Genomic DNA, 116,801 nt, shown 5'->3' on the forward strand with positions numbered 1-116,801 from the left:
TCAACGTCTAGAGTGAAGAGGCCCTGGTCTTCAGGGCAGAGTGTCAAAGAAAAAGCCATATCTGAGACTGGCTAATAAAAGGAAAAGATTAATATGGGCAAAAGAACACAAACATTGGACAGAGGAAGATTAGTAAAAAGTGTTATGGACAGACGAATCCAAGTTTGAGGTGTTTGGATCACACAGAAGAACATTTATGAGATGCAGAACAGCTGAAAAGATGCTGGAAGAGTGCCTGACATCATCTGTCAAGCATGGTGGAGGTAATGTGATGGTATGGGGTTGCTTTGGTGCTGGTAAAGTGGGTGATTGGTACAAGGTAAAAGGGATTTTGAATAAGGAAGGCTATCACTCCATTTTGCAAAGCCATGCCATACCCTGTGGACAGCGCTTGATAGGAGCCAGTTTCATCCTACAACAGGACAATGACCCTAAGCACACCTCCAAATTATGCAAGAACTATTTAGGGAAGGCAGCTGGTATTCTATCTATAATGGAGTGGCCAGCGCAGTCACCAGATTTCAACCCCATTGAGTTCTTGTGGGAGCAGCTTGACCGTATGGTACGCAAAAAGTGCCCATCAAGCCAAACCAACTTGTGGGAGGGGCTTCTGGAAGCATGGGGTGGAATTTCTCCAGATTACCTCAGCAAATTAACTGCTAGAATGCCAAAGGCCTGCAATGCTGTAAGTGCTGCAAAGGGAGCATTCTTTACCGAAAGCAAAGCTTGAAGGAGAAAATTATTATTTCAAATAAAAATCTTTTTTTCGAACCTTGTCAGTGTCTGGACTAGATTTTAAACTAATTTGGCAACTCATTTGATTAATAAAAGTATGAGTTTTCATGGAAAACACAAAATTGTCTGGGTGACCCCAAACTTTTGAATGGTAGTGCATATATACAGTGGGGCAAAAAAGTATTTAGTCAGTCAGCAATAGTGCAAGTTCCACCACTTAAAAAGATGAGAGGCGTCTGTAATTTACATCATAGGTAGACCTCAACTATGGGAGACAAACTGAGAAAAAAAAATCCAGAAAATCACATTGTCTGTTTTTTTTTCATTTTATTTGCATATTATGGTGGAAAATAAGTATTTGGCCAGAAACAAAATTTCATCTCAATACTTTGTGATATATCCTTTGTTGGCAATGACAGAGGTCAAACGTTTTCTGTAAGTCTTTACAAGGTTGCCACACACTGTTGTTGGTATGTTGGCCCATTCCTCCATGCAGATCTCCTCTAGAGCAGTGATGTTTTTGGCTTTTCGTTTGGCAACACGGACTTTCAACTCCCTCCAAAGGTTTTCTATAGGGTTGAGATCTGGAGACTGGCTAGGCCACTCCAGGACCTTGAAATGCTTCTTACGAAGCCACTCCTTCGTTGCCCTGGCGGTGTGCTTTGGATCATTGTCATGTTGAAAGACCCAGCCACGTTTCATCATCAATGCCCTTGCTGATGGAAGGAGGTTTGCACTCAAAATCTCACGATACATGGCCCCATTCATTCTTTCATGTACCCGGATCAGTCGTCCTGGCCCCTTTGCAGAGAAACAGCCCCAAGGCATGATGTTTCCACCACCATGCTTTACAGTAGGTATGGTGTTTGATGGATGCAACTCAGTATTCTTTTTCCTCCAAACACGACAAGTTGTGTTTCTACCAAACAGTTCCAGTTTGGTTTCATCAGACCATAGGACATTCTCCCAAAACTCCTCTGGATCATCCAAATGCTCTCTAGCAAACTTCAGACGGGCCCGGACATGTACAGGCTTAAGCAGTGGGACACGTCTGGCACTGCAGGATCTGAGTCCATGGTGGCGTAGTGTGTTACTTATGGTAGGCCTTGTTACATTGGTCCCAGCTCTCTGCAGTTCATTCACTAGGTCCCCCCGCGTGGTTCTGGGATTTTTGCTCACCGTTCTTGTGATCATTCTGACCCCACGGGGTGGGATTTTGCGTGGAGCACCAGATCGAGGGAGATTATCAGTGGTCTTGTATGTCTTCCATTTTCTAATTATTGCTCCCACAGTTGATTTCTTCACTCCAAGCTGGTTGGCTATTGCAGATTCTGTCTTCCCAGCCTGGTGCAGGGCTACAATTTTGTTTCTGGTGTCCTTTGACAGCTCTTTGGTCTTCACCATAGTGGAGTTTGGAGTCAGACTGTTTGAGGGTGTGCACAGGTGTCTTTTATACTGATAACAAGTTTAAACAGGTGCCATTACTACAGGTAATGAGTGGAGGAAAGAGGAGACTCTTAAAGAAGAAGTTACAGGTCTGTGAGAGCCAGAAATCTTGATTGCTTGTTTCTGACCAAATACTTATTTTCCACCATAATATGCAAATAAAATGAAAAAAAAACAGACAATGTGATTTTCTGGATTTTTTTTTCTCAGTTTGTCTCCCATAGTTGAGGTCTACCTATGATGTAAATTACAGACGCCTCATCTTTTTAAGTGGTGGAACTTGCACTATTGCTGACTGACTAAATACTTTTTTGCCCCACTGTATAGATAGATAGATAGATAGATAGATATAGATACTTTAGGGTTTATGTGTACATATACAGTATATGTATATTTTGTAGGGCGTATGTGTACATATATATGAACATACTGTAGGGTTTATATGTATATACTGTATCTATATATGTAGATTCTGTAAGGTTTTTGTGTGTGTATATGAACTGTAGGGTTTATGTGTACATATACTGTATATGTACATACTGTAGAGTTTATGGGTTTATGTATATATATATATATATATATATGTATATACAGACACATAAACCCTAAAAGTATCTAAGTAGCTACTTTATGGTTAATGTGTGTGTGTATATATGCACATACTTTATGGCTTAAGGGTATGTGCACACATTGCAGATTTGCAGTTTTAACAACTTTGAACAGGTGTGAGTGTACAACTTTGAGTAACAAAATGTGGTTTGGCTGGTTTTAGTCAGAAAATAACAGCTAGCTGCCGCCTTAGCTTCAGTTGAGAGCTTATTTCTGTCAGGAGTGGTTTAGTGTACTTTTTCTCTTGCATGCGAGTCGTTTTGCCTTCATTGGAGATGTCAGAAGTTGTTTCTTTACTGGCTTTGTTGGAGGTCATTTTGCAGGGCTCTGGCAGTGCTCCTCCTGTTCCTCCTTGCACAAAGACAGAGGTAGCGGTCATGCTGCAGGGTAGTTGCCCTCCTACGGCCCCCTCAGCGTCTCCTAGTGTACTGGCCTGTCTCCTGGTAGTGCCTCCAGCCTCTGGACACTACGCTGACAGACACAGCAAACCTTCTTGCCACAGCTCACATTGATGTGCCATCCTGGATGAGCTGCACTACCTGAGCCACTTGTGTGGGTTGTAGAGTCTGTCTCATGCTACCACGAGTGTGAAAGCATAACCAACATTCAAAAGTGACCAAAACATCAGCCAGAAAGCATTGGTACTGAGATGTGGTCTGTGGTCCCCACCTGCAGAACAACTCCTTTATTGAGGGTGTCTTGATAACTGCCAATAATTTCCATCTGTTGTCTATTCCATTTGCACAACAGCATGTGAAATTGTCAGTCAGTGCTGCTTCCTAAGTGGACAGTTTGATTTCACAGAAGTTTGATCCACTTGGAGTTATATTCTGTTGTTTATGTGTTCCCTTTATTTTTTTGAGCAGTGTATATCTATCTATGTATAGATATATCTATCTACAGATTATCTATAGATATATTTATAGATGTATCTATAGATAGATATATCTATACATATATATCTATAGATAGATGTATAATAGCAAGGCCAATGTTTATTAATGAACAATGTTTAATTTGGAAAAAAAAAATGGCATGGGCTTCCGTGCAATTTTCTGTGCCAGAGGAAAATCCGACAACTGGGTGCAGGTATTCATAGTCTAGGACGGTACCATGGTTGTTGGCCGCCCCGGCTACAAACATCTTCCTCCAGCAGCCCCAGAAATGGCGCATCTCTAAGATGCACCAATTACGGCACTTAGCCTCTCTCTTCCCATTGCCCTGTAGCGGTGGCATATGGGGTAACAAGGGGTTAATGTCACCTTTGAATTGTAAGGTGACAATAAGGCTAAGTGCACACGTAGCAGAAAATTTCTGCTTAAAAACCTGACTCCCTTCCCAGAAATCGCGCGTTTTTTTCTGCGCGTTTTCCACGCATTTTTTTTTCCGCGCGTTATCAAAACACATAGAACTAGCCAGAAACACTGAAAAATCTGCGAAATTAATGAGCATGCTGCGTTTTTTTCGCAATAAAAAACGCATCAATATGCGCAAAAAGTGCAAAATGCATAGAAATGAATGGGAAGCTTATGTTTAGCGGTTTTATAGAGGTTTTACTGGAAAAACCGCTAAAAATACCGCTAAAAATACTGCTAAAAAACGCTGTGTGTGAACACAGCCTAAGCCTGGTTAGTAATGGAGCGGTATCAATAAGACACCTATCCATTACTAATCTTATAGTTGTTAAGGATTAAAAAAAAAGACACAGCCAGAAAAAGCCTTTTAATTAAATAAAACACTACACAGTTTTGCCATCTTTATTATACGCCTAATCCATGCGACGCCCTCGATCTCCTGAAAAAAACAAAAAACAACAACAAATACTCCCTGTTCCGATGTAGTCCATTTAATAACGAGTGTCCCTTGACAATCTCCCCTGCAGAACAATGACATCGGGTGTTGTCACTGCTCTACAGGGCCTCCCACGATGTACTGACAGGAGACGATGGCTCCTGCAGTGCATCACTGAGGTTACTTGAGTTTAGGCTCTCACTTTACAGCAATGCTGCATGAGAATTAGGGTTACGGGACCTTTTTCCCGGCAGAGGAGGGATACATCGCTAAGGATTACCTCCACCTGTCAGTTGATCGCGGGAGCCCCTGTAGAGCACTGACATCACCCGATGTCAGTGTTCTATATGGGAGATCGTCATGGACACATGTTTTTAACTGGACGATGGCGGAAAGGTAAGTATAGCTTGGTTTATTATTTTATTTTTGGTTACAGGAGAACAAGGGCTTCAGGGACTAGGTGATTGGTGAGTATGTACTCTATGTTATATTTACCATCTGTAATGTATGTGTATATGTTCTGTATGGTTTTTTTTTGTTTTTACACTTGACATGCATTATTACACCAAAAGACATGAGTCTAAATTGCCAAATGTACAAGTTTTATTAAATGCAAAAGCATAATATACAATACTCAATACAAAATACAGATAAAATAAGGACACTGCTATCCAAAAAGGGGAGCCTATATTGCACAAATGCCAAAAGCTGTATATACCGATAGATTCAGTGCATAAAGATCTCATACATATGTTAGATGGAGGTTACATCCATGAAAAATACATCTAGTCTAAAAAAGACCTTTCACAGCGAAAGCAGACATTACCAATCACCAAATTCATATGGATTCCTAGGTATACATATTGTACCACTCGGCTAACCAAGTACCTTGACCATATGACATAAGGGTATAAGTCCAATCAATATTTGAGCAAATAAAGAGATGTTTGCACCAAAGTACTTACATAAAGTATGGCACTTGCTTCCCTATCGCCCCAACGCGCGTTTCGCTTCTTCGTCAGAGCCTTAGGCTAAGTGCACACGTTGCAGAAAATTTCAGCACAAAAACCTGAATCCCTTCCCAGAAACCGCACCTATTTTTCCGCGGCGGTTTTTGTGCGTTTTTGATGCGTTTTTTACCGCAGCGGTTTCTAAACGCATGGGAGAAGCCAAAACCGCGGAAAAATCCGCAAAATTAATGAGCATGCTGCGTTTTTTACCGCGATACGTTTTTTTCGCGGTAAAAAACGCATCAATGTGCACAAAAAGTGGAAAATGCATAGAAATGACTGTGCAGCTTATTTTTAGCGGTTTTATAGTGAAAACCGCGGTAAAAACCGCTAAAAAAACGCTGTGTGTGAACACAGCCTAAGTGTGTGTGTATATACAGATAGATATTGCAGGTTTCTGTGTCTGTAGCTACTTTATGGCTGATGTCTGTATATGTAGATACTTTAGGGCTTATGTGTCTGTCTATATGTAGCGTTGGTTGCTGTGTGCCCGGGCGTCCTCCTCCCCTCAGCGCCTTGCTGGTAGCGCTCTTCTCGCAGACAGGAAGGAGGCCGCCCTCAGGCGGAGCAGCGGTGGGTGTACGCCGGCCCCTCCACAAGTGGCCGCAGCATCCCGCCGTCATCCCCACTGCCCCGTCTCTCCCGCCCGCCCTCCGCTGTCCGGTCTGCACCCCGGGGAGCGACAGCACGATGTCCCAGCACAATGTGACGGTGATCCGGACCACGGCCAGCAGCAGTAACGTGCAGCCCTCCAGCCCGGGGCTGATAGACCGAGGCTACCCCCGCTCCAGCGGCGCCACCCTCAAGCTGTGCCAAGCGGTAAGGCTCTCACCACCATGGTCCGGCCACTCGGACTCTGGAACAAGTGTGTGCAGTGGAGGATGTCTGGAGTTCTCAGCATAAACATTTGTAACTTCACTCAAAGTTTGAGAGCCGGAAAGCCCCCCTGCTGTGCCCGTGCTGAGGGTCGGCACCCTGATAGTGATTGCTATCTTCCCGTGCGGTGGTTGGCACATGCTGTGGAGGCTTGTGTGGCTGGCATTGGCGTACTGTTATCAGACATTACTATGGGGGTGAGCGCTAGTGTTATGGGGGCACAGGAGTGTGCTCCCTAAGCTGTTGGACCTTGTTTATGTCTCTGTTCATATGGATATTCCGTCTGATTTCACTATTATACTAGGCCAGGACTGACTGGCAAAACTGCAAAAAATGCTTTTATTGGATAGAAACCGCCCCTCTGTGAGCTCCTATGGGAAGTGGCCGGGGTCCCAAAACTTAAGAAGTTTCCTACTTTCATGATATCTTTGCCCCTGGAGGTCCCAGGAGTGAGATATTAATGTCCTGTTTCCTGTTATGATTTTGGCTTTCCATAGATACAATATATATACCATGACTCACATCTATCTGCCAGCTTTTATTTGGGACTGATCGGCAGGCTTTACAGTGATATAAAGTAAATGTGTTCTGTTTGTGACTTTGCCACAATGCCAGAACTATATCTGCCATAACTATAAGATCTATGCCGTTCATTAAAAAAAAAACAATATTCATAACTTGAGAAGGAAACAAAGCAGTTCTCTGTTAGCAGTTCTCTGTTAGCAGTCTGTTAGCAGTTCTCTGTTAGTAGTTCTCTGTTAGTAGGGAGACGAGGTCCATGGGTTATCTCCACAGGTCATAAATCTGTCGCCTTCCATATTCTTTTGCAAGCTGTGCCTGGAATTCGTGTCTGCAATCCATCAGATGACCAACTTCAATTACCTGGTTTCAGCAGGGTGGGTCCCTGCTGAATAAGGGTCATGTGGAGGTCGGCGTGCTACATTTTGTTCTGTTTAATTCATGATGAAGCCAAGCCTCAGGCTGAGTTCACACGTGGCGTTTTTTTTCACATTTCCGCGGCGGTTTTGACCGCGAAAACTAAGCATCCCATGCATTCCTATGGGATTCCGCAATGCTGTGCTAATGCTGCGGTTTTTACCATGGCGGAATTGCTTCACGGTAAAAACGCAGCATGCTCATTAATTTCGTGGAATCGCAACGATCCCGCACACATAGGAATGCATTGTTCTGCTTACTTTCCGCGTGTGGCTGTACCCAGCATGCGAAAAGTAAGCAGAACATTTGCGGATGGTACCCACGGGGTCCGGAGGAGAGGAGACTGTCCTCCGGGCTTTGGGTACCATATCCCAGTAAAAATTGAACTTAAAATAAAAAATATTGTTATTCTCACCTTCCGGCATCCCGCGCAGCCTTCCCGCCTCTCTCCACGCTCCCGGTCCCAGTAAGCCTTTGCGAGCGATGACGTCCGTTCTCGCGGTCATTCGCGCGACGTCATCGCAAATGACCGCGAGACGTCGCAATCCCGCGAGAACGGACGTCATCGCCGTAATTGTTGCAAAGGACTACTGGGACCGGGAGTGTGGAGAGAGGCGGGAAGGCTGCGCGGGACGCCGGAAGGTAAGAATAACAATATATATATATTTTTATTATTTTTTACATTCTATCTTTTACTACTGATGCTGCATAGGCGGCCTCAATAGTAAAAAGTTGGTCACACTCGTCAAACACTATGTTTGACGGGTGTGACCAACCTGTCAATCAGTTCTCCAAGCAATGCTCCAGATCGCTTGGAAAACGCTAGCAATTCTGCAAGCTAATTACGCTTGCAAAATGCTAGTTTTTCCACGGGAAAATCGCGGGAATTTAAAATGCGATTTTCCCGCGGAATGGAATTCCGGAATTCTCACGGTAATTTCCGCGAGAGTTCCGCTACGTGTGAACCCTGCCTCAGTGTTCCCTATGAGAACTATGAGGTGGCTTTATAGACTTTACAATTACATCTATGAAGGGGATATTCATCATCGCTTCCTCTTTTTTTCCCCTTCCAATTTTAAACTGTTTAAAAATGATTGTCTATTGTAGTCGTTCTGCACCTGGTATATGGAAGAAGTGCCGTCTCCCACCCCTGTTGTGTTGTAGACCCTTTACTAGTTGTGCCTAGTGCTCCTCCTTCAGATGCAATAATATACCATTTCCTCTGTGACCTCATGTGAAGTCTGCACCTGTTTTATGTTACGGGTGATGGTTCTTAACATTGATGTTGGAGATATTTTTGTTAGGACATAAAATGTGAAGGGAAAAAAAACCCCATGCATTGCAAAGGTGATATCTGTGATAAAAATCATAACTATAAGGCTAAGTGCACACGTACCGGAACTCTCGCGGAAATTACAGCGAGAATTCCGGAATTCCAGTCCGCGGGAAAATCGCATTTTAAATTCCTGCGATTTTCCCGCGGAAAAACTAGCATTTTGCAAGCGTATTTAGCTTGCAAAATGCTAGCGTTCTCCAAGCGATCTGTAGCATCGCTTGGAGAACTGATTGACAGGTTGGTCACACTCGTCAAACATAGTGTTTGATGAGTGTGACCAACTTTTTACTACTGAGGCCGCCTATGCGGCATCAATAGTAAAAGATAGAATGTAAAAAAAAAAAAAAATAGTGTTATTCTCACCCTCCGGCGTCCCGCGCATCCGTTCCCAGTAATCCTTTGCGAAAATGCCCGCGATGACGTCAGTTCTCGCGGGATCGCGACGTCTCGCGGTAATTCGCGATGACCGCGAGAACGGACGCCATCGCAGGCATTTTCGCAAAGGATTACTGGGACCGGAGCGTGAAGAGAAGCAGGAAGACTGCGCGGGACGTCGGAGGGTGAGAATAACAATATTTTTTTATTTTTAAATTCTATTTTTTGTAGGGATATGGTACCCAAAGCCCGGAGGACAGTCTCCTCTCCTCCGGACCGTGGGCACCATCCGCAAATGTTCTGCTTACTTTCCGCATGGTGGGCACAGCCACATGCGGAAAGTAAGCGGAACAATGCATTCCTATGGGTGCGGGATCGCCGCGATTCCGCAAATTAATGAGCATGCTGCGGTTTTTACCGCGAAGCGATTCCGCCGCGGTAAAAACCGCAGCATTAGTACAGCATTGCGGAATCCCATAAGAATGCATGGGATGCTTATTTTTCGCGTTTTTGCGGCAAAATCGCGCGGTTAAAACCGCCGCGGAAACGCGAAAAAAATGCCACGTGTGAACTCAGCCTAAATGAACGTGCTTCTGAATTGAGATGACCTATTGACAGAAGACACGGTGGTCATTTTATCTGAAATGTGAAGAATTTTTTTAACCCCTTAATGACCGGAGTTTTTCCGGTTTTGCGTTTTCATTTTTAGCTCCCCTTCTTCCCAGAGTCGTAACTTTTTTTATCAATATGGCCATGTGAGGGCTTATTTTTTGCGGGACGAGTTGTACTTTTGAACAACATCGTTGGTTTTACCATATCGTGTACTCAAAAATGGGGAAAAAAAATTCCAAGTGCGGTGAAATTGCAAAAAAAAGTGCAATCCCACACTTTTTTTTTTGCTAGGTTCACTAAACGCTAAAACTGACCTGCCGTTATGATTCTCCAGGTCATTACAAGTTCATAGACACCAAACATGTCTAGGTTATTTTTTTATCTAAGTGGTGAAAGAAAATTCCAAAGTTTGCTTAAAAAAAAAAATTGCCCCATTTTCCAAGATCCGTAGCGTCTCCATTTTTCGTGATCTGGGGTCGGGTGAAGGCTTATTTTTTCCGTGCCGGGCTGACGTTTTTAATGATACCACTTTAGTGCAGATACGTTCTTTTGATCGCCCGTTATTGCATTTTAATGCAATGTCGCGGCGACCAAAAAAACGTAATTCTGGCATTTCGATTTTTCTCTAGCTACGCCATTTAGCGATCAGGTTAAACTTTTTTTTGATCAGGATATTCTGAACGTGGTGATACCTAATATGTGTATGTGTTTGTTTTTTTATTTTGAATGGGGCGAAAAGGGGGTGATATGAGCTTTTATTTTTTTTCATATTTTTAAAAACTTTTTTTTAACTTTTGGCATGCTTCAGTAGCCTCCATGGGAGACTAGAAGCTGCCATAGCTTGATCGGCTCTGCTACATATAGGCGATGAGCAGATCACCTGTATGTAGCAGAATGACAGCATTGCTATGAGCACCGACCACAGGGTGGCGCTCATAGCAATCCGGCATCAACAGCCATAGAGGTCTTAAGGAAACCTCTGGTTGTTATGCCAACACATCGATGACCCCCTGATCACGTGACGGGGGTCAGCAATGCGTATATTTCCGGCCGATGGCCGGAAGCACGCGTTAAGTGCCGCTGTCAGTTTGACAGCGGCATTTAATTAGTTAATAGGTGCGGGTGAATCGCGATTCCACCTGCGCCTATTGCGGGCACATGTCAGCTGTTCAAAACAGCTGACATGTCCCAGCTTTGATGCGGGTTCACCGCCGGAGCCCACCTCAAAGCGGGGGTACTGCCATTGGACGTGCTATAACGTCCAATGGCAATAAGGGGTCAAATATGACTTATTAAAAAAATAAAAATACCCTTACTGATACCAATAAGTAAGGGTATGAAGAGTTATTTGAAATTTTTGTTAATAAACCCCTAAAATAGCTTAAAAAAATCTTTGAAAGATCTTTTTTTGGGGGGCGTGGAGGAGGGGATATTAAAAAAAAAAAAAGAAAAAAATCAAAATATTTGCCAGAGTCAAACTTGTGCAAAAAGCTTTATTACTCTGACCTATTTACTATAAGGACATGTTCACATGTCTAGTATTTGGTGACTTTTTTACCACCAGTATTTGTAAGCCAAAATCAGGAGTGGAACAATCAGCAGAAAAGTAGAATAGAAACACGTCACCACTTCTGGATTTATCACCCACTCCTGGTTTTGACTTACAAATACTGAGGTAAAAAAAAAAATCACCAATACTTGTGTGCATGTGGCCTTACTTATGCCAATAATAGGCATTAATTATACTACAGACAAAAAATATGCCAAAATTATTAGAGAGAACCTATCATCACGATTTGATTTGTTAAAATAAAGGTACAAACGCGGCCCCTTTGCATTTGTGCAAGCCTTCTATTTTACAGTTCTCACCAGCGCCACCCTTGCTGCTGGCGGCGCTTGCTCATATTCATCTCCCAGTGGTCTTCAGCAAAATGGCGCCGGGGGCGGTACATGCACAGATTTAGACCTCTGCTCATCATTGAGGGGCCACGGCAGAGTTAAAAACCCTACCCACAGTCCCGCTCCAATGCACTAAGAAGATATTGCTCAAAAACCTCTAACGTGAATTAAGCAAGAACCAGGATGCGGATTTCTTCCCTAGAGGTATTTATTAAATCAGTATAAAAGCGCCACTATGACCGTAACTTTATTTTAACATATTAGTTATTATTTTAAGAAGTATGCACCTCTGGGTATCTGACACAAATCGGAGTACAAATTTAGCTTATAGTGTTAAGCCCCCATTACACATAAAGATGTCCCAAGCGATCCGACATGGATGGGATCGCTGGGACATCGTTAGGCTGATCTCTGGTGAGCTGTCACATAGACAGGACCAGCGAGCAAGCTGGTTTCTAATGTAAACATCGGGTATCCAGGAGCCGCGGCTCTTAGATACCCGATGTTTACCTTGGAAACCGGCGTACACACTGGTTTCCAAGGTAAACATCGGTATCTAAGAGGCGCGCGGCTCCTGGATACCCGCTGTTTACCTTGGAAACCAGTTTGCTCGCTGGTCCTGATCACTGGAGGGGCTGTCTGAGGACTTTAGAATCAAAATTGTTGAAAAATATCAACAATCTCAAGGTTACAAGTCCATCTCCAGAGATCTTGATGTTCGTTTATCCACAGTGTGCAACCTAATCAACAAGTTTAGAACCCATGGCACTGTAGCTAATCTTCCTAGATATGAACAGCAGAGAAAATTGATAAAAGGTTGCAGCGCAGGATGGTTTGAATGGTGGATAAGCAGCCCCAATCAAGTTCTAAAGAAATTCAAGCTGTCCTGCAGACTCAGGATGCATCAATGTAAGCACAAATTATCCGTTGACATTTGAATGAAATGAAACACTGTGGCAGTAGACCCAGGAGGACCCCACTGTTGACACAGACGTAAAAACGCTAGACTGGAGATATACAGGGTGGGCCATTTATATGGATACACCTAAATAAAATGGGATTGGTTGGTGATATCAACTTCCTGTTTGTGGCACATTAGTATATGGGAGGGAGGAAACTTTTCAAGATGGGTGGTGACCATGGCGGCCATTTTGGAGTTGGCCATTTTGGATCCAACATTATTTTTCTAATGGGAAGAAGGTCATGTGACACATCAAACTTATTGAGAATTTCACAAGAAAAACAATGGTGTGCTTGGTTTCAACATAACTTCATTCTTTCATTAGTTATTTACAAGTTTATGACCACTTATAAAATGTGTTCAAAGTGCTGCCCATTGTGTTGGATTGTCAATGCAACCCTCTTCTCCCACTCTTGACACACTGATAACAACACCGCAGAAGAAATGCTAGTCTAAGGGGGTCAGATTCCTTGTAGGAATGTTCGGACCTGACACCCATAATGTGGTGGTGCACCATCTTGATGGAAAAACTCAGGGAACGTGCCATCTTCAGTGCATAAAGAGGGCAACACATCATCATGTTGCAAATTCAGATATCCAGTGGCATTGAGGTTTCCATTGATGAAGAATGGCCCCACTATCTTTGTACCCCATATACCACACCATGCCATTAATTATGGGTGTCAGGTCTGAGCATGCCTACATTAAAAGTTTCCTGGAAAGTAAATTGGTCGTCGTGGGCCAGTTGAATGGCCACCAAGGTCTCCCGATCTGACCCCCTTAGACTTTTATCTTTGGGGTCATCTGAAGGCAAATGTCTATGCTGTGAAGATACGAGATGTGCAGCATCTGAAACAACGGATACTTGAAGCCTGTGCTAGCAGCATCTCTTCTGTGTTGCTGTCAGTGTGTCAAGAGTGGGAGAAGAGGGTTGCATTGACAATCCAACACAATGGGCAGCACTTTGAACACCTTTTATAAGTGGTCATAAACTTATAAATAACTCATGCAAGAATAAAGTTACGTTAAAACCAAACACACCATTGTTTTTCTGGTGAAATTCCCAATATGTTTGATGTGTCATATGACCCTGACCCTCTTCCCATTAAAATATAAAGTTGGATCCAAAATGGCTGACTTCAAAATGGCCGCCATGGTCACCATCCATGTTGAAAAGTTTCCCCCCTCCCACATACTAATGTGCCACAAACAGGAAGTTGATATCACCAACCATTCCCATTTTATTTAGGTGTATCCATATGAATGGCCCACCCTGTATACCTTCCCTTCAGAGGATGACCAACCAATTCATATGGACTAGTAAGCCCAGAGTGGCCAGTAAAACAATTTAATATCCTTATGATTTGGGGGAATGGGAGTTCCGAATATATTAACATATCATAGAGCAGCCATTCTAGGGGGGATCCGGAGTTGGTGGCTAGTCTACCATACCAACAAATGGTTTCAAATAGAATCTTTCTTTGCTAAAGGGGGCTCAACCAGATCAGTATTGGAAACTGAGACAATTAAACATAGCTTCTATACTCTGTGCCGCCCAACAATGGAGGTTACCTTTAAATATTGGAGAACACTGGCCCCAAAATTGTTAAAAATTCCTCTAACGAATATCTCACTAAGAGCCCTTGAATCTCACATTCCTGTTCTTAATCTTCAAAAATGGGTAGAGGCGAGAGTTAAAAATGTACTAGACTTAAAGGACAATTTCTCGGTCATCCCCTTCGATTGATTGACAGCAAAATTTCCAGGGATTTGGCATAATTTTTACCAATACCTACAACTTCGACACCTCATCCAGACCTCCCCACAATCTGTATTTTTCACTCTCCCCATTGAACACCGGGCTAAGGCTGGAGTCACCCTGCCATAATTCTCGTGCAATAATCGCATCTCGCACTTCACTGACTGGCCGGCACCTCTCCTGACCTGAGCATGACGGCATAATGGATTACTATGCAGCTGTCAAGCTCAGGTCAGGAGAGGTGCCAGCCAGGGCAAGTTTTACATTGCGATTCTCGCACGAGAATTATGGCAGTGTGACTCCAGTCTAATAGTTATATTCTACGACCGGAACCTAATTCTGAAGGTGTTTCAATTTTATATAAAGCTCTGAATGAGATAGATTTAGCTGATAAACCACCCTATATGAAGCACTGGGAATCGGAATTAGATATATCCCTGGAACCGGACGAGTGGAGGGTGGGTTTGGGAGAGGTACAACGTGTATCCTCGCGTATAAACCATCTTCAACACTTGAAAAAGATACACCTACGATGATATCAGGGACCAGCGAAACTAGCTCATTTTGTTCCAAATCAGTCCTCACTATGTTTGGAAAGGATGTGGGGAGAAAGATACATTGGGTCATCTGTGGTGGTTTTGTCCCACAGTCACTAAATTTTGGGAGGGGGTAGGTGATCTTATTAACGGGTTCTCAAGATGCAGATATTATTGGACCTCAGCTTAATGGTAATTCACATTGGAACGGATAAGGTTCCTTTTGACCTTAGAGGTTCCCCAACTCCAATCTTCAAGGCCTCCACCAACAGGTCATGTTTTCAGGATTTTCTTCGTATTGCCCAGGTGATAATTGCATCACCTGTACAATCCAAGGGAAATCCTGAAAACATGACCTGTTGGTGGGCCTTGAGGACTGGAGTTGGGGAACCCAGCCTAACTCACATTTTAATTGCAGCTAGATTAACTCTCGAGGCTAAATGGAAAGATCAGAATGTACCTATTATTGAAGTGGTTGAAAGAATTAATGTAAATTGACAACATGAATTATCTTTGGCTCAGTCCTTAGCAGCTAAGAATAGAATATCCCTCATACGGGATCCCTGGTTAGACACTCCTATGTCCACCCCACTTCATTGAGACAGGACTAAATTTAGAAAAGTAATGGTGGAACCTGGAGCTCCTATGTGACCATGCACATGTTAAGCTTGGGTGTAATTATGGAGTAACAGTTGATATTACCTCCTTGTCCAATACATTAAATGTACTGCTTAATATTCAAAAGTTAATATACAATACGAGATTACTTGATGGAAAAGCTGAGATCAGTGTTATTGATAACTAACAGAGGATATCTGTGCTATATATGTGGTTCCACCAGCCATGTTGGCATGTGGCTGTATTGAATTTTGAAAACTTAATAAAATTTATTGGATTAAAAAAAAACCCCGCTAGACTGCAGTTTGCCAAAATGTACGTAAGCCAAAAACCTTCAGCATAAGACGAGGATTTCTGCACTGCAGTGTGTTTGTGTGTGTGTGTGTGTGTGTGTGTGTGTGTGTGTGTATATATATATATATACACACTAAGCTACATCAGACAACACTTCATACTCCTCATTTGATAATCAAATAACATCACAAGGTAATATCTAGTTTCAAATTATTCCAAGCACAAAGATGATGTTGTCTTTCACTCTTCAAAAAAACGGAAGAGGCACAGGAGCAGGGGAAGCAGGAAACTTAACAAGATATTACCAAAGAATGAAAAGAACAATGAAGATACAGTAATCAATCTCTCTAGCAATATTGTTACAGAAACACAAATGAGTGCCCCTTCTAGAGGTCTTACACTCTCTCCTACCAATGAGTTTGATGTCTATACAACTTTATTAGATGGTAATAAATTTTTGGGAATTTGACTTTACGCTGTAGTTATCAAACTTGAATATCCAACTTCTTTTTTCCAAGATAAAATGTTCCAGTTATACTTTGGGAGCTATAGATCAGAAACTTTCGGAAGATTTATTTGTAACACACCCTGTGACTCCTATTTTTCATTCTTTACCTAAGATGCACAAGGAACCCCCCACCCCACCCATTCAGACTGATAGTTGCGGCAATATGGAGTTTGGGAGAAAACTAGAAGTCAACGGCTGCAGTTTAACATGCTTAGTATCCCTAATGTAACCAGGTAATTTCCTCCTTAGATCGCACATTATGGCCTAACAACTGCATATGGATGACGTGATCTGTAGCATTATATCCATCTTTACCACATAATTTAGCCATTGATATTTTGAAGAGGCATCTTCTTGATTACACTAATTATTCCAAAGGTGCATGAATGTTTAATTATGCCGGTTGACCTACTATTGAAACATAACAGTTTTTCTTTTAAAGGGAATCTGTCACCCTTTTTTACTGTAATGCTGTAGATAAGCCCCTGATGTAACCTGAAAGATAAGAAAAACACATTAGATTATACTCACCGGAGGGGGCGGCCCGGTCCGATGGGTGTCGCGGTCCGGTCCGACGCCTCCTATCTTCATACGATGCCGTCCTCTTCTTCCCTTCCTGTAGTGGCTCCGGCGCAGGCGCACTGCTTTGCCCTGTTGAGGGCAGAGCAGAGTCCTGCAGTGCGCAGGCGTCGGGAGACGTCTGGCGCCTGCGCACTGCAGTATTCTGCTCTGCCCTCGACAGGGCAAAGCAGTGCGCCTGCGCCGGAGCCACTACAGGAAGGGAAGAAGAGGACGGCATCGTATGAAGATGGGAGGCACCGGACTGGAATGCGACACCCATCGGAGTGGAACGTCCCCCCCCCCCCCCCCGTGAGTATAATCTAACGTGTTTTTCTTATCTTTCAGGTTACATCGGGGGCTTATCTACAGCATTACAGAATGCTGTAGATAAGACCCTGATGTCAATGCCGGCAGCTCATAGTCCAAAAAAAGGGTGACAGATCCCCTTTAATGGTCAGCTTTTCATCCAAAAACGCAGAGTGCCAATGTGAACAGGTTTTTCTCCATCCAGATTGCAATGGGGAAACTTTTTTTTCTTCTTTCACATGCAAATTCCTTCTTCTCCCATATCAGGTGGTATGCTCGCTTTATAGATGATCTGCACCTGATGTGGAGTGGACCTAGGGAAATGGCATTGACATTTTCTTGGCTACATAAACAATAACGATATGAATCTAAGAATCGCCCATTACATACAGGGAAAAAAAAGCATCCATTTTTTTTAGATATTACATTAACTCTGGATTTATAGGAGGGACTCATTATTTCTCCCTGAAGGAAGAACACTGCTACCAATTCCATTTTACATGTAAGATCATGCCAGCCCCAAATGCTGTTAAAAATATTCCATTGGGAAAATTTTATAAATCAGGGGAGAACTCTACCCTGGAAATATCTTCTAATCTTTCTTTAATATAAATTTGCCTATTTGTTATAACAATCCATTTCAAATGAATGGTTTATTAAGCTGATAGCATTGTCAGGAGTGAAAAGCGCAGTACATTAGTAGTTAATTCAAGTAATGAGAACTAACAGGACAAAATGGAGTTACATTTATAAGTACTTTCAGTCCACAATTGAATGCCATTAGTAACGTCCTATCAGATGCATATTCCAATGCTGAATCAGGATAGGAAGTTGAAAAATATTCTTTCTCAAGCAATTAATTTTATAGCCAAATGGTCAACGACTTTGGTTGATATGTTGTCTCCTAGTCTTTTCCTGAAAGTCCCTGCCTCCAAAACCTGGCTTTCCACTAAAGGGTCAGAAATACGGCCACACGATATGCACTTGCTGCAAACTTAAAAAATTTGAAAACATTCTCTTCATTTCTCCTGTTCTGTGTTGGTTACTTGTCTCACACTGGGAACAGCTTCTCCTAAAATAAGCTCTGGGGGCAGAGTTATCTCCAGGCACCATCCACCCCGGAGTCTGGAAGAGGTCATTTAGCAACAACACAGCTGATGGCAGATAGGTAGGACTTCTTTCAGCAGTCTATAATCTGTATGCCCATATTAATAGTTTAGATAGGTCAAATGTGGTGACAGATTTCCTTTATGTTGTCCAGATTGCTTGATCTGACCACCTTTAGCCGCCCCCCCCCACCCCACCCCCGCGCTTCTCCATCTACATTTTCAAGAATGTTTCTTTTCACTTTCAATATCACAATTTATTTAGTGTTTGGCTGCAGTAGTTTTTAGAATTTTCGATTAACACAAATATACTGTGTATGATGTGCTTACAGATTGTTACAACTAAAGACGTAGAGTTGGTGGTTTGGCTTACCAACACACAGGACTGTTTTCAGCAGTCTATAACCTGTATGCCCATATTAATAGTTTAGATAGATCAAATGTGGTGACAGATTCCCTTTGAGTGGCATGAGCAGGCAGTAAATCAGTGGCCTCCAACCTGTGGCTTGCAGTCTATGATCTGTGGCTCGCTGTTTCTAATGCACCAAGCTGGCAGACATCAGGTCTAGCAAACTGCAGATTCCTAGATGGTGACTTTTGTGAGTATCCCTGCACAGAAAAGCCGATCAGAATATGCACATACTGTTGGGGAAGGAGCAGGCAGGGCTATTGGTAAGCCAAACCTCCGACTCCTCAATTTTCCTGACTCCCGACTCGAACTTCACTGCACTGCCTGTATATAACGTGCAGCACAGATTAATCTCAACTAAAAGCAGATTTTCTTAGATCAGGAACAGAACAGACATTTATAGGACATTTTGTAACTTTCCCAAATTATTGTGAAAACATTTGCACCACATCCTGCACTGAAGTTCTGAACCCAATCTACTCTATTATTTCTAAACACTGCTTTTCGGTTATCACTTTGTATCCCCGTTCACTGCCCCCACACACAAATGATACACCATTTGAAAGGTAAACTTGCCCCCTTCAGAAAGAAAATAGACAAACCACACATCCACGATTTGATCACAAAATACAGTTTAAACATTAATTTTTATAAACCTGCAGTAAGGAAAAATGACCTGTAGGTGGCACCACAGTACCCCAAAGCACACTACCAACACATTTGCAAACTTGCACTGCTTTTTCGCTGATTACTTCATCCCACACACACACACACACACACACACACACACACAATACACCATTTGAAAGGTAATCTTGCTCCCTTCAGCAAAAAACAGCCAAACAAACCACACATTCACGATTTTATCACTAAATACAGTTTAAACATTAATTTTCATAAACCTGCAGAAAGACACATTGACCTGCAGGTGGTACTTCAAGCGGAAAACATTTTTTTGGCCTCTACTTATCAAAACAATTTATTGCATTACCAATCTACATATATAAATATCGGTCTGTGTTCATCAGCTCATGAAATACATTTACATTTGACCAGCTTGCTTTTTCTGAAATTGCCTGCTCCCCCGACGACCAGTGTGCGAAATTTTCTCAAGGGCCAAGCTAGTTTATTACATATTTTAGGAGTCGGTTCATTTTATTCTGACTCCACCAAAATGGACACCAACTACGACTCCACAGCCCTGCTCCATAATCTGGTGTTTCACAGGAAATTGTATAATATGCTAAGTTGCATTTTATGACCGAAACACGTTTGCTAGCTTTTTTAAACTTACTTCTGGGTGTGAAGCAGTGACTTCTCCTTTTATGTGAATTTTGTCATGACGCCTCCGCCTAGTGCGTCTTGGATGTGGTGACTGACAGCTCAGTCGTCCAATATAGTGCAGGGGCATGCTGCTTTGATGGACAGCTCAGCCGACCAATTGGAGTCTGGGAGTTTCTGCACTTGTGACAAGTGTTTCCTGTTCCAGTTGATTACCCAGCTACTTAGCTGAGATATTGGTCCCAGATCTCTGCTAGACTTGGCATCTGCTCATTGTCTTGCCTTGTATTTCCATTTGCTCTGTTTATTGATCTATTGCTGCCTGACCTTAGACTTCATTCTGACCATCCATTTGCCTAGCCCCTTTGCGCTGATCCACTATTCCTGGTATTCTGACTTGATTGTGACTTGACTTGACCTTTGTCGTTCTCCTTTAGTTTACTATGTGCTCTTTTGGTATCTGACCCCGGAACACTTTACTACCCTGCCACACAACTTGTCTGTGAGTAGTCACTAGCATCGCAAATTTGCTGAATGAAACAAAGGCTTTTAAAGGGAACCTGTCACCATAAAAATGCAGTGCAATCTGCAGACATCATTTTATAGAGCTTGGGGGAACTGAGCGAATTGATATATCGTTTTGTGAGAAAAGATTATGGATACCTTGTGATTTATTCATTTAAACCTTTGCTCTTTCTGGGATTTTCGGCCCAGTGGGCGGTCCAATCAGTGATCGACTGCTATCCCTGTATGATCATTTATGCAAAAAATGCTGTCATTCACTGATGGGACCATCCACTTGACCGAAAATCCGAGAAAGAGCATAGGTTTAAATGAAAAAAAATACATATTATACTGAATCTTTTCTGACAACTGTATATCAATCCGCTCAGCTCCCACTGCTCTATAACACGATGACTGCAGATTGCACTGCAATTTTTTGATGACAGGTTCCCTTCAACTCCTTTACCTCCTAGATGGTTTGCATGTTAATGACAAGGCCAATTTTTACAATTATGACCACTGTCACTTTGAGGTGATGACTCTGGAAAGTTTCAACAGATCCCACTGATTCTGAGATTTGTTTTTTCATCACATATTGTATTTCATGTTAATGGTAAAATTTCTTGTATATAACGTGTTTATTTGGGGAAAAAAATGAAATTTGATGAAAATTTAGAAACTATTTCCATTTTCAAATTTTAAATTCTTATTCCCTTAAATCAGAGATATGTCACACAAAATAGTTAATAAATAGCATTTCCACACATGCATACACATCAGCACAATATTTGAAACAAAAAGTGACACCATTCTAAAAACTGCACCCCTCAAGGTGCTCAAAACCACATTCAAGAAGTTTATTAACCCTTCAGCTGCTTCACAAAAAGTTAACTTTAGACCCAATTTTTTTATTTTCACAAGGGTAACAGGAAAACATGGACACCAAAATATGGTGTGCAATTTCTTCTTAGCATGCCAATACACCGTATGTGGGGGGCACACCACTGTTTGGGCACACGGCAGAGCTCGGAAGGGAAAGAGCACCATTTGACTTTTTCAATGCAAAATTTGCTGGAACAAAAGGCGGACGCCATGTCACGTTTAGAGAGCCCCTGATGTGCCTAAACAATGGAAACCCCCCACAAGTCACCTCTTTGTAAACTAGACCCATCAGGGCACTTATCTAGATGTTTGGTGTGCACATTCGACCCCCAGATGCTTCACAGAAGTTTATAACATTGAGCCGTGAAAATAAAAAAATCACATTTTACCCACAAATTTATTTTTTTTTAGCCAAAATTTGCTTTTTCATAACAGAAACCCCCTACATGTGACCTGATTTTACAAACTGCTCTCCCCCATTAATTCATCTATTGGTGTAGTGATCTTATTGACACCACATGTGCCTCACAGAATTTTATACCATTGAGCGGTGAAGAAAGAATACATTGAATTTTTACCACAAAATCGTTGTTTTACCCCAAGTTTTTAATTTTTCTAAAGGCTTATAAGAAATTTTTTTTACAACAAGCTGAGTTCCATTTTTTCCTTAGGGTGCCAATACCCTACATGTAATCGGGAAATATCTTTCAGGCGCAGTGCAAAGCTCACAAGGGAAGAAGCACCATACTATAGTGCAGTTTTTACTGTTATGGTTTGCGGGTGCCATAACCCACTGGGAGAGCCCCTGAGTTGCCAGAACAGCAGAAACCTCCTGTAAGTGATCCCATTTTACAAACTGCACCTCTAAGTGAATTCATCTAGGGGTGCAGTTATCATATTGACACCAGGGGCGTGTCACAGAACTTTATACCATTGAGCAGTGAAGAAAAAATAACTTCAGGAGGGACAGAGCGCTGTTTGCCTCCTGGAGCACAGATTTTCCTAGAATAGCTTGCGGACTCCATATACAGGGCCTCTAATTGCTAGAAAAGCACATTCCCTCCCTCAGGTGGACCCATTTTGGAAAGTCCCATAGGGTGTTTGGGTGTTTTCCAGAAACAAGCTGAGTGAAAAGTGTAAACTGCCATTGTAGTGATCAGTACGTTGTAGTGACCAGTACGTTATACCCAGCTCATGCTTCTGGAGACATACACTCGTAAGTTAGGTGGATTTTCATCGCTTCAAAAATGCCAAATATGTGGACTCCAAATGTGATTTAGGCACACTGTGGGGCTCAGAATGGAGGGGGGACATTTGGATTTGGGAGCATAGAATTTGCTGAATTTCTTTTGAGGGTCGAGGAGCCATTTTGCTCTTCCAAAGCCTTCCTGCTACTAGTAACGTGGAAACCCCCTATATTTCCATTAACAGATAACAGACACGAGTGGGGACTTGCTTTTTTTGTGGCTTGAGTTGAAGCTTTTGTTAAGAACATTTTACAAAAATTTAGGATCACATTTATTCGGCACACTATGCTGAGCACTTACTTTAGGGTTTCCATCAAAATCTCTGAGTGAAGTGATTCAGATGAAACCCCCCAAGGGATCCATTCACTTTAATGAGGCAGCAGAATTACTTTGGACTCTGTCTGGTCTCTGAGCGGTGTCCGTCTTTTCAGAAGATTCCAAAGCTGTGGCTGACAGCACTTTTATGCAATCTTAAAAAGACAGGACACGTCAGAACACAGGTCCCATGGCATCCACAGTTCCTCCATTTTTCTCATTATAGGGAATCTTCTGATGGGAGCTCTGTCTCAATTACGTATTTCAGAGATTTACACAGAAACCATGCTGTAAGTACTCCGATAAATGTGCGCTGAGCCTTACTGCGATCTTTGAGAGGCAGAATGAAAAAATCAACAGCAGGTGAAGAATTGGTTTTATTTTTTACGCTGACTCTTGTATGGTATAAGTGATATGGCGACTTTATTCTTTGGGTCGGTGTGTTTACAGCATGGCTGTGGAGTCGGAGTTTGAGTTAGTTTTGTACCGACTCCAGCTTTTAAAAAAAATGTATTAATATTTCATAATTGAACTTTCATATGAATTTTATAAATGTTACTCAAATATATATGTTCTATCAAACTATGAACAACAGTGATAAGCAGTTCTGCTGGAGATAGAGACATTTCTTACTTCTTGTGTGTCACTGTTCTCCACTGCCCTTATCTAATCTTATACTTGGTTAACCTCATGCTGCCCCAACCCCCCTACTTACAATGTATGAAACTGAAAGTGAAAATGTGTTGCAAATTCTTAGTAGTAAAGCTCCTCCTCTAGACTAGATCATACTAGGTGTGCGTCTTCCAAGCATCTCACAGCTGCCTGCTACTCAGAAGAGGAAGACTGTAAGAAGTATTATCCTTTCAACAAACTTTACATCAGTTAACTGTGAGTACATGAGGAATAATAACAGTATTACTGACCACTATATCAGTTGTACAACCTGGCAATAATTTTGTACAATTGTTTTTAAGAAAAACAATTGTCATTTGGATTGTGAATGCAGAATTAAAAACCTGAGAATGTCAAAGAAGCATCACATTAAATCAGCTGTATTTGAACATTTCACCATCACTCAAGATAGAAAACATTATGTCTGTCAGTGTATGACAAATGATCCAGACGAAAATAAATGCTGTGAAGCCAAGATGAGTGCATATTCAGGCAAAGATAAAAATGCTCCTACCAGAGCTTCTAATCTAAAGAGACATTTACAGCACTTTCATCCAGAAGTACTGAAAGCAGTGGATGAGAAAGACTGCATCCAAACCAATGAACCAGTGCCCAGCTCTTCCAGCCAAACAAAGGAGCAGAGAACTTTGCAGCCATCAGTTGCAAGATATTTTGTCGGTGACAAAGTTACTGTGACAATGACAAGTAGATACATTTAAAAAACAGATCATAGAGCTTGTTGTAAAGGATAGTGTGCCTATTTCATTATTTTCACGACCAGCTTTTATGTGTCTGAATGGGGAAATGGCCCGCAAGCTTGGTGTTTCTCTGGAGAGAGAGTATTAGAAAATTAGTAATCGAAGAAGCTTTTAAACAAAAGGAAGAACTTAAAAAAACTCTCAAGGGACGCTTTCTGTTTCTTAAAATGGATGCCTGCACACGTCACAGAGTGAACTATTTTGCCATCAATTCCGATTTGTTTGTGACAAAAATGAAATAGTTACCAAGACATTGGCAGTAAAAGACACCAAAGCTCATCACACCAGTGAGTTTCTCCAGGTCTTGGTGGAAAAGGTTCTGCAAGACTATGAACTTAAAAAAGAGCAAGTTCTTTCTGTCGTAACTGACAATGCTTCAAATATGATAAGTACTATTAAGCTAATGAATCAGAGTAATGATGGTGACCAGCAGCTAGAAGAACATTCTGGGTCCACAGACACAGAAATGTTTGAAATAGAGGAACACAGTATTGTAACTGAGGAGCAAACTGAAGTTGCTTCAGATGAACAGCAACATGATAGTTTAGATGATCTTGTTGAAACTGTGTCAATATGTTCTTTCATTCATCACATGCGCTGTGTTGTGCATACGCTACAGCTGGCTATAAGAGACAGTCTGCAAGAAGGACATGCTGCTGCACTGATTGGCAAGGTGAGAAAATTGGCTACTGTTGCCAGAACCCCTAAAGTTGACTCAATTTTGAAGAGACGTGCTGGAAAAGGGGCAATTATTGATCAAGCCACACGATGGGGCAGTACTTACTTAATGATGCAGCGCTTGGTTGAACTGAAAACCTTTCTTGTAGACATGGCTAACCCTCAACTGACGCTAAATGAAAGTCAGTGGAATCAGGTGACTGAGCTGGAAAAATTGCTAGAGCACCCATTTACAGTGACTAAAAAATTACAAGCAGAGGACTTAACTCCAGGTATTTTCTTAAAGGAGTGGAAGAACCTGATGTTTCGCCTGTCCCAAAAAGGAGGGTTAATTGCAAGTGGCATTGCTACATCAATGAAACGGAGAGAGGAGCTACTATTACAAAATAACATTCTTTTGGCAGCTGTTTATGTAGACCCAATGCATCGGATTCTTCTAGATGATCAACAGCTAAGTAAAGGAAAAGAAGCTCTGTTTGAAATAGCAGTAAGGATGAAAGGGTTGCAGAACAGTCAGGAGGAACAAGAAGAATTTGGTCGTCCAGCCACATCTTCACCCTCATCATCAACTGATGAAGAATTTAATTTCGAAAAATATTTGGATCACAAGGACCGTGCAAAGCGTTCCCGCATAGAAGAAGAGTCATCCCCATCAAGGAACACAGCCAGTACATTTCAGCAGAATTTTTCATGTGCACTAAAAGAAATTGAGAAATTTGACCGTTCATCAAAAATAACAGTGCAACAAGCGATTCCTCTGTATCCTGACATTGTCAGAGATGTTGCCCGAGTGGTTACTGCTTTGCCACCAACACAAGTTAGTGTAGAGAGGTTGTTCTCTGCTCTCAAAATAATTAGATCAGATTTGAGGGCATCCATGAAGGAGGATCTGACAGAGGCAATACTTTTTCTGAGGACAAATTTATAGATTTCTTCTCATTAACTGCATAAAAGTGTTTATTGCATATTTACTTACAGTTTATAAAAGTTTATAAAAGTTACTTGCTATATTCTAATTGTATTCTAATAAATGTAGTTTTTGCTCTAAGTGGTCTGATTACTTATATGATGGTGAGAAACTGAATAAGCACGATGTTTAATATTTTACAACAGTAAATTTGTTGTTATGAATTGGCCATTTATGAAGGAGTCGGAGCCTGATAAAATCCAGGAGTCGGAGTCGCAAGTGTGGCTTACCGACTCCACAGCCCTGATTTTTTATATATATATATATGTGTGTGTATATATATATATATATATATATATATATATATATATATATATATATATATATAAAAAATCAGGGCTGTGGAGTCGGTAAGCCACACTTGCGACTCCGACTCCTGGATTTTATCAGGCTCCGACTCCGGCTCCGACTCCTTCATAAATGGCCAATTCATAGCAACAAATTTACTGTTGTAAAATATTAAACATCGTGCTTATTCAGTTTCTCACCATCATATAAGTAATCAGACCACTTAGAGCAAAAACTACATTTATTAGAATACAATTAGAATATAGCAAATAACTTTTATAAACTTTTATAAACTGTAAGTAAATATGCAATAAACACTTATGCAGTTAATGAGAAGAAATCTATAAATTTGTCCTCAGAAAAAGTATTGCCTCTGTCAGATCCTCCTTCATGGATGCCCTCAAATCTGATCTAATTATTTTGAGAGCAGAGAACAACCTCTCTACACTAACTTGTGTTGGTGGCAAAGCAGTAACCACTCGGGTAACATCTCTGACAATGTCAGGATACAGAGGAATCGCTTGTTGCACTGTTATTTTTGATGAACGGTCAAATTTCTCAATTTCTTTTAGTGCACATGAAAAATTCTGCTGAAATGTACTGGCTGTGTTCCTTGATGGGGATGACTCTTCTTCTATGCGGGAACGCTTTGCACGGTCCTTGTGATCCAAATATTTTTCGAAATTAAATTCTTCATCAGTTGATGATGAGGGTGAAGATGTGGCTGGACGACCAAATTCTTCTTGTTCCTCCTGACTGTTCTGCAACCCTTTCATCCTTACTGCTATTTCAAACAGAGCTTCTTTTCCTTTACTTAGCTGTTGATCATCTAGAAGAATCCGATGCATTGGGTCTACATAAACAGCTGCCAAAAGAATGTTATTTTGTAATAGTAGCTCCTCTCTCCGTTTCATTGATGTAGCAATGCCACTTGCAATTAACCCTCCTTTTTGGGACAGGCGAAACATCAGGTTCTTCCACTCCTTTAAGAAAATACCTGGAGTTAAGTCCTCTGCTTGTAATTTTTTAGTCACTGTAAATGGGTGCTCTGCAATTTTTCCAGCTCAGTCACCTGATTCCACTGACTTTCATTTAGCGTCAGTTGAGGGTTAGCCATGTCTACAAGAAAGGTTTTCAGTTCAACCAAGCGCTGCATCATTAAGTAAGTACTGCCCCATCGTGTGGCTTGATCAATAATTGCCCCTTTTCCAGCACGTCTCTTCAAAATTGAGTCAACTTTAGGGGTTCTGGCAACAGTAGCCAATTTTCTCACCTTGCCAATCAGTGCAGCAGCATGTCCTTCTTGCAGACTGTCTCTTATAGCCAGCTGTAGCGTATGCACAACACAGCGCATGTGATGAATGAAAGAACATATTGACACAGTTTCAACAAGATCATCTAAACTATCATGTTGCTGTTCATCTGAAGCAACTTCAGTTTGCTCCTCAGTTACAATACTGTGTTCCTCTATTTCAAACATTTCTGTGTCTGTGGACCCAGAATGTTCTTCTAGCTGCTGGTCACCATCATTACTCTGATTCATTAGCTTAATAGTACTTATCATATTTGAAGCATTGTCAGTTACGACAGAAAGAACTTGCTCTTTTTTAAGTTCATAGTCTTGCAGAACCTTTTCCACCAAGACCTCGAGAAACTCACTGGTGTGATGAGCTTTGGTGTCTTTTACTGCCAATGTCTTGGTAACTATTTCATTTTTGTCACAAACAAATCGGACATTGATGGCAAAATAGTTCACTCTGTGACGTGTGCAGGCATCCATTTTAAGAAACAGAAAGCGTCCCTTGAGAGTTTTTTTAAGTTCTTCCTTTTGTTTAAAAGCTTCTTCGATTACTAATTTTCTAATACTCTCTCTCCAGAGAAACACCAAGCTTGCGGGCCATTTCCCCATTCAGACACATAAAAGCTGGTCGTGAAAATAATGAAATAGGCACACTATCCTTTACAACAAGCTCTATGATCTGTTTTTTAAATGTATCTACTGTCATTGTCACAGTAACTTTGTCACTGACAAAATATCTTGCAACTGATGGCTGCAAAGTTCTCTGCTCCTTTGTTTGGCTGGAAGAGCTGGGCACTGGTTCATTGGTTTGGATGCAGTCTTTCTCATCCACTGCTTTCAGTACTTCTGGATGAAAGCGCTGTAAATGTCTCTTTAGATTAGAAGCTCTGGTAGGAGCATTTTTATCTTTGCCTGAATATGCACTCATCTTGGCTTCACAGCATTTGTTTTCGTCTGGCTCATTTGTCATACACTGACAGACATAATGTTTTCTATCTTGAGTGATGGTGAAATGTTCAAATACAGCTGATTTAATGTGATGCTTCTTTGACATTCTCAGGTTTTTAATTCTGCATTCACAATCCAAATGACAATTGTTTTTCCTAAAAACAATTGTACAAAATTATTGCCAGGTCGTACAACTGATATAGTGGTCAGTAATACTGTTATTATTCCTCATGTACTCACAGTTAACTGATGTAAAGTTTGTTGAAAGGATAATACTTCTTACAGTCTTCCTCTTCTGAGTAGCAGGCAGCTGTGAGATGCTTGGAAGACGCACACCTAGTATGATCTAGTCTAGAGGAGGAGCTTTACTACTAAGAATTTGCAACACATTTTCACTTTCAGTTTCATACATTGTAAGTAGGGGGGGTTGGGGCAGCATGAGGTTAACCAAGTATAAGATTAGATAAGGGCAGTGGAGAAGAGTGACACACAAGAAGTAAGAAATGTCTCTATCTCCAGCAGAACTGCTTATCACTGTTGTTCATAGTTTGATAGAACATATACTGTATATTTGAGTAACATTTATAAAATTCATATGAAAGTTCAATTATGAAATATTAATACATTTTTTTTAAAGCTGGAGTCGGTACATTTCTACCGACTCCGACTCCAACCAAAACTAACTCCGACTCCACGACTCCGACTCCACTGCCCTGATATATATATAAAATATTTATTCATGAGAAGAATACCATATATACTCGACCTGAGTATAAACCGAGGCACCTAATTTTGCCACAAAATACTGGGTGAACTTATTAACGCTAGTATAAGCCGGGTATGCATTGTCCCCTCATCCCTACACTGGTATGCATGGCTCCCCTGTCCTTGTATGAATGACTCCTTATCTCCTATCCTTGTATGCATGGCTTCTTATCCGCTATCCCTGTGTGCATGGTTCCTATAAAGAAAAAACAGATCCTACTTACCTTCCTGTGCGCCCTTGCTGCATTTCGTTCCGGAGCCAGCAGCTTTTCCTGCCGAGAGATCACGTGGCCCAGCTCATTAAGGTAATGAACATTCACTCCACTCCTATGGGAGTGGAGAGGTGTGAATATTCATTACCTTAATGAGCGGGGCCATGTGATCGCTCGGCAGGAAGAGCTGCTGGTGCCAGAACGAACAAGATGCAGCGAGGGCGCGCAGGAAGGTAAGTAGGATGTGTGCTGGAAGCCGGCGGCTGTAACTGTGCCCGCTATAAGAGAAATGAATATTCACTGCCAGCGCAGTGAATATTCATTTCTCTTTAGCAACGGGCACAGTTTCAGCTGCCAGCTTCCAGCACACATCCTACTTGCCTTCTGTGCACCCTCGCTGCATCTCGTTCGTTCTGGCCGAGCTCCTGTCATCTCCCCCTCCCCCGCCGTCTTTCTGGGACAATGACTCGTGTATAAGCCGAGGGCGACATTTAAAAAAAAAAAAAAAAAAAAGTGCTGAAAAACTTGGCTTATATATAAGTATATACAGGATTTTTTTTTTCTTTCCAGAATTTTACTTTTTTTTTTTTTTTTTTTAAGATTACTTTTTTTATTTTGTTCCGTTATGGGAATTCCATTTTTTGCAGGCTGATCACTTTCACGGCTTAACATTATAAAATTCTGTGAAGCGCCTGTGGTTCAAGGTGCTCACCACACCTTTAGATAAGTTACTTGAGGGGTGTAGTCTCCAAAATGAGGTCACTTGTGGATGGCTCCCCTATTTAGGCACATCAGGGGCTCTCCAAATGTGACATGTTGTCCGCTATCTATTGCAGTGAATTTTGTACTCCAAAATTCAATTGGTGCTCCTTCCCTTCCAAGCCTTTCTGTGGTAGTTTTCCACCACATATTGGGTATTTGTGTACTCAGGAGAAATTGAACAACAAATTGTATTGCCCATTTTTTTTCCTTTTACCCTTGTGAAAATGAAAAATTTTGTGCCAAAGTAATATTTTTGTGGGGAAAAGTTACATTTTCAGTTATTCCTTCCACATTGCTTTAAATTCTGTGAAGCACCTAAAGAGTTAACAACCTTCTTGAATGTGATTTTGAGCACTTTGAGGGGTCCAATTTTTAAATTGGTGTCAATTTTGAGTGTTTTCTGTCATATAGGCCCCGCAAAGGCACCTCAAATGTGATGTGGTCCCAAAAAAAAAAAAAAAAAGAGAAAATTGTTTTTGTAAATTTTGTTGGTAAAATGAAAAATTGCTGATTAACTTTTAACCCTTCTAACTTTCTTTTTTTTTTTTTATGACTTTTTATTAAATTTTCAGTATCAAACACAATACAAAACAAACTGGTGATATAGCTTTCTCAAGCAGTAATGATAAATAAAATACATAAGAACTAAAAGCATATTAGACACATATCTTATATGTTCATGACAAAATTGCAAGAGTAAAAAATATGAACTTGAACCACATCTATAAATATTCCAGACTGTAGGATCCATGCGTGACTCATCCGGCAGACTCTAATGACCGCTGACAGACGTTCTGCCCATCTGCAACTTGTAAAACAGTTCAGGGATATAGCAAGCCTTATTTGAGACACGTCCAGGGGACATGCATTAACAAAACATTTACCCTCTATTCCTTAATGGTCTCCATATGCTAGATCTCAACAATTTAACACTAATGAAACTATTATTGATATTATCTCTAATACCCCTGCTCCCCCCCCGCATCCCTCTCTGCGTGCACCTGTTATATAGATAAATTATGGTATTGGTGTATGTCCACTTATTCGCTGTAGTATGTACCATTGAGTATTCTCAAATTGAGCTCGCAACTTGTTTTTAATCCCCATAGGGAGAGATGGAATGAATAAAGACCATGTTTTCAAAAATGTCCTGGATATTTTTTCTTTACTTGTCAGTGCATCCAGCCAATCCATCTTGAAAAGGAACATAACCTTAGTGTGAATGAGAGACTGTGGTGGGACCAACAGGCTCGACCAATGATGCATTATGCTTTTCCTGGTGGCCAAGGCCCAAATCATCAGAGTAGCCTTAATATGTTTAGGAAACCCAACCTGAGCTTCCCCCAGTGTACTAAAGTCAGCCCATTGTGGTGTGAGTGGGAACGAGACCCCACCCTTCCAACTTTCTAACAAAAAAAGTTTAAAAATGATGCTGATGTAAACTAGACGTGTCGTGAATGTTATTTATTATCCTTTTTGTGTGGTATCACTATCTGAATTTTTATGCCCTTAAACCAACATTTGAAAACTGCAAAATTTTCACTTTTTTTTCTCAAATCTTCAATATTTTCATAAATTTACCACTAACATGATATACAACATGTCACGGAAAAAAATGAATCCGTGGGATCTGTTGAAGCGTTCCAGAGTTATTACCACATAAAGTTACGCTGGTTAGAACTATAAAATTTGGCCTGGTCAGGAAGGTGCAAACAGACTCGGGGCTGAAGCAGTTAAACCATCCTAATATGCACAGGCACACCAACTATAATTGGATCCGTGTGGTGCCCATTAACCAAATGGACATCACAATAACTGAAAATACAGTCTCCTTGGGATTGTGTCTTTATTCAGTCGCCATGACAGCACCACAAGAGAGGGGATCTGCCCTTCGGGGTCAGGAAACCTTCAGACATAAAAAGGGTGGCCCTCTCTCCCGCCTCAGTTGGTTTCCTGTCCCTGACAGGGGATCCCTTCAGACATACCTCTTCAGGAGTCCGGATGAAATCCCATGCCCGGCAGGCCGATTCAGGCAGCGGGGGTCCCCTGCATCGGTCTGTCCAGAGTACTGGAAGCGCCGCACGGCAGGGGGACTGTTGGTGCAGGCAGCAGCAGATGGAAGAGGCCTTCAGGGGGAGAGCCTACTTCTGGAGGCCCGACGCCAGTACCCGGTAGGGAGGTCCGGGCAGTCCCTCATCCGATCCCGGGGGGGCGGTGGTCGCCTTCGGCGGGGGGCGTGGGCCCAGGTGCATCCGCTGCAGGGCCCGGGGCGTCTGCTTCCGCCGGAGGTGGGGGCCGCTGGCTCGCAGGCGTGGACTAGTGACGCGGCCTGGTCGCGCCGTATGATGCGCCGGACGGGCGCCGCGGGCCGCGGCTGTGACGTCAGGGGTGTGCGCCTCTGGGGAGGCTGGGCGGGGCAGCGTGTGCCTAGTCGGGGGTTTCCGGTCCTCGCCGCGGGCTCGGTCGGGGGGAGAGGAGGAGCCGGACATCAGGGGGTACTCGGCAGGCCTGGATGAGGGACACATGTGAGCCCCATAGGGGGCAGTTCCGGGGGTTGGCCGGCTACTTAGCTGCCTCAGATCAGCTGCGAGGCGCTTCTGGCCCTGTGTTGTTTGAGAATGGCGTCGCAGGAGCGGGCAGAGCCTCTGGACGAGCATCCACAGATGCAGCCTCAGCCTTCAGAAAGACCCCAGCAGCGGTCTAGCAGCAGCAGCAGCCGCTCTGAGGACCATAGGTCTACTCAGAAGGCGAAACCAGAAAAATTCACGAGCCGTAAAGGATCGGCGGCTCCGATGGACCCCCCCATAGAACCCGGTACTGTGCTGCTACGAGGAAGTTCACTTTGGTGATTTTCTGTTCCCCTTATGTTCCCTTTCTCCATTCTGCCAGGGGGAAAAAGTGCTCTGGGAAGAGCAAGCACAGAGAATGTGCTGAATGCGGGGTGCCCCTCCCGGACGGTCAGGGAAGGAAGCTATGTAGACCCTGCATACAGCGCCTTGTCACAGAAGAGACCGCTACTTTTCCTCCAGCATACGGGAGATAGGCAGGAGGTTAGGGGTTCGGTTAGATCCCTATCTCCGGACACTGGGTTCAGGGAGAAATCCCCTAGATCCCCCATTCTGGTCTCCGATAGCGACTCCCAGGAGTTTAAATCAGATTCATCATCATCTGAAGCCAGATCGGGCCACTCTTGTTTTTCACTAGAACAAGTCAATCATCTAGTAAAGACGGTAAACACCACAATGGGGATTGAGGAGACCCCGACAGAGAAGTCAGTACAGGATTCGATGTTCCGAGGATTGCACTGAAGAAATCGTACGTCCTTCCCGTTGGTAGACAAAATTAGTGCCCTTATTACACCGAAGTGGAAAAAGCCCGAGCGGAAAGGCTCCCTGCCTCCTGCCTTCAAAAGAAGGTATCCATTTGAGGAAACAGCTTCATCCTCATGGGACAAAGCCCCAAGACTGGACACGGCTATTGCTAAAGTGTGCAAAAAGACGTCCCTACCTTTTGAGGACCTTGGTAGCTTAAAGGACCCGCTGGACAGGAAGGCGGATGTTTTCCTCAAGGGAACCTGGGAAACATCAGCTGGAGCCCTACGGCCAGCGATCGCTGCCACGTGCACCGCCAGGTCCTTAATGGTATGGTTGGAAGGGCAGCTTAGAGATAAGGTCCCAAGACAGGACATTCTTTCCTCCCTCTCTACAGCCCAGGGAGCGGCGGCCTTCCTCTCAGACGCGTCGGCAGACTCTGTGAAGTTAGCAGCCAGATCCGCGGCCCTCTCCAATGCCGCCCGTAGGGCCTTGTGGCTCAAATGTTGGCCGGGTGACATGCAGGCCAGATCAAAGTTATGTGGTATCCCATGCGAAGGGGTTTACTTATTTGGAAAAGTGCTAGATGAACTTTTTAGAGAAAGCTGGCGACAGCAAGAAATGCTTTCCCTATTTAGGAAGACCGCCTTACAGAAGAGACTCCTCCAGAAGGTGGTTTGACCGTAGAAGAACAACAAGAGAAAGACCCAGGTATGACACCAGGAGAAAAGGTAGGGGGTATATGTTTAATACCCCTCGGGACCGCAGCGATCCGAAATAACTGCCGGACCAGGTGGGGGGGAGGTTGTTGTCCTTCTACCCAGCCTGGCCATGTATTTCAAACAGTCCTTGGATACGGAGCATCATCAGAACAGGACTGAGGTTTGAGTTCCAGCAGGCTCCTCGTGGTTCTTCTAACCCCCATTCGTTCATCTACAGAACAGAAGGCGTTGGAGGTGGAGATCCAGGATCTTCTCCAGAAAGGTGTCTTGGTGAAGGTTCCTGAGCTACAAAGAGGTAAAGGGGTTCTACTCCCCCCTCTTTCTAGTTAAGAAGCCAGACGGCTCCTTCCGCACCATTATTAATCTCAGAAGCCTCAATAAATTCATTGAAATTCACTCTTTCAAAATGGAGTCTGTGAAATCGGCGATTAAATTGCTATTCAGTGGGTGCTTTATGGTAGTCTTAGACCTTAAAGATGCCTATTATCATGTCCCGATACACGCAGATCATCAGCAATTCCTAAGGGTGGCTGTTTCAGTGGGCGGAGTTATAGGCCATTTTCAATACAGGGCTCTTCCCTTCGGGGTGGTGGTGGCACCCCGGGTCTTCACAAAGATAATGGCGGAGGTTAAGGCTCATTTGCACGAACAAGACATTCTCGTGATCCCCTATCTAGACGATCTACTAATTGTGGGGCACTCGGAATCTCACTGCACCACCCAATTAGGGAGGGTAATATCCAGCCTTCAGGGTCTAGGTTGGATCATTAATTTTAAGAAGTCACGTCTGCAGCCCCTAAAAGTACAACAGTTCCTCGGCCTTATCCTAGACTCTGATATTCAAGAGTGTCGGTTACCAGAATCTAAAGTATTCCACATTCAGCGTCAGATACTCAGAGTAATAGACAAACCATCGATTACTCTTAGAGGGGCAATGTCACTGTTGGGCTCACTTACTGCGTGTATACCAGCAGTACTATGGGCCCAATTCCACACCAGAACCCTGCAGTGGGACATTTTACACAATACCCGTCAGCTAGAAGGTCGCCTCGAGGGTAGAGTTACCTTATCCAACGATACCATTCAGTCCCTACGTTGGTGGTCACTAATTCCAAATCTGCGTAGGGGAGTTCCCTGGGTAAACCAGATCTCCTGAATTCTAACCACGGATGCTACCCCAGGGGCTGGGGAGCTCATATGGGGGATAGGTGGGTCCAGGGAACGTGGACACCGTCAGAGCAGAAATTTTCCTCTAACCTTAAGGACCTGTTAGCCGTGGAGTGGGCTGTAAGTGCTTTCCGTATGTCCCTACAGGTCAAACACGTCAGAATATTCTCAGACAACCAGGTAACGGTAGCCTACATTAACCACCAGGGGGGAACCCGGTCCAGGCCCTTAATGGATGTGGCGAATCGTATCTTTCAGATCGCCGAGGTTCACCTTCTATCCCTTACAGCCCTCCATATAAAAGGAAAACAAAATTTAACAGCCGATTTCCTAAGTCGCAACAGGCTCAAACAGGGAGAGTGGGCACTAAAGAGGGCCATCTTCGGACAGATCGTACACAGATGGGGACTCCCAGAAATAGATTTGTTCTCCAGCAGAAGGAACAGACAACTCCCTATGCTTTGTTCTCTGGATCCCAGAGAAAACCTGTATGCAGTGGACGCTCTCCTGATCCCGTGGAACTTCGACCTGGCGTATGCCTTCCCTCCCCCACTGAATCTGATTCCAATGGTACTGAGGAAGATCCGGGAGGACAGGGCTCACGTTATCTTAGTAGCCCCATTCTGGCCCAGAAGGCCATGGTTTCCTTGGCTGAGGAAGATGTCTGTGTCCCAGCCATGGATTCTCCCAGAGCTCCTGGACCTTCTGTCCCAGGGTCCAGTGTATCACCCACGGATTTCCAACTTACACCTAGCGGCGTGGAGTTTGAGGGCGAACTGCTAAGGGGGAGGGGGTTTTCCCGAGGGGCTAGTCAACACCCTATTAAAAAGCAGGAAATCCTCCACGACAAATATCTACGCCAGAGTCTGGAGAAGATTCTTATCAGTCTCAGGCGGAGATTGGTCAGAAGATCCACATTGACCAGATTTTGGAATTTCTTCAGAAAGGGTTGGAGATGGGTCTAAGTCACAAATACGCTTAGAGTCCAGGTTTCGGCTCTAGGGGCATTTTACAACTGCAATCTAGCAAATAATTACTGGGTGGCAAGATTCATTAAAGCAGCAGCGAGATCCAGACCCATCATTAAACATAAGCTGGTTCCATGGGACCTCAACTTAGTTTTATCAGCTCTAACAGAACCCCCCTTTGAGCCTATTGATTCTATCCCCATAAAAACCCTTTCCTTCAAGACTGCCCTGTTGGTTGCCCTAACGTCAGCCAGGAGGGTTAGTGATCTACAAGCCCTCTCTAGGATACCTCCATACACCCAGTTTGGAGAAGATAGGGTCACTTTAAAGCCAGACCCCTTGTATTTGCCCAAGGTTACCTCAAAGTTCCACAGACTACAGGAAATAGTCCTCCCATCCTTCTGCCCGAACCCCGCTAACCCGACTGAGCAGAAGCTCCATTCCCTAGATGTAAGACGGTGCCTCTATAGTTACATTTCGGCCACAGAACCATGGAAAAGGGACAATGCCCTATTTGTATCTTTTCTGGGAGCTAGGAAAGGACTTAGGGTACCGTTACACCTAGTGACTCACCAGCGATCCCGACCAGCGATATGACGCGGTCAGGATCGCTGGTGCATCGCTAGGTGGTCGCTAGTGAGTTGCCACACAGGCAGATCTCACTAGCGACATCGCTGGGGACGGGTATCGCTACTTACCTGTCAGACGAGGCGATCCTGCGTCCTCCCGCCCGGCTCCACGCGTCGCTCGTCGGTGCCACAGGAAGCGCCGCAGGAAGTGGCCGACGAGGAATGATCCAGGAGCTTCTCGCGCGATCAGCGATAACCAGCGGGGGAGCCGGTCGGAGGTAAGTATCGCTAGCAATATCGCTGCACCGTCACAAAATCGGTGACTTTACAGCGATATTGCTAGCGATATCGCAGTGTGTAATGGGGGCTTTAGAGTGTCCAAAAACACCCTAGCTAAGTGGATTATGGAGGCGATTTCTTTTGCTTATACAGCAGGTGGGCTGGAGATTCCAGAAGGCATAAGGGCGCACTCTACTCGGGCCATGGCAACATCCTGGGCAGAGAGATTGGAAGTATCCATCGAGGACATATGTAAGGCAGCCACGTGGTCCTCTCCATCCACGTTTTTTAACCACTATAGATTGGATTTAGGCGGGTGCGCCGACATCACGTTTGGGAGAAAGGTGCTTGAGGCAGCTATCCCTCCCTAAGTTCTTTTCATCTCTGTAAATCTCTCGTGGTGCTGTCATGGCGACTGAATAAATGCTCAGCTACTTACCGGTAGCGGTGTTTTTCAGGAGCCCATGACAGCACCTTTTACATTCCCTCCCTCTGCTCTCACATCTTGGATCAGCACCTTTTCTTTCAGTTAAACGTTAGTCACAGGGGTGAAGAATATTTACTTTGACTGTGTATATATGAATTGCTACTAACCAGGGAGGTCCTCTCATGCTCTGTAATTCAACTGAGGCGGGAGAGAGGGCCGCCCTTTTTATGTCTGTAGGTTTCCTGTCCCCGAAGGGTGGATCCCCTCTCTCGTGGTGCTGTCATGGGCTCCTGAAAAACACCGCTACCGGTAAGTAGCTGAGCATTTTTGCAGTATATAATCACTACTATCAGATCTGTCCCTCCATCTTTGCCTCATCTACATCTGAGGCACTTCACCCATGAGATCCACCTCAGCTTGGGCATTGGTCTAGGGGGGATTGGCACAGTACGTGTACGGGGTACTTGGACGGAATGAGTTTGTGTAGGGGGTACATGGCTTAGCTACATTGAGAAAAGCTGTATACGGTTCTGTGGCTGAGGTCTCGTAGCTGAAGCTGGCACTTTACTGCTCATTTTGGTCAGGGAGAAAAGTAAAGTTTCTTTTCACAGAGGAAGGATCAAATTGCAGAATAAATGGCCCTTTTTGTCTAAGGCAGTTCATCTGTGGCATTCATCCCACATTCTACCTTGCGGAGTCTTCTTGCCAGACGACTGGAAAAGGCTTTTATTCTGTGCAGAGGAGTAAACATGTTTGTGGAACACAGATTTAGTTTTCTAGGTACTAACATTCGCTTGTGCGTGACTTACTAATGAAACCTTTGTATACATTTATATCTACAGTGAGTCCGTAAAGTCATGGTGCAGTTTTGACCAGTCACAAGAAAGTATACAGTATACCATTATCCTCGGATCTGACACCCTTAGATATTTACTTTTGGGATTATGTGAAGCAACATGTGTACAATGAAAGTATCAACAACATTAATCACTTAAAACAGAGAATCACAGACGTTATTCACTCTTACACCAAGTAAGTGGCAAGAACTTCACTATCGTTTGGATGTGTGTAAGGCAACAAATGGAGCCCACATCGAACTGCACTGAATAGGTATGAAACTGGGAGAGTTTTTCTTTTATTTGGAGCAGATTTCACATTTCTATCGTTTTTTGTTGCTTTCTTGTGACTGGTCAAAAGTGCACCATGACTTTACGGACACACTGTATATTGTACCAGGTTGGACATACCAATGGTGCTGTCTGTGCAACCACATAGGGGCCTGAGAGGTAAGGAAGCAGAATTTCATCTCCAAAGCAGCAAACAACATCTGTCACAGACACAAAGTGGTTTCTTATGATGAGCTAATCTACAAAGGGTTCTTGCACATGGGCCCCCTTCTCTCTGCGGTATGCACTGAACTACACAATCAATTGATCACATGGCCAAAACCCTCTAAGACAAAGGCCTCCTTCACATGTACGTGTCTCCGGTATGTGTAGCATCCGTTTTTACACTTACCGGAGAGGTATCTACATGTACCTATTAAATCCTATGGTGATCTTCACATGTCTGTGTTATCACACGGACCGTGTGTCCATGTAAACCACATGGAGACGTGTCTGTTTTTTTTTACGGCAGCCTGGATGACAATGGCCAATACAAGGTAATAATGTGCAGAGCTGCATGACCCAGAAGTGATTGTTTGCAAAGCCTATGGTGCGTGTCAGATCGAGGCTCCGTAGGCTTTGTCCTGTGGATTCACGGGACTTCGACAGATTTGCTGGACTTTGTTGGATTTAGTGGACTATGTTGGACCTGCATAGGATTTTTTTTCTTTTTTAATAAAATGGAGAACCAGGAAAAATCATGGGGAGTTTTTCAATGAAGTATTTTTTTTGTGTTTCTTTTTTCTTAGTAGGTAAGTCTTGATGGTGTCTATTTATGCCACTGTGTTTTTGGACACTTCACAATATATAATGTAGAGTAGCCCTCTGGGGAATAAAGATGGGCATGTTGGATTTCCCCCATGCCCCATCCTTTGTTCCCTTGGGAGATAAATACAGTTGTGTGTCTAGTAATGGTTTGCCCCTTTCTCCAAACAGTAATAAGTAGACCGGCATGTATAGAGGAGGCAAGGAACCAATATGGCCCACTTTGCGCTACTGCCAGATTGACTGCATTTCTTGAGTGGCTCAGACTCCAGCAACATTCACAAAATTTGTCTTGTGTTTTGCAGTCCAATTATTGTCCAGTGATATTGCCCTAAGAATTCAGCTAGGTTGTCATTTATTCATATAAGCATAGCAGCACAATACAGAAAAATGTAAGACTGTGATCAGGGACAAATACATTTTTTAAGTGCCAAATTTTAATTACAGTGTGTAAAATAAAACATTAAAGGTTTTTTCTCATGAATAAAGTTCATTTTAATCAATAGATCTCAGAATAATAGTAACTTCCACAATTGGATGTGTTTAAATAAAATGTTCCTGTGCTGAGATAATCTTATAAATGTGCCCCTGCCGTGTACTGTTTGGAACATTTTATTAAAACACATCAAATTGTGGAAATTATTATTATTTCAAGATCTATTGATTAAAATTCACTTTGTTCATGGGAAAACCCCTTTAATAACTGTCCAATAACAATCCAATCTACTTAAAGTAATACAATACCCCCTTCATACAATACTATAGCAACCAAGATGATGCCCACTATGGATAATATATTAATACTATAATACCGCCTTGTAATTTCTAAAAACTACTATTGTACATACTTTACATACAAAAATATAATTACTACAGTATATAATACTGTCCACAATGAATGACTACTGTAATACTGTACTCTATGTATAAAATTCATTACTATACTGCCCTATGTTTAATAATATTTCTAATATAATATTATCCTGTGCAGGATCATGTCATTTCTCGCCAGTCGTATACTGATCTGATCTGCAGCTTTTATCTTTACCTTAGGGTGCTTTCACATTGCTTTCTGTGTCCCTGTAGGGACATACGTCCGGAATCCCTATCAAACCGGGGCCTGGACACATACGCTGATGGGGTCAAAAGACTATAATGAGTGAAACATTACCCCTTGTATCCCAGTTAGATGCCTCTCACACTGCTAAACCAGATCTCACGCTTTGCACTGACGAGGGGCAGTACCCCGAAACACAGTGTCTGCAATTTGAGATTTTGGTTTTGGCTTTTTTCCGAAGTCATATTGCAAGGCTCATTAGAGGGTCGATAATGACTTGTAGGATTGCTACTTCTAATAGGTGGCACTAGAGTTCTAGTCCTCTTCCTCTGTGAAGAGACAATTTGTTTCACTGTGAAAAACTGCGCAGGTGACTTGTCAGACAGGCGGGTCCCCGGCAAAAATTATGATCTAGGGTGCCTCCATGGAAAATTTCAAGGCCCCAAAGAACATCTTCCAGAAATCAAATGTGTCAACTGTCCTGGATTTCCCAGGATGCCTGGATTAAAAGAGTTTTGTCTAAAAGTGGACATTTCCGAGTAGGTCAGGACTTCTATGCCCCCAAAAATGTTGGAAGCCCTGTGAATGTTTTAAACAAAGGATTGTCTGGTGAGGTAGAATTCTTCTACTATTGATGGTGGCGTAGAAAACCTGTGACTATATTTTGTAAATGACTGGAGAAGACCCGAGTGGCTGTATAATGACACGGTGATTGTGTGATGCTCTAAAATCTAGGACAAGTCCCTTTTATCAGTCTTACATGATCTACAGTTATGGGAACAATGTCAAGAATTTCCACTCAAAAGGTTAAATCTTTTCATCCCGCAACTTTAGAATTTTGTGCTGTATTGCTCATATGGTAGTGAGGTTAAGCAGAAGTGTGCGAGTCAGTAACTACACTTATGTGCTGGCCTTCTTTTTTTTCTTTTCCACTACTAATACTCTTAGGCTATGGTTTGTATGTTGCGTTTTTCTCTGCAGGCAAAACTTGCGCTCTTGGCAGAAGAAGCGGCTTACAAAAAGCCGGTTTTGCTGCGTTTTTATGCTGCGTTTTTGTTAGTAACCATTAATAGAGAGATCAGTCATATCTCTGGCCTTCCTCAGTATAGTATCTCAATTCCTATAGGTCAGAATTTTTGCCAACATTGGTCTAGGAGGGTAACCCAGTGGCATGGGTCTGGAAGGGATCCGGTGGACTCTCCACTACAAACAGTGCAGACAGGACATCTGCTGTGAATTTGTTTTTAAGTCAGTTTTCAGTGAATTCAGTGGAAGTGTTTCCTTCTGTTTTTTTTGGGAATCCCTATTATTCCCAAATTATTCCGTCTCAGGCCATTTTCATTGTCGTCTGTTTCAGCAATTCAGAAATACAGTGGACTGACCTCTCCCGGATACTCTTAACATTGACAATTTCACCTCATTCCTGCCCACTCTCTTCCACTGCACTTGTCCTTCCTGTTACTGTTTCAAGATCTGCCTTAATATTAGAAATGTCCTATTTAATGCCACAGATTTGCTGAGTCAGTGTACTTAATGCAGCTTTGCAAAATGATACCACTGCAAATACATCTTTAATAGTGGGTTCTGGTGATTCTCCTTTCTCCTCAGCTTGCTGCATAGAGTTATCCCCTTGCTTGTCAGACGCTGCAGGCACTGCTGGGAGCAGTTGTTCCTCTTCCTCTGAAAGATTATCATTAGCAGTGCGTGCTTACCATGGCCCCAGAATCCTTCTACCTGCCAGCACACTCAGATGATTGATCCTTAGCCTCTAGGAACTCTCCACCTTTTGTCCTGGTGTGTTAGACAAGTGTCTCAGAGCAGGGGTTCAGGTTAAAAGCTATAAATCTCAGCAGGAGCTCTCTGTGCTGCTTCCAGCCGTGCTAGGCCACACCCCCTCTTTGATGCACTTTAGCAAAATGTCATGGTCCGTAAACAGCTTACAACACAGCAAAGGGATCTCCTTGTTGAAATTTATCAGGAGAAGGGTCAAAAAAAAATTCCAAGGCTTTAAATATGTCAGGAGGCCTACAGAAATATGAAAGGAGCTGCAAGATTTTCTGGCAAGTATTGGTAGTCTACTGCATGTAAAAACAATCTCCAATATTCTTTGTCTGCCCTGGGAGGTAGGGTGGCAAGACGGAAGCCTTTTCTTACAAAGATAAACATCCATCCCGACTATGTTTTGTCAAATCCTACATCAAGTCTTCAAAAAAGCGTGTTGGAAAATGTTATGGTCTGAATCCAAGGTTGAACTTAACTTTTGGAATTAAAGACATTTTTGGCGCAAAGCTAACACTGCACATCACCAAAGAACACCATATGCACAGTGAAGCATGGTGGAGGCAGCATTGTGCATTGGGGGTGGTTTTTAGGCACCTGGAACTGAGGCTTAAGTCAAGGTGGAGAGAATTATGAACAGTTCCAAATATCAGTCAAGTTTGCAACAAAAACCTTCAGGCCTCTGCTAAAAAGCCAAAGATGCAGAGGAATTTCACTTTTGTACATGAGTACAATATTAAGCATACCTCCAAATCCTCAAAAGAATGGCTTCGCTAGAAAATCAAAGTTTTGGACTTTCTCAGGCCTGAATCCAATTGAAAATGTGTGGGTGATCTAATAAAGGCTGTAAGCAGGAGATGCCCCTGCTCTCTGACAGATTTGTAGGGCTACGACATGGAAGAGTGGGCAAAAAATTAATTCCAGTTGGGCCGTGCTGTTAGACTCCTATCCACTGAATGCTGTCCTAAATTCAAAATGTAAGGAATGGTTCACATTGCGTTAGGGGCCATGCGTTGAGTACATCCGTTACATAGCGGCACTAACGCTATGTAATAGGTGCGTTAATGCACCCATTGGCCGCAATAATAGTAACGCATCCTAACACATGCCGATATCGGCATGCATTAGCGATGATGTGTTACTTTATGATGCACCTTCGAACGCGGTCTGCAGAGTTTTGCGGTGCGTCGGGTCTAACGTACAGCGAACGGACGCGTTCGCTGTGCATAGTCCTGTATGGCTAACGCATGGTAGTGAAATTCTACAATGCGTTAGCGCATACTGTTAGCGCTAGGGCACAAAAGATATCAAAAATTACATCAGCGTTAGCGCATCCGTTAAACGGATGCCCCTAATGCAATATGAACCTAGCCTTAGTTTAAGGTTGTGCATATTTACGCAATCACATTATTTTAGTTAAATATTTTTGAGAGGAAAAAGAAAACTATGAAAGCTTTCTTTTCAATTGAATTGTACAGATTATGGATGACTAAAAGCTCTTAAATGATTCTTCTTGGTATTTTTTTTGTTTACTGTGACTAGAACCTGGCGTTTTAGCCTTTTTTATATGCACTATGTGCAGAAGGAGCTAAGTGTTTCATTTTTTGTTTACCCTATCCCTTTTGGTGTCTGTCTGTCCTTACCTTTTGTTGGATTAGTGCAGTGGTGGGACCAGTGCTCTCACCTGCCAGTTCTCTACTTGGGGATAGGAGCAGGGCAAGTGAGGGATTAGGTATTTTGATCGGCGACGGGGTGAAAGAACCCGTATATGGACGCTAGTAAGATCAGGGCACTTCCTCAGGTGAGTGCGGGAGGTGTCCATTCCCCTGTTCCCTGTCAAAAGGGCCCACCGTTGTTAAAGTTTCCCTGGTGTGTTGTGCCGTCTGGTGACCGACCAATCGTGGGGTCGTGTCACAACGCTTCTGTGACATCGTGACTTTAACACCAAATGTCACATTTTTTCTGGTGAGTCATGGCCCAAATGCAGGCTTTTGCCCAACGGCTCCAGACTCTCACCACTGAGCTTTAGGAGCTGTGTGGTGATATGGTGCAGCAGTTGTTGAGGTTCTGGGCCTCGGCTCGGGTACAGGCTTCACCAGAACCCAAGATATCTCTCCCTGACAGGTTCTCTGGAGGGGGAGAGAAATTTTTGTTTTTTAACCCCTTCACTACCAAGGGTGATTTGCATGTTAACTCCCGGGCCAATTTTTACAATTCTGACCACTGTCCCTTTATGAGGTCATAACTCTGGAACGCTTCCATGGATCCCGGTGATTCTGACATTGTTTTCTCGTGACATATTGTACTTCATGTTAGTGGTAAAATTTCATTCAAATAACTTGCGTTTATTTGTGAGAAAAACGGAAATTTGGCGAAAATTTTGAAAATTTTGCAATTTTCCAACTTTGAATTTTTATGCCCTTAAATCACAGAGATACGGCACACAAAAAACTTGATAACTAACATTTCCCACATGTTTACTTTACATCAGCACAATTTTGGAACCAAAATTTTTTTTTGTTAGGAAGTTATAAGGGTTAAAATTTGACCAGCGATTTCTCATTTTTACAACACCATTTTATTTTTAGGACCACATCACATTTGAAGCCACTTTGAGGGGTCTACATGATAGAAAATACCCAAAAGTGACACCATTCTAAAAACTGCACCCCTTAAGGTACTCAAAACCACATTCAAGAAGTTTATTAACCCTTTACATGCGTCACAGGAATTTTTTTGAATATTTAAAAAAAAATGAACCTCTAACTTTTTTTCACAAAAAAAATACTTCAGGTTCAATTTTTTTTATTTTACCAAGGGTAACAGGACAAATTGGACTGCAAAAGTTATTGTGCAATTTGTCCTGAGTACGCTGATACCTGATATGTGGGGGGGAACGACTGTTTCGGCGCATGGCAGAGCTCAGAATGGAAGGAGCGCCGTTTGACTTTTTCAATGCAAAATTGGCTGGAATTCAGATCGGACGCCATGTCACGTTTGGAGAGTCCCTGATGTACCTAAACAGTGGAAACCGCCTACAAGTGACCCCATTTTGGAAAATAGACCCCCCCAAGGAACTTATCTAGATATGTGGTGAGAACTTTGAACCCACAAGGGCTTTACAGAAGTTTATAACGTACAGCGGTACAATTAAAAAATCATATTTTTTCCATAAAAATGATCTTTTCACTCTAATTTTTATTTTCCCAAGGGTAACAGGACCCTAAAAGTTATTGTGCAATTTGTCCTGAGTACGCTGATACCCCACATGTGGGGGTAAACCACTATTTGGGCGCATGGCAGAGCTCGGAAGGGAAGCAGCGCCATTTGACGTTTTTGGCTGGAATTGAGATCGGACATCATGTCGCGATTGGAAAACCCCTAATGTACCAAAACAGTGGAAACCCCCCACAAATGACACCATTTTGGAAACTAGACCCCCTAAGGAACTTATCTAGATGTGTGGTGAGAACTTTGAACCCCCAAGTGCTTCACAGAAGTTTATAACGCCCAGGCGTGAAAATGAAAAAAAAATTTTTTTTCCACAAAAATGATATTTTTGCCCCCAAATTTTTATTTTCCTAAGGGCAACAGGAGAAATAGGACCCCAAAAGTTGTTTTGCAAATTGTCCTGAGTAGGCTGATACCCCACATTATGGAGTAAAACACTGTTTGGGTGCATGGCAGAGCTTGGAAGGGAAGGAGCACCATTTGACTTTTTCAACGCAGAATTGGCTGGAATTGAGATCAGACGCCATGTTGCGTTTGGAGAGCACCTGATGTGCGCAAATAGTGGAAACCCCCAATTCTAACCCTAACCCTAATGGGAAAATGGAAATAAATACATTTTTTTAATTTTATTATTTTTCCCTAACTAAGGGGGTGATAAAGGGGGGTTTGATTTACTATTTATGGCGGTTTTTGTTTGGCGGCTGTCTCACGCTAAAAGACGCTTTTTATTGTAAAAATAGTTTTTGCATCACCACATATTGAGAGCTATAATTTTTCCATATTTTGACCCACCGAGTCATGTGAGGTCTTATTTTTTGCGGGACGAGTTGACACTTTTATTGGTATCATGTTCGGGCATGTGACATTTTTTGATCGCTTTTTATTTCGTTTTTTGGGACGCAGAATTTACAAAAACCAACGTTTCATGAATTTCTTTTGGGTGGTGCGTTTACGCCGTTCCGGGTGCGGTAAACTTTATAAGGCGGTTTTATTCTTTGGGTTAGTACGGTTACAGCGATACCTCATTTAGGTCGTTTTTTTATGTTTTGGCGCTTTTATGCAATGAAAACAATTTTATATAAAAAATAATTATTTTTGCATCACTTTATTCTGCGAGCTATAACTTTTTTATTTTTTCGCTGATGATGCTGTATGGCGGCTCGTTTTTTGCGGGACAAGATGATGTTTTCAGCGGTACCATGGATATTTATATGCGTCTTTTTGATCGCGCGTTATTGCACTTTTTGTTCGGCGGTATGATAATAAATCATTATTTTTTGCTTTGTTTTTTATTTTTATTTTTTAAGGGGTTCGCTTAAGGGGTTAACTATTGGGACAGTTTTATAGGGCGGGTCGTTACGGACGCGATACCAAATATGTGTACTTTTATTGTGTTTTGTTTTTTTTTATTTCCAAAAAATGAATTTATTGGGGAATATTTTTTTTTTTTTTAAATTTATGTAGTTTTTTTTTTTTTTTTTTTTTTACACTTTTTATTTTTTTTTTTACTTTTTTTTTTTTTTTAATTATTTTTACACTTTTTTTTTTTTATTTTTTTTTACTTTATTACAATGTCCCAGGGGGGACATAACTGTCCTGTGACAGATCGCTGATCTGTCACATCACAGATCACTGTGACAGATCAGCGATCTGTCACAGGCACTGCACAGGCTTCCTCATGCCTGCGCTTTGCAGGCACTGAGGAAGCCAGCTTCCTGCAGGCCCCCGGAGGTCCCCGTCGCCATATTGGATCCGGGGACCTGCAGGAAAGGAGCCCCCGCAGCAGCGCTGCACATTGTGCTGCCGTGGGGGGCTCAGGGAAGCAAGGAGGGAGCCCCCTCCCTGCCGATGCTTCCCTTTAACCCCCGGTACACCGCGATTGTGTTTGATCGCGGTGTGCAAGGGGTTAACGTGTCGGGGGCAGTCCGTGACCGCCCCTGACACATTGTGCCGGGTGTCAGCTATGATAATTAGCTGACACTCGGCCGCGATCAGCGGCGCTCACCACGTGGGCGCCGCTGATCGCTGTGACGTAATATTCCGTCCATGGTAATTAGGTCCAGGGTCACATGGGCTGAATATTACGTCAATTGTAGGTAAGGGGTTAAGGAGGCCTGCAAGCTATACTTTAGGCTCCACCCTCGTTCATCGGGGAGTGAGAAACAACGGGTGGGAATCATCATTTCCCTTCTTAAGGGTGATCCCCAATCCTGGGCCTTCTCCCTGCCAACCGGTTACCCATCTCTACAGTCAGTGGACGAGTTTTTTGTGGCTCTGGTGTATGGGGATCTTGATGGTGTCTCCCTGGTGGAATCACAACTCCATAAAATCAAGCAGGGGTGCTGGCCGGCTGAGGAGTACTGCTCTGAGTTCAGGAGGTGGGGTGGGCCACTGACACATAGTGGAATGACCCTGCCCTTAGGAGCCATTTCATGCAGGGTCTGTCCCCAAGGTTGCAGGATACTCTTGTGCAGTATGCCGCCGCCAGGTCATTGGAGGCCGCCATGTCCCTTGCCATCCGGGTGGATAGACTCTTGTGGGAGATGCATACACCAAATGTGCCCCCTGTAGGAGGAGGACACACCTAAGCAGGCAGACGAACCCATGCATGTGGCAGGAGTTGGTTCCCAAATGGGGTTGCCTGCGGTTCACCATGGTGTGCGGGCATGTTTTTACTGTGGGCAGACTGGTCATTTCATCGGTGTCTGCCCAGCATGTGCCAAAACACCAGTACCAGCTAAGATGCCATGTCCCTCTGGTCGTGTGGAGAGAGGTGACCAGTGAGTGTATATTTCCTCCATTTTTTTCCCCCTTAGTGTACCTTGTCTGCAGAAGTGGTGGTTGGTGGGGTAACTGTCAAACTGGTAGATGCTCACTTCGTCCAGACCCATGGCCTGAGGTGTAGGACGCTGGCAAAACCCCTAAGTGTCCAGGCCATTGACTCTGTCCCACTCAGCCAGGGGACGGTGACTCAAGTCGTAGATGATATAAACCTGTGTATAGGGACTCATCATGAAGAGTCCCTGTCGTGCTACGTCTTGGGGGGAATGCCAATACCCATTGTTTTAGGCCTCCCTTGGTTGAAAAGACACAACCCAGTCATAGATTGGCAGTCCAGAGAAGTGGTCAGCTGGGAACAGTCATGTGAGGGCTGCTGCCCAGGGGCTACTGTCTCTGCCATCTTTCTACAACCGTCCCCTTCTGTGGGGGCAGCAGAGGTGCTGCCAGGGAGTAGGTGCAAGTCTCAATCCTCACCACAAGCTAACCCTGTGTGTCAAAGTCCTTTTAGAATGAGGGGTTAGGGGAAGATGGTGGTTCCTTCTGTGCATTGTGGGTGTGTGAGTGTGATGACACAGGGGGACGCCTCTGTTGTCGGTTCTATGAAGAGTTCACCATCTTGTGGCAAACGTGTGCATGGCAATAAACATTCAGGTCCGGACCTGTGTGTGAATGAATACATATGGGTGTCCACCAAATACATCATCTGGTAGAAGCATGCCATTGGGGCCTGGAGTTCTAGGGTAATCGGGCTGTATCGGGTGTCGGCCATTTCCAGCCCGGGGACTTAGCTGGAATTACCCCCAGTAATACCCGTACACAACTCATTCCACAGGTCGGCACTCTGGAGATTTGTGGCGCCTCCGGAGCATATGTTGTCCCTTCCATCAGTTCACGTTTGCCATAAACCTGAGGGTCAGGTGACTGCTGAGGTGAACCCTGGTGGATCGAGGCATCCTCATTGTAGGTTGTTTTCTAGTGAGGTCCGGTGTCCAGAGGCCCCTCATTGAAAGGGGGGTACGGTCACGATCCACTTTTGGATCTGTGGCAGATCTGGCTTCTCAGATTAAAACTTTTTTCCTTGCAGGCCATTAGGGGTTAATATCAGTTTTTCCCTGCTGGTGTAAATGCATTGCTGCTGTGTTAGCTGATGTGGTGGTGACCACTCCCACATCCTTTATAAAGTCACTTGATGCATCAGCTGACTGTCTGTGTTCATTCTACAGTGACAGAGCTGCTGGAAGGAGCTCTCTGGGTGCAGTGTTGCTTTGCTGAGTTTGCTTGTCTGGTGCCTTTCTCTGCTGTGCAGTGCCTTGCAGCAGAAAGAGCTAAGTGTTTCATTTTTTGTTTACCCTGGCCCTTTTGGTGTCTTTCTGTCCTTAACTTTTGATGGATTAGTGCAGCGGTGTGACCAGTGCTCTCACCTGCCAGTTCCTTACTTAGGGATAGGAGCAAGGCACGTGAGGGATTAGGTCTCCTGGTCGGCGACTGGGTGAAAGAACCTGTATAGGGACGCTAGTAAGGTCAGGGCACTTAGTCGGGTGAGTGCAGGAGGTGTCCATTTCCCCTGTTCCCTATCAACAGGGCCCACCGTTGTTAAAGTTTTCCTAGTGTTCCCTAGTGTGTTGTGCCGTCTGGTGACCGACCAATCGTGGGGTTGTGTCACACCGATTCAGTCACATCATGACAGCTAGATCGGGGAGATAATTCATTTGTGATCTGTGCGGTACTCCTCCTTGGGAGAAAAAAGGAGCTAAATGCGCTTTATCCGCGCTGCTGGTAGTCAATGACTATGCAAATTGAAGTGTAGTAAAGGATTTTTTACTTTTTATTTCAGGTTCTTTAGTTAAATGCTTCTTCCTCAGGACACGAACCATATATCTTATATAGTTTGTATCCTGAGGAAGAAGTCTGGAATGACTTTGAAACGCGTTGACTAAAGAACCTGAAATAAAAAATCCTTTATACTTCCATTTGGATCTTCATTGCCTACCAGCAGTGCAAATAAAGAGCATTTGGCTCTTTTTTTTTTTTTTTTTTCCCCTCTTTCTTGGTCAGAAGACCCGTGGATCTGCAACAGATTATCAGGCTAGCATATCCTTCATTTGCATAATTGTTGTTCTCAGACACTATTTGTGCTTGTTTTGCTCCTAGTTTCTATGGTACTCCACCCTGTAGCTTCAGTGCTGCGTTCTACATACACAAGTTTCACACCTTTTCATTTTGTTTGTTTGTTTTTTTTTCCATAGATTTTGTGACTAATTGCTCATCACAGAAATCTGATTGTCTGTAAAGGGGGCTTCACACATAGCGATATCGCTAAAGCGTCACCGATTTTGTGACGCAGCAGCAATATTGCTAGCGATATCGCTATATGTGACACCTCCGACCGGCTCCCCCGCTGGTTATCGCTGATCGCGCGAGATCGGCCTGGGCCATTTCTCGTCGGCGACTTCCTGCTGGCGCCGACGAGCGACGCGTGGACGCGGGTGGGAGGACGTCTTCATCTGACAGGTAAGTAATGACCGCTGCTACATCGCTAGTGAGATCTGCCTGTTTGGCAGCTCACTAGCGACCAGTTAGCGATGCACCAGCGATCCTGACCAGGTCGTATCGTTGTCGGGATCGCTGGTGGATCGCTAAATGTAACAGGACCCTTACAGATTGTTTATTAGAATCTCCTGAAGTTAATTTATGCAAATTAATGGTGATTGGTGATGTTTGAGATGAGTTTAGACAAGCACAAAATATTTTCTTTTCACCTAATGTCTGTTAATTAGGTGTTAGATACAATACATGATTACTAATTTTCATGAAAGCGTGGCACATACATTTCTGACTTTTTAAGTGAAACATATTGGCTTTCCCCAAATTTTACTTCTATTAGATTTGCTCCTGACTTGCAAATGTGAAAAAGCACTCTGGATTCTGGCCGCTAGGGAGCAGGTCTCATTCTGGTGGCCTCAAACTACTGACCTGGCCACTGGACCTTTTTGAATCAATTCCCTCATCAGTAACTTGTGTTCTCATTTCCTTATAGAGAAACCTCCCCATATTTAGATGTTTGCTTTATGAATGGGCGAGGGATCCATTTTTACCACAGATCTCAAAAAGCATTCTTAAAGGGGTTTTTGCTGAGGTAGTGGACAGCACATCCAAAAATCATACAATGATCTAATTCCACTAAGCAAAAATATATATAACTGAACATGAGGTTCTTAGTTTAACATTCTGATCAGATTGTATGAAGCCCACTGCCACATCACGGCAAACCTTGTATTGCAGGGTTCCCCAACTCCAGTCCTCAAGGCCCACCAACAGGTCATGTTTTCAGGATTTCCTTAGTATTGCTCATATGATAATTGCATCACCTGTGCAATACAAAGGAAATCCTGAAAACATGATCTGTTGGTGGGCCTTGAGGACTGGAGTTGGGGAACCTTGTTATAGTGGGTCCCTACCGCCCGAGCGAAGCTGACCACCACCACAGCGTCAATGCACAGGCAGGGAAGACTGCTCGGTGTCTTCACACCGCGCCACTCCACCAGCACGAAACCACAGCATGATCAGAATGTTAAACGAAGAACCTCATGTCCAGTATATATATTTTTGCCTAGCAACATTAGATCAACGTATGATTTTTGGAAGTGCGGCTCACGGTTTTTGTTTGTTTTGTTTTTTTTTCGTGTATAGCATGTTCTTTCCCCTTTCTTGGACCAGCACTCTTCCCATTTGGCACAGGTGATTTTATTTAGCAGGAGACGTCAAAGTAAGGGGTCTAAGCCCATTTCTGCTCTCACTAAAGAGCTGGAGGAAGGTAAGTTTCATTGCTCCTTTCGTTTGGTGTGGTGCTGTGTGGCATCCATTGATGTTGTGGTTGCGTACTGGTGGGGCGGAGTGGTCTGGAGTCATGGGGACTCTGTCTTGCAGCTTGGGCACTGAGACACCACGCCGTCTGTCCTGCCGCTGAATTTCTGCTATGGCGGTGGTCAACGCACAGCTCCGTTGGGGCGATGAGGACTCATTTCTTGTGGTGTTGGTGCTGTGTGGCAGCCATTGTTGCAGTGGTTTCAAGCTGGTGGGGCGACGTGGTCTGGAGACATCGGGCTGTTTGCCCTGCCAATGCATTGCCGCTGTGGTTGGCGTACTGCTCCTCTCTGGGACTCACTATGAGGTTTGCCATGACTTGGCAGTAGGCTTCATACAGTCTGATCAGAATGTTAAACTAAGAACATCATGTTCAGTATATACTGTACAGACCAAAAGTTTGGACACACCACCTCATTCAAAGAGTTTTCTTTATTTTCATGACTATGAAAATTGTAGATTCACTCACATGTGGTAACTGCTTCCTGACAGGCAGTAAATTCTTTTGTTCCCCGTTTGGGGATAGCACGATTACTGATTGTCCTACTTGTGGGTTCTAATGAGAGTTAGACATACTGATCCCGCATATTTCAGATGTAGGCTTGACAAAGGCTTAGATTAGCCGAAACGTTGCAAGTGTCTGAATGTTCAAGAATTTGAAAGGGTTGTGTCTTATATGCCCTGATTTTCTTTTGGAAAAGCCTCTGCCTGACATTTTGTGAGGGAAAAAAATAATAAAAACAATTTTGAGTGACGAAGTTTTTCTGACTATTATGAAAATTGTAGATTCACTCTGAAGGCAACAAAACTAATGAATTAACACGTGGAATTATATAATTAAAAAAGTGTGAAACAACTGAAAATATGTCTTATATTATAGGTTCTTCAAAGTAGCCACCTTTTGCTTTGATTACTGCTTTGCACACTCTAGGCATTCGCTTGATGAGCTTCAAGAGGTAGTCACCGGAAATGGTTTTCACTTCACAGGTGTGCCCTATCAGGTTCATTAAGTGGGATTTCTTGCCTTATAAATGGGGTTGGGGCCATCCGTTGTGTTGTGCAGAAGTCTGGTGGATACACAGCTGATAGTCCTACTGAATAGACTGTTAGCTGCTTTTTTCTTGCCATAATACAAATTCTAAGTAAAGAAAAACGAGTGGCCATCATTACTTTAAGAAACGAAGGTCAGTCAGTCCGAAAAATTGGGAAAACTTTGAAAGTGTCCCCAAGTGCAGTGGCAAAAATCATCAAGCGCTACAAAGAAACTGGCTCACATGAGGACCGCCCCAGGAAAGAAAGACCAAGAGTCACCTCTGCTGCGGAGGATAAGTTCATCCGAGTCACCAGCCTCAGAAATCGCAGGTTAACAGCAGCTCAGATTAGAGACCAGGTCAATGCCACACAGAGTTCTAGCAGCAGACACATCTCTACAACAACTGTTAAGAGGAGACTTTGTGCAGCAGGCCTTCATGGTATAATAGCTGCTAGGAAACCACTGCTAAGGACAGGCAACAAGCAGAAGAGACTTGTTTTGGCTAAAGAACACAAGAAATGGACATTAGACCAGTGGAAATCTGTGCTTTGGTCTGATGAGTCCAAATTTGAGATCTTTGGTTCCAACCACCGTGTCTTTGTGCGACGCGGAAAAGGTGAACGGATGGACTCTACATGCCTGCTTCCCACCGTGAAGCATGGAGGACGTGGTGTGGGGGTGCTTTGCTGGTGACACTGTTGGGGATTTATTCAAAATTGAAGGCATTCTGAACCAGCATGGCTACCACAGCATCTTGCAGCGGCATGCTATACCATCCGGTTTGCGTTTAGTTGGACCATCATTTATTTTTCAACAGGACAATGACCCCCAACACACCGCCAGGCTGTGTAAGGGCTATTTGACCAAGAAAGGAGAGTGATGGGGTGCAACACCAGATGACCTGGCCTCCACAGTCACCAGACCTGAGCCCAGTCGAGATGGTTTGGGGTGAGCTGGACCGCAGAGTGAAGGCAAAAGGGCCAACAAGTGCTAAGCATCTCTGGGAACTCCTTCAAGACTGTTGGAACACTATTTTCCGTGACTACCTCTTGAAGCTCATCAACAGAATGCCAAGAGTGTGCAAAGCGGTAATCAGAGCAAAAGGTGACTACTTTGACGAACCTAGAATATGACATATTTTCAGTTGTTTAACACTTTTTTTGTTAATTATATAATTCCACATGTGTTAATTCATAGTTTTGATGCCTTCAGAGTGAATCTACAATTTTCATAGTCATGAAAATAAAGAAAACTCTTTTTGAATGAGAAGGTGTGTCCAAACTTTTGGTCTGTACTGTATATTTTTGCATAGTGGCATTAGATCAATGTATGTTTTTTGGAGGTGCAGTTCATACTCCGTTTTTTGGTGTATTCTTAAAGGGGATGTCTACAAATTCTTTATTCATTGGATAGGTCATCAGTATCAGCTTGGGGGTGACTTTGCAGTGAATGGGTAATGAGCTGCAGTAGCTAAAAATCGCTTCCACATGGTGTACTGAGCTTTGATTTACTACTGGCCGCTCGTGAGGGTGCAGGGCGTCAGACGCCCACTATCTGATATTGATGACCTCGCCTAAAGATGGGTCATTCTTGTCTGTTTTGGACAACTCATAAAGTACATGTACTGCCATTTTTGTAGTAAAAAGATGTCTGAGGCAGTGGGCGATAATGCTCCTCTAGTAAAGTGTACCTACATTTTCTAGTGACTTTTTAAAATACTTTCATGTGTATAAACATGAGGACTAACATGATTTCTGGAACTTTTATGACCAATATCTTGCACTTTTCACTATTTAGACCATCTCATCCCCAAACTCCTTGCAGGCTCTAGCTCTACTTTGTCTTGTCTCTGAGCTAGTGGGTCGAGACTAGCTGCTGCTATGATCTCTCTTACAAAGTGAGACAAATTCCTACTGTTCTGTCCTTAGCACGCAGACATAAGCAGCAACTGAAAGGATATTATAGTGCAGTACTGAGCTGTGTGGCTGTGAATTCATCAATGAAGTGAGTTAATTTTCTAGAAGTTGCAGCACAATCTGCCAGTATGTGACTGGCTTCTCTCTGTGTTGAATGCTCCTCTCAATACTTCTCTCCTTACGGTTTGATAGGATACATAATCTGATGCCTGTGTGCTTGGCAGTCTGTTTTGCAGAGTGGCAAAGGGGAGAAGTGGCTCATAAGTGAAGAAAGCACGTGTTCTGTAAAGTGTTTTTGTTTTGTTTCCACTTAAATTACAATTCGCTACAGTCAGTAAGCAAAGAGCAGAATTTCCGGTATCATACTATATGGGTACAGGTCGCCATTTTGTTTTACCCTGCATCTAACTGGGAAAATAGGCTTTGTGACCAAATGGTCTTATAACAGTTTTGATCTAATATGAACATCAGGGGGATTTTCCAACACATAAGTTAATCCAGGAGTACACAGCCTTTGGCCCTTGATGTGCTTACATGGATAAATACCCAATAAGTTCTGATTTCATAGTTTACCGAGACCCATGCGGATGGTAACATCTGGTAATGTGGCCCTTGGACCATAAAAGGTTGTGCACCCCAGCCTTAGTCATATGCCAAATACAGCACCATCTATCACTCATAGACCCCCACAGTAAGAAAAATAAGTATACTAGTCTAACAGAGATTGAAAATAGTCTGCGCAAGAGGACTCTGCTAAGTACAGGATGGTACTTATTCTGTGTTCTTCTATGACTATTTCAGGAGTCGTATTTGGAGGGTTGATAAAAGGGAAGTCCAAGAAAAAAAGCCACTGAGAAAAGTATTCGATTCATGCTCTCATTTCTCAAAGCCCTTTTGGAAAATTAAAGCAGTACCTATTGACATGAATTCACCACTTTTCCTGTGCACTAGTTTTAGTAAAATCACCCATCTTGCCTCCTTCTTGGACCATGTCCTAAAGGTAAAGGGGTATTCCCACCTCCAAGATTCTATCCCATTATGTACTGGGTGTAATAATAATAGCAAATACCTCCAATTAGAAATGCAGTATAGTTTTTCTGATTCTCTATGTCTCTTTCGTCATGTGCAGGCAATTCAGGACCTTGGGTATCTATCCATGGTTAGGACCGTTGGTATAGTGACAGATAGTTGCTATGGGTCGTATCCATGGATACGTAAGGTCCTGCAATGCTTGCACATGACGAAAGAGACATGGCGAATCAGAAAAACTATTCTACATTTCTAATTGGAGGTAATTGCTAATATTATACCTACTACTTTTTTGGATAGGATCTTGGAGATTGGAATACCCCTTTTAAGGGTTTTTCACCAGGTTTTTCCTGCCTAATCTAAGAGCAGCAAAATGTAGGGGCAAACACCCTGATTCCAGTGATGTCACTTACTGGGCTGCTTGTTGTAGTTTTGAAAATCACATTGTATCAGCAGGATATTATCACTAGAGTAGAATAGTAAACCTGCTACCATGTTGTCTTCCATATTCATGAGCTCTGTATAATCCTGCGTCCGCCATTAGTTGACTGTGCACTGCACAGTGTTGACAGAAAGCTGCCAATCAGTGGTGTGGGCGAGGTTATACAGAGCTGAGCATTCAAATCACTGCTAGATCTGCAGCAGATTAAACTGTGCTTTTATCAAAACTACAGCAAGCAGCCCAGTAAGTGACACATCGCTCAAATCATGCTCTCTGCCCCTACATCCTCCTGCTCTCAAATAGGATAGCAAAAACCTGTTGACAGATTCCCTTTAACTGGCTTTTGATGATATTATTTACTGATTTACTTTCCTTAGGGAAATTTTAAGTTAAGCCCGACTGACTTGCATCATGCTGATTTTTTTTTTTTTTTTCAAAATAATGAATATGTGTATGCAATGTACTGTGTATGTGTTAATATACCCGCCTTCGCCCTCTCCGCTGTCCATCACTACTAGGTGACATCATTTCCCTTCAGATTATCTGGGTGACTCTATGAATGAGTCAGAAGTCTCTCTTAGGCTAGTTTCACATTTTGCGCTTTTGAGCGCAGTGACGGCCTGCGCACGGCCGCCGCTAAGCCCCGCCCCTGTCACGCCTCCGCCGGTAGCTCCGCCTACCGGCGCATGACGCTCCATGCGACCTGCGTCCCCTATCTTTATCACTGGGGGCGTAGGCCGTGCGCAGTATGCGTTTGGCGGCGCATGCGTCCTTTTCACGGTGCGCCGACCAGCACCAAACGCAACCTGCTGCAGTTTGGTTGCGCTCGACGCACCGTGAAAAGGACGCATGTGCCGCCAAACGCATACTGTGCACGGCCTGCGCCCCCAGTGATAAAGATAGGGGACGCAGGACGCATGGAGCGTCATGCTCCGGTAGGCGGAGCTACCGGCGGATTGTGGGGCGGGGCTTAGCGGCGGCCGTGCGCAGGCCGTCACTGCGCTCAAAAGCGCAAGTGTGAAACTAGCCTTAGGCCTTTTTCACACGTCTGTGTTTTGGATCAGTGTGTCCATTTTTACCCTTAGAGCGTCATCCGTGTTTCTTACGGACAGATAAAGAAAATTTAAATGGCAAAGCTTCTCCTATGCTTTGCAGTGTTCTACACGGACAGCACACGGATTGTACACTGAAGCTATCCGTGTCCTGGACAGACCCATAGACTTGGCCCTTGTCATCAGTGCTACTGGAAAAAAAAAGCAGACCTCTCTGTGTATTTTGCAGGGACACACAGTCCGGGAAAAACACGGACATGTAAATAGCACTATAGATTATATGTACAATGGGTACATGTGAAAAAACCAATACAACACGTAGGTCTGAATGTTGCCTAACAATGTAATCGTATGGAGTCTTGTACTAACTCTTCATAGGCTTACATTGTAATAGTCTCTTCTGGGTCATGCAGAGCACAGTGTGACCTGGAGAAACTGAAGAGTGGTGACGTCCCTGAGAAGAGGAGCAGAACGGCGCTGGATCCTGGGGTAGCCGAGTATATTCACACACTGAAATGAACTTAAATGCACAATCTTGATGGGAAGGTTCTTTACATACAAACTCTACTTTATACTTGTATAACAGATACTAGTAATGAATAATGCATGCGTGGGATGTAGCTTTCAGTAGGAGGAAGCATGTGATCGGTGCCTACTGTCTCATGATTGTAGACGATGCAGTTTTCACTGTGTAGTAATAGGCTTTGTTTTTTAAGGAAATGGAAATATCATAAGAACGCGGTGTTGAAAATGTTTCAAGTGAATATTTTTAGCGTTGTCTCATTTCTATCTTTGCGTTATGCGATCAGGTTGTTTGTACTCGTCTCCTGTATATACTGCTAACTACAAGGAGATATGTTACTCCACCTAACAATATATACCAACATGCAAAAATATAGTGCACCAAAGTCTCATAAAATTACATGTTTTATCAAATTCATTATATAAATACCATAGCAAGTACGGTAATAAAAACCAGAGTCCCCAAAATGGAGGACCACAGTAGTAAAGCAGTAATATCACTTATAAACAGTATAATCTTCCCTATACATCTAGCATCTGTCTCTTTAAATCACCCATAATGTGAGCATTATTGTAAAAAAAAAAAAAAAAAAAAAAAAGAGAACACTTACATCTTGTGATGAGGGAAGAAATAAAGTTGCTTTGTGACCCTATGCAGCAATGCGCATTTCAACTGACAAAGCTAAGGTGAAACGCGCGTTGGTGCGTAGGGCCACACAGCAGCTTTATTTCTTCCCTCATCACACGATGTAAGTGTTCTCTTTTTTTTTTTTTTTTTTTTACATTAATGCTCACATTATGGGTGATTTAAAGAGACAGATGCTAGATATATAGGGAAGCTTATACTATTTATAAGTTATATTACTGTTTTGCTACTGTGGTCCTCCATTTTGGTGACTCTGGTTCTTTTTATTATGTATTTATATAATGGATTTAATATTTAATTATATGAGACTTTGGTGCACTATACGTATTTTTGCATGTTGGTATGTAGTTTATTTTTGGTGAGTCTTCAGTCACATTATTTTACTATATGCTCGGTTTTGTTGGTCTTAATCCACTTAACAATAGTGAGATGGCATAACAAAATCTACTCTCAAATCATAAAACCTGTTGTTAACTTGTCAGCACACCCACTTTTTCATCATAGGCCAGAAGGGGGTTAATTTATGTTGTCTCACTTTTTCTCATTACAACGAAAAGCTGATTGGTTTCCAAGTGACATAAAACTAAGGCTGAATTCAGACCTCCCCCATGCAACACGGTCCATGTACGTACTGGCCTCAGGTCCCCCGACCTGAACTCAGCTTCATATTGGCCTATGAAGCAAATGCGTTTGGATCGGGAGACCCAAGCCCAGTCCATACATCACTGTCTGTACACGGCCTGTGTTTCACAGTATCATCAGTATTGATGTCTCTTTTCCAACATTTGCAATGCACAGTTCTGGAAATAGCACAATGATTATTCATATGCTGCTAAAGGTACTGTCACACTTAGCGATGCACCAGCGATATGACGCGGTCAGGATCGCTGGTGCATCGCTAATTGGTCGCTAGTGAGCTGCCACACAGGCAGATCTCACCAGCGACATCGCAGGGGTCGGGGGTCGTTACTTACCTGTCTGACGAGGCGATCCTGATGTCCTCCCGCCCGCGTCTACGATTCGCTCGTCGCCACAGCAGGAAGCTGACGATGAGAAACGGTCCATGACGTTCTCGCGCGATCAGCGATAACCAGCGGGGGAGCGGTCGGAGGTAAGTATCAGACATAGCGATATCGCTAGCAATATCGCTATGTCACAAAAAACAGTGACGTTATAGCGATATTGCTTAGTGTGACAGGCCCTTATCAGTAATCTAGGAGACTGTTGGTGGTTTGGAAAATTGCTGTATATAAGGGACCTTATAGGGAATCTGTCACCCTTTTTTGGCCTATGAGCTGCCGCCACTGACATCAGGGGCTTATCTACTGCTGTAGATAAGCCCCCGATGTAACCTGAAAGATAAGTAAAAAAAAGAGTTAGATTATACTCACCCGGGGACAGTCCGGTCCATTTGGTGTCGCGGTCTGGCGCCTCCCATCTTCATACGATGCCGTCCTCCTCTTCCCTTCTTGTTGAGGGCAGAGCCCTGCAGTGCGCAGGCGCCGGGAGATGTCAGAGGTCCAGCGCCTGCGCACTGCAGTATTCTGCTCTACCCTCAATAGGGCAGAGCAGTGCGCCTGCGCCAGAGCCACGACAGGAAGGGAAGAGGAGAACGGCATCGTATGAAGATGGGAGGCGCCGGATCGGACCGCCCCCGGTGAGTATAATCTATCTCTTCTTTTTTTTTTTTTTCTTATCTTTCAGGTTACATCGGGGGGCTTATCTACAGCATTACAGAATGCTGTAGATAAGCCCCTGATGTCAGTGGTGGCAGCTCTTAGGCCGAAAAAAGGTGACAGATTCCCTTTAAAAGAAATGTATATCTTCACAACCAAATTTTTGGGTTCAGGGTTTTGAAAATAAAGCGGCTATTTTTAATAGACTTTCCCCTTTTCCTTCTAGAACTATAGCACTTTCCTATGGTAGCAAACCACATGCCTTTCTTGAAAAATAAAATATTTATGGTACTAGATTTTGGAGATGGAATGTTGATTCAGGGAACTAGTCTGATTGCCATTTGCGGAGTCAAAAAGGATCCCCCCCCCCCCTCCCAATACGAGGCAGTTAGAATCTGCCTCATGGTTTTTTTTTGCCTTCCTCTGGATCAACAAGTTTGTTTATAATTTGAACTGCATGGACTTGTTGTCTTTCAAGCTTAAAAGGGTTTCCATAAAACGAGGCAAATTTCAATCAATGGATCTTGGAATAATTTCTATGATTTGGATGTGTTTAAAAAAAATGTTCCTGTGCTGAGAATCTTATTACTGTGCCCCTGCTGTGTACTGTGTAATGGCTGTGTCTGACCGTGCAGGGACGTGGTCTGATCATACCACGGCTCATGGCTCTGATGGAAGCGAGAGAGCACTGGATCACCGGTGATTCTTTCTGCTAGGTAAAACATTTCCCTGTCTGTTTAGAAACATGTTTTACGTCACAGAAACATTCAGCTGCAAACTTATGCTATCTTGTCTGTATACTCTTTTGCGTTCCCCCCCCTGCCCAGGAGCTGTGGTATGATCGAACGATGTCCTTGCACAGTGAGGCATTACACAGTACACAACAGGGGTACATTTATAAGATTATCCCAGCACAGGAACATTTTTTTCACACATCCAATCAAATCATTACAAGAGCTTTTAAATAAAATGTGCTTTGTTTGTTGGACAACCCCTTTAAATCTTTTTAGAACTAATATTTTTTTTAATGAAACTTCATTATTTGATCATCAGCCCATGTAAAAGGTCCTTTAAAAGATATGGAGGGTTGTATAATTGCAGGATCAGCCTACACTGCCTTTTTTTTTTTTTTTTTTTTTTTTACTTTAGCGTGGGTACGGAAAGTATTCAGACCCTTTTTATTTTTTTTCTTTGTTTCATTGCATCCCTTTGGTAAATTCAAAAAAGGTCATTTTTTTCTCAATGTACACTCTCCACCCCATCTTGACTGAAAAAAAACAGAAATGTAGAAATTTTTGCAAATTTATTAAAAAAAAAAAAAAACACTGAAATATCACATGGTCATAAGTATCCAGACCCTTTGCTCAGACACTCATATTTACCGTAAGTTACATGCTGTTCATTTCCTTGTGATCCACCTTGAGATGGTACTACTCCATCATTGGAGTCCAGCTGGGTTTAATTAACCTGATAGGACTAGATTTGTAAAGGCACACACCTGTCTATATAAGATCTCACAGTGCACCTGTCTATATAAGATGTCACAGTGCATGTCAGACCAAATGAGAATCATGAGGTCAAAGAAACTGGCCAAAGGAGCTCAGACAAATTGTGGCAAGGCATAGATCTGGCCAAGGTTACCAAAGAATTTCTGCAGTGCTCACGGTTACTAAGAGCACAGTGGCCTCCATAATCCTTAAATGGAAGAAGTTTGGGACCACCAGAAGTCTTCCTAGACCTGGCCATCCAGCCAAACTGAGCAATCGTGGAGAAGAGCCTTGGTAAGAGAGGTAAAGAAGAAACCCAAGATTAATGTGGCTGAGCTCCACAGATGCAGTAGGGAGATGGGAGAAAGTTCCACAAAGTCAGCTATCACTGCAGCCCCTCCACTGGCAGAATGGCCCGACTGAAGCTTCCTCAGTGCCAGACATATGAAAGTCCACATAGTTTGCTAAAAACACGTGAAGGACTCCCAGACTGAGAAATAAGATTCACAGGTCTGATGAGACGAAGATATAACTTTTTGGTGATAATTTTGAGCTGTATGTGTGGAGAAAATCAGGCACTACTCATCACCTGCCCAATACAATCCCAAAAGTGAAACATGGTGGTGACAGCATAATGCTATGGGGGAATTTTTCAGCTGCAGGGACATGACAACTGGTTGCAATTGAAGGAAACATGAATGGTCAAGTACAGAGATATCCTGGATAGAAACCTATTCCAGAGTGCTCTGGACCTCAGACTTGGCCGAAGGTTCACCTTCCAACAAGACAATGACCCTAAGCACACAGCTAAAATAACAAAGGAGTGGCTTCAGAACAACTCTGTGACCATTCTTGACTGGCCGAGCCAGAACCCTGACCTAAACCCATTTGAGCATCTCTGGCGAGACCTGAAAATGGCTGTCCACCAACATTCACCATTCAGCCTGACGGAACTAGAGAGGATCTGAAAGGAAGAATGGCAGAGGATCCCCAAATCCAGGTGTGAAAAACTTGTTGCACCATTCCCAAGATGAGTCATGGCTGTACTAGCTCAAAATGGTGCTTTTTTACTCAATACTGAGCAAAGGGTCTGAATACTTATGACCATGTAATATTTCAGTTTTTCTTTTTTAATAAATTAGCACAAATTTCTACTTTTTTTTGTCAAGATGGGGTGCAGAGTGTACATTAATGAGAAAAAAATGAACTTTTTTGAATTTAAAATTGCCTTCAATTTTGTGTTTTTTGTATTTGACTTGTTTATATGACCAGCTAGTATATGGGTAGTTTTAAAATTCTTTTATGTTGTATTATCTTGCAGCTGTGTTTGCTTATCGCCTTTCTTTGTGTGCGGTTCTCCGATTGGACAGATTACAGTGCCTACCGCTATTTTGAAGTTGTCACCATTTGCTTCATGATACTAATAATCATCCTTTATGTGGTGAACGTATTCCGGATTTACAGAATGCTTACATGTGTATCATGGCCTCTAGCGGTAGGTACATTTCTAATACACTTGTGTGATACATTATTAAAAAAGCATTAGTGGGGAGTGGATAACCAGAGCTCATCAGCTAAGCTTACATATCTTGAATTCATCATTGAGAAATGCAGCAGAGCAGCTGGTCATGGCCGAAAGTGTTGTCACTCTTGAAATTGTTACAGAAAATAAAATATTTCTCCCAGAAAATTATTGCAATTACACATGTTTTGTTATACACGTTTATTTCCTTTGTGTGTATTGGAACAACACAAAAAAACTGAGGGAAAAAAAGGCAAATTGGTCGTAATTTCACACAAAAGCCCAACAATGGGCCGAACAAAATTGTTGGAACCTTACTAAAATTGTGGGTGAACAACTTTCTTTCAAGCATGTGATGCTCATTTAAACTCACCTGTGGCAAGTAACAGGTTTGGGCAATATAAAGATCACACATGAAACAAGATAAAAGGGTAGAAGTTGTATCAATCTTTTCATTGTGTGTGCCACCACACTAAGCATGATGGATAACGAAAAGAGAAGAGAACTGTCTGAGGACTTGAGAACCAAAATTGTTGAACAATCTCAAGGTTACAAGTCGATCTCCAGAGAGCTTGATGTTCCTTTGTCCACGGTGTGCAACATAATCAGAAAGTTTACAAACAATATCACTGTAGGTAATCTCACTGGACGTGGACGGCAGAGAAAAACTAATGAAAGATTGCAACGAAGGACAGTTCGGATGGTGAATAAGCAGCCCCAATCAAATTTTAAAGAAATACAAGCTGTCCCGCAGGCTCAGGGTGCATCAGTGTCAGCGCAAACTATCCATCGACATTTGAATGAAATGAAACTACGGCAAGAGTCACAGGAGGGCCCAACTGTTGGCACAGAGATACACTACCATTCAAAAGTTTGGGGTCATCCAGAAAATATTTTTGGTTTCCATGAAAACTCATACTTTTATTAATCAAATGAGTTGCCAAATGAATTTAAAATCTAGTCCAGACATTGACAAGGTTCAAAAAAAGATTTTTATTTGAAATAATAAATTTCTCCTTCATACTTTTGCTTTTGTCAAATAATGCTCCCTTTGCAGCAATTACAGCATTGCAGACCTTTGGCATTCTAGCAGTTAGTTTGCTGAGGTACTCTGGAGAAATTTCACCCCATGCTTCCAGAAGCCCCTCCCACAAGTTGGTTTGGCTTGATGGGCACTTTATGCGTACCATATGGTCAGGCTGCTCCCACAACCGCTCAATGGGGTTGACATCTGGTGACTGCGCTGGCCACTCCATTACAGATAGTTTACCAGTTGCCGGCTTCTTCCCTAAATAGTGTGCTTTGGGTCATTGTCCTGTTGTAGAATGAAATTGGCTCCAATCAAGCGCTGCCCACAGGTGTGGTATGGCGTTGCAAAATGGAGTGATAGCCTTCCTTTTTCAAAATTCCTTTTACCTTGTACAAATCTCCAACTTTACCAGCACCAAAGCAACCCCTGACCATCACATTGCCTCCACCATGCTTGACAGATGGCGTCAGGCACTCTTCCAGCATCTTTTCAGTTGTTCTGCATCTCACAAATGTTCTTCTGTGTGATCCAAACACCCCAAACTTGGACTCGTCTGTCCATAACACTTTTTTCCAATCTTCCTCTGTCCAATGAGAGACCTGGATATGCAAATAAATTCGTGGAGCCTCATTTAAGAGTCTCACACACGGGACTAGCCAGATCTTCCTCCAGGGAAGGACCCAGCCAAGGAGTGGCTCCTTTTGGAAACCACCATTACCACCAAATTAAGTGGCCCTTAAAGTCAATATCAAGCTCTTTACGAGTTTACAGATATGACAAGGGAAATACCAAGGCCAGGTATCCATACACAGACAGCTGTTTCTGGGTGTTGCTCCGCATCAGTGTGGAGTAGGATTCTGGCTAGGTGGGAGCAATGCCTAGTAGACCAACATCACGAAACAATCACTGACCTCAGGGAGACCAGTCAAAGAAAACACTGCGGCAGCCGGCAAAGGCGCTCAATCAGTGAAATCCTAGGTGCATTGCTCCCTGGGAAATATGAATGGTTTCCGAAAGGAGCCACTCCTTGGCTGGGTCCTTCCCTGGAGGAAGATCTGGCTAGTCCCGTGTTTGAGACTCTTAAATGAGGCTCCACGGACTTTATTTGCATATTCATATTTCCCAGGGAGCAATGCACCTAGGATTTCACTGATTGAGCGCCTTTGCCGGCTGCCGCAGTGTTTTCTTTGACTGGTCTCCCTGAGGTCAGTGCTTGTTTCACAATGAGAGACCTGGAGCAGTTTGCAAAAGAAGATTGGTCCAAAATTCAAGTTGAGAGGTGTAAGAAGCCTGTTGATGGTTATAGGAAATGATTGACAATATTTATTTCACCGGCTGTGCAGCCAAATATTAACTTGAGGGTGCCAACAACTTTGGCCCATTTTAGGGGTTTTGTGTGAAATGATGTCCAATTTGCATTTGTTTCTTTGGTTTTTTTTGTGTTGTTCCAATACTCACAAACCTGTGTATAACAAACGTGTTACTGCAATAATATTCTGTGAGAAATACATTTTGGAACAATTTCAAGGGTTCCAACACTTTCGCCCATGACTGAAAGTGTTTTATCAAAATTACAGCAAGAAGCCAATAAGTGACACCGCACTGGAGTCAGAGTTTCTGCCCCTACTTTTTTTTTTTTATCTCAGAAGGGGCAGCAAAACCTGGTAACGGATTCTTTCTATAGCCATGTCAGGTGAATAATCATTACATGGGAACAGCTATACACATTTTTCTTAAAATGACCACTTATAGGTGCTCATACTGAATTATTCACAGGGAAAGATTGTTTTGTGTAATGGCTAATTATACCATACACAGTCAAACGTCCATAAGAAATTAAGACCTAAGACATTCCAGACACTCTGTGTACCATTGCTCAGCTAAAATTAGTGTTCACTCAAATCTGGTTAAAGTCATAATCATTTTTAATCACTTTTCATTCATGTGTATTGTTACTTTTTATTAATAATGTTAATAATGTCAACAACATGGGTATTTTTTTTAAGAGTTGTAATATTGTGATGGAAATCTATAAATTATCATGAATTCACTTGTATTTGCTTTCATTATAGGAATTGTTACATTATGCCATATGTACCTTCTTACTCCTCGTTGGCTCCATTGTGGCTGCTGTGAAAAGTTACGGCATTGGTGGATTAGTAGCGGGTTCGGTAAGATAATACATTGAATTACTTGTTTTGTCAAATTATTTGCCTATGAATATCAATATAGTGTATGGAGAGATTTTAAAAAATGATATCAAACTATTGAATACATAGAGTACAATGGCTTGTGAAAGTTTACACCCCCACCCCCCCTTGGCTTTTTACCTACTTTGTTACATCACAACCTGTGTTTAAATATTTGTGTAATCGGATTTGTGTGTGATGCATCAGCACTAAATAATTTAACTTGGGGAAGAGAGAAAAATATAGGCATAAATTAAATGTATGGGATCAAATAAATTAAAATTGGCATGTGCATATGTATTCACACCTTTTGCTTTGAAGTCCCCTAAAATTTACTAGTGCAAGCAGTTGCCTTCATAAGTCACATGGTTAGTGACAGGAAGTCCACCTGTGTGTAATCTAAGTATCACATGGTCTGTTGGTATATACGCACCTTTACTGAAAGGCGAGAGACACCACTAACTAGACAACACCGTGAAGAGCAAGGGCTGGTTTTAGAGAAAGTGGGGCACTTGGCCAAAATGTTAAATGGGGGCCCCAAATGCTAACATTTGGCGCCATCACATACAAACATTTCTGTTGCATTTACATGCGCCGAGTTCAGGCCACTAAACAAACATGTTCAACAATATTAAAGTCATTGGATGCTTATTTCCAGGCCTCTTTACACCGGCTGAGAAACAATGATGGGGTCAGAACAATCACTTACAGTAGATCAATCTGTTCCCATACAGCATCATGTTATCAGCAGCACTTCTACAGTTTTCACTGGTTGATGTGCTGCTCAGACCAATTATTTTTGTTCTGGCATAAACAATTCAATCATTTAATGAATAGGCAGCATTATGCTTGTTTAGTATAATATACCCCATAATCCTCCACATAGTATAATGTACATCACATAGTCCTCCATATAGTATATGCCCCATAGTCCTCCATGTAGTATAATGCACATCACATAGTCGTCCATATAGTATGTGCCCCATAGTCCTCCACATAGTATAATGCACATCACATAGTCCTCCATATAGTATATGCCCCATAGTCCTCCATATAGTATAATGCACTTTCCGTAGTCCTCCATATCGTATAATGTGGACAATAGAAAAAATTTGAGTCAGGCTCAACAGGACTGGATTTTTCTTTTCAAGAAAATATAGTCTGGATCATGTTGACCATGAAAATTTTCTTTTGTATGCACTATATTTTATTTTGAAAAATAAAAGGAAAAGAAGAATCCAGTCCTGTTGAGCCAGACTCCAATTTTTTCTATTGTCCTTGATGGGAGGCTAGGGCGAGGCCAGTGTCTGAGCCCCAGGTGGATAAGCATAGAGCAACTGGGTGAGCTGGAATCAAGTTTTTGTTATAGTATGCCCCATATAGTATAATATGCACCATAGTTCTCCATATAGTATAATGTGCACTATAGTCCTCCATATAGTATAATGCGCACCATAGTCCTCCATATAGTACAATGCACTCCCCATAGTTCCTCATATGGTATAATGCATTCCTCATAAACCTTGATACAGTATAATTTAGCCCCCATATAGTATAATTCACCCAGAGACTGGAGTATGTGACAACCACAATAAGCCGTACTCTGCATAGATGTGGCCTTTATCCAACAGTGGGCAAACAAAATGCCTTTACTTACGCACAAAAATTGTTAGGCTCGTTTTGCGATTGCCAAAAGACGTGGGGGGAGACTTCCCAAATATATGGAGGAAGGTACTTGGTCACCAAGGTAAGCACTCTGTCTGGCACCAAACCAACACAGCTCATCACCCCAAGAACACCATGTCTTTGAGTAAAAGGGTCAGGGAAAATGGTCTGTGTCAAGGGGAAGATGAATGGTGTGAAATGCAAGGATAGTCTTGAGGAAAACCCGTTTGTCGGTGATTTGAGACTGGGGCAAACGTTCACATTCCAACAAGACAATAACCCAAAGCATATTGCTAAGGCAACACTCAAGTGGTTTGATGGGAAACGTGTAAATGTTTTGTGGTGACCTAGTCAAAGCCCAGACCATAATCCAATTGAAAATCTGTGGTCAGACTTGATGATTGCTCTTAACCAGAGGAAACCATCTAACTTGAATGAGCTGGAGCAGTTTGGCTTGAGGAATGGGCAAAACTACCAGTGGAAATCTCAGAGACATATCCAAAGCGACTTGCAGATGTAATTGCTGCAAAAGAAGACTCTACAAAGTACAGACTTTAGGGGGTGAATAGTTATGCACACTGAAGTTTTCAGTTATTTTGTCCTACTTGTTTGTGTGACTATAAAATGAAAACCAAATGTTCACAGTTGTAGGCATGTTCTTTACATGAACTGATGCAACCCTAGAAAAAAAAAAAAGAGAGAAATTCCAGGTCGACGTAGCAAAACACAAAAAATGCCAAGATGGTGAATACTTTCGCAATCCACTGTATGACTGATACTTGCTGTGGACATTTTCCTGTACTAGAATACTAAAAGCAATCACATCCTGTCTGTGGGAGAGACTGAAAGACTAACAGCAATTACAGTTGCCGTTTCCCATCACTGACTTTTGTAATTTCCAACATTCTAGTACATTGACTTAGTAACATGAGTAACAAATAGAAACTTTTTATAGAACGCAATTATATTCCTTCTATTAGATGTGACAAGTCTACTGTCCGAGGTGATTAATTTAGTCCTGCGTTATGTTTTGGTGTCTGCAGATTGCTCAAAACCTGGTAGTTGGAAAATGTTCCTTCAACAGCTGACTGGATTGTTTATGTGGGCCATAAATGATTGCTCTGCATCATATCTCCCCATATAAATGGGATTCACTACCAACATGTATCGACACTGAACACTGCTATTACTGATTGTTTGGTTCCCACACAGTTTGCGTCGGTCTGTGATTTCATCGTGTTCTGATTGACTGATCTCGTTGATCGGCGCACGCTATGGGCAAAATACTTCCAGAATAAACACCCCACAGCTCCGTAAAGTATATACCGCTAATGCACATTAGCTCAGTGGTTAGCACTGTTTTTGCAGCACTGGGGTCCAGGGTTCAAATCTCTCCAAGGACAACATCTACAAGGAGTTTATATGTTCTCCCCATGTTTGCGTGGGTCTCCTCCCAGACTCTAAAGACATACAGATAGGGAATTTAGATTGTGAGCCCCAATAGTGACATTGATGTCTGTAAAGCGCTGTGGAATTAATGGCGCTTTATAAGTGAGTAAACACACTGATAATTATCCTGTATATTCAGGCCGTAAAACAAAAAATAATCTAGCACCCAGAGAAAAGCTTTACAGAATTGCCGAGTAAATTGATTAAAAAGTATAATTTTATTAAGCACAATGTTATAAAATTGGTATAAAAAGTAGCAAAATAACCACAAGTACAGCTAATGATGGGTAGGTATGCCCGGGAAAGTGTATTACATAATGGGTATTACATATCCATATCTGCACAATAATGAAAAAGATCAGTCTTGGAGCATATTGTGTACCTATATTGCTCAATAGCATAGGGAATCAAAATCATGTACATATGTAACATCTAATATATACTTACCTTGTAATGTCTTCACATCTTGTTCTGTCCAGATATGTCCGGATGCCAGAATTCCAAGCGGCGGAAGTTCACCGACCGCCATATTGGGACACCCAAGTGATGGGTGTCTCAATATGGAAACTGCCGGTGGTACCAGCGGAACACAGTTTCACCGCAACATACACACTATACGCCTACACACACACTATACGCCGTACGCACCACACAAACACACACTGTATACACCGTACGCAGCCTCTTGCGTGGTGCCACCAGCGGAACACCGTCGCACCACACACACACACAACTGTATACGCTGTACACATTGCACACAAACATACACTGTATATGCCGTACGCAACACACTATACGCCTTACGCAGTCTATTGCGCGGTACCACCAGCGGAACACCGTCGCACCACACACACACTGTATACGCCGTACGCAGCCTCTTGCGCGGTATCACCAGCGGAACACTGTCGCGAACACGCCACCGCCGGGATCAGCCGAATGATTCACTAACCGCCACCATCTTTGTACAGGATGAGTGCTGTGCAACTTTAATGTGACCTCCGCTATCTGTCTGCACAAAGATGGTGGCGGTCTGATTCGCACAGGCGCAGTGAATCATTTGGCTGATCCCAGCGGCAGATGCGCGACGTGTCTACAGGCAGAGGAAGCCAGTCAAATTAAAGGGGTTTTCCCATGAACGAAAGTTCATTTTAAGAACATACCACAGCTCCTGGGCAGGGGAGGAAGCAAAAGACATTACTGACATTACAGCAGGGGATCACAGGATTCATTTTGTGAGGTAAAATATTTCACTGACTGTTTTTAAACAATATTTTACCTCACAAAATGTATCCTCTACGATCTCCTGCTGTAATGTCAGTATTGTCTTTTGCTTCCTCCCATGCCCAGGAGCTGTGGTATGTTCTGTACACGGTCAGACACAGACAATTTTTAAAATGAACTTTCGATCGTGGGAAAACCCCTTTAAAAGGCAAATATCAACGCCAACATAGGGTAGACAGGTCAAAGAAGAGAGCAAAGACTGGAGAAGTCAGCACATTGGGAAAGAGAGAGTGGATAGGTGGGTGAGCACATGGGGGGGTGGGGAGATTCTCAATGCTGCAAAGCCTGCCTCCATCATGACATTACCGCCCTCCTGATGCGATAGCATCGGGCCTCCATCTAGTATAATAAGCACCCACAATAGTGTTTACAGAGCCAAACCCAGCAAAACGCGCGTCGGGTGTGGTAGGTCCCCAGGTTTTACTCTAAGGTAATTGTACCACGTATTCATAACGATTATGTGACACTACATGTTCCTAATGTGAAATATAAGTGTTTGTACCTTTTATCAGAGCTGAATATGAATTTGCCACTTTGACATTATTTGATTTTATGTGCCCCATTCTTTATTGATTGCAACATTGCTACTACTGTTTAAGGGGGTCTTGTACCTTTCTCTCCCTGCTGGATTTGGCTCTGTAAATACTGTTGTGGATGCTTATTATTATATGTTACACAATTACATGATTTTGATTCCCTATGCTATTGAGCAATATAGGTGCACAATAGAATCTGAGACTGATCTTTTTCATTATTGTACAGATATGGATATGTAATACCTATTATGTCATACACTTTCCCGGGCATACCGACCTATCATTAGCTGTACTTGTGGATGTTATTTTGCTACTTTTTATACCAATTTTATAACATTGTGCTTAATAAAATTATAATTTTTAATCTATTTACTTGGCAATTCTGTAAAGCTTTTCTCTGGGTTCTATATATGTGAGTAAAAAAAATATATTTGTATAGTGATTTTTTTTTTTTTTTTCTCTTTCAGATCTTTGGATTCATTGCCTCGTTCCTCTGTATTGTCGGCATGGTACTATCATACAAAGTGTCATTTGTTACTCAATCCAGTGGTAAGTTCGTGTTAGTGGGGGAAATTGGGGTGCCTGTCCTTATAGGATGTCTTTATATAGTGCTGGGAATCCGCCTGATCTAATAGTATGGGTGTCACCAATGGGCTATAAGCCAGCATGCTGCATTACATGTATCTTTGTGACTGGAGTCCTATACAAGCCTTATGTGTGTGCGCATTTATAATACTAAGCAGCCTCCACCACCTCCATGAATGAAGGGGTCTGAGTGTTTGTTTTATCAGCATTTTGCTCCTGTGCCGCTTCCTCCTGTTATCTCCTTTTTAACCTGCTGCTTCCTGCAGTGCATTAATATTGTGACCTGATATCGGGGCATGCATGCATGGCCCCCTCATCCCCATCGTGGCATGCATGGCCCCCTCATCCGCTTCGTGGCATGCATGGCCCCCTCAACCCCATCGTGGCATGCATGGCCCCCTCATCCGCATCGTGGCATGTATGGCCCCCTCATCCCCATCGTGGCATGTATGGCCCCTCATCCCCATCGTGGCATGCATGGCCCCCTCATCCGAATCGTGGCATGCATGGCCCCCTCATCCGCATCGTGGCATGCATGGCCCCCTCATCCGCATCGTGGCATGCATGACCCCCTCATCCCCATCGTGGCATGCATGGCCCCCTCATCCCCATCGTGGCATGCATGACCCCCTCATCCCCATCGTGGCATGCATGGCCATCCGCATCGTGGCATGCATGACCCCCTCATCCGCATCGTGGCATGCATGGCCCCCTCATCCCCATCGTGGCATGCATGGCCCCCTCATCCGCATCGTGGCATGCATGGCCCCCTCATCCGCATCGTGGCATGCATGACCCCCTAATCCGCATCGTGGCATGCATGGCCCCCTCATCCCCATCGTGGCATGCATGGCCATCCGCATCGTGGCATGCATGGCCCCCTCATCCGCATCGTGGCATGCATGGCCCCCTCATCCGCATCGTGGCATGCATGGCCCCCTCATCCGCATCGTGGCATGCATGGCCCCCTCATCCGCATCGTGGCATGCATGGCCCCCTCATCCCCATCGTGGCATGCATGGCCCCCTCATCCCCATCGTGGCATGCATGGCCATCCGCATCGTGGCATGCATGACCCCCTCATCCGCATCGTGGCATGCATGGCCCCCTCATCCCCATCGTGGCATGCATGGCCCCCTCATCCGCATCGTGGCATGCATGGCCCCCTCATCCGCATCGTGGCATGCATGACCCCCTAATCCGCATCGTGGCATGCATGGCCCCCTCATCCCCATCGTGGCATGCATGGCCCCCTCATCCCCATCGTGGCATGCATGGCCATCCGCATCGTGGCATGCATGACCCCCTAATCCGCATCGTGGCATGCATGGCCCCCTCATCCCCATCGTGGCATGCATGGCCCCCTCATCCGCATCGTGGCATGCATGGCCCCCTCATCCGCATCGTGGCATGCATGGCCCCCTCATCCGCATCGTGGCATGCATGGCCCCCTCATCCGCATCGTGGCATGCATGACCCCCTAATCCGCATCGTGGCATGCATGGCCCCCTCATCCCCATCATGGCATGCATGGCCCCCTCATCCCCATCGTGGCATGCATGGCCCCCTCATCCCTGCCAGCAGCTGATTTCAGCTTGTAAGTCATCCCACCGCGACAAATTGTACTCAATTGGATCTGTCCTAACCTCCTAGTATTAAAACCTTAAAACCTTACCATGTGTCAGTGATGTCAATGTGAATAAGGGTCGAGCAGAAACTGCTCCCAAATATGGACACCCAGCAATTGGAAAGCTATATAAATGTAATGTCCAGCTCAAAGGAAGGGAGTGCACTTTGCATGCACTGAGTGCAAGAACCTCCCTTTCTTTGAGCTGGGCATTATATATATATATTGCATATTAGTCTAGTTATAGTACTTGTCTATTGGTCTTAAAACTCATTACACATTAGTAATGCCTTGTGTTTTTTTTTTTTCTTTTTATCTAGGGGCTACATTATGACTGCCTGCTCAGCAGAGGATTCCAGAACTGAAGTGAGAAAGGAAAAATGCCGGCCAAGTACTTGCGTCTGAGCACATTTCCACCTGGGATGAAGTCATTTCCGCAGTGAATGTCTGGCCGTAGTGGATGCACAACTATGGAATATTCACACATCTCTCTGGCAGCTCATTTGTAGCGTTGTATCAGTAATGGAATGGACGACACAAATTAGGTCCCAGTCTTCTGTAAAGCATAGTGAGCTGGATGTTTGCTGCCATTTTATGCTTAAAAACCACTCCAGAATGGACATTGACACAATCATACCGATATCATTGGTAACTTAATATGAATGAAAATTATTAATTGAAAACCAATGGTATACAAGTTATCTGGAGTAAGATAAGTGTGTGTGTGTGTGTATATATATAGTGTATATATACATATATACTTATTATGTAGCCGTGATCCCCAATCTTTGGCTTTCTCCAGATTACCAGCTATGAGAGCATGATGAGGGTTGTAGCTTTGCCGCAGGTTGGGGAGACTGCAAATCTAACTAGAAAATACTCTGAAATGATCATTACAGAACAGATTTTGTAAATTAATTACATTGTGAATTGCAACCTTTTGTAGCGATCAATAATAATTGCTGGTGTCTTCGCGTGTAAATTACAGTCGGCTATATTGCTCAGCACGCAGATACATCGCCATTATGGTTATAGCTGTATTGGAGCTGAGAAAAACGTTTCTGGTCAATGATATGGACATGACTGGAGAATATTCTGTTACATGTAACCATTGCGGTGTGTGAAGGCACAGACATGGTCACTTCAGTCCTACGACTTTTGTTTGCTCCCCAGATAAAATATGTACAACTGCTCTTTATGGGCCATGAGAATTTTAAGCAAAGTGATATTCTTGCATGTAAATATATTCCAATAATGGCATCATGTGTATTTTTTTTTTTTTTTTTTTTTTTAGTATTTTATAAAGCTTTAAAATTTTTGGAAAAAAAAAAAAGTAAAAATTACTTTTCTGAATGTGAAAGTTTGTTGTACGTATTACGGTATTTAAAATTCAGAAACTATGATGTCAGAAATGTAGTTTGTTTGTGAAATATTTTTCTGAGTTTTCCAGAACTCTTTAAATGGATTTTTCATGACTTGAGATGAGCGGACCCATAGAAGTTCAAGTTCTGATACCTGACTAAACTTTAGTCCAAAGTTTGGGAACCAGAACTGTACCTGAACTTGAAACTGAACCCGAACCCCATTGAAACCAGTGGGGAACCGAACTTTGGAGCTGGCATGTTAGCTGCGGTTTTCACATTTCACAATGCAACAGGCAAAAAGTGTAGTAAACGCTCATAATTTCCACCATAGAATCGGCAAAATTAAGTGTAGAAATTTGGTGCTTTGAAAAATCTGTTCAAAAAAATTTGCATCAGCTATGTCTTTTGTATCAGAGTCCACTCCTGTAATGAAAACTGTAGCGGGGTCCTCGGAGAAGGCTTGACGAAAGATTGTCCGGCTGCCACCACTCCTCGTATATCAAGGTTATGTTTGAATATTCTTTTGTCAGTGGGTGATACGCGCTGATTCTAGAACTAAACTTCCTAAACTTTTTTTGTGTTCGCTTCAAGACACCTATGTGTGAAAGCTTGGGTTGAGCAGCATAGTCCCTCTGCAGAACTGTATGTGCTGTGGTGACATGTTTAGGTCTGAAAGTGCGCTTGTCCTAAAGCAGGAGTGGGGGAACCTTTTTTTTTTTCCTTTGAGGAATGGGCAAAAATCCCAGTGGAAAGCTCGTAGACTTAAGGTACTGTGACACTTAGCGATGTACCAGCGATCCCGACCAGCGATATGACGCGGTCAGGATCGCTGGTGCATCGCTAAGTGGTTGCTAGTGAGCTGCCACACAGGCAGATCTCACCAGCGACATCGCAGGGGTTGGGGGTCGCTACTTACCTGTCACACTAGGCGATCCTGCGTCCTCCCCCCCGGCTCCACAGGAAGCTGACGACGAGAAACAGTCCTGGACGTCTCGCGCGATCAGCGATAACCAGCGGGTTGTAGGTAAGTATCACACACAGCGATATCGCTAGCACGTCACAAGTTATAGTGATATTGCTAGCGATATCGCTTAGTGTGACAGTACCTTTATCCAAAGCGACTTGCAGCTGTAATTGGCCTGTGGCTGAGCTACAAAGAGGCCATGATGTGTACTACTGTGTTTCCACAAAACATGATATACATGATTTTTGGAAAATGCTTGAAATATAAGCCTTACTCCAAAAATAAGCCCTAGGTACAGTCAGAACGGGCATTTGGGGGGGCAAACTGGTCATTTACCTAGGGCCCCCTAAATCTCAGTCTCCCAGATTTTCTAAGATAAGTTAACCATGATGTCACGAAAAGTCCTTCAAAAGCAGGAGTTTAGAGGAAGTAAAGAGGATGGTATGCAGGACCAGTGTTGGGCATAAGGGGAGCTAAACTGGGCAATTCCTCAGGGCCCCCACTCTCTCAGGGGCCACCAGCATTTCTATTTTGAGTTTAAGACTGTTTAAAGACCTTTAGTGACATCATGGTCCAACTGAAGAGGAGACAGGCTGGTACATACAATGTGTGTGTCTGTGTATATATGTGTAAGTACGGTATGCGTGAGACATGATTATTTGAATAAAATGTTGATTTTTTTTTTTTCCCCAAGGAAAAATTTGGATTTTTATTAATGGGAAAAAAAGACATCTACTGAAAATAATCCCTCTTTCAGTAAAAAAAGTAATAAAGACCTGGTCGTCTTTTTGGAGAAACACAGTACATACACAACTCTATATGCAGTATTGCTTTACAAAGCATAAGCGATCAGACTATTGCAGGATCAAGTCCCCTGAGGAAGCTAACAAATACAATAAAGCGATTAAAAATAAATAAAATCACCTACCTTTTGTCCCCAGAGAGATTTTAAAAAAAATATACTTGGTATCACCGCATCCATAATGTCTAATCTATCACAGTATGAAAGTAATTAATCAGTAAACTGTTGTCTTTTTTTGTTTTTATTTACTGCCACAAAGCTGAAAAAAAGTGGAAGCTTTCACAGATTGCAGAAAGCAGAAAAGGATTTCCAAATTGTCAAGGAGCGCTTCCAGAAAAAGAATGGGGGCGCAGATCTAAGTGCAGAGTTTTAATTATGTCAGATAGAAATAAAAAATTCTCACCTTTTTGGTGTCTTGTTGCTCAGCGTATAACCCTGTGTTTGGGTACTGGAGTAATCGTCTGGATCTGCTGGTCTGCAGCTCAAAACAGGTGGAACGAACTACCTTGTAGGAGATTCGTCAGAGAATGCAGAAAAGGATTTCCAGTTTGTCAAGGAGCGCTTCCGGCTGATTAATTACTCCAAATATTTCAAAGAATATCCAGTTTATTGTTAGACCTAAAAAACAACGCGTTTCGGCTATACATAAAATTAGCCTTCATCAGGTAGAATCATATATATCTTTAAAAGACACATTTATATAGGGGAAAAAAGTTCCACTCTTCAATCAATTATCGATTAAAAACACATGCACACCTCTCCAAACTGTTGGGAGGCTAGTTGTAGGTGGAATCTAATAAAAAAAAAAAAAACACCTCATTTTCCGTGTTTTTTTTTTTCCAGGTAAAATTTTTCTTATAATTCCTATTTCTTTTTTTCCAATTTCCATTTTGTAATCTTCTTAAAGAAATGGGAATTATAAGAAAAGTTTTACCTGGTCTATTATTATTATTATGCATTCATATAGCACCATTTATTCCATGGCGCTTTACATGTGAAAAGGGGAAATATAGACAAGTATAGTAAACATGTGTAAGACAAGGGACACACAAGTACAGAAGGAGAGGGGACCCTGGGCTCACAGTCTAATGGGATGGGTGAGGATACACTAGGAGAGGGTAGAGCAGGTCGTGCGGTAGTTTAGTAGACCGAGGATCATCAGTCTATTTGTGGCTCCCTGCAAAGTCATACGTAACAAATTTCTGTGAACTCTGATGGTGTGAGGAGCCAGCTCTTCAGCCATTTTTACACACACACACACACACGTAATTAGTGTAAGGACTATTGTGAAGTCTGGTGGGCAGCAGCGCCTACAGCAGAATTACTGAGCCCAGGAGAAGCAACCCTGCACACCTGGAGATTGGATGGTGCTGGAGATCATGGAGGCCAGAAAGTGCCTTCCCTGTGGTCGCCGTCGGGACTCTAGCGAAATCTGTGCAGCTGCATGGGACATAGTGTCCTGCGCGGTTCAAGAAGTGTCCAACTGCCAGACGACATCAGGGATCAGAGGAGAGATGTCTTGATACGATCCTTAGTTGTCATCTGTGGGAAGAGAGCTGAGGTACTTCCCTGTAAGCCTGAGGTGCCTCGGATGCCAAGGTCCAGGCTGAGAGGAGAAGTACGAGGCCGGAGTCACACTACCGCACAATGCGGCCGAGTGCCGTGTGATAAAACATCACATAGAACTCGACCCACTATTACTCTATGGGGCAGCTCACATCTTCGATTATTTTCCCATTTCAATTCGGCATGCGACAACAATCAGCATGCTGCTATTGGCACCAAGACTCGACAATACTCTGCTTACTCGCACCTATATAAAGGTGCATCTCTCAAAATTAGAAGATCATCAAAAAGTTAATTTATTTCAGTTCTTCAATACAAAAAGTGAAACTCATATATTATACATAGTCATTACAAACAGAGTGATCTATTTCATGTGTTTATTTCTGTTAATGTTGATGATTATGGATTACAGCCAATGAAAACACAAAAGTCATATCAGTAAATTAGAATACTTTATAACACCAGCTTGAAAAAATGATTTTAACCCCTTCCCGACCAATGACGCCATGTAGGCGTCATGAAAATCAGTGCCAATCCGACCAATGACGCCTATGTGGCATCATGAATTGATTCTCCTCCTGTGGGTTGGGTGACCGGAGTCACTGAAAGGTCACCCGACCCGCAGTGACAGGAAGAGTTGCACTTTACAACAGGGGGGATCGCTTAGCCCCCACGTGGCTACGATCGCTCAGATTGGCTGTTTCACTTTTAACAGCCAGTCAGAGCAATTTGTAATATTTCACCAATGAAATTTGGTGAAATATTACAATCCATCCATGGCCGATGCTGCAATAGCATCTGCCATGGCTGGAGACCGAGATCCAACCCCCCCCCCCCGACGATGGCCACCGATTGACGGCGGCGATTTGCCGCCGTCATCTGCTCCCCCCACCTTCCGATTCCCCCCCTCACCCCCCGGTACCTCCTATGTCCCTCTGGCCGCCCCGATATCCCGTTGTCCCGGATCATGGGCGCCGCCATCTTCGAAAATGGTGGGCGCATACGCAAGTGCGCCCGCCGGAATCTGCCGGCTGCAGATTCATTCATTCATTTTGATCACTGTGATTAAACTCTCACAGTGATCAAAATAAAAAAGCAAATAAACACCCCCTTTATCACCCCCATAGGTAGGCACAAATAATAAAATAAAGAAAATATTTTTTCCATTAGGGTTAGAATTAGGGTTTGGGTTGGAATTAGGATTAGGGTAGGAATTGGGGTTAGGGTTGGAAATAGGATTCGGGTTGGGATAAGGGTTGGGATTAGGGTTAGGGGTGTGTTGGGGTTAGGGTTGTGGTTAGGATTATGATTAGGGATGGGATTAGGGTTAGGGGTGTGTTGGGGTTAATGTTGGAGTTAGAATTGAGGGGTTTCCACTGTTTAGGCACATCACGGGGTCTCCAAACGCGACATGGCACCACCATTCCAGCCAATTTTGCGTTCAAAAAGTCAAACAGTGCTCCCTCCATTCCGAGCCCCAACGTGTGCCCAAACAGTGGTTTACCCCCACATATGGGGTAAGAGCGTACTCAGGAAAAATTGCACAACTTTGGGGATCTAATTTCCACATTTTGAAACTTCAGACGGAACCTGAAAACCCACCTCTTCAAGAAAGCCTACAGCCTGCAATGTGTAATGATCAAAGTGTGACTGGACACAGCGCCTCCAGCAGGGCGAATTTATGACACACGTGACCCTGGATACAGCGCCTCCAGCGGGGCGAATTTAAATAATACCAGAACGTGCAGCCGGATACACCGCCTCCAGCTGGCGAATTTAAAAAGTACACGTAAAACTGGATACCCCCCTCCAGCTGGCGAATTTAAATAATAAGGGGAAACACAGGAACAATTACAGTGGTGGGCCCTGTAATAGGAAATAGGGAAGTGGAGACCTCCTAAGCTCCCCTGAGGAAGCGTCCCTGCACTCCTTACGTTCCCTAAACAGTCGCCGCACACGAACCTTATGGCCTGACTCGCCCTGAACCTAGTCCCTCGCTAGGGCATTGGCCGGTGCGGAAACTAATCCCACCACTGCACTAGATCACACATAAGGAAAGTCACAAACAGGGGAAATAGAAAACTTAGCTCTCTCTGTGCAAATGCTCCAGCACAGAGTCTAGCAACCGACTGCAGCCTTCCTCCTGAATAGCTGCCACCAAGTTCAGTAAGCGCTGCAAAGAACTCCCTTCGGTGACTCCTTCCACATCAGAACTCAGATTGAGCTGAGCAATCTCTCCAGCTCCTTCCACCACCAAGGTTGGTTGCAAATGAACAACTATCACCAACAATGATTGAACACCCTGAGACTCATTTATAGAGCCCCACACCTGATTTATAATTACAATTAAACCTACCACTAAGGTGCGATACCACTCCCCACCACCGGGCAACTATGAACGAAAAACACCACGTGTGATAATTCCAATGGCCACCGGGGGCAATCACGTCACACATTGCACTTGACAAAGTAAAAAAAATTCACTTTGTCCAATTTAAAACTGTCAGACCATGACAGTACCCCCTCCTTAATGAGGGGCCTCTGGACCCTCAAGACCACCCCTCATTAGGGAAACCCCTACAGCGGGGACAGCCAGACCCTGAGTTCACCCCACCATCACCTGAATTCAAATTTATGACAAACACACAGCTGGTATTGGCAATAAAGTTTATTTTGGAGGAATCACTCATCTCCATAGCGCCAACCTGGGGAACGAGTTTATGCATGTGTATGTTTGTTATGAGCTGATCAGGCTCCACAACACACTTCCACAAGATGTTTTTTGGTGGCACCCATACACGCTCGTTCACACACAGGTCCGGACCTGAACGTTTATTGCATACATTCGTTATGTCATAAAATTGGTGAACTCATTCTGGACCTGATAACAGGCGTCCCCCTGTGTCACCACACTCACACCCCCGAACTACACCATAGGGTATACCACACTCCAACCCTTTCCACCACGAGGTCTGCCTCTTACAGGGTTAGCTAGCGGCGAGGGCTGAAACTTGCCCCTACTCTCCCGCTGCACCATCACTGCTCTCCCTGGAGAGGAAGGGGTCCCCTGAAGAGAGACGGCAGAGACAGTAGTCCCAAGGCAGCAGCCCTCACACGACTGCCCCCAGCTGACTACTTCCCTTGCTCGCCAATCTATCCCCGGGTTGTGTTTTTTCAGCCAGGGGAAGCTTAAAACGATAGGTACTGGCATTCCCTCCAAGACGTAGCATGACAAGGACTCCTCATGATGTCCTATACGCAGATGGATGTTTTCTACGACTTGGGTAAGGCTCCCCTGGCTCAGTGGAACAGAGTTAATGGCCTGGACGCTTATAGGTTGGGCCAGCGTCCTACACTTCAGGCCATGAGTCTGGACAAAACGAGCATCCACCAGACTAACCCCTGCTCCACTGTCCACAAGCACCGGTACCACCTCCGGTACCCCGCCAGCAAACACTTCTGCTGACATAATACCTTGGGAGGGCAAAATGGAGGAAATGTACACTCCCTGGTTGCCTTCCTCCAAACGACCAGGGGTCTGCGGCTTCTGAGATGACACAGATATTTTGGCACGTAATGGGCACGCCTTAAGGAAATGACCAGTCTGCCCACAGAAAAAACATGCCGACACCACTCCCTGAACCGTAGGCAGGCCTGAACACATCCTAACACCTCCTACTTGCATCGGTTCGTCCGGAGACTTGGCACGCCCTGGGCAGGCTCCCATGAAATGGCCCGGCTTCCCACAGGAAAAGCATACCCCCCCACCACGGTGAACCCCAGGCAACCCCCTATTTGTACCAACAACACCGGGCTGCCTGGGTTCCACCAACCGTACCGGGGGGTCCTCCCCCCCGGAGAGGACTACAGGGGGCACATTTTGTGTATGTCTTTCCCTAAGGCGTCTATCCACCCGGATGGCGAGGGACATGGCGGCCTCCAGCGACCTGAGGGCGGCGTACTGCACCAGAGTGTCCTGCAATTTTGGAGACAGACCCTGCCCAAATTGACTCCTAAGTGCAGGGTTATTCCATTGAGTGTTAGTGGCCCATCTCCTAAACTCGGAGCAGTACTCCTCAGCAACCCGGGCTCCCTGTTTACACCTACGGAGTTGGGATTCCGCCAGAGAGACGCCATCAGGATCCCCATACACAAGCGCCAAAGCCGCAAAAAACTCGTCCACGGACTCTAAAGATGGTGAATCGTCCGGCAGGGAGAAGGCCCAGGACTGGGGATCCCCCTTCAAAAGGGACATAATGATCCCCACCCATTGCTCTTCGCTCCCTGAAGAACGAGGGCGCAGCCTGAAATATAATTCACAGGCTTGCTGAAATACCAAGAATTGATCTCTCCCTCCAGAAAACCGGTCTGGGAGAGATATCTTGGGTTCTGGCTGAGCCTGTGCCTGAATCAAACCTCCAAAGCCCACCAACAGCTGCGGTTGCTGCACCATCTCACCGCGCAGCCCCCTGATCTCTTCAGTAAAGGTCTGCAGTACCTGGGTAAAGGTTTGCATTAGGTCCATGGCTCAGCAGAAAATTTTTTTTTATGGCTGGTGATAATGTAATGATCAACGTGTGACTGGACACAGCGCCTCCAGCAGGGCGAATTTATGACACACGTGACCCTGGATACAGCGCCTCCAGCGGGGCGAATTTAAATAATACCGGAACGTGCAGCCGGATACACCGCCTCCAGCTGGCGAATTTAAAAAGTACACGTAAAACTGGATACCCCGCCTCCAGCTGGCGAATTTAAATAATAAGGGGAAACACAGGAACAATTACAGTGGTGGGCCCTGTAATAGGAAATAGGGAAGTGGAGACCTCCTAAGCTCCCCTGAGGAAGCGTCCCTGCACTCCTTACGTTCCCTAAACAGGCTCCGCACCTGTCGCCGCACTCGAACCTTATGCCCTGACTCGCCCTGAACCTAGTCCCTCGCTAGGGCATTGGCCGGTGCGGAAACTAATCCCACCACTGCACTAGATCACACATAAGGAAAGTCACAAACAGGGGAAATAGAAAACTTAGCGCTCTCTGTGCAAATGCTCCAGCACAGAGTCCAGCAACCGACTGCAGCCTTCCTCCTGAATAGCTGCCACCAAGTTCAGTAAGCGCTGCAAAGAACTCCTTTCGGTGACTCCTTCCACATCAGAACTCAGATTGAGCTGAGCAATCTCTCCAGCTCCTTCCACCACCAAGGTTGGTTGCAAATGAACAACTATCACCAACAACGATTGAACACCCTGAGACTCATTTATAGAGCCCCACACCTGATTTATAATTACAATTAAACCTACCACTAAAGTGCGATACCACTCCCCACCACCGGGCAACTATGAACGAAAAACACGTGTGATAATTCCAATGGCCACCGGGGGCAATCACGTCACACATTGCACTTGACAAAGTAAAAAAAATTCACTTTGTCCAATTTAAAACTGTCAGACCATGACACAATGACCCCGCTAAATCCTTCTCTCTCACCACTACCGGTGATATCACCTCAACCAACACCGGAACTGCTGCAACCCACCAACCTACTGTCTCCTTCCCCACCATCCTGTAGCATGTAAGCCCGAAAGGGCAGGGTCCTCTCTCCCCTCTATATCAGTCTGTCATTGTTAGCTTGTTTACTGTAAGTGATGCTTTTATTTTGTCTGAATTTGAAGGTTTTTGTTTGTCCACCCGTCTCTTGATGATTGACCACAAGTTCTCAATGGGATTAAGATCTGGGGAGTTTCCAGGCCATGGTCCCAAAATCTCTATGTTTTGTTCCCTGAGCCATTTAGTTATCACCTTTGCTTTATGGCAAGGTGCTCCATCATGTTGAAAAAGGCATTGTTGATCGCCAAACTGCTCTTGGACGGTTGGGAGAAGTTGCTCTCGGAGGACATTCTGGTACCATTCTTTATTCATGGCTGTGTTTTTAGGCAAGACTGAGAGAGAGCCCATTCCCTTAGCTGAGAAGCAACCCCACACATGAATGGTTTCAGGATGCTTGACAGTTGGCATGAGACAAGACTGGTGCGCTCACCTGGTCTCCGAATAAGCCATTTTCCAGATGTCCCAAACAATCAAAAAGGGGATTCATCAGAGAAAATGACTTTACCCCAGTCCTCAGCAGTCCACTCCCTGTACCTCTTGCAGAATATCAGTCTGTCCATGATGTTTTTTCTGGAGAGAAGTGGCTTCTTTGCTGCCCTCCTTGAGACCAGGCCTTGCTCCAAGAGTCTCCGCCTCACAGTGCGTGCAGATGCACTCACACCTGCCTGCTGCCATTCCTGAGCAAGCTCTGCACTGCTGGTAGCCCGATCCCGCAGCTGAAACCCTTTTAAGAGACGGTCCTGGCGCTTGCTGGTCTTTCTTGGGCACCCTCTGGAGCCTTTTTGGCAACAAGGGAACCTCTCTCCTTGAAGTTCTTGATGATGCGATAGATTGTTGACTGAGGTGCAATCTTTCTAGCTGCGATACTCTTCCCTGTTAGGCCATTTTTGTTCAGTGCAATGATGACTGCACGTGTTTCTTTAGAGATAACCATGGTTAACAGAAGAGAAACAATGATGCCAAGCACCAGCCTCCTTTTAAAGTGTCCAGTGGTGTCATTCTTACTTAATCATGACAGATTGATCTCCAGCCCTGTCCTCATCAACACCCACACCTGTGTTAATGGAGCAATCACTGAAACGATGTTAGCTGGTCCTTTTAAGGCAGGGCTGCAATGATGTTGAAATGTGTTTTGGGGGATAAAGTTCATTTTCTAGGCAAATTTTGACTTTGCAAGTAATTGCTGTTAAGCTGATCACTCTTTATAACATTCTGGAGTATATCCAAATTGCCATTAGAAAAAATGAAGCAGTAGACTTTGTAAAAATTAATATTTGTGTCATTCTCAAAACTTTTGGCCATGACTGTAGATAAGCTCCTTGGGGGGTCTAGTTTCCAAAATGGGGTAACTTATGGGGGGTTTCTACTGTTTAGGCACATCGGGCTCTGCAAATGCAACATGACGCCCGCAGAACATTCCATCAAAGTCTGCATTCCAAAATGCCGCTCCTTTCCTTCTGAGCTCTCCCATGCCCCCAAACAGTGGTTCCCCCCCACATATGGGTATCTGTGTACTCAGGACAAATTGCACAACAACTTTTGTGGTCCAATTTCTCCTGTTAGCCTTGTGAAAATAAAAAATAGCGAGCTAAAAAATCATTTTTGAGGAAAAAAAATTTTTTTTTTATTTTCACTGCTCTGCGTTATAAATTTCTGTGAAGCACTTGGGGGTTCAAAGTGCTCACCACACATCTAGATATGCTCCTTGGGGGGTCTAGTTTCTAAAATGGGGTCACTTGTGGGGAAGTTCCATGTTTAGGCGCACAGGGGCTCTCCAAACGCGACATGGTGTCCGCTACTTATTGGAGCTAATTTTCCATTCAAAAAGTCAAATGGCGCACCTTCCCTTCTGGGCCCTGCCGTGCACCCAAACAGTGGTTTATGACCACATATGAGGTATTGTGTACTCAGGAGAAATTGCCCAACAAATTTTAGGATCCATTTTATCCTGTTGCCCATGTGGAAATGAAAAACTGAGGCTAAAAGAAAATTTTTGTGAAAAAAAGTATTTTTTTTTTTTACGGATCAATTTGTGAAGCACATGGGGGTTCAAAGTGCTCACTATGCATCTAGATAAGTTCCTTGGAGGGTCTAGTTTCCAAAATGGGTTCACTTGTGGGGAAGCTCCAGTGTTTAGGCGCACAGGGGTTCTCCAAACCCGACATGGCAACCGCTAAATATTCCAGCATATTTTACATTCAAAAAGTCAAATGGCGCTCCTTCCCTTCCGAGCCCTGCCGTGCGCCCAAACAGTGGTTTATGACCACATGTGAGGTATCATGTACTCAGGAGAAATTGCCCAACAAATGTTAGGATCCATTTTATCCTGTTACCCATGTGAAAATGAAAAAATTTATGCTAAAAGAAAAATTTTGTTGGAAAACTTTTCCTTCCACGTTGCTTTAGTTCCTGTGAAGCACCTGAAGGGTTAATAATCTTCTTGAATGTAGTTTTGAGTAGCTTGAAGGGTGCAGTTTTTAGAATGGTGCCACTTTTGGGTATTTTCTGCCATATAGACCCCTCAAAGTGACTTCAAATGTGAGGTGATCCCTAAAAAAATGGTTTTGTAAATTTTGTTGTAAAAATGTTAAAAATCGCTGGTCAACTTTTAACCCTTATAACTTCCTAGCAAAAAAAAATTTTGTTTCCAAAATTGTGCTGATGTAAAGTAGACATGTGGGAAATGTTATTTATTATCTATTTTGTGTCACGTAACTCTCTGGTTTAACAGAATAAAATTTCAAATTTTGAAAATTGCAAATTTTTCCAAATTTTTGCCAAATTTCCGTTTTTTCACAAATGCAAAAATTATTCACCTAAATTTACCACAAACATGAAGCCCAATATGTCACAAAAAACAGTCTCAGAATCGCTACGATCCGTTGAAGCATTCCAGAGTTATTACCTCATAAAGGGACACTGGTCAGAATTGCAAAAAATGGCCTGGTCATTAAGGTCAAAATAGGCTTGGTCATGAAGGGGTTAAAATCTGAAATGTTTGCCTACTGAAATGGATGTTCAGTAAATGCAATTAATACTTGGTCGGGGCTCCTTTGGCATCAATTACTGCATCAGTTCAGCGTAGTATGGAGACGATCAGCCTGTGGCACTGCTGAGGTGTTATGGAAGCTCAGGTTGCTTTGATAGCAGCTTTAAGCTCGTCTGCATTGTTGGGTCTGGTGTCTCATCTTCTTGACAATACCCCATAGATTCTCTATTCTATGGGGTTAAGATCAGGCGAGTTTGCTGGCCAATCAAGCACAGTGATACTGTTGTTTTTAAACCAGGAATTGGTGCTTTTGGCATTGTGGACAGGTGCCAAGTCCTGCTGGAGAATGAAATTTCCATCTCCAAAAAGCTTGTCAGCAGAGGGAAGCATGAGGTGCTCTAAAATTTCCTGGTAGACGGCTTCGCTGACTTTGCTTTGATAAATACAGCGGCCCTATACCAGCGAATGACATGGCTCCCAAAACCTTCATCGATTGTGGAAACTTCACAGACAATCCAAGCCGCTTGAGGTCTAGTGTGAAGTTTCCACAATCAGTATCACTGTGCTTGATTGGCCAGCTAACTTAACTGACCTTAACCACATAGAGAATCTATGGGGTATTGTCAAGAGTAAGATGAGACACCAGATCCAACAATGCAGACGAGCTGACAGCTGCTATCAAAGCAACCTGGGCTTCCATAACACCTCAGCAGTGCCACAGGCTGATCGCCTCCATGCCACACCACATTGATGCAGTAATTGATGCCATAGGAGCCCTGACCAAGCACTGAGTGCATTTACTGAACATACATTACAGTAGGCCAACATTTCAGATTTTAAAATAATTTTTTCAAGCAGGTGTTATAAAGTATTCTAACTTACTGAGATAATGACTTTTGGGTTTTCATTGGCTGTAAGCCATAATCATCAACATTAACAGAAATAAACACATGAAATAGATCACTCTGTTTGTAATGACTAATGCGTTTCACTTTTTTGGAGTGAAGAACTGAGTTAAATTAACTCTTTGATATTTTATCTTACATGTGTCACTCACACCTGTAAGGGTACCGTTACACTTAGCGATGCACCAGCGATCCCGACTACGGTATGACGCGGTCAGGATCGCTGGTACATCGCTAAGTGGTCGCTAGTGAGCTGCCACACAGGCAGATCTCACCAGCGACATAGCAGCGGTCGGGGGTCGCTACTTACCTGTCAGACAAGGCGATCCTGGCATCCTCCCGCCCGCGTCCACGCGTCGCTCGTCGCCACAGCAGGAAGCGCCCGACGAGAAATGGTCCAGGATGTGCTCGTACGATCAGCGATAGCCAGTGGGGGAGCCGGTCGGAGGTAAGTATCAGACATAGCGATATCGCTAGCAATATCGCTGCTACGTCACAAAACCAGTGACGTTACAGCGATATTGCTAGCGATATCGCTATGTGTAAGGGGCCCTTAAGTCTATGGGTGCGAGTAACACAATGCACAGCACTCTGATATCATCCGACTGCAGTGCAATATACGCCCACGCCGGCAGCAGAGGAGATGAGAAATCACTTTCTCTGTCTCCTCCACAGCTATGCTCTGATATTGTCTGTGCGAGAGGTTCAGAGCACTGACATCTATATTATGCTCGCAGCAGAGCAGGAGCTGAGGGGCATTAGTATATTGCATCCGATGCTCTCACATCAGATGTGCTACACTAGTGTGACTCCAGCCTTAGTGCATGTATAGTGCTATAGGCAGCGGGAGAGAGGAGCTGCTACACATTGCCAGAAAAGAGCTGGGGTCATCACACCATGAGGGGCTGTTGGCTCAGTGTGCAGAATAACTGTTGAGAGCTGTAACCATCATCAATTTTAATGAGAGGACTGATCCTGCATCCCTTCCACAAATTTCTCCTTTTTCTTCTGCTGAGGACGTCCAGCCAGCGAGACCACAAGACCGTTTGCCGCCATTACGCCCCAGCTCGGTGGAGGCCAATCCAGACATATATCTCTACCTCATCCTGCTGTCAGATTACATAGAGAAAACCGGCTACAAATTCCCTTTTAAGGGGTTATCCTGGACTTTGGTTACTTTTTTTCTGCTATGAGGCTAAAAACTTACAGGCAGGTATTTGCTAACTACCTGCCTGTTCTAGCTGGCAATGATCCCAGCTTGCTGCCCACCGCTAAGTGTGGGGCCGGCTGTCAATCCGTATGACATCGGCAGTGACAACCGATAGGAAGTGATGCCCCATTGATCGAGCACACCATAAGAGAAGGCACTGCCCTGTTAACATGAGGAGAAATGAAGGAGAGCCATTGCCTGAGCCAGCGAGATCACCACCAGGCAGAATTAGCAACTACCTGCCTGTAAGTTTTTAACCCTACAGGAAACACAAACCAAAGTCCCAGATATTCGCTTTAAGTATGCACCTTGGCTTATCTATTCACTTTAATAAGACAAATGGATTTCAAACTGTACTCCTTTGTTCTGCTTTCCAGCAGTGGTCATCATTTTTGAAGCACGCAAGAGCGTCATGACTTGGCTTACAAAATTGTTCAGAAGAGAGATTTAGATTTACACACCCTGCCATTACGCTCTTGACATGACATGCTCATTGATGGTCTTGACTGGTTACATATTCTAGAGACTATTTACAGTGATACAATAGGCAGTGGAAACTAAATAGTTCCATTTTCATTGAAACCCCCAAAGCAAAAATTATTTTTAGCCAAAAAATACAGGCATTTTAGTACAAAAAAGTTTGCATACTACTTAAATCTTATATCACAAATTTATATATCGCCTAGAGAATAGGCACTTCCTATCACATATAAATCCTAAGAGAAACTAGGAAGCTTAATGCCATAAAAATCAATGAAATTTTATTGAAATACATTTAAAAGGCATTACAAAAATAATGCAATGCAAATTGGGACAACAAATGCAAAAGAAAGGCCATAAAAAGGTACAATGGGGTTTCAAAAATACATATATATCCGAATCATATTGTTTAAACCATGGATGGTGTAAAAACAATTTCAAAAATGGTAAAAAGAGCTTATAATACAAAGCTTCTAATATATATATAATCTTAAATTAATCCATTATCCAAACAGACAATAATGATCCTAGATGAACAAACCCTTTAAAGTAAAGAGCCAGCAAAAAATCCTGTCTACAATGGCTACGGTATATCTCAGCCGCCTATAGGTCATTAGCCAAACAAGAGAAGGAGGAATGACTGCTGCTGCTTGATGAATACTGTACTGTACACGCATGCTCCCTTTAGAAAAAGCTTGCCGCGAAACGCGTGTCAGGGGTGCCACGGCCGCCAAGGTACAGTATTCATCTAAGCAGCAGTCATTCCTCCTTCTCTTGTTTGGCTAATGTTAGTGTGCATGCCACCGAAGGTGGCGCATATCATTAGCCAAACAAGAGAAGGAGGAATGACTGCTGCTGCTTAGATGAATACTGTACCTTGGAGGCCGTGGCACCCCTGACGCGCGTTTCGCGGCAAGCTTTTTCTAAAGGGAGCATACGTGTACAGTACAGTATTCATCAAGCAGCAGCAGTCATTCCTCCTCTTGTTTGGCTAATGATATGCGCCACCTTCTGTGGCATGCACGCTAACATTACACTATGTATATAGGCGGCTGAGATATACCGTAGCCATTGTAGACAGAATTTTTTGCTGGCTCTTTACTTTAAAGGGTTTGTTCATCTAGGATCATTATTGTCTGTTTGGGTAATGGATTAATTTTAAGATTATATATTAGAAGTTTTGTATTATAAGCTCTTTTTACCATTTTTGAAATTGTTTTTACACCATCCATGGTTTAAACAATAAGACTCAGATATATATGTATTTTTGAAACCCCATTGTACCTTTTATGGCCTTTCTTTTGCATTTGTTGTCCCCATTTGCATTGCATTATTTTTGTAATGCCTTTTAAATGTATTTCTCAGCACGACATGGGGTGCGACTGCAAGGGTTAATTCATCTCCTCTCACTTGATCTTGCACTCAGTCTGTTATAGGCTACAAAGTGAGCATAAATCACACCCCAATACATGTCACACACCCCAGATATACAACACACTGTCGCCACTTATCAAACACACGGGGTGATGAGTCCCCAAAATATATACTACTGATCGACACTCAAAAGGCCACACTCTCAGAAAGGCTATGGATTCTTTAGATCCATGGTGGGGAACCTCTGGCCCAAGAGCATTAAATCTCCATTTCTCTGTGCCCAGAGCAGATTCCCGTGGACTGTATTGCTCGGGTTAGGGTTCGCACTGCATAGGCCGACGACCAGCAACATGCCGGCACTTTATTGCTCCTGACACAGTGTTCACACACACACAGCATTCACTACTGAGGCACGTGGGATAAAGGATCATGCCGGGCATCAGAACATACTTTGTGAGCAGAGTCACCCTGCTCCACACTCTAGTCCCACTGACGACAGCAGAAGCGTCAGCTCTCACCCCTCCTCTGATTTATATACAATTATGGCCAAAAGTGTTGGAACCATTGAAATTATTCCAGAAAATGAAGTATTTCTCCAAGAAAATCATTGCAACTACACGTTTTGTTAGACACATATTTATTTCTTGTCTGTATTCGTATAACACAAAAAACTGGGTCAATGACCGATCCTGACAGAGATTCAGCTACTCCCTGTCAGCAGTGCAGTGGCTTCTCTTCTTGTTGACAGAGCGGGACGACTACTGGTGTCATGCTGATTGACAATCGTCTTTCCGCTGCCTAAGGCCCCGTCACACTAAGCGAGATCGCTAGCGATATCGCTTAAGCGTCACCGATTTTGTGACGCAGCAGCGATATTGCTAGCGATATCGCTATATGTGATACTGAAGGGTTGAGCAGGTTCGCAGGATGCAGTGACGAGACACTAGACGAATGGTGGTTTACGAAATTACTTTTATCTAACTTTAGCCGCTGGGCTTGGCTGAACAAAACAAGAATTAAGAACAAAACAATCAGTCCACGCAGGGACTCAACAATCTTAACCAAATATAATGCCACTTAGCCTTCCAGGGACTGCTGGTTTTGGTAGCGTGGCCGCATAGAGGTCGCTGAGGCGGCTGTCCTGAAGTCTCGCTACCCCGGGTAGGAATGGGGCTCAACAGGCCCTGAAGAAAGCGATGACGGTGGGGCGCAACAGGCCCTGAAGACAGCGATGCCGGTGGGGCGCAACAGGCCCTGAAGAAAGCGATGCCGTTGGAGCGCAACAGGCCCTGAAGAAAGCGATGCCGTTGGGGCGCAACAGGCCCTGAAGAAAGCGATGCCGTTGGGGCGCAACAGGCCCTGAAGAAAGCGATGCCGTTGGGGCGCAACAGGCCCTGAAGAAAGCGATGCCGTTGGTGCGCAACAGTCCCTGAAGAAAGCGATGCCGTTGGGGCGCAACAGGCCCTGAAGAAAGCGATGCCGTTGGGGCGCAACAGGCCCTGAAGAAAGTGATGAAGGTGGCGCGCGGTGATGACGCAGTTCTCCAGATGACCTGTAGCCATCCTTTATCAAGGAGTCTCTCCCAAAGCCGGGGTAGCGGGCCTTTTATCTCGCCTGTGACGAGGTGGCGTTTCTTCAGGCCAGTGGCGGCCGGGTCGGCGTGATGGGGGAGGTGCCCAGGCCTCTGTGGCCGGGTAACGGATAGTCACGGCCACAACCTGAGGTAAAGTTCCTCTCTCACCAAGGCAGGGGGCAGCAGGGATGATTCTCTCAGAACGGGGGCAGGGAGCAGTCTCTCGGAACAGTCTCTCACATCGGTAAATCAACAGCTTTCTCCTCACAGGCTCCTCTCGGTGCCCCTGCAAGTCACCCTGCATCCTGCCTTCACTCTCACTCTCTCCCAACTGCCACTGCCGCGCTTCCCCTGCTCCTTTTACCCTAGCCCCGCCCCCTGTCGCCCTGACAACTTCAGTCGCATGTCTCCCTTTGTAATCCTCCTGATATGATTCCTTCAATAACCCTGATGGCGGTCCCCCTGGTTCTGGCCCGAACACTATATGGGGGCCCTCCTTCCCACAATACTTACCTCCGATCGGCTCCCCCGCTGTCTATCGCTGATCGCATGAGAACGTCATGGACCGCTTCTCGTCGGCCGCTTCCTGCTGGCGCCAACAAGCGACGCGTTTATGCGGGCAGGAGGACATCTTCATCGCCGCGTCTGACAGGTAACGACCGCCGACCGCTGCTGCATCGCTAGTGAGATCTGCCTGTGTGGCAGCTCACTAGCGACCATTTAGCGATGCACCAGCGATCCTGACCAGGTCGTATCGTTGTCGGGATCACTGGTGCATCGCTAAATGTGACGGTACCCTAATTGGAGGAAGCCAACTGTCAATCACCATGACACTAATAGTCCCACCACGTCAAGAGAAACCACTGCTCTTCTGACAGGGAGCAGCTGAATCTCTAGAAGGAATGGTCAGTGAACAACACCAGGTAAAACAGGCATTTAGTTGCCTCTGTTAAAAAAAAAAAAAAAAAAAGGCATGTAATTGTTAAGTCCCAGATATCCCCTTTAATATTTGGTTGCACACCCTTTGGAATAAATAGCTGCAATCAATAGATTTCTGTAACCATCAACAAAGTTCTTGCACCTCTCAACTGGAATTTTGGACTACTCTTCTACAAACTGCTCCAGGTCTCTCATATTTGATGGGTGCCTTCCCCCAGCAGAAATGTTAAGATCTCTCCACAGGTATTCAATGGGATTTATATCCGGACTCATTGCTGGCCACTTCAGAACTCTCCAGAGCTTTGTTTCCATCCATTTCTGGGTGCTTGTTTCTTGACCTAAGACACAAACCAAGCTTTCTGACACTGGGCACTACATTGCGACCCAAATTCCTGTGGTAATCTTCAAGATGCCTTGCAAACAGTCTAAGCAATCAGAGGTGGCAAAACAACCCCGGAACATTTTTGAACCTCCACCATATTTGATTTTAAATACTGTGTTCTCTTGGTAGGCCTCATTCTGTTTTCTGTAAACAGTAAAATGATGTGCTTTATCAAAAAGCTCTATCTTCACAAAATTATTTTGGTAAACTGCAGTATAGCTTTTTATGTCTCTTTGTCAGCAGTGGGGTCCTCATTGGGCTCCTGTCACTTTAATTTCATTCAAATGTTGACAGACAGTTTGCGCTGATACTGATGCACCATGAACCTGCACAACAGCTTGCATTTTTTTTAGAACTTGAACGGGGCTGCTTAGCCACCATATGGACTATCCTGCTTTGCAACCTTTCATCAATTTTGCTCTGCCATCCACATCCAGGGAGACTACAACCCATGGCACTGTAGTTAAACTTCTTGTTTATGTTATGCAGTATGGACAAAGGATCATCATCATCTCTGGAGATGGACTTGTAACCTTGAGATTGCTGATATTTTTCAACAATTTTTGTTCTCAAGTCCTCAGATTTTCAGTTCTCCATGCTTAGTGTGGTACTCACAGACACACTTTGCAAAGACTGAGTCAACTTCTCCCCCCTTTCTCTGGTTTCGGGTGTGATTTTCATAATGCCGACACCTGTTACTTGTGACAGTTGAGTTTGAACGAGCATCACATGTTTGAAACAAACCTGTTTACCCTCAATTTTGAAACGTATCAACAATTTGGGGGTTTTTGTGTTAAATGATGTATAATTTGGCTTTTTTTTCTATTTTTTTTTGTGTTGTTTCAATACACACAAAGGAAATAAAGGTGTATAACAAAACGTGTTGCTGCAATAATTTTCAGAGATACTTTTACAATTAATACAATTTCAAGGGTGCCAACACTTTTGGCAATGACTGTACACCCCCCCAGCCCTTCCTATAATGTATATATGCCCCCCTTCATCTCCTGTGATGCACATTCCTCCAGTCCCTCCTGTGATGTATATTTACCTGGTGTCTCATGTGATGGATGTGCCCCCAGTGTTTCATGTCGTGTACGTACCCCCAGCCCCTCCTGTAAAGTATATAACATGACAGCTCCTGCAATGTTTATGCCCCCTACACCTCCTGTAATGTATACGCCTCGGCATCTCCTGTGCACTGGCGCCACATATGATTTGTGTCCCCAGCATCTCCTCTGATGTGTGTGTCCCCAGCCCCTCCTGCAATGTACATGCCCCCTAGTGTCTCCTGTGTTGTAAATGCACCCAGCGTCTCCTGTGGTTTATGTTCCCCAGTGTCTCCTATGTGATGTGTATTGATCATTTTCAGTGTCTCCTATATAGTGTATATATTACTGGCCCCCACTGCTGGAGTTCTATAAATGTAACAAACAGTAGCAATGAGCAAGCGTGCTCAGATATCATGTTATCCAAGTATCTCGGGCGTGCTCTTACGTTTGTGTCGCTGCGGCTGCATGATTTACGGCTGTTAGACGGCCGCAACACGTGGGGATTGCCTGTTTGTTGCCTAACATATTATTTGAGCACGTCCGAGATACGCTGTTAACACCTGAGCACGCTCGCTCATCACTAGTGAGCAATAATTTCCCCCTGTGAGGAGACATTTATTGTAATTTGTATCTGTGTTCAGAACTTTCTGCTGACAGTTCTTTTCAAAACATATCAGGAAGCGTTGACTGCGCTGCAGAACGAAGCAAATCTGGAAAAGCAGTTGCGAGTAGCAACATGATGAACACCACCAAAAGAGAAGCGGTTCCAGCCATTACATTATGGATGAGTTCAATACATGTTAAATTAAATATACAAATGGCCCCTGGCAGAAAAAGGTTTTCCACCCTTGCTTTGGACCATACAAGGACCAAACTTATTAAAGTTTTACGCTTCAGTGTAAGAATCCTGTGCTTAGGTAGAAAAAGAGAAAAATATAGCGACACACAAATAAACAAAATGGTTATAAAATAAAAATGGAGAAATACCAAGATGTCTCCGTTCAGCTATTATTCTATTTCCTTGAAGGTAGGAAAAAGGGATTATGGATCACATCCAGCTCAGACTGACTCCTACATGTGAACACCAGTACATTGTTTAGCCCATATTTTATATGCCTGGTCTCGAGCTTGTTTCCACCACGCCCTATATTGTATTCGGGAAATCACACATCTGAAACTGGATGGTGGCTAATGAGGCAAGCACATTGCAGATTACATTTTATTATATCTTGCTTATATAGCATTATTAATTACACAGCGCTTTAAAAGACATTATAATCAATGTCCCCATTGGGGCTCACAATCTAAAGTCCTTAATAGTATGTGTTTGGAATGTGGGAGGAAACCCATGTAATCACAAGGTGAACATACAAACTCCTTGCAGATGTTGGAAGGATTTGAACCCAGGACCCCAGCGCTGCAAGGCTGCAGTTCTAACCACTGATTTGCGTGCTGCCCACACATTTTTTCTTCAAATCCCCCTCCCTTTAGTAAGTAGGAAATTTCCAGCCTGACAACATAGGATTATCTGCCCAAGCTTTGAATCTCAGGCTCACCAGGTTGAGTTGTCAGGAATGAGTCCCCCTTGGTTCTCAGTTCTGGTAATAGTACCTGCATGTCATGGCCCTTTGGCCAGTGTTATTCACATGAATGGCAGACAATCCAGCGTTATTTTACCGATGTAGAATTTCCCATACAGCTTACATTTTTGATGAATCTTTGGATGATAATAGAATACATAGGCTTTTGTTAAAAAATTAACAATATGGCTAATCCGGTTTATTGTTTGTTTTTTTTTAAATCATAGTAAAGTAGTGCACAAACATTCAATTAGACCTTTAATAGAAACTTTATATAGTAAAAAGAAATAATGGAATTACAGGAAAGTGTGAATTGAGCCAGGGTGGTGTCCTATGTCAAGTGCTACACTGTGTGGCTGAATTGTGTAAAATTGTGGGGCGCCTTTAACTCCCATTATAGTATGCATAGCTTTTTTTACCACTACTTTCTTTTACTTGAATTGTATTTTCTTCCTCCCTGTGGCTTCGGATTCTCTGACTGTAAGACACCTAATAGCTACATAGCGAGTCCTTTGAATTGCCGGCACAGAGGCGCTTTTGTTTGATCTGAACATACTCTTTATCGCATGCCGACCATCATTATAGGGAGTAGAATAAGCAGGGAATAAAACCCTGCGCTGGATGAAGCCGCTCCTTGCAGCTAAAGAATTTCTAATTCTCATTTCACATTTTCATTAAAATACATCTAATTTAATGTTCTTTGACACTTACAAATGTATTGGCAACATGAGACACAAAAGCAGCCAGTATGCCTGACTTCTGCTGTATGTATAGAATTATAATAAGGGAAGGTGTGGAAAAGTACAAAGAAATATTCCGCTAAAATCTGTGGGAATGGATGAAAAAGATTTTGTCTTACTAACCTGATTAATCTTTATGAGGAAAGATCCAAACTTGATGTTCTTACTGATGTGATAGATTTAGATTTTAAAGTGAATCTGTCACCAGGTTTTTGCTACCCCATCTTAGAGCCATGTGATGTAGGGTCAAGACCCTGATTCCAGGGATGTGTTACTTTTTGGGATGCCTACTGCAGTTTCGAAAAAAAAAAAATCACTTGTCTGCTGTAGATGTCCAAATGCGGAGCTTAAAATAGCCCCGCCCACACCACTGATTGTCGGCTTCCTGCCTATGAACAGTGTACACAGAAAGCTGCCAATCGGTGGGGCGGGTTATACAGAGCTCATGAATATTGAAGACTATCAATCCTGTGATTTTCAATCTTGGCGTTTGCAATTTCAATGTTGAGGAATGTGTATATCAGTAATTGTGTAAATATTATACACGTGTGTCTACATACTGTATATACAGAGGTGTATCTAGGCTTTCTGGCACAAGGGGCAAGAATTCGGTTCGGCGCCCCCCCTCCCCTCCCCTCAGCACACATGCGATTTGCACACTCAGTCATGTACCCACGAGCTGCTCTCCCTAATGCTCTCAATGTTCAGTAAAAAACAGAGAAGCAGGAAGAGAAGCTCGTTGTCACAGGACCATAAGTATGAAAATCACATGAGTGAAGCGTCCATGTGATGACTGCTGGAACCTGCAGAGCTGAGTCCTGACGTTGCAGCTTCTGAATTCTCACAACGAATGCACTGCACTCTTTTAGGATTCTCCCTTACCGATGGCAAGAGTACACGGTCATGTCAGTACAAGCATGTGATTTATATACTTCTGGTCACATTCTGACTAGACGTGCCCGGCCTCACTCTGTTCATTTTCATTGAGTGAGGCCACACATGTCTAGTCAGTACGTGACCGCATGTATGTAAATTACGGAGTGAAGAGATAACAGCTGCACTCTGGGAAATTTTGATTTTCAATGCAAAAAATTTTTTTTATTGAAGACACCACAGGGGAATAGTGCGTTGAGGTAACGTTTCGACCCTATGTCCGGTCTTTTTCAAACCTCACTGGAAGCGTGGGGCAGCAAGCGCCGTCTGTGGTGTAGTGACGGCGCTTGCTGCCCCACGCTTCCAGTGAGGTTTGAAAAAGACCCGACATAGGGTCGAAACGTTACCTCAACGCACTATTCCCCTGTGGTGTCTTCAATAAAAAATTTTTTGCATTGAAAATCAAAATTTCCCAGAGTGCAGCTGTTTTCTCTTCACTGGACGACCGTCTGGACTAAGTTCCAGGTTCAGCTTGCACCTACCTCATATCCACAGAGTGCACGCCTTGTCTGAATCACTGTATGTAAATTACTGGGACAAGAGAATCCTAACAGCATTCGGTGAGCACTGTGAGAATTCAGAAGTCTGCAGTCACATAGAATGACTGCAGACTCAACACAAACCTGGAAAACCCCTTTAATGTTCCTAACATAAATGAAAGCATGATAATTAGTCAGTGTCACAAATAACATTTACATCCAGGTACCTTATAGATGACGTAGTCTCTGGAGTCGTTCTCCTTTTCTTCTGTTTGTCCAGACCCCATGATGAGTTTTCTCATCCACATCTCGTCTCTGCAGACTTCCATCTTCTCCGGTCTTCTGCAGGAAATCTCCACACGATGCCCTTAAAGATAGAAGTGTCATTATAATGCTAAATAAAAATATCTGCACTATACTGTCGCCTCACACTATTCCCCTCCCTCCTCATACTGTCTCCTCTAACATCCCACCTGTTCACCATACTGTCTCCTCATATCTTTACCCCCTCACTCTCTACACTGTCTGCACACATCCCATAACCCTCACTCCCCATAACTGTGTCCACATACATTTTTCCCATCGCTACCCATACTGTGTCCACATACCTTCCCCCGTTCTCTCCCCATACTGTCTTCACCCATCTCCCATACTGTTTCCTCATACATGCCCTCATACATACTCTTCATTTTGTGTCCTAAAATCTCCCCACACACATTAAATCCCCCCATCCCCAATCCAAATCCCCCCATTAAATAATCCCCCATCCCCACTCTAAAATCCCCCCACACATTAAATTCCCACCATCCCCACTCCAAATCCCCCCACACACATTAAATTCCCCATCCCCACTCCAAATCCCCCACACATTAAGTACCCCCGGTCCCCATGCCAATTCCCCCCACACATTAAATAACCCCCATCCCCACTCTAAATCCCCCCCACAAATTAAATACCCCCCATCCACATTCTAAATCCCCCACACATTAAATTCCCCCATCCCCACTCCAAATCCCCCCACATTAAATAACCCACATCCCCACTCTAAATCCCCCCACACATTAAATAACCCCATCTCCACTCCAAATCCCCCACACACATTAAATAACCCCCATCTCCACTCCAAATCCCTCACACATTAAATAACCCCCCATCCCCACTCTAAATCCCCCACACATTAAATAACCCCCATCTCCACTTCAAATCCCCCACATTAAATAACCCCCCATCCCCACTCTAAATCCCCCACACATTAAATAACCTCGATCCCCACTCCCAATCCGCCCACACATTAAATAACCCCCCATCCCCACACACATAAAGTGCCCCTCATCCCCACTCCTTCGGTGGTCCTCCAGCTCCACAGTGAAGCACTGACTTACCACCAGTGTTTTCTGGGTGCTGGCGAGTGACGTCAGCAGCGTGATCACATGACCTGATCACGCTGTTAACATCGCTCTGACCCGGCGGTCAGAGCTTCAATTGTACTGGCGTCTGTACAGACACCAGTACAATTGCTCCATGGGAGCCGGCACACGGCAGCTTCTCTTTACCAGCTGTCAACTTGACAGCCAACACAGAACGGCCGACTCCCAGGCCGGGGGGTGGCAGAATGCAGCCGCCAGGGAAGACACTGCGGACCACCGCATTAAGCAGCGCGACTGCGCCCCCCTGCCATCTGCGCCCGGGGCACATGACCCGGCTGCCCCCCCGGATACCCCCTGGGTATATACACACTACGTGTAAAAGAAAAAAAGTATTGGGACACCTACAGGAGCTTTTATTTTATTCTAAATCCATAGGAATTCATATGGAGATGCCGCCAACTTTGCAGTTAAAACTGCTCCCACTCTTCTGGAAAGGCTTTCTATTTGATTTTAGAGCGTGTATGTGGGAATTTTTGCCCATCGATCCAGAAGAGCAATTGTGACTTTTTCTATTTTGGCCAAGAGATCTTGGCTTACAATCACTGATCAGCGGGGTACTTTCAGGTCTGTGTGAGCCAGTCATGTTCTAATTCACCAAGTCATGTCAAAATTGCTTTGTGCATCGGTCACAGCCATTCTGGAACAGAAAAGAGCTTTCTACAAACTGATTCCAAAAAGTTAAAAGCAAACAATTGTCCATGGTCTTTGTACACTGAAGCATCAAGAGGTGTCATCTGGGACTTTATTTTTTTCCTGATGGGGTTAAAAGCTTATAAGTAGGTATTTGCTAAGCTCATGTCATCATAGCAGGTCTTCCTCTTCCGGTCTGCTCTGCCAATGTAAGGGGAAGAAACCAACTTTACATGTCTCTTCCGTAACGGGTCCAGAAGCGTCGGGGCTGTCACCTAAATTAAAGGGAGGAAAGCTTAAAGCAGAGGTGGGGAACCTCAGGCCCCAGGGCCATTTACGGCCCTTAATGCCCTTTTATCCGGCCCCCGGGCAGATTCTCAGGGACTGCAGTGCTTTGGCAAGTTGTATTTTGGCTACCACCAGCTCCTTAATTTCTTCTTGCTCTGTGAGCATACACACGCAGTGTTCACTACTGAACACTGAAGGGTATGCAATGAAAGATTACGTCCTAACACCAGTGCCAGAGTCAGGATGAACTTTGTGGGCGGAGTTTGTACGGCCCCCGAAGGATGGTATAAATATCAAAAGTCTGTAAATGGGACGTAGGCACGCAACGATACGGCAGTGAACCAGGCTGCCCTTTGCAAACTGTGTTTGGGCAGTGCTGCAGGACTCCCTAGTGGTGAGACACTCACCGCTGAGTGTAAGGACGTTTCCCTCTTTAAAGCCTCATCAGCTGGACCCAAGATCCGCGTAAGGATCCAGAGGAGATGCCGTCATCGTCAGGACCACGAGTGGACACCGCCGTCAGGAGATACTACTCCATCTTCCTCAGGACTATGACAGGCTCCTACTGCGATGCATTCTAAGCAGCCCTAGTCACAGACAGGAGTTCGACCACGACTGGCATCTGAGTGATAAGTTATATTTAAATGAATTGTCTGCTTTATTCGTCCTCATTCCATATGTTTTCCCCACTAGTCGTTTTCTGTATTAGGGAATATTATCCCTCCGTTTTCTCCCTGTGTGGGGTTTCTGCTGTAAAATAAACCCCTATCACCCTTGGTCTGTGTACAGTCCATTACTGCATCCTACGTACCTGCAGTCTCCTCACACCCTGACGATGGGGAATTGATGTCGACATCATGCTGATAGACAGATGGTTCCCCAATGCCTATCAGCATGACATCGGCGGTTACACCTCGTTAACAGATCGGAGAAAGAAGATGCTGCACCGGACGTCATCGGAAGCCACAGAATCGCCGGCAGGAGCCAATCTGAGCCAGTAAAAGTCGGCTTGGGGAGAACAGGCAGGTAGTTAGCAACTACCTGCAAGTTCTTAGTCGCATATAGCCCCTTTAAGACTTACCTTCACTGGAATTGAGGGATCCTTATCCCACCCCTGAAAAACAATCACATAGCATTATCATCTCCTCAACCAAACTTCCCAGATTGCAAAATAGTCATGAAACTAATGGTCTCCCAGTATCCAACAGACCCAGACCCATCCATCAGACTGCCAGATAAAGAGGCACACACCACAGAACGCTCTTCCATTGTTCCACAATTCAGTCGCTGCGTGACTTACACCACACCCTCCGACGCGTGGCACTGTGCTTGCTGATGTAAGGCAAACTGCATGGCGAGGGGCTGAACTTGAGCTCAATGGGAGTAAATAAAAAAACCTGCACTTACTTTATGGTTGTGTCATGTTCTTATTGTGTATACACACATACATATCAAAAGGATACCAGGACATAAGACCATGTCCTCATCCAGATGACCATAAATATGGATTTTACAAATGCGACCTCTTGAGGTTCAAATGTACGGAACGGAGATAACCCGGAGGTTGGGATCTCCATGGAGTCTAGGTCCTGCGGTCGCAATACAAATCCTAAAGTGTAGAATATCAAGCAGAGTACAGGTAAGGGGAAGTGAGAGAACCTGCAAATCCTGGTCAGAGTTCTTTGCAGGCTCAATATCTGCACAGATTGGAACCTGACGGACTCATGCGGGCCCCAATGCCACTGTGATCAGAGCATTTCCCATTAGCCAATATGGGGTACATATCAAAACACTCACGAAATACTTTTCGCATAGACACATTCACCCAAACAAAATATTAATGGATAAAAGTCAAGTGATACAAGTGATAATTGTATAACTACTTTATTTAAGATCATGTGGATTCATTTGTTGCATAAAATCACTTTTTGCTAAAATCCTAAAAATATAAACAAGAAAAAAAAACAGTCAAATATAAATCAGTGTCATGTACAGTAGACACATACATCGAGAAATCTGTACATATCAGCATCTGAGGATTTATCAGCCTTATATTCCCATTAAAACATCAATTTTAATAGATATTGGCTAAAAATTCACCAACCCAGTGTAATAAACACAAGCAAAAAAAACAATAACCTGTCCAAAATCCCTACAATAGCCTTCTGTCCCTTCCTGACAGTGGAGGTTGGCACCCTAAAAAGATACGATTTTTTGGCGCCCCCACTTCGCACCAAAAAATCATGGTTGATATATGATTACAAGGCATTGAACTATATTAAGAGACAAAGAGCATTGTCTTTGACTGTTTTATGTATATAATCTGTCTATTCTTGTTTAAGATCTATCCTTCATCCCTTTACTATGCCCATTGTTTTCCAACCTATAGATCATTAGGGGCAAATAGGGTTAGCCTGGGATAGCCGCCGCAGAGTGGGGGCACCACAAAAATCGTATCTTTTTAGGGTGCCAACCTCCACAGTCAGGAAGGGACAGCAGGCTATTGTAGGGATTTTGGAGAGGTTATTGTTTATTTTGCTTGTGTTATTTATTACACTGGGTTGGTGAATTTTTAGCCAATATCTATTAAAATTGATGTTTTAATGGGAATATATGTTTGCACTTAATGGTTTTTCCCAGTCCTTGGGGACATTTTTTGATTTATCAGCCTTTACATGTCTGATTGGGAAAGAATAGTAGTAGATGCAAGACGAGTTTTGTGCAAGGAAAAACAAAATACAAAAGACATCACTTCTATTTAGTCATGGACTACACAGCGACTTGCGGCCACGCGTCATTAGTATGGATGAGCAGACACGTAGAAGTTCAGGTCCGTCCGAACTTCAGTCCAAAGTTCGGGTAGCAGAACTGTACCCGAACTTAAAACCCCATACAAAATCAAAGGGGACCCGAATTTTGGAGCTGGAAAATCTCACTCTGTCCCTCCCCTGTAAAACATTTCCAGGAGAAGTCCATGTTCGGAGTTCAACACCCGATACTTTACAGTTTGGGTTCGCTCATCTCTACTCATTAGGGTTACCGATGTCACGCTGCTAGTCGCCAAAAACTAATCGGTCATGTAGAAATCCTGGAAATTTATAATTCTGCTGACTGTTCCGTTGCAGACACGACCACATTCATAATTAGCTGCAGTGAAGTCCTACAAGTCGCCATGTAGCCATAGTTTTATGCCAATAACAATGCATGCTGTAAACTTAACAAGCTCACTTTCCAACTCTGACAACAAATTATAATCCTTACATGCATGAATAGATATAAAATGGTTATTTATCACCTACAAGCTTTAGTTCACACGTGCATATAAAAAAATTGTCCGTTTTTCGGAAAGAAAATCAGACTATATCATTTGTATTGATAGCCGTATGTAATCATTATGGTATTTGTTCTTAATACATCAGCAGTGAGCAAAAACTCATCCAAAATAGCAAAAAACAAGTGCATGTTGCAATTTTTCACATGGACATTCAGTCCGTATATATATAAAAAAAAAAAATTCTGAACAGCCCTATTGAATACAATCAGTACTAGTGGTGTCTGCGCCGGCAGTTTTTTCCATGGACCGAACTGGAACTGGAAATACAGTCGTGTGAACATAGCCGTATACACATAGAAAAGTCACAGCTCTACTTATTTTATTCACTTATATATCAGCAATAATTCCACAGCACTTTACAAACATAATCACTGCTCCCCCCATTGGGGTTCACAATTTACATTCCCCATCAGTATGTATTTGGAATGTGGGAGAAACCAGAGCACCCAGAAGAAACCCACAAACACGGGGAGAACATACAAACTCCTTGCAGATGTTGTCCTTGGTGGGATTTGGACCAAAGACCCCTATGCTATAAAGTAACTGTGCTAACCCCTGAGCCACCATGCTGCCCTGTCCATTTAAAGAGGTCGTCCACTACTTTAGTATTCATGACCTATCCTTAGGGTAAGTCATCAATATCTGATCAGACTTGGCAGTCATCAGTGTTGTCGGCCGCCAGACGGAAATACTCACTTGCAGAGCTGGCTATCTTCTGGCAGTGGCCGCCGCAGGGCACTGCACATCCGCCTCCTATTGATCTGAATACGAGAAAGATGAGCAGTACCAAGCCTCGGCCACTATCAGAAGATGGCCAGCTCCACAAATGAACATTTCCAGACAGCGGCCGCCAACACAGATAGCTGGTCGCTGAGGATGCCGGACCCCAGCCGATCAGACATTGAAGACCTATCAGAAATTGATGGCTGATCCCAAGGATAGGTCATCAGTGATAATGCAGTGGACAACCTCTTTAATCTTTGCAGGCCATGATAATGTAAAGTCGGTATGCATTTGTTTTTCAACTTTGACAGGATATACAAAAATGTAATGTGTATCAGCATAGCCTGGCAGTTTTCAGATGCCTCCAATTGAAGGGATTTAACAAGTCCAATCCGTTGTTCCATAGAGAACAGGTATCTGGAGCCCACTTATGCTTTTTTTCCAACTACATAACAAAAAAAGAAAAGACACCTGAACATTCACATTTGGTTAGTCCCGGCAAGTGTGTTAGCGAGGAGATGGACACGTTGCACATTTGGCCATTTTGAATGCAAATAACATTCTTAAGCCCCTCATTTCCTTTCATTAAGCCAGTTTTTGAGATAACAAGGAGCTAGATCTGAAACACTAATTCATCTTATGGTATCATCGCCAACTATTTTTATTGAAAGCTGTTTTTTTTAAGCTAGAAAGACTATGGAAATTAGAACACAGAGCAATCTTTATGGGCAATTCACATTTTACTTAGATACCAATATTTTAACGCCCTTCACTACATGCGCCGTACTTGTATTGCGCATGTCGTGTCTCTCGTTGATGTGGGCTCTGGCGCTGAGCCCACATCTTTCCCGGCTCAGGTCAGCAGTTTTGAACAGATGATGTGTGCTCCTAACAGTCGCGGGTGGAATAGTGATCCACCTGCGGCTGTTAACCCGCTAAATACCACTGTCAATCTCTGACAGCGGCATTTAAATTTGATTGCGCCGGAAGCACGTAACGAACCACACTCATCGGCGCCCGTGTCACATGACCGCGGGTCACCAATGGGCTGGCATGACAACCCGGGGTCTGCAGAAGACCCCTGTGGTTGTCATTGCCAGATTGCTATGGCGGTCGGCCCTCATAGGAAGTGAGCTTTTCTGCTACACCAAGGCGATCTTATTATTCCCCGTGTGTAGCAGAGGCAATCAGACGATCGCAGATTCTAGTCTACCAAGGAGACTATTGAGGCATGTAAAAAGTAAAAGAAATTTAAAAAAAAATAAAAATATAAAAAGTTCAAATCACCCCCCATTCAAAATAAAACAATTAAAACTTTTTTTTTTTTTAAATACACATTTGGTATCGCCGCGTTTAGAATCGCCCGATCTATCAAGCTATAAAAAGAATTTGTCTGACCAGTAAACGGTGTAGCGGAAAAAAAAGTCAACGCCAGAATTACATTTTTTTTGTCACCGCAACATTGCATTAAAATGCAATAATGGATGATCAAAGAGATCGTATCATTAAAAATGATAGCTCTGCATGCAAAAAATACACCCTCACCCGGCCCCAGATCACGAAAAATGGAGACGCTACGACTATAGGAAAATGACAATTTTTTTTTTTTTAAACAAACGTTGGGATTTTTTTTTTCATCATTTAAATAAAAAAACAACCTATACATGTTTGGTATCTGCAAACTTGTAATGACCTGGAGAATCACAACAGCAGGTCAGTCTTAGTATTTGGTGAACATGGTAAAAAAAAAAAAATAAATAAATTAAAAAAAAAAGCTGTGGAATTTAACTTTTTTTGCAATTTCACTGTACTTGGAATTTTTTTTTCCCTGTTTTCGAGCACAAGATATGGTAAAAAACAATAGAGTCGTTCAAAAGTACAAGTCGTCTCACAAACTCACAAAACACAAGCCCTCACATGGCCATATTGACGGAAAAATGGCTCTGGAAAAAGTTATGGCTCTGGAAGAAGGGGAGCGAAAAACCGAAACGCAAAAACGAAAAAGGGCTGTGGCGTGAAGGGGTTAAAATTGAGCTTCCCTCCCGCAGGGGGCAAACATTGATAGTACAGAATTTTTTATTATATGGATGACATCCCCACTGAAGTCCCTTCTACGCCAGGTCCAGTGATCGCCACTCTGCTGTGCACAATACACACACAATGCACAGTAGTGGTCAGTGATCACCTCTCTGCTAATGAGCGCAGGCCAGGAAAATGCTGCATTGCTACAACATGCACATATTTTATTATTTTTTTTTAAAGTGCATTTACTTTCGAGTTCCCTAAAAGCTGCCTAAAAAAATGACATATGGGCAACTGCACCTATATAAAAATAAAAAAAAAAACTCTTTTAGTGCTAGATACCAGATTCAAATTTAGAGACTGCCATTTAGTAACTAAAGTCAACCTGCCGTTTACTTCATTGATCGGGTGGGTCTGGTTTATAAAGCCCATTATTAAATATCTTGTTAGGGAATTCTGACTTGTACAGGTCACCTTTATTAGCCTGAGAAACTACATAGAAACCCTCATGTCCCCGAGTACTATGCCCATGCATTACATAACGGCCTATTAATTCCAATGGGAATTGTGCAATACTTTATTTCTCCTGCGGAGGCACTGCAGGAAAATGAAGACACTTGATGCAGTATTTCCCCACAAATTAATTGTTGCGAGTGTGAACCAAGGTACAGCTTGTGATCTGAAACCTTTTTGTTAAGATACCCAGATCATTTACAGTGTACAAAATCTATCTAAGCAATAAGGCACCAAATGTTAATGAAATATGGTGTAGATTGACTACGGATTGTAAGATCCTCCCGTTTAGTAACTTAAATTTTAAATAAAATCTAAAAATCTGATTTTCTATTGTTGATATAAAAAGCGATTTAGATCTGTACAGTAATTCATCCTGGAGCAAGTGACGAGAGGCTTTCATTTCATTGGTCCCCTTCCTAATTATTACAGGTGGACCTCTTGTGATTAGGCAAACTGTGTGTGGCGTTTAAGAAATGCACTGAAATACCCTAAACAGCTAATTTCATTACTTTCAGAGTGATAATAAATAAATAATTGAAGCAATTTATCATGCATACAATGAACCATTATCTGGAATGAATACAAAAATAAACTTAAGAAAAAAAAGAGAGAAGTTATCAGGAAAGGCGACAGATTCCTGCACATCCACATAGTGTTATTATGGATTGTATTCTTCAAAATAGTGGATTTTTATTTACATGTAATAAAAACAGATCGTAAAATTGTATTTAATGATGGACAGATCAACCAGACCCTGTGTATTGCATAATTAAGCAGTTTCTTGAACCGGGGCAGAAGTATTTAATGGTTCGTTCTCCAAAGCGCCATTAGTTCTAACAGCTTGAGGTTCGGGCTGTCGGCCCAGATAGTTGCTTTTATACATAGGCCACAATTCCACAAGAAATGCAAAAGAAGCAAAGAATCCAAACACCTAAAAGATACAAGAATATATTTAAAGTACATACATACAGATATACATTAAAGCACCAGATCTGTTTCCTGTATGGTGCAGTGTAGGTCATTATTAAATAATATTGCAGAAACTCATAAAATGGTGTGCCATGTGTGGGTTATGTCATCTTTGCTCCTTTTTTCCTCTCTGATATACTTTCATTGCTGCACACTACAATTCCCATATTGCTTCTGGGTTCGCACAGGTGCAGTCACGTCACACTGTACTTGCTTAAATCTGAATCCTACTTAAGCATGATAAGTGGCACAGAACTGCTGCCTCTATTAAACTGCAGTCTCTGTGTCCTAAGTAATGCAGCTTCAACCATTCTTCCCTGCCTCCTACTTGTGAAAAGTTTCTCCTCGTCTTTCAAGCAGGAGTCAGGGGAAAGCAGTATGAATGTCATACAAGTAAACTGTGTCTATACTATCTGTACAGATTTTCTAGTGTGAGACTGGGCAGTTTTATAACTCAACAGCTAAGCATTGTATAGACTCACTAAATATCATTTCCCCATTACACAAGTGAATAAGTGATAATAAATGAACAGCATGAGGTTATATAAATAGGAACAAGGAGGGTTGAGTATGGTGAGAAAGAAAGGTGTCTAAAAGCTGCCTGGAGGGATATAATAGGTAATTAAGTACTCCTGCAGCTTACAGGAAGTCCTCTGTTTTGGGGAGACAGAGACATGTACTGGACTGGGGGTCAGATTGTTAGATTGGAGACTGACATTTTTATCCATGTATCCCCCATCTGATTGTCCATCACACTTTGGCACTTATAAACACTGGTGTTTGAAAGTTTGTGAATCCTTCAGAATCATCCATATTTTCTGTATAAATTTGAGTGAAATCTACATCAAATTTTAGTCAAGAATATTGGATGTTACCAATATAATATCTGAGCGGCAACATCATGTTAACTTTTAGGATTAGCAGATAATTTGAATGTGAAATTAGTGTTTGGTCTTTCCAATCAATGGAATCAAGGCGTGAGTGGGTGACCCATTATATTTATAGTTCAGGGATCCAACAAAGTCTAATCTCCACACCTTAGATTTGTTGAAGTGTATCATGTCACAAACTAAGGAGATTTCTGAGGACCTCAGGAGAAGAGTTATTGATGCTCTTCAGGCTGGAAAATGTTACAAAATTATCTTGGACTCCACTATTCCATAGTCGGATAGGTAATGTACAAATGGAGGAAATTCAAGACCATCGTTACCCTCGCCAGTAGTGGTCAAGAGCAGGCCTGTACAACATACGACCCGCCAAAGGATGTTGTGTGGTCTGCAGAGAACCAGACGCAAATACATTTAAACAATTTGGCACCGTGACTGGGGCAGAGCAGAAGTGTCATGTACCGACTGTGGTTCTGATCATGTTGCAATCTTCATGTTAAAACTGAAAAATCCTCAAAATTTAGTTTTGAGCTTATGAGAATTTAATTGAGTTTTGGCTCCAAAAATCCAGTTTATGTTTGGGTGTGTTCCCATTGCTTTTTCTGAATGGTTAAAATAGTCCTACCTGTATGTCTCATATCTGCGGTCTTGTTGTGGAGATGAGTGGAATGAGTTCTTCCAGGCTTTGGGGCGTGCAATGTCTGGAAGAAAACTCTGCCTCCGGTCTTCATTAGCGTACCACCCCACACCAGTGTCAGTGCCCTGTGATGTGTAGTGGTGGCCCCGGAATCCAGCACCCTGCAATAACACGATTACACATCGCTTTTCTGCCCTTTTATGGGCATTGGCTTCTTCTTAGTCTGTGCAGGCGAGTCACCGCTATAGAGACCTCCGGCGTGCATGGTGATAAGGTGCTCTCCCCACTTACATTGACTTCGCTGGCGCCTGCGCAGAAGAAAGAAGAAGCTATTGCTCATAGAAGGGTGGAAAAATGATGTGTAATCGTGTTATTGCAGGGCGCAGGCGCCGGATTCGAGGGCCACCGGTAGACATCACAAGGCACTGTGAAGCCGAAGGGAGGAGGGCAGTACGCCAATGAACACTGGAGGCACAGGTTTCTTCCAGACACCCCATGCTTCAGAGCCTGGAAAGGATCATTACCATAAATGAATAAAAGAGGATTTCTCCACTATAAAGACCACAGATATGATGCATACATATAGGAATATTTTAACCATTCTCTAACCTGTATGCTCATATTAATAGGTTACATGCATCCAAGGAGGGTGACAGATTCCCTTTAAGTCCTGGTTTTAGTCCTATAGGAATGTTGTGGAGTGACCTGATGTGAAGTGAGCAGTTCATGGGGGAAAAACCCTCCAACATAACAGAAGGTGCTGTTTTGTATTGAGGAATGTGATAAAATTCCATCAGTAATAATCAACATTTACTTGAAACGTTTAGATCACGTTATTGCTGCACCAGGGGGTCACACCAGAAACAGAGCAATTTAACCCCTTAGTGACAGAGCCAATTTGGTACTTAATGACCAGGCCATTTTTTACAATTCTGACCACTGTCACTTTATGAGGTTATACCTCTGGAACGCTTCAACATATCCCACTGATTCTGAGAATGTTTTTTCGTGACATATTGTACTTCATGTTAGTGGTAAGATTTATTCGATATGACTTGCGTTTATTTATGAAAAAAATGGAAATTTGGCACAAATTTTAAAAATTTTGCACTTTTCAAACTTTTAATTTTTGTACACTTAAGTCAGAGATTGATGTCACACAAAACAGTTAATAAATAACATTTCCCACATGTCCACTTTACATCAGCACAATTTTGGAAACAATTTTTTTGTTAGGACGTTATAAGGGTGAAAAGTTGACCAGCGATTTCTCATTTTTTTTCAACAAAATTTACAAAACCATCTTTCTAGAGAACACCTCACATTTGAAGTGAGTTTGGGGGGGGGGGGGGGGGGGGGTCAATAAAATAGTAAATACCAAAAAGTAACACCTTTCTAAAAACTGCACCCCTCAAGGTGCTCAAAACCACATTCAAGAAGTTTATTAACCCTTCAGGTGCTTCACGAGGACTAATGCAATGTGGAAGGAAAAAATGAACATTTTACTTTTTCACAATAAATTTACTTTGGAAGCAATTTTTTTATTTTCACAAGGGTATCAGGAGAAAATGGACTACAAAATTGAGAAAAAGGTGCATGACAGGACTCAGAAGGGAGGGAGCACCGTTTCACTTTTTGAACGCAAAACTGTCTGGAATCAATTGTGGCGTCATGTCGCGTTTGGAGACCCCCCTGATGTACCTAAACAGTGGAACCCCCACGATTCTAACTCCAACCCTAACCATAACCCTAATCGAAAACCTAATCATAACCCTAATCCCAACCCTAACCCTAACTTTAGCCCAACCCATTATTTTTTTTTTTATTATTTTTACCTAACTAAGGGGGTGATAAAGGAGGGTTTGATTTACTATTTTTTTATTTTGATCACTGTGATAGGGTCTATCAATAGGAAAACTTTCTGTCACGTGCGGCTGTATACACCGCCTCCAGCAGGGCAAATTTCGATTATCACACGTGTACCTGGATACACCGCCTCCAGCAGGGCAAATTTCGATAATCACACGTGTACCTGGATACACAGCCTCCAGCAGGGCGAATTTAGAGTAAAGGGGAACACCGGGGGGAACAGTTACAGTGGTGGGCCCTGCAATATGGAACGGGGACGTGGAGACCTCCTGCACGCCCCTGAGGCAGTGGCCCTAAACTCCTACTGATCCCTATGCAGGTTCCTCACCGGTCACCGAGCCGGATACCTCAATCCCTAGCTCGCCCTGCACCTATCCCTTACTAGTGCATTGAACGGTGCAGAAACTAATCCCACCACTGTACTAATAAACACAAGGAAAAATATAACAAACAGGGAAAACACCACTTAGCTTTGCTCTGTTGCTATTGCTCCCAGCAACAGAGTACGACACCCGAATTCAGCTTCCACCTGAAGGTACTACACCAGAGCTCTGACTGAGCTGCAAGGAACTCCTCTCTATAGCTCCTTCCTTCACCAAACTTGGTTGGAAATGACCAATATCACCAACAGTGAATGAGACCACCTGCCACTCTTTTATAGGAAGGAGCCAGGTTCATCACCTGCTTGGTAATTACATGAAATAACGCTAGCGACCACTGGGGGAAAAATTAACTTTAAGCCAACAGCTTAAAGGAAAAAAAAGGTTATTTGTGCAAAATCGGTCACAATCCATCATGGATCGTGACACTTTCAAGTTGTTGTCGGGTAGCGGCTGGCATATCTCGGCAGGCGCACTGCGCATGCGCCCGCCATTTTCTCCTGGAAGATGTCGGCGCCCCGGGGAATTTCACTGGGGGATACAGGGACACAGAAGGTACCAGGGGTGGATCGAGGGGACCCCATTTCTTCCTCCTCTGATGTGCAATCACATTAGAGGAGGGAGAAATTAAATGGAAAATTGGAGGCTTTTTTTTTGCCGCTAATAATGGTGATCGCAACACTGGGGTCGGTAAAAACCGACCCAAATCATGTTCTCTGGGGTCTCAGCTACCCCTTGTAGCTGAGACCCAGGAGAAATTCTGACCCTGGGGGGCGCTATACCACTGAGGAATAAGTACCCTTAACTGCTGCCGTTAAAAGGAGTCGGTCGTTAAGGCGTTAAAAAACTTACAAAGTCTAATATTTCTAACTTATTTGCTTAATTTGGTTCTCTTTACCTACTTTTAGTACATATGAAAATCTGATTCTGATGTAGTTTTAGGTAAAATTTATGCAGAAATTTGTTAAATTCTGAAAGAGTCATAAACTTTCAAGCACCAGTGTATCTAGTGTACCAATTTCCCTACAGTTCAGACTCCTACTTTCATTTAGCCTCCACCTTAAAGTCCAGATTTAACTCTGAATTTATTCCTATATGCTTTACTAGCAATACACTGATGCAACAACATTACATGGGCTGATAGTCAGTCCTCTAGTAACAGTGTGATTATTCTTCTCATTATAGTCTCCAATATAAACTAATAGATTCTACACTGAAATAGGGTGTACTATCATTTTCTACATTAGATCAGGGCACCAGGAGTTGTGTAATCATCATCAGTAACTGTAATAGTAGTTTCTGGCCTTCATTTTTCAGGAAGTGTGTTGTACACTCTATGCAATGTCATCATACAGGAAGTTCTGTTGAATTAGATGGTGATCCATTTCACAGACATTGTATAATAAGGCACTTTGTCACGACTACATGCCTCTGCTTTGGAGAAAAAAAGTCTCCACTGACTCTGGTTTTCAAAAATTAATGAAGTTGTTAATGAAGGAGCTCACCTCAGCAGTCAACAACTGTATGAACGTTTTTATAAAACTTTGTTTTATTGAATGGAATTTGGATTTTCCCGTGAATATCTGGCTAGTATCGGGGAAAGAGGAGTCCGTAGTTATTGGGTCCCATGCCCAAACCCCTTTCCCCCTTTATTTTTCTCTTTCTTCTCTTCTTGTGCTTCTTCCTACCTATTTCTATTCCTAATTGTTTGGGTTCGCCATTTTACTTCGTGATGTGGAATTTTGCATTCGGTTCCTTAATGTTCGACTTGTGCTATTGCCATTATGATCCCATCGTGAAGACAATACTTTATCCTTGTGATGACAGCCTTTATGGTTCTTTTTTGTTTTTTTCTATTTCTGCACTTTTCATGCTTTGTGATTGTATTTTTGAAAATTTGAAAATAGTGATAAATAATAAAAAAAAAAAAAAATTAAACAACATGGATCGTGAACTGTGCCTCCCTACACGGTCACACGTAAAATTTGCCTCTTCTTTAGAGACCATGCTTTTCTTTCCCAGCATTACTGTCTTACCTTACATAATTCTCATCATATGGAAAACATTTCGACACCAGCTTTGGTTCTATGCTTTTTATGTTGCCAGACAAACAATATTTTATCAATAAACCCAAGAACTACCCTAAATGAAATCTATTTCACTTACCACAGATGCTGTTCCGAGTGACGTATTATTGTCCATTGTAGCAGCAAACACAATGGAAGCTAACAAGAAGACGACACCAACGACTGCAGTAACCCAGAAGTCCTACAAAAGATAAAAGATGTGCAATTTGTTGTACTTTCCACTAGATGGCGCTCAAAGTAAAGCTATGTAAAGTAAGACTATGCCACCCCATAGATTTCTTTTTTTTTGTAGACCAGTCTTGCTTTTTTTTGGGAGAGGGTGGGAAGGGAGAGAGGAGGGTGCGACTTGAGCAGTATTTGTCAGTGGCGTTGTTGTAAGGTGCTAGTTAAATAACTTATTTATTCTTTATTGGGAGGAATATAAAGAAAACAGCAATTTTGTTTTGCATTTCAAACTATGTGTGCAACACCATGAATAGCGTAAAATATTTACCGTATATACTGGAATATAAGTCGAGATTTTCAGCCCAAAAAATTGAGCTGAAAGTCCCCCTCTCGTCTTATATTCGAGTCATATACAAAGGGGGTCAGAGGGGGAGGGGGGGCGGGGGTGTCAGGTCATACTTACCCGTCCTGACGCTGTCTCTTGAGCCCCCAGCTTCTCCCCGTGCTCTCTCTTCCTGCCTTCAGCGGTCACGTGGTGATGCTCATTAAAAGTCATGAATATGCGCATATTAATGAGCAGCACCACGTGACCGCTGAAGGCAGGAAGAGAGAGCGCGGAGAAGCTGGGGACTCAAGCGACAGCCTCAGGACGGGTAAGTATAACGATACTCACCTGTCCTGCGTCCATGGCTGCTTGCTGCTGTCTGTCATCGGTCAGTGACTTCAGACAGCAGAGGGCGCGGTGACGTGGTTAGTGCGCGCCGCGCCCCCTGCAGTCTGAACGTCACTGACTGATGACGTGGCAGATAGTGGTGAGCAGCCATGGACGCAGGACAGGTGAGAATCTGACACCCAGCGACGGAGAGGTGAGTATGTCTTTTTTTTTATTTTTACATGCAGCAGCAGCAGCACATGGGGGAATAATCTATGGAGCTTCTTATGGGGGGCAGTATATGGGGGAACAATCTATGGAGCTTCTTCTGAGGACACCATATGGGGGAATAATCTATGGAGCATTTCCCACCCTAGACTTATACTCGAGTCAATAAGTTCTCCCAGTTCTTTGTGGCAAAATTAGGGCGGTCGACTTGTACTCGGATCGACTTATACTCGAGTATATACGGTAATTATACTGAAATGCAGAATAAAGTTAAGTGATACAAAGTTTGCACAGTTTTATTACTTTTCTACAGTGCATGCGCACTTCGAACAGATGGGGAAATAAAATCCCTATTTGGTCGCCGATTTTTTTTTGAGAAACAAGCTGGGCTTGCTGGTCCAAGTGGCTTGTGTGCAAAGTGGGAGTTAAAGGGGTTGTTGTTCTCCTTTAAGGAAATGCATTTTTTCACGTATTTCTAGTTAAACATCATTTTTGCATTTGGGATTTAACAACTCATTACAGACATCAGCTGTACGTGTATGGTGCAAGTTAATAGTGGGTGCATGGGGTAAACTCATGGGGTGACCTTGCCCCATACCCGGCAGGTAATGGCTGCGTGTTAGGGTGGAGTCAGACAGCCGTATAAACTGGACCGAGATCAGAACTCAGTACTCGGACTGACCGGTGAGCGCGGCAGCTTCACATATTTCTATGTAGCAGTCACGCTTGGGACTGGAGAGCCGTCTGCCAGTCTGTGCACTACGTTTCGATTTCTCGCCGATTTACATGGCCGTCTGACTGCGCCTATAAAGCCAGGAGCTCCCTCTAACAGAAGCGGGTGTATCGGAGCTCCCTCTAACAGACGCGGGTGGAGCGGAGCTCCCTCTAACAGACGCGGGTGGAGCGGAGCTCCCTCTAACAGACACGGGTGGAGCGGAGCTCCCTCTAACAGACACGGGTGGAGCGGAGCTCCCTCTAACAGAAACGGGTGGAGCGGAGCTCCCTCTAACAGA

The 116,801-nt window shown here is 43.5% G+C and overlaps 2 protein-coding genes across 3 annotated transcripts in view; one reads left to right on the forward strand and one right to left on the reverse strand.

The window, feature by feature from the left end:
- Window positions 1–6,075: 6,075 nt before the first annotated feature.
- CMTM7 (CKLF like MARVEL transmembrane domain containing 7) lies at window positions 6,076–77,572 on the forward strand. Of its 2 annotated transcripts, none has more exons than XM_073568696.1 (5): window positions 6,076–6,410; window positions 63,473–63,646; window positions 66,776–66,874; window positions 72,291–72,372; window positions 74,356–77,572. In XM_073568696.1, the coding sequence occupies exons 1-5, from the start codon at window positions 6,282–6,284 to the stop codon at window positions 74,367–74,369; spliced, it is 498 nt and encodes a 165-aa protein (XP_073424797.1). In that variant the 5' UTR covers window positions 6,076–6,281; the 3' UTR covers window positions 74,370–77,572. The 2 variants fall into 2 exon arrangements, with proteins under 2 accessions (XP_073424797.1, XP_073424800.1); XM_073568699.1 differs by lacking the exon at window positions 6,076–6,410 and adding an exon at window positions 6,484–6,664.
- A 25,615-nt stretch (window positions 77,573–103,187) lies between these two features.
- Window positions 103,188–116,801, reverse strand: part of CMTM6 (CKLF like MARVEL transmembrane domain containing 6) — a 92,041-nt gene continuing 78,427 nt past the window's right edge. The window contains exons 3-4 of the mRNA XM_073568730.1: window positions 114,823–114,924; window positions 103,188–108,845 (exon numbers count right to left, since the gene is read on the reverse strand). Of these exons, the coding sequence (XP_073424831.1) occupies window positions 108,684–108,845; window positions 114,823–114,924 (264 nt within the window). The 3' untranslated portion in view covers window positions 103,188–108,683. The remainder of the gene's footprint in view (window positions 108,846–114,822; window positions 114,925–116,801) is intronic.

Source organism: Dendrobates tinctorius, unplaced genomic scaffold, assembly GCF_039654945.1.
Source record: "Dendrobates tinctorius isolate UK_male_01 unplaced genomic scaffold, ASM3965494v1 ptg000005l, whole genome shotgun sequence".
Classification (NCBI taxonomy): Eukaryota; Metazoa; Chordata; class Amphibia; order Anura; family Dendrobatidae; genus Dendrobates; species Dendrobates tinctorius.

Bases quoted from the DNA above. Each gene is read 5' to 3' on its own strand.
- CMTM7 (XM_073568696.1), top strand. From the start codon at position 6,282: ATGTCCCAGCACAATGTGACGGTGATCCGGACCACGGCCAGCAGCAGT. The intron at 6,411-63,472 runs GTAAGGCTCTCA...ATTATCTTGCAG, and splicing joins CCCTCAAGCTGTGCCAAGCG to CTGTGTTTGCTTATCGCCTT. The intron at 63,647-66,775 runs GTAGGTACATTT...CTTTCATTATAG, and splicing joins GTGTATCATGGCCTCTAGCG to GAATTGTTACATTATGCCAT.